We start from the raw sequence: 144,179 nt of genomic DNA, 5'->3' as shown, positions 1-144,179 counted from the left end.
GGGTGTTACATAGATTTCTTTTTCTAGGGGGATCACTTTGACAATTGTTTGGAAGATGAAATTCAAGTCATGCCAAACCCACATTAAGATTTCAATTCTGTCATTTAAACTATATGTGCTTCAACTATGACATTCTCATGATTAAGACATTGAAATATTATCTTTCAACTAAAACAATCATCAAGTGTTTTGATTTTGTTTTCAAGGACTCTAAACTTCTAGTTCCTTATCTGTAGCCATTGTCTCAGTGATAGAGTGACTATAAACTCTGCTGAAGAGCGTGGGCTTTCAGAGGGTAGCCTCATATCACAGTCTGCCAGTTACTATTATGTCCATTGCATTTATGAGTAACTTAGTTAGTACTGTGTTGCTATGTTTTTTAACAACTGAGCGGGGTGGGGTAGGGAATGGAGGTCTAAAGCATTCATTCACAATGTTTCTCTGTGTCAATATTCTCTCTGTGACTGATTTCAGGCCACCAATATTTTAATCATCAATTGATCAAATTCTGAAAATATCTTAAATTATGGCTGTTGCGTGTCATAGGGGACCCAGTATTGCTGCTATAACATTTTCTAAGTCGCACTTTCCTTATTTCAATAAAAATAAAATTTTTATACTCATGTAGTTTGAAAGGTAGGAAAATATGTCACTCCATCGATGGATGAATGGATAAAGAAGTTGTAAATTATATACATTCAAGGGATATATTATTCAGCTATAAAAAGCTAGAAAGTTCTGCCATTTGTGACAATATGAATGGACCTTGAGAGAATTATGGTAAGTGAAATATGCCAGATTGAAAAAGACAAATGCTGTATGATTTTATTTATATGTATGTAGAATCTAAGGAAAATATTCAGAAGATCAAGTATGTGGTTACCTGAGGTGGGATTGGAGGGAAAATTAGAGAAAGGTGGTCCACAGGTACAAACTTTTTAGTTATAGACAAGAATGTTATGTACAATATGGTGACTGTAGTTAACACTGCTGTGTCATATATAGAAATGTTAAGGAAGTAATCCTAGGAGTTCTTGTCAAAACAAAGTTACTAAAATTTTATTTTTAATTTGTTTATATGAAATAATTGATGGTAACTAAAGTCACTACAGTAATTACTTCAAATAATATGTAAGTTAAACTTTTCTGCTATAGCCCTTAAACTTATACATTGATGGTATATCAATTATATCTCAGGAAAACTAGAAAACAAAGAAAATAGATTACTTGACTTGATCACAATAAATTTGCAGTTCAGAGGTAACTATTACCTATCATCATGTTTTTCTAGACAGTATATATTTATATACTATGTTAAATATGTAGAGCTGTAGCTACTTAAAATGGTTATTTAATTTTTCCTCTATTTTATGTCTCATTAAGATAGAAATGGAATGGTCAAACATTGGGAATCTTCAATGTGTCATTGGAGAATTTATTCTGCCAGGGCCATGCTAGCTCTATGATTATGTCTTACTTAGGCACATAAAGGCACACAACTTTATTCTAGTTTACATTATTAAGTGATTTCCTGGCCTATCTTTGGAAGAACAAACCTGTAACATGGAGAGAAAGAATATTAGAAATTCATAATTACCAGATTAACTCTGAAATATCCCACCACACATTATGGAATAAGTAGGACAAGGACTAACAAAGATAAAAATAACTATTTCACAGCAGGATTTGATACACTGTTTAATCATCACTGGTCATTTGTACATACTTTGTAAAAGCAAATCCCTTTGTTTTTATTCAAGTTGTTAATAGGACTCTTTAATTGTTCATTTGATACTACCTCAAATAATAAAAAAATTTGGCAGTATGAGGACTATCATAAAATAGTATTACCTTTAAAAAAGTTAATTTTGTAAGGCAAAAGACCACTTTTGGTTCATCGTACCATAGTGTTTTATAAACATAAGATACTTCACATTATTTTTAAGTATTTCTTCAGAATATTTCTTGAGTTCCCTCTTTCTAAACATGTTATTCATGTATTTACTTATATTGTCTAAAAATATTCAGTACCTCCCACGTGCTCAGCACTGGTCTACTGCTGTAGTTATAATCCATAAGAAACTGTCCATGTCATCCATGTATAAGAATGAGAGGGTCATGGGGAGACAGCCAAGTATAGAATTAGAAAGCAGTACAGTATATCAATACCTTGTTATAAAAATATTATGTGGGCATACAGAAAAAACAGAATGATTTCTCCTTGCATTTTTGTTAGGGACTTCAAGCTGACAGGGTCCTTGTTGCCCATCCCTCCACCGCACTTGCCTGATTAAGTTGCTAAAGGCTAAGCTCTTCCCCACAACCTCTGACTGACTGTTGAAGCTTGAAGCTGGTAAAGGCAATTTACATGCCCTTCCCCACACCTCCATGTTAGCTGAGATGCTGACTGTTTCTACTTGTCCCATCCTCCGTGTACCTCGCAGAGATTAGAGGCAGTTTTCTTTTTACCCTTTGTTTTGTGAAGTAAATATGTTATGTATGGTGAAGGGTTTTTGAGCTCTGGAGAGAATTCTTGGTTTTCCTTGAAAACTTTGTATCTGAGCTCTCTTTGATTTGCAAACGACTTTGCTTCACACTATAAAATAAAGCTTTTGAGAGTGCAGATGCTTTTGGTAGGCCAGCAGCCAACATAAGACTTCTCAATCCAATCAATTTTCTTTCTGTGTTTATTTTCTAATCCTCCACTATTCCCACCTGAGACCTGCAAAATTGTTTGCTGTGCTGGTTCACAACATATTTACACTTGAACAATTATATCTTCAAAGTGTGTGTGTATTCATAACATTTGAGTTCTGTTGTACCATGCAGAAGAAAATAGTTGTTAAGTAATAGTTATTGTCTGTAATGACATAAAGCACATTCACTTTCATAATGGAAAAGATAGAGATGTTGAAAGTTATAAAAAAGCCATTTATCTATAATATTTTAAGTATGGTGATCTCTAATATGATACATGTTCTCTATAATGTGTCTATAATGTGTTTGTCAATCTACCTACCTATCTTTCTATTATCTATCTGATAATATCTTCTAAAAAGCTTGTCTTTGTAGAAGAAACAAAAATCATCTTAAAAAGAATTGTTATGTTAAACTAGAACTATACTGCAATTGATTACATTCCTGGGCAATGGCTTGGTTCACATGACTGAGGAAATCAACTGTATAAATAAAAATCAAAGACATGAAAAGCTCCCTGCTTCTAATATTGCAGTTGCCATAAAACTTTGACATTAATGGGATTTATAACACATGGATCTCACCACTTTTTCACTGTCCGCAAGCCCTTTCATTTTCTGACTTCTCATTTCCAAGCTTAAGTTTTGTAGTAAACCATCATAATTATTTACTGGCATTTACCCTCAAGAATTTTCATCCACTCTTACTTCATTATGCTCCTTTAAAATTAACAAACAATAAACGCAACACTCCTGCCAAATCCAGCCTTCTGTTTAGTCTACATCTGCAGTAGGATTATAGGGTATGGCTTCAGTAAAACCCTCAACAATATTGACAGTTTTATTGTTTTTATGCTGGCCAAGTTCTTACTTTTGTTCTAAATTGTATTCAAGAAGTTGCTCCAACTAAGTCTACCCTTTATGTAACTTATCAATTTTTTCTTCCCTCCTGGTGATTGTCATCAGTATTAAACCAGATTATATTTCTTGTGCATTACAATAAAAGATAGAAAGGAAAAAATATATTGAATTCATGTTTCTTTCCAGTTGTAATTGTGCTATGATCTATAACTCTCTTTTCCTTTGCATTTGGTGTCAATGGAAATTAAATAAGATATTAATTTGTCCTCTAATTAACTAATGATTAACCTATGAATTCAATAGAATTCCAAATAAAATCTTGGTTATCTCTCTATTTATTTATTTTTTTAAACTAATTTATACTTACAGAAAAGTCCCAACAATAGAACAAAAAGTTTACTTATGTTTCTTATTCCACTAATATTAAAAGTTTACATAACTATGAAGTAACATCAAGTACAAAAAAATTGTCATTATTAAGCAAATTTCAGTCACAAATGTTGACAAAATTTAAGATTGGAGCCTGATCCGTGGTGGCACAATGGATAAAGCACCCACCTGGAATGCTGAGGTCGCCAGTTCAAATCCTTGAGCTTGCCCTATCAAGGCACATACAAGGAGCAACTACATTGAGTTGAGGTTTATCATTCCTCCCTCTTTCTCTGTCTATCTCTCACCTCCCCTTATCTAAAACTCAATTAATAAAAAAAATTTTTAAAGTTCAACTTTGGATGCTAAAAATAGTAGATGAAAGTTAAGGGAAAGAAGAATTGCATAGTTTCAAGTATCTTCCACAAGATACTTGTTAATTACAAAAAAAACCAAATTTGTAGTAGAGAAATTTGGCAGACAATAACTTACTCAAATAATCAAGGTAAACATCACTAGAAATAAAAAAAAACCTTCAATATTATAACCTGTCAATATGATGCACTAAAATACATTATCTGTGTGGTATTCTTGTCAAAAATGCAGAACCTAACTCCATTTATGAGAAAACATTGGACAAAGCGAATTGAGGAAAATTTTACAAAATAACTGATCAGTACACTTTTAAATAGTGTCAGGTTGTGAAAGATAAACAAAGAGATAATAGGTCATTTTACAATTTTTGAGAAATTTTATAAACCACTATAATTTATATGAAGAATTGAGGGTCACAAAATTGTCAAGTCACACTTACAAAATTAAATGAAGAGAAGATTTATGCTGTCCCAGACATTAAGATATAGAAAAAATAAGTAACAAATGTAGAATTAGAGCAGGAAAGCAATTAAACAAGAAAAAGTATAGTTAACTAAAAAAACAAATTCATGAAAATTCAGTAATCTGATATATAATAAAACACAAAACAAAGAGAAAAGAATAATTGCCATAATAATAGTATAGAATAAATCACATACTCTATGAAATAAATAATCATAGATTCTTCCCTAAAATGCCATATATAGTTCTTTCCTAGATAGATTAATAAAAACAAACATTAAAGAAGATACTATAAAACTAATAGAAGAAAATATAGAATAATATCTTTGACATAACATCAGGGAAACATTTTATATATAAAAAAAAGAGAAGAACACATGAAGGCAAATGTGCAATCTGTGTTTGATTAAAGCAAAATTAAGAATTTCCGAGCAATACAGATACCTGATACAAAATTAGTAAATAGAAAACAGAATAGGGAAAACTAGTCCCTATTGCTGAAATTGCTAATGTTTTAGTCTAGAAGATAAAAGAACTGCAAATTTATAAAACGGCAACAATATGACTACAATAGAAAGGAAAACAGGCAAAACTTATGACAGATACTTTATAGAAAACAAAAAGATAAAACACACACTGAGTATATAATAATCATTAGTATTTAGATAAATACAAATGTACAAAAAGTGAGCTATCACTTCTTACATATTGGAAAAGCAAAATAGCATCCTAGGTTATGAAAAGCATTAGGAACATGAAGTTGAAGGACTTCTCATGCATGGCTGGTGGGTGTGAATAAGTAATCAAGTTGTTCATCACACCAATATTTGTGGGAGTAGAAAGGTCAAAGCCACCTTCTGTGTATCTCTGAAAAATGGATAGTAAAATGTGGTGGATCTTGATCAAGACAGGCTTAACTGTCTCCTTAGTTTCAAAAACTAGAGAGATTTTTTTTTTTCCCCTGACTACAGAACCCTTACTTTAGAAAACTTTCCATTGTAAATTCTCCGCTCCTCTGAGGTGTAACTCTTCTCCCAAGATCTTGTCAGTTTTAAAACTCAGAAATGTCTTTCTCAAAAACCTGAGGACCCGATCATCCAGTGAATTGTTAGAATCAGAGAAGATAGTGCCCCTCTCTGCCAGTCTCTGTGGGAGAAGAGGAGCCGAACTTAGGGGACAGTTAGCAAACACAGATGACCTAATCACATTGATCAATCTTCTTTTTAATGCTCTCCAATACTTTTCCACTAGCTCACTCCAGGGTTTAAAAATTCTCTCTTTTACTTATTTATTTTTTGTTTGTTTCAAGGGAGTTGAGTTTAATCTCCTTTATTGCAATAGTCTTGAAGAAAGTCTTGCTTTCCTTTTTAACTGTCCAGTGCAATTGTTCTCTGACAATGCACTCTGAGGATGATGCAACAGTTCTGAACAATGGGGAAAATGCGCATCTACGATGACCAGGTCTTCAAAGTGCAAAACGTATTAAACCAGTAGCAGACTAAATGATACCTATAACTCATTTCCATAATTGTGTTCAAGTTAAAAATATAATGAAAAAAATTAAAATACAGTGAGAACATATGAGTAATGTCCACTTTACAATATACAGAAAGAACGACATATAAAGTATGCACATACTATTGGAGCTAAAGGATGAAAGTGAGGTAATAGAAGCAAAGCAATAAACAAAATAATGAAACAATAGGATTTTGTTAAGAGTACTTATGATAATGTGCTGATGAATGTGATTAACTCAGACATCTACACTTGAGGTAAGCAAAAGCATTCATTTTCTTTCCAATTGGCTTAAGAAACATTAATACTTTAGTTTACTTTATATTGTTCTGTTTCTTTTTTTCCTGCCTTGCCTTTAAACACTGGAGAGGTTCTGGGCATAGTCCTCAGGCCTCTCATCTTCTGTACATACACTCACTTTTTGAAAATTTTCTTCAGCTCCATGACATTAAGCACAATATCCGTGGGGTAATGGTTCACAAATGTATACCTTTAACCAGACCTCCCAAATTCAACTCAACATTCATCTGCTACCTAGATATCCCCTCTTGTGGATCTAAGGACTATCCCAAACTTAACGTGTTCACAAAAGACTTGCTGACATCCCACACTCCCACAAAATATATATAATCTCTATTAGAGAATATATCATATATAATCTCTAGTAAAGAATATATATATAATCTCTTGTAAAGAATATATAAGAATATATATATATATAATCTCTAGTAAAGAATATAAGAATATATATATTCTTTTTCCTTCAGTCTTCACTCTAATATCACCTTCTCAGCATCTCCCTTGAATTCCACATACCTTTCCATGATTATCTCTATTTTCATCTAATGAAAGCTATATTTACATCTAGGGTATTGTGCACTTCATCTATTTATTCTATCTCTTTCTCTTACTAGGACATAAACTCTCTAAAGTGAGGGAGTTTTGCTTATTTTGATATTTTCTCTTTTACCCAAATCTAGAATCATTAGTGACAAATATAAGATGTCTAATAAATATTTAAAAAATAAATTCATATCCCATATTTGGATGGATGCTAAAGTGAAATTAAAGCAAATAAACAAGAAAAACAATAGAAAAAATAGGAATGGGGATCAAACATTCGGTAATAGAAGACATTTTAAGCAAGAGATGGAGGTAGTGAAAACAAATATAGGCTCCTGGCTAGTATTATCCTTAGACACTGGCCAATGGGACCCTCACCTTGAACATCATGCCACAGTGGGCCCCAGCATGCCTTGCTACATTTTTTTCAAAAATGTCTAAGTCCTGTTGTTTTCTGATTCCTTGCTCTCCTTTTCAAGAGTGTGGACCCCAGTTTGAGGCAATAGGTTAGCGAGTAGAGACCTCCTTCTGGCCAGTATGACATTTCTTTCATAAGATTGTGTGACACTGGCTAATCAGAATGGTGCTTACACACTATTTTGTGTGTCTCATTCTTGTGAGACAGGAAAATTTTTTGAGCCACCAATGGTCCAATAAAACACCTGGGTTTGAGTTTCATCACGGACCCCCATTTTTCAGTATTCTAATTATGCTGCCAACTTCTGTCTACAGTTCTGCAATATTGTTTGGGTGGTGGCAGGCATCCCTTATACTTAACTTTAACTCCCACAGCCAACACCCAGGACAGTCACCTCACCTTCTTTTGTAAATAATCGATACCATATCTTAGTCAGCGGTCTAAGACTGACCAATTTCCTACAAGAGCTGTGCAATATCAATAGACTATTCCAATCAATATTCTCTGCACTTTACAATTGAGGTTGTTATTTCATGTTCTCTACATTTGTCTTATGCCATACCAGGTAAATTACAGACAGTATATAATCTGCCCTTTTTGCTCTTCCCATTGGCTCATCACCTAAACCTTTCTGCTGGTAGTGATATGTGGAAAGTCGGTATGCCATCAGCTTCAAAGGACATTAAGTTCTAGAAACAAAAATTATAGCCTAGGATTTCAAGAGAAATCATAATTGGATGGTGTGTCATTCTATGTTGATGTTATGAAAGTTAGAATAGCACTTAATCCCAGAAAGCAATTAATATTCAGATTTTTTTTACATTTATGATCATCTTTAATGAAGCACAGTAACAATCTTTGGGAGAGTCAATGAAAATCAGAATTCACAGGCAGCATGCTGGAAAGTGCAGTATTATAAGTAATGATATAGTGTGATTAAATAAATAGTACTAGAGAATTACAGAAGCAAAATTATCTACCTTGTTTCAGTACAGATAGGTTCTCAAGAGCCACGGTATTGTGCATAGTAGGATCATTATGCCTTTTATAGTGGAATAAGTTAACAGGAAGGGCATATTTAATAATAAAAATGTTTCCTGGACTCAAATATTAGGAAAATATTTGCCTGAACACTGGGAAGAATCTTTGCATTCACTGATAGAAAAACAAACAAACAGATGAGTATCTATCTCTTCTGTACTCATTTTTAACCTTTATTAATAAATCACTATACCTCAGATAATCCCATGAACTTTGTAATACATTTTTAATGAAATTGCTTATACAAACAGGGTTTCACAAATAACATTTGTCTGGAGATGCACACATTCTAGGGATGGCCTTACTTTTGGGAACTTGCAGACTTTATGGAGAGGGAAATAGACTTCCCATATAAAGTGGATTCAAGGCACTAAGTTTCAAGCCACAAGATGCCTCAACTACTATCTAATAGACATGATAACTAGTTTTGTACAAGAAGATAAGACAGACACATAACATGAAATTCATTTACTCCCTGCACATAACTTCTGTCAAATAATTTAAATTCTCTTCACTTACATGTTCTCACTTATAAAACTGGTTGATTGAATTAGATTAATAGTAATATTCTGCCTAAGATTCAGATTTATTTCTTGAATTATATTTGACTCTCCCTTGAAATAAACTTTAGCCTCCATATATTTAACTATATATGAGAAATTCATGTCAAATGTACTTTGTTAGGACATTGCAGAAACCAGCCATTAATTTTGACACAGGAGATTTCCTTAGGCACAGAAATATCTAGAAAACAATCTTTTAAAAATTATATACAAGTATTTTTTTTTTCAATATGTGGTTACATCAAGTTGTTACTCAAAGAGAAGTTAATCCAGCATGGCTTTAAATATCTGTAAGAGGGTACAAAGTCCATATCTAAAAAAAAGGAACCTATTAAAAACACATATAAAGGCAAATTGCAGTCAAGCAGCTACACCATCTGGGTCATATGAAAATGAGAAGTAGTGATGAATGTCTGCATGCTGATGGTGCTGCAGACCTAATCAACTCACGGGCTCTCCAAGCAGTCATGTGTACAAATTAATGAAGAGATGTGACAGAGCAGAACTTCCCGCTGACTTGCTGTGGATAAGCTATTTTGCTCCATCATTGCCTCAGCTTTGCTTATAGGATAGTAGATTCACTCTAGCATGTGCTTTTCTACTAATCGTTTTGACTAAATGAACCAGATCTCGTGGTAAAAGGTGCCAACAACATCTGGTAGCTCTAAATCAGAATCAGTATAGATAAACACATCCATGTTGCCTTCTACTCGGTAATGATCATCAATCAGCATGCTGCCACTGACCCAACACAATATGACCCCATGTTACTATTTTATCAGGCAGAAGACATATTTCTTACAGTTTTCAATGCTGATTTCTTTTGTCCTATTTTTTAGGATAGTTTCTAAACTCAGTGGAACCATTTTTTATTTTTTTTATTTTTAAGTAGATTGTTGGTTGTCCTAACCACTTGGCAGTCTCAAACTTGGCCTAAGAACTTTATTTTCTAACAGTCTCCTCTTACATATAAGTTGTGTTAAAATAAAATACATTGTGAAACATTGGGAGATGTCTGCCTTCAAAATTCTGCATTTATTTGAAAAATAATGGAACTTATTATCCTTAAAATTCAAAATTAAGTAAATATGTAAAATGTTCAGATGAAGAAGACTAAGAAGAACCAACTGCCAGTTACATAACAAGTCACAGGGGTGAAATGAACATTGCCCTGGTAGTGTACTTCAGTTAGAGCGCCATCCATATAAAACCAAAGATGGGGGTTGGATCCCCAGACAAGGCACATTAAAGAATCAATGAGGCCCTGGCCGGATGGTTCAGTGGTAGAGCACTGGCCCGACATGTGGATGTCCCCAGTTCAATTCCCAGTCAGGGTACACAGGAGAAGCACCCATCTGCTTCTCCACCCCTCCTCCTCTAGCTTCTCTTTCTTTCTTTTTCTCTCTCTTCCCCTCCTGAAGTCATGGCTTGACTGGAATGAGTTGGCCTAGGGTGCTGAGGATGGACCCATGGCCTCCTCTTCAGGTGCTAAAGAAGGGCTTGGTTGCTTAGCAATGCAGCAATGTCCCAGATGGGCAGAGCATCCCCCTTTGTGTGCTTGCTGGGTGAGTCCCAGTTGGGTAGAACATGTGTGGGAGTCTGTCTCTGTCTCCCCTCCTCTCACTGAATAATAATAAAAAAGAATCAATGAATGCATAAATAAGTAGAACAACAAATTGATGTCTCTCTCTCTGTCTCTTCCCCCCCCTTTTCACTCAAATCAATCAGTAAAAATTTTGAAAAACATTCTATTTTTTTTAATTCAGTGAGAGGAAGGCAGAGATAGACTCCCGCATGCTCTCCAACTGGGGTCCACTGAAAAGCCCAATATGTGGTGATGCTCTGCCCATATGGGGCATTGCTCCATTGCTCAGCAACTGAGCTCTTCTTAGTGCCTGGGGGCAGCCATGGAGCCATCCTCAGTGCCCAGGGCCAACTCACTCCATTCAAACCATGGCTGCAGGAGGGAAGAGAGACAGAGAAAGAAACAAGAGAGGGAGGGGTGGAGAAGCAGATGATTATTTCTCCCATCTGTTCTGACTAGAAATTGAATCAAGGACATCCACATGCTGGGATTATGCTCCCCACTGAGCTAACTAGCCAGAGCCAAAGACATTCTTTTAATTGTGACAGACAGAGTCAGACAGAGGAACAGATAGGGAGAGACAGACAGGAAGGGAAAGAGATGAGGAGCATCAATTCTTGGTTGCGGCACCTTAGTTGTTCATTGATTGTTTTATTGTTGTTGTTTTTTCTCTCATATGTGCCTTAACTGGCAGGCGACAGCAGACTGAGTAACTCCTTGCTTGAGGCAGCAACCTTGGGCTCAAGCTAGTGAGCCTTGCTCAAACCAGATGAACCTGTGCTCAAGCTGGCAACCTTGGGGTCTCAAACCTGGGTCTTCTGCATCCCAGTCTGACACTCTATCCACTGTGCCACCGCCTGGTCAGGCCAAAGACATTCTTATATTGGAAATATAGTCAATAATATTGTAATAGCTATGTATAGTATCAGATGGTAAAAAGCCTTATTGTGGTGATGACTTTATAGGTATATAAATGTGTAGGGACTATGTTGTACAACTGAAATTAATATAATTTTGTACATTAATTATAATTAGACATAAATTTTTAAAAATGCTCAGGTATGTGAGTATTGAGATCCTAGGCCCCTAATAGAACTCATTCTATTATAGCTTAACGATTAGATATTTTGATAAAGAGAATAGCTTCCATATAAACGTATAAATTTTAGTACTTTAAAAATGGCCATAACTTGTTTGGAGTGGATCCACAATGTTTGAATCAATGTTCTGCTACTCTAAGCTATGTCTTGAATATAATAGGAATTATTTTAGGTTTGTATTCAATATAGCCTAACTCCAAAATATTCTCCCTTAATTGAGCTTCCAGTGTTCAATGAGATATAACTCAACATTACTGTCAGATTCTGTTACATACCAATATATATTGATTTCTGAATATGCCAACACATTTTGTGCAAATTTCAAAAAGATGCATGAGTTACAAAACTCACACTCTCCTCCAGGCTAATTTTTTTCAAGATTAAGGCATAGTTTTTGACAAATTAATCTCAGGTAAGAAATCAGCTTACAGCCTTTATAGTATATATCTTGCAAAAGTGTAGATGGGAGTTTCCCTGGTACAATTTTATAAGATTTGTAGAGACCTGGGGTGAGAGAAAAAATTAGAGGCTTATAGAAAATAATAAAACTTTAAAATATTTTTGTGTATTTTCAAATAGATAAATTAAAATCTATAAGCAAAAGGTGTTTTTTTTTCCTTCTGCCTTGGCCTATGAAGCACCATAAAATGTTCAGGTTATATTACAAAGTGAGGATGTTGAATGAGAGTATTGACCCTTATTAGAAAATATTAAGGCCCTGGATTATTGGCTTGGGGGTAGAGCATCAGCCCAGCATGTGGAAGTCCTGTTTCTAGGTCAGGGCACAGAAGAGAAGCAACCATCTGCTTCTCCACTCCTCCTCTTCCCCCTCCTCTCTCTCTCTTTGTCTCTCACAGCCATAGCTAAACTGGTTAAAGCAAGTTGGCCCTGGGCACTGAGGATGGCTCCATGGCCTTGGCTTAGGCAGTGAAATTGCTTAGTTGCTGAGTAATGGAGCAATGGCCCCAGATGGGCAGAGCATTGCCTGGTAGGGTCTGCCTGGGTAGATCCAGCTTGGGGCACTTGCAGGAGTCTATCTACCTCTCCCCATCACTCACTTAATAAAAAACAAAACAAAATATAAAAAAATATATATATATGTATATATAATATTGAAAATAATATAGCAAATAATATTGGTTTTTAAACTAAAATATATATTAGTTCAATATTATTGCTCTTATACAGTAAAGTAAAAGGAAAAATTTCTTTTTCCTTTTGATATATTTTGAAGAATGCAAATTTTAGTGTACTGAAGTTGTCATTGAAAACAATTAATACCTAGAATCTTTTCTTTCAAGTGCATCTATACTTGGATTGTTTCAGGAGCAAAATTTTTTATGTTACTGGATCTTGCAAATCATTTTCAGAATAGGGAGAGGTTGGGATATAGTATATTTTTTCATGACAGATGGTCCACAGTAAACAAATAAACATTTCTTAAATTGTATTAAGTAAAATATTTTGGTTGTTTATTTTTATTTTTTTGTTTCACACATCTTGAACTTTAATTTATCAAATATTTCTTATGTTTTTATTTATTGTTATCATGTTGTACATAAGAAAGAAGAAAATAAATCAGTAAGAAGAGCAGATGAAGTACAGTTTTTCCCTGTCTCCCCTCCCAACTCCAAATCTTTAGTAACTTAGATGCAACAATGTTTGTCTTTGAAAATTAATGATCTTTGAGCCAATGCCTTTGTTTTGCACAGAACTTTTGTCAAAAGAGAAACAGGATACCATTTTAAATTTGCTAAATCAAGTTTTTAAGTTGATATATGCAGCCTGACCTGTGGTGGTGCAGTGGATCAAGCGTGGATCTGGAACACTGAGGTTGCCAGTTCAAAACCCTGGGCTTGGAGGACCTAAAGATGGCAATGGAGTAGGCAGACACACAGACTCCCAGCTCACACTACCAAACTGGATTACAAACTAATTTATGAACAATCAGCATGAAAATTCAACTCTGGACTACAAGAACAGCTCTCAAAAACCAAGGAGCTCACAACAAACCTGGTAGGGAGCACCTAAATCTCCCCTGATTACAGGTACAGAGGGGGGTGAGCCCCTTCTGGGCTCTCACTCCAAGGAAAAGAGCAGAAAATACTGCTCACAGCCACTTGCCTGGCGACCAGAAATGAGGTGTGTTGAAAGAACTGGCTTGTCTTCCAAAAAGAAAGGGGAGAAAGAGAGAGAGACAGATGGTGAGGGGCAGAGGAATGCGGGGACGACCTGAGAAGCTGACTTATCCAGTGTTGGAGGTGGCCATAGCTGGGGGAGGGGCTGATCCTTCCACAAAACAAAAGGCTAAAGTGCTTCTGGGTCACAGATCTCCAGAAATCTCTCCAGTTCCAATCAGCACAGCAAGACACAGCTGAAAACAAGAAGTGGGGAGGAGGGGCAGTAACTCAGGTCTCCATGGAGATCTGAGATACACCTCCCCCTACTAAAGCTGAGAAAACACCCTGCCCCTAGAGAGAGTAACTAGCAGAAGAGGTTTTCAGAGTCTCCGGTTACAGCTATCCCATTCCTGGATACAGTTTCACATAAGCCCCCTACTGAGATCAGTAAACAAGACTATCACCTGTTAAGAAAATAAACAAATCAAGACTTCAAAGTGGTCCAAATCTGAAAGTGGATTACAAATAATAGCTGATGCCAATCCAAGAAGACCTAGAAATAACACAATTGAAAACTGGAGGCAGACAACACCAAGACTAGACTCAACCAGTTCTACAAACAAAACACCCAAACACACAGACATAATGAGGAGACAGAGAAGTGCAATCCAAAAGAAACCATAAGAGAAATCTTCAGGAAATGAACTGAGTGATATGGAAATAACCAAACTTCCAGATGTGGAGTTCAAAATAATAATTGTAAGGATGCTTAGGGATCTTAGAACCACAATGGATGGTCATTACAAACACCTAAATAAAAAAATAGCAAGTATAGAAAAGGATATTGAAATATTAAAAAAGAATCAATCGGAGATGAGAAATACAATATCAGATATAAAGACCACAATGGAAGGAATTAAAAACAGGATGGATGAAGCTGAGGATTGAATCAGCAAGATGGAGGACAACTGCAATGAAGGCATGAAAGCAGAGAAGAAAAAAGAAAAGAGACTCAAAAAGTCTGAGGAAACTCTTAGAGAGCTCTGTGACAACATGAAGAGAAATAACATCTGCATCATAGGGGTTCCTGAAGAAGAAGAGAAGGAACAAGGGATAGAGACTTTGTTCAATCATATCATAGCTGAAAACTTCCCTAAATTAATGCAGGAGAAACTCTCACAAGTTCAAGAAGAAGCACAGAGGACTCCATTAAAGAGAAACCCAAAGAAACCTACACCAAGACACATCATAATTAAAATACCAAAGCTAAGCGATAAAGAGAAAATATTAAATGCTGCTAGAGAAAAAAAGGCTATCACCTACAAAGGAGCCCCCATAAGGATGACATCCGACTTCTCAACAGAAACACTTGAGGCCAGAAGGGAAAGGCAAGAAATATTCAAAGTAATGCAGAACAAGAACTTACAACCAAGACTACTTTATCCAGCAAAGCTATCATTTAAAATTCTAGGAGAAATAAAAAGCTTCCCAGACAAAAAAAACTCAAGGAATTAATTACAACCAAACCAATGCTGCAATAAATGTTAAGGGGCCTGTTGTAAACAGATCAAAGTGGGAAAATAATATAGCAAAAGAGGAATACAGCTTTAAAGAATAAAATGGCAATAAACAACTACATATCAATAATAACCTTAAATGTAAATGGATTAAATGATCCAATCAAAAGACATAGGGTAGCTGCATGGATAAGAAAAGAGGACCCATACATATGCTGTCTACAAGAGACACACCTTAAAACAAAAGATGCACATAGACTGAAGGTAAAAAGATGAAAAAAAAAAAAAACATTTCATGCAAATGGAAATGAAAAAAAAAGGTGGGGTAGCAATACTTAATCAGACAAAATGGACTTTAAAACAAAGGCTATAGTAAGAGATAAAGAAGGTTACTACATAATTATAAAGGGAGCAATCCAACAGGAAGATATAACTTTTATAAATATCTATGCATCTAATATAGGAGCACCTAAATATATAAAGCAGAATTTGAAGGATATAAAGGGTGAGATCAACAGCAATACTATAATAGTAGGGGTTTTCAATACCCCATTAACATCACTAGATAGATCCTCAAGAAAGAAAATTAACAAAGAAAGAGTAGACTTAAGGAACACAATAGATCAACTCAATTTAATAGATATCTTCAGAACCTTTCACCCTAAGGCAGCAGAATATACATTCTTTTCAAGTGCTCATGGTACGTTCTCTAAGATAGACCACATATTAGGGAACAAAAGTGGTCTCAACAAACTTAAGAAGATTGAAATCATATCAAGCACTTTCTCTGATCACAATGGCATGAAATTAGATATCAACCATAACAGAAAAACTCAAAAATTTTCAAACACATGGAAACTAAATAGCAGGTTGTTAAATAACAAATGGAACAAGAATGAGATCAAAGAAGAAATAAAAAAATTACTAGAAATGAATAATAATAAGCATACAACAACTCAAAATTTATGGGACACAGCAAAAGCAGTCCTGAGAGGGAAGTTCATAGCACTACAGGCACAGTTTCAGAAGCTAGAAAAAGCTCAAATAAACAACTTAACCTTGCATCTAAAAGAACTAGAAAAAGAACAGCAAGTAAAGCCCAAACATAGTACACGGAAGGAAATAATAAAGATCAGAGCAGAAATAAATGATATAGAGTCTAAAGAAACAATACAGAGGATCAATGAAACTAGGAGCTGGATCTTTGAAAAGGTAAACAAGATTGATGAACCTTTAATCAGACTCACCAAGAAAAAAAGACAGAGGACTCAAATAAATAAAATTAGAAATGAGAATGGAGAAATAACACCTGAAACAACAGAAATACAAAATATTGAAGAAAATACTATGAGGAACTATATGCCAAAAAACTAGACAACCTACATGAAATGGACAAATTCCTTGAAACATATACTCTTCCCAAAACCAATCTGGAAAAATCAGAAAACCTAAACAGACCGATTATACCAAATGAGATAAAAACAGTTATCAAAAAACTCCCAACAAAGAAAAGTTTGGGGCCTGATGTCTTCACAGTGAATTCTACGAAATATTCAGAAAAGAACTAACTCTTATCCTTCTCAAGCTATTTCAAAAAATTGAAGAGAAAAGAAGATTTTCAAGCTCCTTTTATGAGGCCAGCATAATTCTGATTTCCAAAACTAGGCAAAAACAACACAAAGAAAGAAAACTATAGGCCAATATCCCTGATGAATATAGATGCTAAGATCCTCAACAAAATATTAACAAACCAGATCCAACAATATATGGAAAAAATCATACACCATGATCAAGTGGGATTTATTCTGGGGAGGCAAGGCTGGTACAATATTTGCAAATCAATCAATGTGACTCATCACATAAACAAAAGGAAGGAGAAAAACCACATGATAATTTCAATAGATGCAGAAAAAGCATTTGAAAAAATCCAGCACCCATGCATGATCAAAACTCTCAAAAAAGTGGGATACAGGGAACATACCTCAACATGATATAGTCCATCTATGACAAACCCACAGCCAACATCATACTCAATGGGCAAAAATTAAAAGCAATCTCCTTAAGATCAGGAACAAGGCAGGGGTGCCCCCTTTCACCACTCTTATTTAACATAGTCCTGGAGGTCCTACCCACAGCAATCAGACAAGAAGAAGAAATAAAAGGCATTCAAGTTGGAAAAGAAGAAGTAAAACTATCATTATTTGCAGATGATATGACATTGTATATAGAAAACCCGAGTCTCAGTCAAAAAAACTACTGGAACTGATAAATGAATTCAGCAAAGTGGCAGGATATAATATTAAAACTAAAAAATCAGAGGCATTTTTATACATCAGCATTGAACAGTCAGAAAGAGAAATTAAGGAAACAATTCCCTTCACTATTAAAAGCAAAAAAATAAAGTACCTAGGAGTAAATTTAACCAAAGAGACTAAAGACTTGTACCCGGAAAATTATAAAACATTGATAAAAGATCAAGGAAGGTACAAACAAGTGGAAACATGTACCGTGCTCATGGTTAGAAAGAATAAACATCATTAAAGTGTCTATATTACCCAAAGCAATTTATAAATTCAATGCAATACCAATTAAAATACCAATGACATACTTTAAAGATATAGATCACATATTTCAAAAATTTATATGGAACCAAAAGAGAACACGAATAGCCTCAGCAATATTGAAAAGGAAGAATAAAGTGAGAGGTATCACACTTCCTGATATCAAGTTATACTACAAGGCCATTGTACTCAAAACAGCCCGGTACTGGCATAAGAACAGGCATATAGATCAATGGAACAGAACAGAGAACCCAGAAATAAACCCATAGCTCTATGGACAACTGATATTTGACAAAGGAGGTAAGAGCATACAATGGAGTAAAGACAGCCTCTTTAATAAATGGTGTTGGGAAAATTGGACAGCTACTTGCAAAAAAATGAAACTGGACCACCAACTTACACCATTCACAAAAATAAACTCAAAATGGATTAAAGACTTAAATGTAAGCCGTGAGACCATAGCATCTTAGAAGAAAACAGGCAGTAAGCTCTCCGACATTTATTGCAGCAATATATTTGCTGATTTATCTCCACGGGCAAGTGAAATAAAAGACAGGATAAACAAATGGGACTATATCAAACTAAAAAGCTTTGGCCAGCTAAAGACAATAAGAACAGAATAAAAAGACAAACTACACAATGGGAGAACATATTTGACAATACATCTGATAAGGTATTAATAACCAAAATTTATAAAGAATAAACATCATTAAGCCTGACCTGGTGGTGGCACAGTGGATAGAGCGTCAGACTGGGATGCGGAAGGACCCAGGTTCGAGACCCCGAGGTCGCCAGCTTGAGTGCGGGCTCATCTGGTTTGAGCGAGGCTCACCAGCTTGGACCCAAGGTCGCTGGCTCCAGCAAGGGGTTGCTCGGTCTGCTGAAGGCCCGCGGTCAAGGCACATGTGAGAAAGCAATCAATGAACAACTAAGGTGTTGCAATGCGCAATGAAATACTAATGATTGATGCTTCTCATCTCTTTCCGTTCCTGTCTGTCTGTCCCTGTCTATCCCTCTCTCTGATTCACTCTCTGTCTCTGTAAAAAATTAAAAAAATAAAATAATTTAAAAAAAAGAATAAACATCATTAAAATGTCTATATTACCCAAAGCAATTCATAATTTCAATGCAATACCAATTAAAATACCAATGACATACTTTAAAGATATAGATCACATATTCCAAAAATTTATATGAATCCAAAAGAGAACATGAAGATTTGTAAATCTCAACACCAGAAAGACAAACAATCAAATCAAAAAAATGGTCAAAAGAAATGAATAGACACTTCTCCAAAGAGGACATACAGGTGGCCAATAGACATATGAAAAAATGTTCAACATCACTAATTATTAGAGAAATCCAAATTAAAACCACAATGAGATATCACCTCACACCAGTCAGAATGGCACTCATCAACAAAACAACACAGAATAAGTGCTGACAAGGATGTGGAGAAAAGGGAACCCTCCTGCACTACTGGTGGGAATGCAGACTGGTGCAGCCTCTGTGGAAAACAGTATGGAGATTCCTCAAAAAATTAAAAATTGAACTGCCTTTTGACCCAGCTATCCCACTTTTAGGAATATACCCTAAGAACACCATAGCACTGTTCCAAAAGGAGAAATGCGCCCCCATGTTTATGGCAGCACTGTTCACAATAGCGAAGATCTGGAAACAGCCCAAGTGTCCGTCAGTGGACGGGTGGATTAAAAAGCTTTGGTACATATCTACTATGGAATACTACTCAGCCATAAGAAATGATGACATTGGATCATTTACAATAACATAGATTGATCTTGGTAACATTATACGGAGTGATATAAGTAAATCAGAAAAAATTAAGAACTATATGAATCCATACATAGATGGGACATAAAAATAAGACTCAGAGACATAGACAAGAATATGATGATAATGGGGTGTGGGGTTGGTGGGTGGGGAGGGGCAAGGAAGGAGAGAGAGGTGTTGAGGGGAGGGGAGGGGCACAAAGGAAACCAGATAGAAGGTGACGGAAGACAATTTGACTTTGGGTGAGGGGTATGCAACATAATCAAATGTCAAAATAATATGGAGAGGTTTTCTCTGAACATATGTACCCTGATTTATCAATTTCACTGCATTAAAATTAATAAAAATAAGATGAAACAAAACAAAACAAAAAACCCTGGGCCTGCCTGGTCAAGGCACATATGGGAGTTGATGCTTCCTGCTCCTCCCCACCCCTTCTCTCTCTCTCTCTCTCTCTCTCTCTCTTCTCTAAAATGAATAAATAAATAAAAATAAAGTTCTTTGCTTAAAAAAAAACAAACCATTCAGGTTTCTATTAAAAAATAGATATTTGTTATTCAAATCTTTCTCCTAATACCTTTTTATAGAATAAGACAAATAATATTTCACATTTTTCCTATAACATATTCTTGAAATTAGTCAAAATCAATGAGTACCCAACACCACATCATCACCATAAGTAACCAAGAATCATGTTGAAGTTTGTATGCATTGCCCAAAAGTTGTTTTTGTAATTTATTACATATATAAATATATTCAAACAATAAACACTATTACCTTACTGTATCAAATTCATATTAATTTTGCCTGACCAGGAAGTGGCACAGTGGATAGAGTATTGAAGTGGAATGCAGAGGACCCAGGTTCAAAATCCCAAGGTCGCTGGCTTAAGTGAGGGCTCATCTGGCTTGAGCACAGTCTCACCAGTTTGCGTGTGGGGTCGTTGACTTGAGCAAGGGGTCACTCTGCTGTAGGCCCCCAGTCAAGGCACATATGAGAAAGCAGTCAATGAACAACTAAGGTGCTGCAACAAAGAATTGATGTTTCTCATCTCTCTTCCCTCCTGTCTCTCTGTTTCCATCTATTTCTCTCCCTGACTCTCACTCTGTCTCTATCAAACACACAAAAATAAATAAAACAATAAAAATTTAATAGTATTCTTTATGGGTCTGTTCTATACAAGACATTGTCATTGTATCAGTCAGAAATTTGTAGAGTTGCAATTATTGCAGTTTAATACTATAATATTAGTTAAATCATTCATTTTCTTATCAATTTATTTAGTCAAATAGCATTTAATATTACTTGTGCCCTGGATACTGGTCCGGCTTTTCAGAATAAATGCATTGCCCAAAAGTTGTTTTTGTAATTTATTACATATATAAATATATTCAAGCAATAAACATTTTTTACTTCCAAAAAAGTTCACAATCTTGTGGATGTGAAATCTTAAACCTATGACTCAACTTATAAAGAACAAATACAGCGATATGTTCAGACTATTATGAAGAGAACACAATGTTTCATGTGACCCAATATATATAGAGACTGATTTTTTTTAAAGTTTCTAAACTGAATAAAATTCTTAGCTATGATTTTTTCTTTCTCTTCCTTTCTTCCTTCTTGCATTCCCTTTGTAAATGAAACTAAATTGTTTCTAACTCTATAGCCACATGCACAATCATAACATAATAAGATAGTATGTTCACATGTTACTATATTGAACTAAAACTTATGATTCCGTTATAGTATGCTCTACCCTGAGAGTTGCAAATGCTCAAAGCAGTTCAAATTTACAAGAAATTCAAAATATAGGTAATACTTTGTGAACCACTGAAGTCACCAGTCATATCAGCATTTCTCTGCAATTGTGTACATGACAAGATAGTCTACATGAAGTTTTATACTTTAATTCAGTTAATTCAAAGAAGGAAACTACACCTTAATTGTAATAACTCATAAAAAATTTAGAGAGCCCAGATAATTCAGAACATTTTCAATATGTGACAATGCAAGATAAAGACATATCATCAAAATTGACTAATGTGTCCAAAGTTACTTAGCATTGTAGCTGGAATCAATACAGTTTCTTATCTCCTAATACTGTGCTTCGGAAAGTAGTTTCTAAAATAAAGAACTGCTCTTCCATGGCAAATGTATTATATCATTTGGATAATAGGTGTTTTAAGAAATCCTGGGATTATTTTTTTCACATTATATAACCTAGGTACCTTTGTTGAAGATCAGTTGACCATAAGTGCATGGATTTATTTCTATTTATCTATTCTGTCCCATTGGTCTATATGCTTATGTTTACTCCAGTACCATACTGTTTTGATTGCTATAGCTTTGTAATACAATTTTAAAAAAGGTACCTTGACCTCTGTTCTTCAATTTTCAGACTGCTTTGGCTCTCTAGTGTCTTTAGCGATTCCATACAAATTTGGCATTGTTTTTTCCTATCTCTGAAAAATATCATTGGGAGTTTGACAGATACTGCATTGAATTTGTAGATTATTTTGGGTATTATGGCACTTTTATCAATAGGACATTATGCTAAATAAAATAAGTCAGATAAGATAAATACTATATGATTTTATTTATATGTAGAATATAAAGTAGTCAAGTAGTCTCTCTCATAGAAGTAGAGAGTAAAGAGTAGTTGCCAGGAGCTGGGAGAGAAGAACTGAGGAGATGATGGTTAAAGAATTCAAATCTTCATTTTTTTAAGGTAAATAATTATGGAGATTTACTATGTAGCGTAATGTCTATAGCTAACAAAATCATGTGGTATACCTTTTTTTTTGTGTGACAGAGAGAGGGACAGACAGAGATAGACTAATAGGAAAGGAGAGACATGAGAAGCATCAATTCTTTATTGGGGCACGTTAGTTGTTTCCTGATTGCTTTCTCATATGTGCATTGACCGGGGTGCTACAGCAGACCAAGTGACCCCTTGCTCAAGCCAGCAACCTTGGGCTCAAGCTGGTGAGCCTTGCTTAAACTAGATGAGCCCGCACTGAAGCTGGCAACCTCGAAGTTTCGAACCTGGGTCCTCCGCATCCCAGTTTGCCACTCTATCCACAGTGCCCCCACATGGCCAGGCTATCATATGGTATTCTTAAAACTGATAAGAGGGAATATTTATGTTAAGTCTTCTTACCACCCCCACAAAAAATAATACTAGTAAAGGGGACAGGAGTAAACTTTGGACAGTGATATATTCTTTTATGGCCTTGATGTTGGTGGGTGATGATTTTATGGGCGTATACTTACCTTTAAACTCATCAAGTTGTATACATGAAATATGTACAGCTTTAAAAACAATAAAGAAAAACTGAGAAATCATTATTTTAAAATTGGAGGATTTTCTCAACTCTTCTCATAACTTTAACCTTGTATAAGTATTCTAATGTGAATCTTTGAGATTCTTTTCCCATAATTACACTCGTTTTCTCTCTTAAATCAAAACAGTTTATTGTTTTTAACACCTGAAGTAGATTTTAAAGCAGCAATCTAGAGAGAACATAAGATATATAATGACACACTTATAATTTACTTGGACTAGTTCATAATGAATACAATTTAGGAAAAAAACCTCAAATGCAGTAAAATCTGTCATAATTTTAATCAGATCTGCACAATTAAAGAAAAATGTAGAGCTCTGCTCAGAAAAACAGACATTTCATCTTTAAATGTTGAACTATTTTCTATCACATGTCAACTATAAAAAGTTCATCAGACATTCTTATTTACAACATAAGTTTTCTATTTACAAATATCATCTTCAATGATGTGTCAAACTTCTTAGGGCATTTTGACATATATTTGTTTAGTACTAGTTTTAAAATATAAAAATAAAGTAACTTGAAAAAATAAAACAATTACCTTTCTAACAGAACAATCCCAAGTTGAGAATAAATAAAATATTTTAAATAAAAATATACAATATAATAATGTAAATATGTGATTGCTTGGTAGATTTAGCAGTATACTACAGGTATGATAATATTTTATTGGATTAAAATATACTACATCTGATTTCTATAAATAAGCAATGTGCTTTATTGTTGTTATTGTTATCCTTGAAGAAATTGGACAGTGACAATTACAGAAGAAATAATTCTTAAGTAACTGATAATACAACTTTTATTTTAATATATTAAATAATAATAAATTCTAAATCATAAACTAATTAGTAATCTAATTATGACATTATTTAGATAATTATAATAAGAACTAATATTGAGCCCTGGCCAAATAGCTCAGTGATGAGAGCATTGTCCCAGTATAAAAAGTTTGTGGGTTTGATTCCTGATCAGTGCACATACAGGAATAGATTAAAGTTTCTACCTCTCTCCCTTCCTCTCTCTCTCTAAAATAAATAAATAAAATTTAAAAATGACTTGAGGTTTAAATGATATAATATATTCATTATAGTTTGGGTAGTAAATATATGAAAAATCATAGTGATTGTTTTATATGAAGAATTGGTAATAGTGTAGAAGCAATATTAGAGAAAAAAATATTGAGTACTTTCTGTGCTCCCTTCGTTATTTATTATGTCAAATTGTCCTCATATCACTGCTACTACATATTTTAAAATCTATTAACTAGTTGAGATGAAATAACTTGTTTAGGGCCCCAAATTTAAATAGTTACAAAGCTGAGATATATAATGCATCTAGCTAAATCCAGAACCCATATGCCTTATTTCTACTCCAAAATATACATACATACTCCACATTACATCTGTCTTTTTACCTCTTATTTACTTCCTCAAGAATGTGTTTTTTTTAAGTAATTTTTAACAAACATATTGATTGCTCCTTTGACAATGTAATAATTGTGCTACATTGAATTGATAACTCATGAGATGCCTCCTGGCTCTACTTAAACACATTTTCATTTTTCAGGTTTAAAATATATATATATTTTTAAACCTGAAATTAGATATATATATATTAAATCTAATTATTCTGTGTACAGTGAGGAACTTTGTATTCCCAGGGGCCTTTTACATTTTCTGAGTACCACTGGTCTGTAATTTATGGTGGCTGCCACTAGATGGTGATCTTGTCATTATTCCCAATGAATAATAATTTGGCTACATTAAAAAACATTACAGAAAAAAATCCCTAATATTACAATTTTATTGAAAACATATTTTATATTAAAATGACAATTTTCACTATTTTATGTTATCTGGGATTATTAAAAATATGAAACAATATATAATAATTCATCCTTTTATGGAGTGCTTACTATTTGCTCCTATACAAAGTACTTGAAAGTGTTATCTCATTAATCCTCTAAAAAATATACAAGGTGAGTGCTGATATTAGGAAGTATATATGTAGAGTTTACTGCAATTTATAGAAACATAATAGGAATATAAACATTTCAATTCAAAGTCGAGATATGAGTCAGCTTCCTCTGCTGTATATATAAATGTTTGGAGTATTTAAATTTTTTATATTTTATTTTTTCATTTTAGAAAGGTGAGAGGGGGGAAGAATAGAAAACATCAACTCCCATATGTTCCTTGACCAGTATAGCTGGAGTTTTGAACCAGTGACCACAGAGTTCCAGGTCAATGCTTTATCCACTAAGCCACCACCAGTCAGGCCTGGGGTTTTTAAAAAACATTTTTATAATAAACATAAAGATGTACTTGGCCATACATTTAAATTTCTTTTGTAAATGTCCTCCATTATATGATAAGTTCTTGTGAACAGTAAATTTTATTATTAATTATTCCTTTGACAGTAAAGTGCTTAAAACCTTGTAGCAAACTCACGATTCCTTTAATCTTTTTTCCTGGGACACAGATCTTGAAAAGAAGAAATGCACCCCCATGTTTATGGCAGCATTGTTCACAATAGCGAAGATCTAGAAACAGCCCAAGTGTCCGTCAGTGGATGAGTGGATTAAAAAGCTTTGGTACATATATACTATGGAATACTAATCAGCCTAAGAAATGATGACATTGGATCATTTACAATAACATGGATGGACCTTGATAACTTTATACGGAGTGAAATAAGTAAATCAGAAAAAACTAAGAACTATATGATTCCATACATAGGTGGGACATAGAAATGAGACTCAGAGACATGGACAAGAGAGTGGGGGTTACAAGGTGAGGGGGAGAAAAGGGAGGGAGTTGGGGGAGGGGAGGGGCACAAAGAAAACTGGTTAGAAGGTAACGGAAGACAATTGGACTTTGGGTGATGGGAATACAGCATAATTAAATGTCAAAATAAACTATTATATTTTCTCTGAACATATGTACCCTGATTTATCAATGTCACCCCATTAAAATTAATAAAAAAAAAGAGGCCCTGGCCGGTTGGCTCAGCGGTAGAGCGTCGGCCTAGCGTGCGGAGGACCCGGGTTCGATTCCCGGCCAGGGCACACAGGAGAAGCGCCCATTTGCTTCTCCACCCCTCCGCCGCGCTTTCCTCTCTGTCTCTCTCTTCCCCTCCCGCAGCCAAGGCTCCATTGGAGCAAAGATGGCCCGGGCGCTGGGGATGGCTCCTTGGCCTCTGCCCCAGGCGCTAGAGTGGCTCTGGTCGCAATATGGCGACGCCCAGGATGGGCAGAGCATCGCCCCCTGGTGGGCAGAGCGCCGCCCCATGGTGGGCGTGCCGGGTGGATCCCGGTCGGGCGCATGCGGGAGTCTGTCTGACTGTCTCTCCCTGTTTCCAGCTTCAGAAAAATGAAAAAAAAAAAAAAAAAAAAAAAAAAAAAGAATTTGTCTTACGGCTACTTCAGGCAGTTAGAAGAATAGTATAAGGATGCTAATTCTGCTTCTCAGGCCACATCCTGCAAAAGGGGCCCCAAGAAAATTGGTGATTTGGCTCCTCTGATTTTGCCAATTGGATTTAAAAAAATAGTTCAAACACCCTGAAGTGGAACTAACAATGCATGGGCATAAATTTAAAGGACTTTTAGATACTGGAGCTGATGTATCTGTTATTGCTAAGTTCCATTGGCCTCCTTCCTGGCCCACTCATGCAGCAGCCACAGAATTACAAGGTATAGGGCAGAGTAAATCCCCTCAACAAAGTTCTAGTTTTTTACATAGGAAAGATTAAGAAGGTCATTCTGGATTTTTTAAGCCTTATGTGCTCCCTGGATGGCCAGTTAATTTGTGGGGTAGAGATGTTTTGAAAAATATGGGAGCATTGCTTGTCAGTCCTAATGGTTTAGTCAGTACTCAGATGCTTGATCGGGGATTTTTGCCCAACTAAGGGACTAGGGAAAGAACAGCAAGGAATTCTCACCCCCATAGAAGTGGCACCCAATATCAGAAGGTGTGGATTAGGACATCAAAATTTAGCATAGGGGCCTTGGTAGCTCCTGCTACTGCAATAATGCATTGTGCAGACCCAATTACTTGGAAATCAGATAATCCTGTATGGGTAGACCAATGGCCACTTTTTCAGGAGAAACTTAGGGCAGCTGCTCAATCAGTACAAGAGCAGCTACAGCGTGGGCACATTGAACCATCTAATAGCCCATGGAAAACACTTCCATACTTTGATCTTGTCGCCTCCTGAATTATCAAGGGGCATAGGTGACCCTTACAGCTTATAAATTTTGAGCCTCAAAATTATTGTTGTTTCTTTTTTCAAAGGATCAACAACAATGGCTCTGGGAAACTTTCACTAAATGGCAAATTGCTCTTGCAAATTAATGGACAACTTTATACTAAAACAGTCCATTTAAAATCAGCTCAAAGACTAGAATTATATGCCATTATAATGGCTTTTCAGCATTTGCCATATTTCTTCTTTAATCTATATACAGACAGCAAATATTTACTTATGGTTGTTTCCACTATAAAGACTGCTGTCTTAGGGACAACTGCTGATGAACTATTTCAGCAGTCCCTCCTTCTTCAAAGACTTGTATGTCAACATAGAGCTCCATGTTTTATAGGACATACTTGAGCTCACTCCATCCTCCCTGGAGCTTTAGCACAAGGGAATGCCCTTGTTGATCAAGTTACCCAAAAGAAAATTATTTGGTGCAACCATGACAGATTGAACAATTCAGTCTCATACTATTCATCATCAGAACGCTGTAGCCCTGTGTAAACAGTTTCAACTTTCTTGGGAAGCAGCACGGCAGATTGGTAAATCCTGTCCAAGGGGTCCTATACTACAATCTGTCCCTTCATTTGGAGTTAACCCTCAAGGACTCTTACCAGGACAACTTTGGCAAATGGATGTTACTCATATACCTTCATTTGGCAAACAGTCCTATGTCCACGTTACAGTGGATACCTATTCTGGATTTATAGTAACCTCTATCAGAACAGGAGAGGCTGCTAAACATGTTATAGCTCATTGTCTGTATGCATTTTTCTATTATTGGATTTCCTCAACTGGTTAAACTGACAATGCTCCTGCATATGTAGCAAAAGCATTTACTGTATTTTGTCAAACCTTTCAAATTATGGGTATTTCTTACAATCTTTAAAGTCAAGGTATTATTAAAGTGTACCCAGCAAATATTTTAAAGTCAATAAAGGGGGGAGTCATATCCTGGAACTCCTATGGATCTACCATATCATGCTTTTTACTTAAAAATTTTTAAATTTCTTTGGAATACTGATGAACAGGAGACACCAAATCTTTTTTTCCTGCAAACTTCTACCTTCTTTTATTTGATCCAGTTAATAAAACTGTTTTGTCTTTTTCCAAATAGCTCCAGATATACAAAAAAGGTTTATACAGGCAGATGAGGATCCTCAAACCCCTCAGCGAGATCTTCTGAGCATCGCTTTTAAGGTACCAAGAGGCAGAAAAAGCCCAATAGAGATCAGGTGAACTACCAGCTTTTAGGATGCACCCTTAAAGACTCCAACGCCCCAAAGGGGTCTCATAAAATTTCATCTGGGTCCTGCTTCAATAGTGAATAGGAAGGTCATTGAGCTAAAGCCTGCTAGGCTTACATGCCTTTTCTGTGAGGAAAAAGGGACACTGGAAGGTAGGCTTCCCCCTCGCTCCTCTAAGGGAGGGTTCAGTCTCTTCCAGCCCTGCTCCAGCCACCTATGACCTAACCTTGCCCAGAATGCTGGGGTTTGCCACTGAAGGCTGAAGGTGCCTAGGGCCATTGGCCCCATCTACGACACTGTGAATGAGCCTAGGGTATTTCTCCCAAAAAGCAGGTAAACTGATCTCACTTGCACAAGGGTCACTTAACTATGTCTTGCCTGAATAGTCAGGTTTTTTATTCTTCCCTCGGAGATATCTGTTGTGGGTGTTGATAATCCTATTTTGTGCTGCTTTGTTTAATATATAGTGTTTCCTTTATTCCTCCTACCTCAATGCCCCACTCATATCTCAGGCTGGGACTTACTCCTAATTTAGAGCTCTCTTTCCCCCTTTTGCCAACTTCTATTATGAATCTACCTTTGCCACCCAACTTAGTGTATCACAAGGTTCTCTTTACCATGTCACAGTCGCAGAGTGCCAGGGAAAAGCAACCTGGTCTCATCTCTCCAGGCAGAGGAGAACAGAAGCTCCATCTCCACACATGCTGCAGATGGCTTTTCCAGTCTACCTGAATCATTACCAGCTAGAAGCAGCAGTCATTGGGACTTGGACGTAAGCTGCAAAGTATAGAATTGTGACAACAATTCCAGTGCCATCCGGACTTTTTCTGGATATGGACTTTCCCTGGACTCCTGCTCCTTGTGATAGCTCCTAACGGACTGAACTGAAGTTGAGTTGCATTTGCAGGGATTTGGAATGGTGTTGGTGCCAACTTGGACTTGGTGAACATGTTAAGGACACTACTCTTTTATGGATTCTTGCTGTATTGGCCAAGAGTTTGCTTAAAGGCTTTAATCACTGTAAAAAAAATATAGAACACCGAATAAAGAAGATGTGGCACATATACACTATGGTATACTACTCAGCCATAAGAAATGATAACATTGGATAATTTACAACAAAATGCTGGGATCTTGATAACATTATACGGAGTGAAATGAGTAAATCAGAAAAAAACAAGAACTGCATGATTCCATACATTGGTGGGACATAAAAATGAGACTAAGAGACATGGACTAAGAATGTGGTGGTTCTGGGGGGGGGAAGGAGGGAGAGGGGGAGGGGAAGGGGCATAACAAAAACTAGATAGAAGGTAATGGAGGACAATCTGACTTTGGGTGATGGGTATGTAACATAATTGAATGACAAGATAACCTGGGCATGTTTTCTTTGAATATATGTAACCTGAGTTATTGATGTCACCCCATTAAAATTAATAAAAATTTATTTATAAAAGAAAGGATGTGGAATATACATCTTTATTTACTACATCAGTTATGCTTAGTAGTAATCCACAATAGAAAGACTTTAAATTTTCTCATGGATTCAATCTCTAGTGCTATAACAACTTGCACAAAAAAAGGTGAAGTGATGACTATGTTAATATATTTGATTGTAGTAATCATCTATTATGTAGATGTATATCAAAACATCATCACCTTGTACACTACAATATATACAATTTTTGTCAATCATTCCTCAATAAACTTGTGAAGATATAGGCATTTGAAATTTGTCTTGTCTGACCAGGCGGTGGCACAGTGAATAGAGCGTTTTTCTGGGATGCAGAGGACTCAGGTTTGAGACCCTGAAGTTGCCAGCTTGAGCACGGACTCATCTGGTTTGAGCAAAAGCTCACCAGCTTGAACCCAAGGTCACTGACTTGAGCAAGGGGTTACTCGGTCTGCTGTAGCCCCATGGTCAAGGCACATATGAGAAAGTAATCAATGAACAACTAAGGAGTCGCAACGAAAAACTAATGATTGATGCTTCTCATCTCTCTTTGTTCCTGTCTGTCTATCCCTCTCTCTGACTCTCTCTCTCTCTGTCTCTGTAAAAAAAAAATTCTTTATTTACTTATGACACAGGGTCTCAAATCTATTTTATTTATATATATTTATTTTTTATTTCGAAATTAAATTTGATGGGGTGACATTGGTACCTGAGAACACATAAGTTTCAGGTGCACATCTCCAATGGCACATGAACTAGTCATTTTGTGCCCATCACCTCAAGTCAAACCACTTTTCATGTATGTTTAGCCCCCTTTCCCATTTACTACCCCCCTATTCTCTCTGCTCTGATATCCACCTTACTGCTGTCTATGTCTATGAGACTCAGTTTGATATCCCACAGATGAGTGAAATCACATAATTCTTAACTTTTTCCAATTGACTTTTTTCGATTAGCATAATATTCTTAAGGTTCATCTGTGTTATTGTATATGGCAGTATTTCATTATTTCTTATGGTTGAATAGTATTCCATAGTATATATGTACCACATCTTCTTTTATCCAATCATCTATCAAGAGACACTTTGGTTGTTTCCATTTCTTGGCTACCATGAGTAATGCTGTAAAGAACATGAGGGTGCATACATCTTTGTTAACAAATGTTTTTGAGTTTTCCAAGTAGATACCCAGTAAAGGGATTGCTGGGTCATACGGTAAATCTATTTTTAATTTTTTATAGGAACGGCCATTCTATTTTCCATAATGGTTGTGCCAGTTTACATTCCCACCAGCAGTGACTGAGGGTTCCTTTTTCTCTCCAACCTCTCCAATATATGTTATTACCTGTCTTGTTGATAACAACCAATTTAATAGGTGTGAGGTGGTATCTCACTGTACTTTTGATTTGTAGTTCTCTCTAATAGCTAGTGTAGATGAGCATCTGTCTTTTCATGTATCTGTTTGCTATGTCTTCATGAGAGAGGTGTCTGTTCAGGTCCTTTCCTCATTTTTAATTGAATTTGTTTTTGTTGAGCTTTATGAACTCTTTATATATTTTGAATATTAACCCTTGCTAGAGCTGTAGTTTGAGAATATCATCTTCCACTTGGTTGGCTGTCCTTTGGTTTTGTTGTCAGTTTCTTTTGCTCTGTAGAACCTTTTTAGTTTGATAGAGTCCCATTCATTGATTGTTGCCTTAACTTCCCTTGCCTTTGGGGTCAGATTCATAAAATGCTTTGTACAGCCAAGGTCCATAAGTTTGGTACCTATGTTTTCTTCTATGTTATTTATTGTTTCATAACTTCTATTTAGGTCTTTGATCCATTTTGAATTAATTTTTGTGCAAGGTGACAAAATTAAATTATTGAATTTGGTGGCATATAGTCTTTAATATATTCTACTATGATGCTTTGTATATCTATGTTTGTGGTAACTTTTTTTATTTCTGATTTTGTTTATATGAGTCTTTTCTCTTTTTTTCCTTAAGTATAGCCAGAAGTTTGTCAATTTTATTAATATTTCCAAAGAACTAGCTCTTTCTAGAATTAATTTTTTCTATAGCTATTTCATTTCATTCTGCTCTAATTTTTATTATTTCATTTCTTTTGTTGACTTTGGGTTGCCTTTGCTCTTCTTTTTCTAGTTATTTACAATGTAATGTTAGGTTGTTTACTTGGGATATCTATTTATTTCTTGAGATGGGCCTGAAATAATATAAAGTTTCCTCTTATTACTGCTTCTGCTGCACCCCAAAAGTTTAGTTATGTTGTGCTGTCATTCTCATTTGTCTTTATGTATCTTTTGATCTCTGCTTTTATTTCTTCTTTGACCCAGTCACTTTTCAGTAGTATATTGTTTAATTTCCACAATTTCTGTGGCTTTCTTTACCTCTATATGTTAGGTCACAAATCCAGCCTCAAAAACTTCAAGAAGAACCTGACCAGGTGGTGGCATAGTGGATAGAGTATCAGACTGGAATGAGGAGGACCCAAGTTTGAGACCCCGAAGTTGCCTGCTTGAGTGCGGGCTCATCTGGTTTGAACAGAGCTCACCAGCTTGGACCCAAGGTCTCTGGCTTGAGCAAGGGGTTACTTGGTCTGCTGTAGTCCTCTGATCACATATGAGAAAGCAATCAATGAACAACTAAGGTATCGTAATGAAAAACTGATGATTGATGCTTCTCATCTCTCTCTGTTCCTGTCTGTTGGTCCCTATCTATCCCTCTCTCTGACTCTCTGTCTCTGTAAAAAATAAAAAAATAAAATAAAAAAAAACAACTTCAGGAAGAGTAAAATTAGTTGAAGCATAAGCTATGACCATAATGCTCTTAAATTAGAATTGAACTGCAAAAGGAAGTAAAGAAATCCTCAAACTTATTGGACACCATTTATAGTCCTATATTCAATGGCTGATTCCAACCAGAAAGTGAGAAGTTGTATAGTCAGGATAAAATTCTATTATACTTTCAAGTAAATATATGCATATTTATTTCAATATCTAAGAATTAGGAAGAAAAATGATCTGTGAAAATACTAAATAATTCTAAGGAATTTCAATATATGAAAAATAAAATAAGCAAGAAGATATCACTTTGTTATACTATAAAGGGAAACAATTTTTTTTCTCAATGTTTGGTAAAATAACAGTATATCATATAATCATTGGCATTCTGGGGCAGTGAATTATGTCATGCCATGACATAAGTAAACCCAGGTGGCTAGCTAAATTTTGACTCTTCCTTTGACTCGAGGGAGTAGGGAAAACCTCTATGAGGAGTTATAATATTCCAAAGATCTATATAATAAGAAAGGACTGGTTATGCTAAATCTGATATGTATAACAGCAAAGGCCTTGCATTGCTACAGTTGATAATGGAAAAAAGTTTAAAAAGATAAAATGTAACTGATACTTTTATGAAAGGATGAGTAATGTATAAATTGAGGTCTGAGAAGCAGGCAGAGTTCAAATAAATTTGACAATTAAAGGCTATGCTAAGAACTTTGGATATCTTTCTATGTAATATTAAAAATTCTGAATGTTTTGAAAAATTCAAACACCATAGAAAAATGAATGCCATTTTCAGAATGTACATCCATTATGAAACTTAAGTTTTCCATTAAAAAAGAACACAAAACCTTGCATCAAAAAAGAAGTAAATAAATAATGTAAAAGAAAATCTTTCAAATTTTACTTTTCAAGTAAAATTAGTTACCATTCACATCCAGTAATAACTGATCTTGTTTTCTTCAGTGGAAAGAATTTTTTTTTGTATGTGATAGAGACAAAGAGAGACATAGAGAGGGACCAATAGGGACAGACAGACAGGGAGGGAGAGAGATGAGAAACATCAATTCTTTGTTGCGGCTCCTTAGTGTTTTATTGATTGCTTTATCATATGTGCCTTGACTGGGGGGCAACAGCAGAGTGAGTGACCCCTTGCTCAAGCCATCAACCTTGGGCTCAAGCCAGAAACCATGGGGTCATGTCTAAGCAACCCCACATTCGAGCTGGTGAGCCCACGCTCAAGACTTGAGGTTGACCTTGGGGTTTCGAGCCTGGGTCCTCCACATCCAGTCTGATCTCTATCCATTGTGCCACCACCTGGTCAGACCAAAGAATTTTTTTTATTCATTATAGAGAGAAGGATAGAAAGAGAGAGAAAGAATGAGAGGAGTAGGAAGCATCAACTCCCTTATATGCCTTGGCCAGTTAAGCCCGATTTTGAACTGGTGACCTCAGCATTCTAGGTTGACACTTTATCCACTGCGCCACCGCAGGTCAGGCTAAGGACAAGCAGGATTTTTTATAAGATACTTTATAAAAACCTTATATGAAATAAATAAAACTGAATTTAATATCAGGTTTATATTATCTTAAAAATAATAAAATTATAGGTAGTAACTTATGAGGAAATGTAAAAATCAATCTTCTAATATAGGTTTTAAACATTTTCCTATTTGGTTAAAATTATTTCCAGTGCTTTTCTTTCTTTTCTTTTTTAGGGTTCCATAACATTATATCCACTTCATCTATTGGATACACAGCCATTACTTCAGGAATGAAAATGACAACCAGTCCCATCTCCCCTTAAATTAATACAGTGGTACCTTGAGATACAAATTTAATTCATTCTGCAACCGAATTCATAGGTCAGTCAACTCGTATATCAAACTGCCAATACTGAACCCATGTGCCAATGTGCCAACTAGTAGCAGCTTCCTGAATCACAACTTATATCTCGGAATTTTGCTCAGATCTCAAACAAAAATACAGACCGAGTCACAGATTGTATCTTAAAAAATTTGTATGTTGAGTGATGTCAGAGAAATGGTGCCATGAGGAGTTCTCCTGATACCTCTCCCTGAAACTTCAACAAATTCAACAACTAGAGACAGAAAAACATTCTCAGGAGCATCTGAAATGCACATACATCAAACAAAGGTACGATTGGGTGAAAAGGTGGCTGAATATATAATCCACTCTGAAGGAAATAAGATGGAGAATGGAGTATTCTGCTTTCCTCACTGACCTGAGCAAGGGCTGCTTTCACTTGGAACTGAGAGAAAGCAAGGGCTGGGGGCGTGGAAAAAGCTGGGCTAGGGCAGTGACATTCAAACTGAGGAGAGAGTGTGCCTGCAGCTCAGCCCAAGCGGAGCTAACGCCAGCGGCAGACCACGGTAGAGGTGGGCAAGCAGTTGCCTTGTTTACTCCCGGTATCCTGGTTGGTGAGCATGGGCAGTGTGCGAGTGGATCCACCTGGTGCTTCAGGCATGGGTACCTGCATTTCTGGATAGAGTGACTGGGTTGGAGACTGTCAGTAGTGGCCCTCTGTGTGGACTGTGACCAGAGTTTCTGAATAATCCTGGCTTCCCAAACAATAGCGTGTGGGAAGTGCACAAAAGCTGGCTTCCCTACACCGGGACCTGACTGGGCGCGGCACCTCCGCCAGCCATACAGGCTAACAAAGCACACTCCTGGGGAAGGGAATTGCAGTAATGGGGGGGGGAAGGGCACACAGACAGCTTGCATATAGCCTCTGGAGAGCAGACTTGTGGAGTGCTGAGGCATACTAGACATGCCTGGAGGCTCATAGAAAGATACCTGAAAGGCAATCAGCTCCTAGTCCTGCCGGATTATGCTGGCGGCTTTGGCTGTCAAAGCCTTACCTAGAACCCTGCATTGAGTAGGGATAGAGGGGGTATTTGGCAGCACTAAGAGCCTTCTGCTCTCCAGGCAGTGGCTGGAGCAACTTCACAGCTGGGTCCCAGGCTGCTGGTTCAGGAAGGCGAGATTTGGGGAGAGGCTTTGGAAAAATGGACTCTCCCATTGTCAGAGCCTACAAACGCTAACAAGCCTCGCCCACTAATGGGACTGAGGCCTAGTTTATGTTATCACCATAGTGACACAACAGCAAATCTCTGCCTAAGAGAGCCACAGGAGCAGAACCCAGGGTACAGCACCACCAGCAAAAAAGCAAAAGAAGAAAGAAAAAGAAAGAAGATAATTTTTCAAAACCAGAAAAAATCCAGTATTTATAACTTTTCCATATTTTTTCTTGTATTTTTTATCTTTTTTTTCTTCCACCTTTGTCACTTTATCCTCTTTCCATTTTATTCTTTTCTTTTCATTTTGAATGTTATTACCCATAGGTGTAACATTTTCCATTATTTTTTCTTCAATGAGTGTTACATTCCAAAACACTTAATTTAATTTTTTTCCTCTCTCTTTTTGTTTATTCTTTCCTTTTTCACTTTTTCTTTCATTTGATTCTCACCTACAAACAAATTATTTTATTCTGGATTTAATTTTTTTTCCTTGTGGCATTTTGTGTGCTTTTTACTTTGCTTTTTATCTTTTTAGCATTTTGCCCAACTCTGGCTCTTAATTCAATAATTTTTGTGCCACTTAATACAATAGAATATTCATTTTTTACAGTATTTTTTTCTTTTTTCTTTTTTCTCTTACACTATTTCTCTCATTCGACCATCATTTACAAACAAATTATTTTATTTTTGATTCAAATTTTTTCCTTGTGTCATTTTATGGGTTTTTGCATTGTTTTTTGCCTCTTTATCATTCCCCCTGAACCAAGGTCCTCTCTTCTATGTATTTTTGTTTCATTTAACACAATAGAATTTTCAGTATTTCACTGAATTTTCTCAAAAATTTTTTATCAACTCTTATTAGTGTTATTAATAATACCACTTTCAAATGCCATTAAAGAAAAAGAAATTGAATATCAAGGATACAAAAGGCAGTGATATAGCTCAGATGGATGAGAAAAAATCTATAGAAAAAAATTTCAATAGCTTAGAAACCTTGAAGTTAAATTACAGAGAATTTAAAATTGAAGACCTAAAAATACTCAGGGATTTACAAGAAAGCACAGAAAGGTAATTTAGGAAGTTCAAAAAATAATTCAATGAACAGAAAGAATACTTCACCAGAAAAATTGAAACTATGAAAATGAATCAAACAGAGATGAAAAACTGAATTCATAAACTGAAAAATGAGGTAACAAGCTTAGCCAATAGAACAAGCCAGATAGAGGAGAGAATTCGTGACATAGAAGACAGGCAACTAGAGGTACTACAGAGAGAAGAGGAGAGAGACTAATGAGTTAAAAAAATGAGATAGCCCTACAGAAGTTGTTTGACTCCATCAGAAAGAGCAACATAAGAATAATGGGATTAACAGAAGAAGAGACAGAATATGAAATGAAGAACACTTCAAACAAATAATAGACAAGAACTTCCCAAGCATGTGGAAAGAAATAAAGCCTCAAATTCAAGAAGCAAACAGAACACCGAGTTATCTTAACCTTAACAAACCTACTCCAAGGCACATCATAATGAAATTGGCACAAACCAACGACAAAGAAAAAATTCTCAAGGCAGCCAGGAAAAATAATACAATAAATAAAGGAAGGTCCATTAGATTATCAACAGATTTCTCAGCAGAAACTCTACTAACTAGAAGAGAGTGGACCCCAATATTTAAAGTTCTGAAAGAGAGGAACTTCCAGCCAAGAATACTATAACCATCAAAGCTATCCTTCAAATAGGAAGAAGAAATAAAAGCATTCACAGATACAGAAAAGATGAGGGAATTTATCATCAGAAAACCCCCACACCAGGAAATATTAAAGGGGTTTTCCAACCAGACACAAAGAACAAAACCAAACCAAACAAGTAAAAGCTCCATCAAGATCTCAATAAAAACAAGATTAATCTGTGACAAAGAAACAAAAAAGGGGAGAGGACAAAGGTTAATAGTAGCAAAGGAGGATGGAGTGCAGAAGCACTCATGAAATAATGTACTATAATGAACATGATATGTATGCTTTCTATTATTTAATGGTAACCACCCCTGAAAAAACAAACACAGAAGTACATGTCTTAAAAAAAGAATAACAGAGAAAAGAAGTATGGATTACAACCAAACAAAAACAAATGATAAAAAATAAAAGAGAACCAAACAAGATACAAAAACTATCAAAAAGCAATATATAAAATGGCAATAGGAAACCCTCAAATGTCAATAATTACACTAAACTTAAATGGATTGAACTCACCAATAAAAAGACACAGAGTAGCAGAATGGATTAAAAAAGAAAATCCAACTGTGTGCTGCCTACAAGAAACACATCTAAGCTACAAGGATAAAAACAAATTCAAAGTGAAAGGTTGGAAAACAATACTCCAAGCAAATAACATCCAAAAAAAAAGCAGGTATAGCAATACTCATATCTTACAATGCTGACTACAAGACAGCAAAGGTAATCAGAGACAAAAATGGTCATTTCATAATGATAAAGGGGACATTGAATCAAGAAGACATAACACTTCTTAATATATATGCACCAAACCAAGGAGCTCCAAAATATATAAGACAGCTACTGACTGACCTAAAAACAAAAACCGATACAAATACAATCATACTTGGAGACCCCAATAAATTGCTGAAGCTCTAGTTTGTTCATCCAAACAGAAAATCAATAAAGAAATATTGGCCTTAAATGAAACACTAGAACAATTGGGTATAATATACATCTACAGGACATTTCATCCCAAAGTGCCAGAGTACACATTTTTCTCTAGTGTACATGGAACATTCTCAAGAATTGACCATATGTTGGGCCACAAAAATAACATCAACAAATTCAGAAAGATTGAAATTATATCAAGCATATTATCTGATCATAAAGCCTTGAAACTAGAATTCAACTACAAAAAAGAGGTAAAAAAAAAACACATAAAAAATGTGGAAACTAAACAACATACTTTTAAAAAATGAGTGGGTCAAAGAAGAAATAAGCACAGAGATCAAAAGATACATGCAGGCAAATGAAAATAACAATACAACATATCAGAATCTCTGGGATGTACAAAGCAGTAATAAGATGGAAGTTCATATCACTACAGGTCTATATGAACAAACAAGAAATAGCCCAAGTAATCCACTTAACTTCACATCTTAAGGAACTAGAAAAAGAAGAACGAAGACAACCCAAAACCAGCAGAAGAAAGGAAATAATAAATTATGAGCAGAAATAAGTGAAATAGAGAACAGAAAAACTATAGAAAAAATTAACAAAACAAGGATCTGGTTCTTTGAAAAGATCAACAAAATTGACAAACCCTTGGCAAGACTCACCAAGGAAAAAAGAAAAAGGTCTTATATAAACAAAAGCCAAAATGAGAGGAGAAATCACCACAGATATCATAGATATACAAAGAATTATTGTAGAATACTATGAAAAACGATATGCCACCAATTTTTTTATTTTTTTTTAATTTTTCTGAAGTTGGAAGACGGAGGCAGTCAGACAGACTCCTGCATGCGCCCGACCAGGATCCACCTGGCACGCCCACCAGGGGGCGATGCTCTGCCCATCTTGGGGAATCGCTCTGTGGCTATCAGAGCCACTCTAGCACCTGAGGCAGAGGCCACAGAACCATTCTCAGTGCCCGGGCAAACTTTGCTCCAGTGGAGCCTTGGCTGCGGGAGGGGAAGAGAGAGACAGAGAGGAAGGAGAGGGGTAGGGTGGAGAAGTAGATGGGCGCTTCTCCTGTGTGTCCTGGACAGGAATCGAACCTGGGACTCCTGCATGCCAGGCCGATGTTCTACCACTGAGCCAACCGGCCAGGGCACCAAATTTAACAATCTAGAAGAAATGGATAAATTCCTAGAACAATACAATCTTCCTAGACTGAGTCATGAAGAATTAGAAAGCCTAAACAGACCCATAAGCACGGAGGAAATAGAAACAACTATTAAAAATCTCCCCAAAAATAGAAGTCCAGGCCCAGACGGCTATAGTAGTGAATTCTATGAAACATTCAAAGAAGATTTGATTCCTATTCTACTCAAAGTCTTCCAAAAAATTGAAGAACAAGCAATACTGGAAAACACATTTTATGAGGCCGACATAACTCTCATACCGAAACCTGGCAAGGACAACACAAAGAAAGAAAACTACAGACCAATATCTCTAATGAATACAGATGCTAAAATACTAAACAAAATATTAGCAAATCAAATATATAACAACACATTAAAAAAATAATTCATCATGATCAAGTGGGATTCATCCCAGAATCACAAGGATAATTCAACATACTTAAAACGGTTAATGTAATATACCATATGAACAAAACAAAGAACAAAAACCATATGATCTTATCAATAGATACAGAAAAGGCATTCAATAAAATACAACATCATTTTATGTTTAAAACACTTAACAAAGTGGGTATAGAAGGATAATATCTCAACCTAATAAAGACCATCTATGATAAACCACCAGCTAACATCATATTAAATGGCAAAAAACTAAGGACTTTTCCCCTAAAATCAGGAACAAGACAAGGTGGTCTACTCTCTCCACTCTTATTCGACGTAGTGCTGGAAGTTCTAGCCAGAACAATCAGACAAGAGAAAGAAATAAAAGTTATTCATATTGGGAAAGAAGAAGTAAAGTTTCACTTTTTGCAGATGAAATGATCCTGTACATTGAAAATCCCAAAGACTCCACAAAAAGACTACTAGAAACAATAAACCAATACAGTAAGGTCGCAGGATACAAAATTAATATACGAAAGTCCTTTGCCTTCCTATATGACAACAATGAAACATCAGAAAATGAGCTGAAAAAAATAATTCCCTTCATGGTTGCAACAATAACAGAAATATCTAGAAATAAACAACAAAGAATGTAAAGGACCTATATAATCAAAACTACAGAGCATTGTTAAGGGAAATCAAAAAAGATATAATGAAATGGAAAAATATTCCTTGTTCTTGGAACAGAGGTATATATATATATACTCAAAATGACTATATCATTCAAAGTGATACACAAATTTAATGTAATTCCCATCAAAATTCCAATGGCATTTTTTAAAAAAATGGAACAAAAAACCATCATATTTATATGGAACTATAAAAAACCCCAAATAGCCAAAGCAATCCTAAGGAAAAAGAACGAAGCTGGGGACATTACAATACTTGACTTCAAATTATAGTATAGAGCCATAATAATCTAAACAGCATGATATTGGCAGAAAAATAGACACTCAGACCAATGAAACAGAACAGAAAGCCCAGAAATAAAAGCACATGTATATGGTCAAATAATTTTTGATAAAGGGGCCAACAACACACAATGGAGAAAAAAAAAAGCCTCTTCAACAAATGGTGCTGGGAAAACTGGAAAACCACATGCAAAAGAATGAAACTCGACTACAGTTTGTCCCCTTGTACTAAAATTAATTAAAAATGGATCAAAGACCTAAATATAAGACCTGAAACAATAAAGTACATAGAGGAAGACATAGGCACTAAACTCACAAACCTTGGTTACAAGAGCATTTTATGAATTTGACTCTAAAGGCAAGGGATGTGAAGGCAAAGATAAATGAATGCGACTACATCAGACTAAGAAGCTTTTGCAAAGCAAAACAAACTGACAACAAAACAAACAGACAGCCAACTAAATGGAAATGATATTTTCAAACAACAGCACAGATAAGGGCCTAATACCCAAAATATACAAAGAACTCATAAAACTCAACAACAAACGAGCAAACAACCCAATAAAAAAAAAAGGGAAGAGGACATAAACAGACACTTCTCCCAGGAAGAAATACAAATGGCCAACAGATATATCAAAAGATGTTCATCTTCATTAGCTATTAAAGAAATGAAAATCAACACTACAATGAGATACCACCTCACACATGTTAGATTAGCTATTATCAACAAGACAGGTAATAACAAGTGTTGGAGAAGCTGTGGAAAAAAAGGAACCTTCATCCACTGTTGGTGGGAATGTAAAGCACTGTAACTACTATGGAAGAAAGTATGGTGGTTCCTCAAAAAATTAAAAATCGAACTATCAGATGACCCAGCAATCCCTCTACTGGGAATATATGCCCATAACTCCAAAACACTGGAATATAAAGACAAATGCAGCCCATGTTCATTGCAGCATTGTTCACAGTGGTCAAGACATGGAAACAACCAAAGAGTCCTTCCTTAGATGATTGGATAAAGAAGATGTGGTACATATATACTATGGAATACTACTCAGCCATAAGAAATGATGACATCGGATCATTTACAACAACATGGATAGACCTTGGTAATATTATACTGAGTGAAATAAGTAAATCAGAAAAAAAAACTAAAAACTATATGATTCCATACTTAGGTGGGATATGAAAATGAGACTCAGGGACATGGACAAGAGTGTGGTGGTTACCGTGGGTGGGGAGGGGAAGGGAGGGGATGGGGGGAGAAGAGAGGCACAAAGGAAACCAGATGAAGGTGACAGAAGACAATATGACTTTGGGTGATGGGTATGCAACATAATCAAATGTCAAAATAACCTGGAGATGTTTTCTCTGAACCTATGTACCCTGATTGATTAATGTCATGCCATTAAAATTAATAAAAAAAAGTGTATGTTGATCTGTTTGTATCTCAAGGTATCACTGTATTAGGTTTATTTTGTATTGAATTTAAAAAGCTGCTTTAGAGTTGGTCATAGACCTATAACATTTGGGAAAATATAAATTAAAGCAGAGAAAGGGGTGGACCATGAACGTATCTACTTTGGAGACTCTGAAACAGAATTGAACAAAGTTCATTCTTCTTTCATATCTCTTCTCTTCTCCAAGCATGGCACAGTGAACTTCATTCAAAGACTTTAGGATTTAAAAACACTGTGATAATATGAGATTAAAACAAAAAATTTAAATATCTGATAGTATAGAACATAGAAACTCTAATAATATAATGGGATTCAAAATTGTAAAAGCTCTTTGGAAAAATTAGACAATTTCTAGTAACTTTTCAATCTATGCAGGAATATGTGTACAGAACCTATTAGCAATCCCCAGCTGAGCTGGCCTCACCTCTTCTCACACTGAAGGTACTGTGACTCACAGGAGGTTTATTCCCCTATGCTTAGGGCAGGGATACCCTTTTCTTGAAAAGGTGACTCATGTCCAGCAAACTTTTCAATAAATAGCAGCAACATCAAAGAGATAGCAGTATCAGAACTGCCTGACTCCCAGATGTGCCAACACCCCCAGTAAGAATTGGAGAATTCACACCTGACTTCTTCACTTCTTGACCCTCTTCTTTCTCTTTCCCACAATTCTCTGATTCAGAAAGGGGTGGATAATATTATATAATGATGATGATAATAATGATTTATTTATTTTTATTTTGAGAAAGAGCAAAGCCAGATCCTCATATCCAGAACATTGACTTGTTCATTTTGTTAGGATCTGGTCTGGCACTCACAGCTAGGTTTTGGTACTTTCTTATTGAATAGAAGCAGTTTCAAAGGACACATTATACAGAGTGATTCTGTGACCAGGGTAAAGTGAGACCAAAAAAAAAAAAAAAAGGAAGAAACCAGACCATTTCTTAACCTGTTGCCAAGCATAGATAAAAACAAGATCATGCCGGCCCTGGCCGGTTGGCTCAGTGGTAGAGCGTCGGCCTGGCGTGCAGAAGTCCCAGGTTCGATTCCCGGCCAGGGCACACAGGAGAAGCGCCCATCTGCTTCTCCACCCCTCCCCCTCTCCTTCCTCTCTGTCTCTCTCTTCCCCTCCCGCAGCCAAGGCTCCATTGGAGCAAAGATGGCCCGGGCGCTGGGGATGGCTCCTTGGCCTCTGCCCCAAGCGCTAGAGTGGCTCTGGTCGCAACAGAGCAATGCCCCAGAGGGGCAGAGCATCGCCCCCTGGAGGGCAGAGCATCGCCCCTGGTGGGCGTGCCGGGTGGATCCCGGTCGGGCGCATGTGGGAGTCTGTCTGACTGTCCTTCCCCGTTTCCAGCTTCAGAAAAATACAAAAAAAAAAAAAAAAAAATAAGATCATGCCTGACCAGGTGGTGGTGCAGTGGATAGATTGTTGGACTGGAACACAGAGGATGCAAGTTCGAAACCCCGAGGTTGCCAGCTTAAGCATGGGCTCATCTGGTTTGAGCAAGGTTCACCAGCTTAAGCCCAAGGTCGCTGGCATGAATAAGGGGTCACTCGGCCTGCTCTAGTCCCCCTGGTCAAGACACATATGAGAAAGCAATTGATGAACAACTAAGGTGCTGCTACGAAGAATTGATGCTTCTCATCTCTCTCCCTTCCTGTCTGTCTATTGCTATCTGTCCATCTCTCTGTCTCTCTCTGTCTCTGTCACAAAAAACCCCCACAAAAAAACAAGATCCTTGTGTAACACAAACAAAAATTCTAAATATGCCCCATCTTGTTTAATATAAATGACTGCTGTTTCTCTTCCAATTATAATTTGGCCTCCACTCAATTTTTCTCTTCTTCTAGATAAGAGCCATTAAGATACATAAAATAACCCCTGCTACTCAACAGCATCTAATACAAGGTATAACTATGCTCCCTTAAACCTCTCCAATATCACCAAACCCCAATCCTGTAAGTCCTTTCTGAAACACTGAATTACCCAAGGTATACATGTTACCTCATTGCAATGAATAATGAAACCAACTTGTTCAATTACACAGGTACCCTTGGTAATCTCTGGCTAAAGGGAATTAGCACATTGCATATGTCATTTAAATTATAATATTCAGTTAAAAACATGACTAACATAAATGTAGAATAAACAAATGTTAAATATATTAACTCAATACATTAGTTAACAAGCAAATTAGTAGATAATAGAGTTGATTAAAAAGAAAACATTTTGAGGACTGATTCTTTATACTTATTTTGAAAAAAAGTTAAAAAGTTGTTATATACAAAACTGGCCTTACTGAAAAAAATAAAAGAAAAAACTTGATGATGTCTTTTCTAATGAACAGAAATCTATAAGTTATTGTAGAGGCCCTGAAGAGGAACATAGAACAGAGACTGGTCTATGTTCAGTACCCTGAGACAAAGGCCACAGTGTTTTTACTGATAAAAGTACTGAAAGCAGTAATGTGCTGAGTACAGCACAATAGGGATAGAATTAGAAATTCTGATTAGGTAATAATAAGTGAGGACATTTGAGCTACTCCAATGACAGTTTAGCTGCTCTAAAGAAGTTTCCCTTTATGACTTCTTCATTTCCTGCTCTGCTTTCTGACTTCTTCATTCTTGTCCCTGCTTCTATTTTGTATCAATAAATGCCCATAAAGACTAGGGAGTCAGGGCAGTCTCATGAAACCTGTAGAGGGGATTGTGAGGTGGTCTCCCCTAGGTCCCTCGGTGCAAGCCATGTGGTCTGTGAGTAGTCATTTTCTCTGTGACAAGTAATTTTCCATGTGAGGAACAGGAACCAAATGACAAATTATCATGTAAACCCATAGTTTATTCAAATGTTAAATCACAAAATCAGTCATGTGTAAAATTCCCTAAAGTATGAAATAATTCTGGGGTGAACTTCTAAACAGCATTTCTGGGCAACATTGAAAAGATATGTTTTCTTTATTGATTTCCATTCATTTTTCTTTTTCTGGAAAGATATATCTACCTAAAACCTAAAAGCTATCATAGGCAAAAGGGAAATTCTTTTTATGAGGATAAACTATATATAGTATATTATCCAAAAAATGGTGGAGGAAAATATTAAAATTTTAGAAAATTAGCTCTACTGTGTCTACAGACATAATAGTGTGGCTTTCAGACAACTGGCACATATCACTTTTGTATGGTCATAATCTGAATATTCGTGAATGTTTCTCTTGGCCTTCCATATGTAATAAATCCTAGTCTAACTCAAGTTAGAGTAAGAAGAGCAAAAATAATGATTTCCTTATTCCAAATTTTCCTCCTTTCCCTAAGAATTTAGTAAAAAGATTTTTTCATATTAAAACATGGAAGAATCATACTGAGGAAATAAATTATCATTTAGGGCTATTGTGGGTCAAATAAATTTATAAATATGATATATGTTTGCTTGCTTATAGTTTTCATTGGGTGTGGGGGATAGGTTGTAAGCAGGTAGGGTCCTTATAGCCTAAGGCTTAGTTTTAAGACTAAGCCTTTCCCACTCTTTTAATCCTAAAATCTTCTCAATACTAAGCTTTTCCCCACACCCTTGACTGTTGCATGATGTGGGGTGTTGCATTCTTATGAGGAATCCCATTTATGCCTCAGATAAGTGACTTTGTATCAGAGACTTCCTTATTTGTATATTGGCTTAAAGGTTTTGATTTCTACTCTATAAAATGGGGGCAGACCGTGGGCTCACTCTCTCAGTTCCTGAAATTAGCATTGCAGAGGAGAAGCAGCCAAGATGGGGGAGTGCCAAAAGAGAAGCCAGTTTGTGCAGAGAGAATTAGATGGGGAACAGAGGTGAATAAGGTTGGTGAGGTAGAAACCTTTGATTCTAGAAAACTCAGATAAGTCAGTGGCTTTGGAAGCCGTAAATGAAAAAAGGGAAGTGTTTTCCCACTGGATGTATTTCTTGCCCGCTGGGTGCAAAATAGGATTAAAGGTAATGGCCCACCAGTTCTTAACTCCGTTGTTTCATTACCATCTGTCCGAATCAAATGTGAACCTGCATGGGTCGGGCGGCTGTGATGGTGGCCGTGGCTACTGGCCTTACAGGTATCAATATTTTGTTAGATATAAGTAAGTATGTAAGATTTCAGACGCTCTGATCAGATTGCTTGAGACACATTCAGATTTCAACTTTTATTAGAGGCATGCTCTTTGACAAACAACATGAACTTTTTTTTTTTTATCACTTTCAGTATTTGTCACTATTTAGATACATTAGAAAGAATAAGGTTTCATTCACTGAATATCTAAGTGTTAAGCTTGGAGGGGAGTTCAGTGAGGAATCAAAATATAGTCCTGGTCTTTGTGTATTTTGTCATCTAGTAGATAAGACATAACCAATTTGGGGGAGAATTAAATAAGACAATTAAATAAAGCAATAAATAATATCAGCTCAATCAGTGTAAACTACTGTCATAAAAATATAAATGTTATTTCTAAATTATATGTAAAAAATCTGGGAAATAAATAAAATGTTTAAAACCTTTATATAGTTAAACATAATCTATAGTACTATTTTACATTAATTTTCTAGAAAAATATCTGTTTCCATAGATTAAGCAAAATTTAGGAATGTATATACATTTATCTGTTCAACACTAAAACTAAAATATAAAGTTATAATGAATTGCTTATCTAAATTATAATAAATTCAAAATTAATGTCTCTCAAAAAAGAGGTTTGACAGGACTTAAGCTGGTATACAGAAGAAAAAACTATCTGTTGGTATAAAGCTTAAGGAAACTAAGTCTACTATGTTTGGAATATTTACCTTGTTTTTCAAGAGAAGATTGGGTGAGTAAAAATGATTTTGAAAAGTAAATATTAACACATTTATGAGAAAGGTATTTATTTATGAGAAAAATAAGACTATCACCAAATTTATATGCCTTCAAAGGAGCATGTTAAGAATCCAATCTGGTTCATACAACTCTCCAATCAATAATAGAGTGAATGGTTGTTTCTTGTTCTTTGGCAGGATAAATTGCTGTGACCTTGACTCCCATTTAAAATACTAATCTTCCTGAGCAATACAGATAGCACTAAATAATTACATTTTTTTTCCTTCGTGCCACTGGGTGTGCAGCTGCATTGACAGTTCACAGAGGAAGTAGGGACAGCAATTCTAAAGCAAGATAATCTTCCCTAATAAAATAAATTCAATTTTTGCCAAGTGATGCAGTGCTAATCTATACATATGTATTAATAAAATATGCCTATACCTGCAGTGTACTGAGGGATGCATGCAATCAATACACTTAAAAAAAAACCACTGAAGTACTAAATACTGGTAGATATTTGATCAATTTGGGATTTTAGAATTTGCCATCACAAGGTTTTTCCATTAAAAGGTGAACCTGGAGATTATTAAGCTAAAGAAAATAAGCCAGTCAGAGAAAGACAAGTACCATATAATTTCACTCCTATATGGACCTTAATGAACAAATTAAACTAAAAAAATAGAAGCAGACTCATAAATAGAGAACAGATTGACAGCTGTCAGAGTGGAGTGGGATATCAGGGCTGGGTGAAAAAGGCAAAGGAAATAAGCAAAAAATATAAATAAATAAAAAACTCATATACACAGAAAAAAAAGGTAAGGGAGTCCATTCAAAGGTATTTAGAGAACTCTTGGCATTTGTCATGTTTATTACCAAGTTCTCATTTAACTAATATCAACACTAGACACATTTTGGAGTATAACTTGGTAGATTTAGTATCTCTTTTCTCTCTTCCTCTCTTCACCATTTCATATGTGTAGACAAAAACAAGCATTTATTTTGTGCCTGTGTCCATGATCCACACTTTTATACGTATCTTATTGAATCCTTTCACTTTCCCTATGAACTATGTATTATTCAAATTTCAGTTTAAAGATAATGAACCTCAAATTCAGAGGTGAGGCAAACTTGGCCAGGATCATTTCTTGGAGGATATGGTGTGTAAATTTGAAGCCAGGACTTCTACTCTTAACTCTTCTCATGCTACCTTTATAGGCTGTCACCGTCTGCTTCAGCAAGTTATTATTTTCTTGTACAAATCCAATGTTAAATAAAACCTTTTATAATTTTTGTACTATATGTAAAGGCAGAGTTCACCAATAACAACCAAAAGTGATAATATTGCAATTAATCCAATGATAATACTTTTTTTTTTTCAAATTTTGGGCCCCCTAAATAGGTGCGTCTTATATATGGGAGCATCTTATACATGGGGAAATATGCTAATATTGTAAAAATTGAATATACCTTTATTTTTATGCATTTAGCACACAGAAGCTTTAAACAGCTATATGAGATTTTTTCATATTGAATCTTTGGTTCTTTTCTTTTTTATCTGGACACCATAACATGCACCTGGGTAAAGTCAATCATAAACTTTTGTTGATTAACAGAATCTATAAATGGATTAACCAATTTACTACAAATTATGGAGGATCTAATTTCTCATCATGCCTCTTTTAAGAACTGGGGTTGCAGACATAAGTCAAGATGCATGTCCTGTTGTTAAGGGAACTTGGTCTGCTTAAGACGGGATTAAATGAATAATAACAATTCAGGGTAAAAAGCATTGGGGATGTGTTAGCAACTAGAAGAAAACTTAACAATGAATTCAATGGAAAGGAAAAGGAGTCTCCGAAGAATGATCTCTGAATTCCACTGGAATGAGTCAGTCACCAAAATTGTATGTAGCTCCAGAAATGTAGGCCAAATTTTAAACTCATCTTTTCCCACACATCCGTTTTTCTTTTTGCTGTTTTTTTTCCTGTAAGAAATTGCCATGTGCCAAAAGACCCATGAGTAGGAAGTGGCTAACCCCAGTATATAAACCCAGTGACAGACTTGTATTTTCAGGCTGGCTGTAGATAATTCATGCTTAACCACAATGCCATAGAGAGGACCTCAAATATCTTTTTTCATACATGTCATTAGTAATTTAGGAGCAAATTACCTTTTTACAAATTTAAAATGACATCAGACATATTCTATAATTTTGAATAACTGAAAATTACAGGCTTTTAAACAATTTCTGTAAGTATTGAACTTTAAAAAATATAGCTGTCTCAAAATTTAAATTTATTCAAAATAACATAAAAGTCACATCAATTTGATACTCTATTAGTTTAGCAAAGAGGTCAGGAGTAACGATTAGGGGTGCAGACTGTCTGGGTTCACACTTAGTTCCTCCCTAATTATTTGTGTGATTACAGCCAAGCATGCTAACTCTAGTTTGCCTCAGTTTCCACTTCTTTAAAGTGAGAGAAATAAGAAGACATATATTGGAGAGTTATTTTGAGAATTAAAATGATTAATACAAGTTTGTTGTATAATATTTTTGTAAGTAAAGCAGTTAGAAAACTTTCTGGAACAAAGTAAGTACTTATAAATGGTATTATGATTATTGTCATATCTTTTTAAAAATACATGAAAAGATCTCTTAATAGACAGAACTTTAAGTAATTCTATTTCCAGATTGATCCAGAATACCACTCTAATATAATCATATGCTTCTTTAATATAATGGATTTATATATGTCAAAATTCTTAGCATATAATTGTTATGCTCATTCTTCCATATATCTCTGCATCAATAATTGTTATGTAAAAATGAACATATTTTAAAGAGTATTCTGCAATGATAAAAATCTATTAAAATTTTCTTACTGATTGAGTATTCATTACATGTATTAGTATTACATTATTGATCAAAACATCAATATGTAATCATTTTATTTTTATAAAAAATAAATATTTATTTGAAAATATGTAGTCTAATGGATTAGCTAGGTCTGACCTTTTATTTTACATTATGATAATTCCATGGATGGTTTTACTATCACTAGATTAAAATGGCTTTTCTATTTATAACTCCTTTATAGTTTAAAATATTAAGAAACTTTTACATAATTGGTATACAAGAATGGAATAAGAATTCTTAGAGAAATGTCACTTGACACTCTGAGAGTATCCCACGTTTTATTTTTAAATTTACATAATATTTTTCATCAAAATACATTTATTGTTCACTCCTTTTTCTTTTTAAATGTTTTTGTACACAAATTATTAGAAATTATTCTACCTTAAAACATTTATTATTAATAATAAGTGCCAATTCAAACAACAATTCTTATAATTGCCACATTTTTGTTGGCAACAAGAATTTTTACAATCTGAGCAATGTACCAGAGTAACACCCAATGGGTGAGATATGGTTATGCCCCCGCTCTCTTGATTAGAGAAGAAACAGTAGCCACGGCTATATTCTGGCAGATCTAATTAAGTGTATTATACAGATAGATTTTTTAAATATAAAACTTGACTTAAAATTATTTATAAAAAAATTTGAAGCATCTCTGGGCCATGAATAAATCAGTTTGAAGGTCATTACCTTAGAGTACAATGAAATTAGAAACAGCAGTCATTAGTAATATCTCTACCGCTAATATAACTTCTCAACTTTTCTCTATATTCCAATCAATCTGACATGGAATTCATCCCATTAATTTTATATTAAAAATGTTTGCCCTTTAATATACATGGATAGATAGATAAATAGATATTTACATAGATACATACATAGATACATACATACAAGTGCAGGGGAGACAGAAAGGGAGGGAGGGACAGAGAGAAAATATAAACCTAAAGGTATATAAATAAAATTTCACCAGGTAAGTATTATTTAGGCAAAACCTCTTATCATTCTATTCACATATTTATTTCATTAAGAATAATGATGTTTCATTGTCTAAATTCTCAATTAGTCTTTATAAGCATTAAAATAAATATCTATCAATCTCATATGTAAAAATGCCTTACTCCATTATATTTATAATTCTTATATAACTTTGTCCATCTAATAGTGAAAATTAAATCACTAGTAATATCTTCATAATTTATTAGTAATATCTTTATAATTTATACTACAGTAAGATTGGAATTTTACCATAAATATATAAAAATAAAATAAGTTTAATACATCTATATATAGGAACATAAAAAATTAGCTGCAATTTCAAAAAATCATAGAGAAATAAATGGTTATAATGGGAGCTTTTTTTCAAAACAGCACATTTGAAAATTTGAATTCATTGTTATTATATTAATTTTCTTTAAAAATGACTGTTATATAGAGTTTGCTTTTATGATCAATTATTAAAAAATATTTACTTATATCAGCTGTTACTGAAGAAATAAAATATACCCACCCACATGCAATAAGTTTTTTTTTTAATTTCTTTTTTTTTATTTTTTAATAAGTGAAAGGTGGAGAGGCAGAGAGACACACTCTTCTATGCACCAAGACTGGGATCCACTGGCAAGCCCGGTAGGCAATGCTCTGCCTCTCTGGGGCCATTGCTCCGTCACTTGGCAACTGAGCTATTTTAGTGTCTGAGGCAAGGCCATGGAGCCATCCTCTGTGCCCGGGGCCAACTTGTACAAACCATTCAAGCCACAGCTGTGTGAGAAGAGAGGGAAAGAGAGAGAGAAGGGGGGGGGTTGAATAAACAGACGGTTACTTCTGTGTGCCCTGATAGAGAATTGAACCTGGGACTTCTACATGCCATGCCAACACTCTACTACTGAGAAAACAGGTCAGAGCAACAATAACTCTTTAAAACAAATAAAATGCCATTGAAACAAATGATCATTATTATGATGCACAGTGAGCCAGAGCAATGTATTATGAAAGAATTATCTTCAAGTTAACTTTAAAACTACAGAGAAGAACATTGTCTACCAATCACCATGAATGCTATTTTCACAAGCAAAATCTATTGTCCCTAAAATCTTATAAATATTATTACAGCATTATTGAGAGGAGATATCTCACACACAATCTAAAAATTGTAAAATAAGTGGGAAGCAGAATTAATGGCAGTGACATTTTAGAAACTATTTTCAACAAATATTATTTGATACAAAGAAATTCCAACTACATGTTTTACTCCAGTTAATAATCAGTGATATGCTACTACAAAAAACAAAACAAAAACCAAAACAAAACAAAAAAACCCAGGAAAAATGCTGACAGGGACTGTGCATGGTCCAAATGCCTTGCAAATGAAAGTCACAAACACCCTAAAACATAAATGCTAATGAAAAAAGCTCTGGGCATGAACCTCTACACTTGACTTATTCAATTGTTAATGGCATTTTGGCAAAAGTAATTTTCATGCACGACATTCTTGCATAGAGTGAAGCAGTAAATAGAAACTAACACAGAAATCCAAGTGGAAAGGAGTGAGAGTTGTTGGATAATTTTAGGTTTTTATCTCCCAGAATGATAGAATTGGAATTTGTATTTTGTCTGTACTTTTTCTTTCATTAGATCCTTTTTCATTCCTTCCCTTCTTTCTTATTCCTTTGTTCCTTTCTTCCTATCCTCTTCCCTCCCTCTTACCTTTTTTCCTTTTTATTTTCATCTCCTCCATCTGATTCTCTCTCATATGGAAGAAATATGAAATCTGGCAGTAAAATTATGATTAAGATATTTTCAATGTGCAGAAAACTCATAGGCTAGAATCTTGTATTGAATGAATACATAATTATAAAAAAATTATTAAAGGCACTAGGAAATGTGGTTTGGAATCCAGACCTAGCACATATCACAGGGAAATAACAGGCCAATTCCCTCTGAGAATGTTAAGAAAATACAATAAGAAAGGTCATAAGTGGGTATTTACAAGTTGAGCAGGGCATTCTAAGATGAATATAAGCAAAAAGAGGGGTTTGGAACACTCACACCAAACTATAGTTGGTTACTACAGATATTAGAGAGTAATCCATAAATGAAGTTAGCAAGTCAAACAAGTGCATGATTAAAGAATGCTTTGTATATTATTATAAGTACTTGTATTTCAGACTGTAGAAAATACAGAACCAATGGTTAATTAAAACATCAGGGTTGAAAAAGACACGTCTTTCTACAGAATTTCAAATAATAGAATTCCTCTCCTCTTGAGAGGGGTTGGGACTTAGTGACTGGCTTCCATGCAACAGAGTACAGAAAAGGAAAAACAGTAACTTTACACTAATACCAGGCAGATATAAGCTTAACCAAGCAATCAAGGTTAACATCACCAGGGAAAATTTATGTTAATATTATTTAAATACATTTGGATATATTATAATGAGAAAGCCACTTCACTTCTGTGTTAGTCTTCTCCCCAAACGTACCCATGTCCAGTCATTTTATTTCTATAAAATACCTCACTAGTGTTTTTAAACTGTCAATGTTATGATAAAGAAGGAGAGTCTGAGACATTGCCACAAACCAGGGGAAATTAATGAACTTGATAGCTAAATGTAGTGTAGGATCCTGAATGGAATCCTAGAACAGAAAGATGATATTAATGAAAAAAATATGAAATCTTAATGAAATGTTCAGTTAATAGCAATGTGCCAAAATTTGCATCTTAAATTTAGCTAAGACAGTATGTGCTGTGATTATGTAATTTGTTAACCTTAGAGGAAACTAAGGGAAGGGTATAAAAGTACTTTCTGAACTATTTTTGCAATTGTTGTGTAAAGTTAAAATTATTCCAAAATTAGAATTAAAAATAATAAAAGAAACTATGAAAGCCAACCCAATAGCAAATAGACTAGTAGCTAGGTAGCCAGTTAGAAAGTTATAAGGTTTAACTAGACTATGGATGGGGTATGGACATCTGAGTGAGAAAATTTGAGACATCCATGATATAGCACTTGGAGTCTGAGTAAGTATGAAGGGTGAAGATTGAAAATAAACCTTTGGTCACAGGAATCAACCTCTGGTTATCTGCACAAAGTACAGAATAAAGGAGGTTAGCCAAGTAGGGAGAGAGGGTGATAACTGTTTCCATTTTTAGACAATTTTTCCTACTGTTTTATATCCATTCAAAGCTCTTCAGAAGATATCATAAATATTATTCTCAAGCTTAGAATAAATAGATTGTCAACCAATCTATGAATAAAAGTTTATTGCTCTAAGAACTGGATGATGAGCTCACTCAGGAATGTAAACACAGAAATATAAAGGTCAAGGGCAAATACCTAGATGATTCCAAGATGATCACAGGGTAGACAGATATTCCAGGACTAACCTGGAGTTATAACTAAATTTAAGAATAATCAGCCTGAAAAACCAACTTAGGAATAAATAAAGAGGAGTCTATTACCAAGAAGTCACAGAAGAAGCCACATCAAAACTAGTAGGAAGAGTGAAGAAGTAAAAAGGTCTTGCTCCGAGGAGCAAGTGGTGGCTTGGGTCGGGGTTCACCCTGAGAGGTGTGGTTCTGAAGCCCCAGGCCAGGCACTCCAGCCTAGAGCCCAAGAACTTAGAAGATATACAGAGACAGCATCTAGTGATAAAAAGATGTAAGGTCTCTGTCTATAGGAAAGACAGGAGCTCTCGGGGACACTGGCACTGTCTTCAAGAGCCCATGAAGAAAATCTCATTTACAGGCACTTACCCAGGGCTCCAGCAAAGGGAGGGCTGAGAGGACTACAGTTGTGTGAGGACCATGTGAAACTGGCAGCTTTGGGAAGAGACAAGTTTAGGGGCTGCCATGGGAACTCCAGTGAAGAATCGTTCTCTAGTACTGTATTCATCATCTTTCTTAAGTGGATCAGGTCTTCTGTGTGGCCTCAGTGTAGGGGAAAGCAACTATTCCACCCTTGGGAATCTTTCTGGTCCCACCCTATTGATATTGGGCTCTGCTGAGAAGTAAGTGGCCTTGGCCATGAAGCAGAGGTGTGGCAGTGACTTAGTTTTCTGGCATTGAGACCAGAGCTTATCCCCCTTTTATGAAAATATGACTGGTACTTTTATCTCATGAGAACTCAGCAGAAACTCTCTGGAATGTGGGCAGACCAAATCTCTGGGTTTCAGAAGCCACAACCACCAGACTCCTAGTGGCCATACCTTACTGAGGTCTTTGATAAAAATTTAGGACTGACTGGCACCCAAGTCTGTGGAGTGGGAGTCACATCTACTACCTTTTATTTATTCATTTTTTTGGTATTTTTCTGAAGTAAGAAGTGGGGAAGCAGAAGGATAGACTCCCGCATGCACCCAGCTGGGATCCACCAAGCATGCCCACTAGGCGGTGATACTCTGCTCATCTGGGGTGTTGCTCCATTGCAACTGGAGCCACTCTAGCACCTAAGGCAGAAGTCATGAAGACATCCTCAGCATCTGGGCCAATATTGCTTCAATGGAGCCTTGGCTGCAGGAGAGGAAGAGAGAAATAGAGAGAAAGGAGATAGGGAAGGATGGAGAAGAAGATGGGTGCTTCTCTTGTGTGCCTTGACTGGGAATTGAACCCAGGATATCCACACACCATGCCATAGCTCACCACTGAGCCAACTGACCACGGCCCTACCACCTTTTCTAATTCCTGAATTGCCTTAGTCTCTAGACTCAACCAGAGATTTTTTCAAGGCCAAGCCCAGCAAGCAACCAGCAGACAGAGGCACCAGGAGGTGGCTCTCAGGGAGCCTTGGACCCTTTGCTGACTTGCCCCCAGGACCAGTGCTGGTAAAAGCCAGCCTAGGTGTGCAGCTTCATCCTCCCATGTGCTCAGCAGAGGCAATCACAAACTCTGCATTGTTTATAGCTCCAAAAAATTGATGAGGGCCAGTCACAGGTTGTATCTTATACTGGTCTGTACCAGATTTTCCTCCTAAGAGACTCAGAACTAACCTCCAGGGACAAAACTGGGGAAGGAAACAGTAACTTCTATAGCAGCATATACAAAGGGAAAGCTCATCAGGCACCAAACAACCTTAGGAAAATTCTGCTTTCTGTAGTCAACACCTGCACAGCAACTCACATGCACTGGATGAGGCCAAGCTTCACAGTCAGCAGGCCCTAGTCTAGGATTCCCTGCCCTACTGGGTTAAATTCCACAGAGGGTAAGGAAAGAAGCTTAGAACACAGACATTCAAAATGTGAGTTTCTTGGAGCCTATTGTTGGGACCAGTCAAGGGGCTTAGCCACCTTTGGGTGGGTGGCATAATCATCTGCAGTGGAAGACACTTTCAATCTTCCTCTCTGAGAACAGGGGCTCCCCAGCTGAAAGAACCTCTGAAGAGAGAACTGTTGACCCCACCTAATCTGAGTGGTTATTGTCACTGAGCCCACCTTCTTTATAAAGATGTCACAACAAATTTTGGAGTCTGAGCAGAGATACCTAATACATAGACAAAATGAGCAGACAAAAAATTATGACCCAAATGAATCAACAAGAGAAATCCCCAGACAAATAATTAAATGAATTGAAAGAAACCAAACAACTAGATTCAGAGTTTAAAATAATGGTTATCAGGATGTTCAAAGATCTTAGAGCAAGAATGGATGATACAATGAGACCTTAAACAAAGAGACAGTAAGCATTAAAAAGGATATAAAACCATAAGAAAGCAGTCAGAAATGGCAAATACAATATCTGACATGAAGATAGCACTAGAAGAATCACCAGCAGGTTGGATGAAGAAGAGGATCAAATCAGCGATTTAGAGGACAAGATAAACATAAGCACAGAAGCAGAGCAGCAAAAAGACTCAAGAAGTTTGAGGAAACTCAAAGAGACCTCTGTGATAACATGAGGAGAAACCACATTGGCATCATAGAGATTCCTGAAGAAGAGAACAAACAAGGGATAGAGAGCTTGTTTGAAAAGTCTTAACTTAAATTTCCCTACAGTGATGAAGAAAAAACTCACACAAGTTTAACTCAGAGAATTCCATTAAAGATAAACCCAAAGAGGCTGACACAAAGACCCATCATAATTAAAATGCCAAAGATAAGGGACAGAGAAAGGTACTAAAAGCTGCAAGAGAAAAGCAGTTAATTACCTACAAAGAATCCTCCATAAGGCTGACATCTGTCTTCTCAGCAGAAACACTTTAGGCCAGAAGAGATTGGCAAGAAATATTCAAAATAATGCAAAACAAGAACCTCTAACCAAGACTACTCTATCCAGCAAGGATAGCATTTAAAATTGAAGAAGAAGAAGAAAAAAAAAGCTTCCCAGTCAATAGAAAGGCTCAAGAAGTTCAAAACTTAAAGAAATGTTAAAGGGCCATCTATAAGAAGAGGAAAGAAAAAAAGAAATAAAAGAAAGAGGATTATAGGTTTAAAGAATAAAATGGCAATAAATAAGCATAAATCAATAATAACCTTAAATGTGAACAGATTAAGCTCCAATCAAAAGACATAGGGTAGATGCATGAATAAGAAAACAAGACTTGTAATTATGCTGTCTACAAGAGACCCACCTCAGAACAAAAGATACACATACACTGAAAGTGAAGGGATGGAAAAAATATTCTATGCAAATGGAAATGAAAAAAAAAAAAGCTGGGGCAATACTTATATCTGACATAATAGCTTTTAAAATACAAGCTAGAGTAAGGGACAAAGAAGGTCACTACATAATGATAAAGGGAGTGTTCCAACAAGAGAATATAACAATTGTAAATATTTATGCACCCAATATAAGAGCACCTAAATATTTAAAGCAGAGTTTTGATGGACATAAAGTGAGAGAACAACAGCAATACACTAACAGTAGGGAATTTTAACACCCTGCACACATTAATGAATAGATCCTTCACACAGACTATCAATAAAGTGACACTAGCCTTAAATTACACACTAGATCAACTAGATGTAATTGATATCTTCAGAACATTTCACACCAAAGCAGCAGAATATACATTCTTTTCAAGTGTTCATGGTACATTTTCTAAGATCAACCACATGTTAGAATAAAAACAAGTGTCAATAAATTTAAAAAGATTAAAATACTATCAAGCACAGCAAAAGTCACCATTAACAAAATAAAATGAAAACACACTCATGGGAGAACATATTCACTGATACATCTGATAAGAGGTTAATCAAAATTTATAAAGAACTTCTAAAACTCAACACAGGGAAGGTAAACAGTCCAATTAAAACATGGGCAAGGGACCCAAACAGATACTTCTCCAAAGAGGACATACAGACGGCCAATAGGTAATGGAAAAAAATGCTCAATGTCAATAATCATTAGAAAAATGTGAATTAAAACTACAATGAGATATTACCTCACAACTGCCAGAATAATTTCATTAATAAATCAACAAACAAGTGCTAGGGAAGGTGTGGAGAAAGGGGAACCCTATTGCACTGCTGGTGGGAAGGCAAACTCATACAGCCACAATTTTATTAAAATTGAAACTGCCTTATGACTCAGCTATCCCTCTTCAAGGAATATATCCTAAGAATCCCAAAACACTAATTCAAAAGAAGATATGCACCCAGTCTTCATTTCTTCATTGCAGTGTTGTTTAAAATAGCTAAAATCTGTAAACAGCTCAAATGCTCATCAGATAAGTGGATAAAAAAGCAGTGGTACATTTACACAATGGAATAGTACACGACCATGAAAATGGATAAAATCTTACCTTTTGCAATAGAATGGATGAACCTGGAGATTATTTTGCTAAATGAAATAGCCAGGCAGATAAAGACAAATACAATATAATCTCATTTATACGTAGAATCTAATCAACACCATAAACTAAGGAACAATGGAAACAGAGGCAGGGTCACAAGACAGATGGACAGCTGTCATGGGAAGGGGGAAAAGGGGAAACAATCAATAATGGTGAAGGGATTAGCCAAATTATATCTACATAACACATAGAGACAACAGGGTAGCAATTCCCTGAAGGAAAGAAGGTGATGGAGACAGGGTGAAACAAGGGTGGAAAGAGACATTGCGTAGGATGTGGGGGCACAATGTGTGGTGTAGAGGGTGTTATATTGAGCGAGACACTTGAAACCATGTCAACAAACATTTAAAAAAATAAATAAGGAGAATCATTATGTGTGGATGTAAATTCCACCATGCGTTGTGTGATAAGCATAATAATACCACTGTGATAATATTACATTAAAATAATTGCTCTTTTGATGCTCATTTGCCCAACAGCTAACTATAATTAAATCTAAGTATAATTAATATACCTTGGGGATATCATCTAAGAAATATTGCTAAGCATCTTTTAATCATTTATAGTTTGCATTTATAAGTAAAGATGGATATCTCTGATTACCTTGCTTATTTAATAATTATTTTATGTCATCCAAGTTGTTAGTATAATTCACATGTAGTAGTAATGAAAAAGTTGTTGAATTGCAGGAGAGAGTGGAAGCTTAATAAAGAAAGAATTTTAGCACACAGCCATTGTCTGGTGCACCCAATGGTTCTGTATATGTGAAAGTGGCAGAGGTATTAGAATTATGGAAATAACAGAAAAATCAATAAGTATGTTCTAATAAAAGTAATTCAACAGCACAAATGAGATTTTAACTGGAAGTTGTTTTGTACCACAGAAAATCACTTGAGCAGCTTAAATCTAAAGTTAATGAGTCCTTAGATAATGAAATAAATAGATAAAATAATTAGTAAAAGCCCATTATTGTCAATCGTTGTAGCCAATTTTTCATGTTGCCAAGATTTCCCAAGAAAGATAAAAACGACATGTAATTGTGAGTAATTGATACTTTGGTAAGACTCATTAAGAATGTCCACTTAGACATTCTGACTTAGGTAGCTAAATCTGAACTTAATGTTTTCCCCTTGTTTTAAATTATATTTTACTTGCTCTTCCATGGCTTGAATTTTCCCTGAATTTAAGACTAATATTTGTCATTAATGCATTTATTTATAAATTAATTTCATATGTATATAGTGGTACTATATATCAAATATCATGCTGAGTTATTCAGACATAACAAAAAAGAATGTCATAAAAATCCCTAATATAAGTAGTTTATATAATACTGAGAGAAGAAAATTAAGAAACAAATGTATAATATAATGAAATAATATAAAATAATATAGCATATTTATTGCCTCATGCAATGTGAGATCCTTGACACTTGACTACTGTTTTTAAATGTGCCATATTTTAAAGTATATTTATGACTTTACAGACTTGAAAGTCAACAAGTATCATCTGGATTATATTTTGAAATACCAGTTCCCTATTCTGCCATACCCTTTCCTACTGCAGTTTACAAAGAGGTAAAATATTACTCATTTTTTTCAGATATTAATATACACCTTTATAAATATTAATATTTATTTTTTAAAGATACAAGTGTTGTGAACCTTATCTATTTAAATTCTATTATGGAGATAAAGATTTAGTATGTTACTCTTCCCAGCACAATATGCATTATTTTTTTCTGATTTTCTTTTTTTGTGTGTGTGACAGACAGAGAGAGAGGAAGAGAGAGGGACAGATAGGGATAGACAGACAAGGAAGCGAGAGAGATGCGAAGCATCAATTTGTCGTTGTGGCACCTTAGTTGTTCATTGATTGTTTTCTCATATGTGCCTTGACTGGGGTCGGGGGACTACAACAGAGCAAGTGACCCCTTTCTCAAGCCAGCTACCTTGAGCTAAAGCCAGCGATCTTACGCTTCAAGCCAGCGAACTTTGGGATCAAGCCAGCGACCATGGGGTCATTTCTATGATCCCCTGCTGAAGCCAGTGACCCCACACTCAAGCTGGCGACCTCGGAGTTTCAAATCTGGGTCCCCCAAATCCCAGTCCGATGCTCTATCCAGTGTGCCACCACTGTGACATGGCCTGGCCAGGCTTTCTGATATTCTTAATAGAATTATAACATAAACTAAAAAATATTTAATAATAATTGAAATATAGTAAAGGCACACGTTAATGCATATTATAAGCTACACCTGAGTGGTGTAACAGAGCGTCCAATCACCTAGAAGCTCCATCATATACCCTTTCAGTCAATACCCTTCAAGCATCTCAAGATAATCATTGTGCTGACCTCTAAAGCCATCAAAGATTTGAGAGTTTGAACTTTATATAAATGAAAGAGAAATGAATATATCTTGGCCCTACCATTATTTACTTAATATTATGTTTGCAAGATTCATGCATTCTTTGTAAAAGTAGTTTAATTATATCAACATATCCTGGTTTATTAATGTGGTATATTGTTGATGAACATTTGAACTTTTTCCAGTTTAAAGACAAATTTTGGTGTTTAAAAAAAAAAAAAAAAAAAAATATATATATATATATATATATATATATATATATATATATATAATTTTCTGGTGTATTTATATTCTCACTTCTTCACTTTTATGCACTGTTGAGTAAGATTAGGTTTGCTGTTGTGAGTACATGAAACACAGTGTTTATTCTTTTTTTTTTTTTTTTTTGTATTTTTCTGAAGCTGGAAACGGGGAGAGACAGACAGACTCCCGCATGCGCCCGACCGGGATCCACCCGGCATGCCCACCAGAGGCGATGCTCTGCCCACCAGGGGGCGATGCTCTGCCCCTCCGGGGTTTTGCTCTGTTGTGACCAGAGCCACTCTAGCGCCTGGGGCAGAGGCCAAGGAGCTATCCCCAGCGCCCGGCCATCTTTGCTCCAATGGAGCCTCGGCTGCGGGAGGGGAAGAGAGGGACAGAGAGGAAGGAGAGGGGGAGGGGTGGAGAAGCAGATGGGCGCTTCTCCTGTGTGCCCTGGCCGGGAATCGAACCCGGGACTTCTACTCTCCAGGCCGACGCTCTACCACTGAGCCAACCGGCCAGGGCCCACAGTGTTTATTCCTGTATTATTATTTATATTGTATTATTCTCCATATACACAACTGTAAACCTACTTTTGCCCCACCCTGTTTACATGCAGTCATATTGAGGTTTAATTGACACAGAAATAAACATTTTCGGTATTCTTCATTCATATTTCTATTTGGTAAAACTTTTATCTGCTCTAAGGACTTCCTTTAATGTTTCTTGTAGTGTTTCTCTGCTATTGATTAATTCTTATTCTTCCAACTTCATCTTTGTTTTTGAAGATATTTTTGCTTGTTTTAACTCCACACTGAGAGGATTTTTATTTCCTTTCTTAATTTAAAATGTTGCTCCCAAGTCTCTCAGCTTATACTGTGTTTGACTAGAGGTTTGCTGCTAATATCATATTAGAATCCATGTTATGTGCCTTTTTTTCTCTGACTACTTTTAATATTGGTTTGGAGTATTTTAATTATAATGAAACTTGGTGTAATTTTCTTTGTGTTTCTTGTAAGACTGTTGGGTCTTCTTGGATATAGTTTTAATTAAAATTTTAAAATTCTCAGCTTTAAAAAAATAAAAATAATTTTACATACCCCCCCCCCCACTCCTTCAAGGACTCCAGTTACATGAATGTTAGGATAAATATCTCACTGCTGAGGATAAATTGTTCAACTTTTTTTTTTCTCCGTATGTTTTACTTCGAAGAGTTCCTGTTCTTGTCTCAAGTTCACTGACATCTCTTTTATTCTCTACTAGTCATACTAGTATTTCCTTTTCTTACACAAAACAATTATAATAACATAGTTATCATTATGAGTTGAATCTATATTTAAGTCTCAACCCACCTATTAACTAAATATCTTAACTTCTGTTGGAAAGATTAAGTGGAAGTTATATTTGCAACAAGAAGCATTTCTTCTTACTAATTACTTTTTATATACATCTTTTAAAAACTATCTATTTGTCTTCTCTTATAATACTCTGAGCTTCCTTAAAATGATTATTTTTTTATTTAAAAACTTTAAAGACTTTTTTGGGTAACATTGGTTAATAAAATTATACAGGTTTCAGGTGTACAATTTCATAGTACATTATCTGTGTATTATATTGTATATTCACCTCCCCAAGTCAAGTCTCCTTATACCTCTATTTATTCCCCCTTCTCCCTCTTCTACCTGCCACTACCCCTTTTGCTCTGGAACTTATCATACTATTGTCTGCGTCTATGAGTTGTTGTTTTTTTTGTTTGTTTGTTTGCTTTTGCTTAATACCTTTACCTTTTCATACAGCCCTCCTAACCCTTCCTCTCTGACAGTTTTCAGTCTATTCTCTGTATCTATGAGTCTGTTTCTGTCTTGTTTCTTAGTTTAATTTGTTCATTTGATTCTAGATATAAGTGAAATCATATGGCACTTGTCTTTCTCTGACTGGCTTCTTTCACTTTTTATGGCCATTTAATATTCCATTGCATAAATGCACTGTAGCTTTCTTATCTATTCATCTGGTGATGGGCGCTTGAGTAGCTTCCAAATCTTATCTTTTGAAAAAAGCACTGTAATTAACATAGGAGTGCCTATATTCTCTCAAATTAGTGTTTTGGTATTCTTTAGATATATTCCCAGAAGTGGAATCACTAGGTCATATGGCAGTTTTTGAATTCTTGGTCAGGCAACTTGTTGATATCTATTTTATTAGAATTACTGAAGATTTATTTTGTTGCTTTGATTTTATTATATTGCTCAGGTTATTCACGTTCCTTGTTGCTTCACACTGGTATTTGTGTACCTGAAGAAACAGCCATCTCTTCTAGCCTTTAACTATTGGCTTTACTAATAGAAAAAGGCCTTCATTATACTAAGGGAAATACGTAAATCAGAAAAACTAAGACCTGTATGATCTTACACATAAGTGAGATATAAAACCAAGATTCCTGGACATAGATAAAAGTGAAGTCCTTATCAGGGGGAGGTGGAAGGCAGGAAGGGGAGTAGAGAGGGACATTAAAAAAAAGAGAGAAGGACAGTCAGTTGATCATATCTCAGGGAAAATCCCCTGCTTTCATTTCTGGCCAAGGGAGGCATGCACCATCCAAAGCACTGCTAATTATAATAAATTTTTTGCTGGTTTTATTTTTATCTTTTCTGGTCAAATTTATATGATATAAAAGCAAGTTTTACTTTCATCTACTGAAATGTATAGATGTATAGTTCTTGTGTAAATAAAAAATTTCAATTCAAATAATAATTAAATAAACTACAAAATGTCAGTATGTTGTAAAAAAAAAAAAAAAGAGAGAGATAAATTTCTTTACCAATGAACTCAACTAGAGATTCTAGAAGTCCTTCAAACATTTTTTATGAATGTGTGCTCTCCACTCCTCTCCCTCCTTCCTGGAAGGGAAGTCTCTGGGTGGTCACCTCCTCCCAATCTTGCAGAGCTGAACTAGCCCCAACAAGCTTCCCACTCGTTTTCCTTAGGGCAGTGCACTTACTGGATGTTCCACTCCTATCGTTCCTTCCTTGGGGCAAAGTTTCAGGATTGTGTGCCATCCCTCAATCTTGCAATGTTGTGCCACCCAGAGCACACTGCCTGTCCTTTTTCCTTAGGGCGGTGTACTGAAACCAGATACCTGGATGTGTGTCTCCCTCCTCTTCATCTTTCTTTGAGGAAGTCTTTCAGGTAGTGAGCTTTCTCCCAATCTCACAGAGCCATGATGTTGCAGTAACCTGCCTCCCCCTTTACTTTCTTAGCTGCCTCCAGACCTTCAACTATGTGAGTTCCCTTCCCTCAGCACACTGAGTCAAAGAAAGCAACAGTCTTTTGGGCAGCTCCTTGATAGGCCAGGGACGTTGGATGCATGTTGCATTCTCTTTTTTGCCTGAAGGAGAGTCAATTGGCCAGAGCAATCTCTTAGGGCTCTGAGTTGTACCGACTTGGTGGAAGAGTTGACTTGGGTAACGTCAAATTGCTCTTCTTACCCATCTGAATGCAGCTATTCTTAGCTTTGTGTTCATCTGGACACTGCTTTTTCTTGACGGGATTCTGTACTTCTCATAAATGTATTTGGGTTTATATTGTTATTAACTGGGTGTTTTTATGAAGAGATGAGAGCTGGGACTCCCTATTTAACCATCTTGCTGATGTCAAACTTGACATAGTTTTCAAAGGACCTGGATAGAAATGTAAATGCTCAACTCACCATGTTTAACAAGAAGACTGTTGTTTATTTATATTTGCACCACAAGGGCAATGCCTAGGGCAAATGTGGCTCAACAAAGATTTTAGTTGACTAAACTGTACTCAATTTAATTTAATTTAATAAAATCATGATAACTATGACTATGACAGGAAGTCAGAAATTTAGTCTGAGAATTATTTGCTATTCTTTCTTTTTTTTTAGGTGAGAGGAGGGAATATAGTGAGGCAGATTCCCATATGCACCCCAAATGGGATCCACGTGGCAACTCCTGGCCCACCAGGGGCCAATGCTGGAGAACCAAGTCATTCTCAGCACCTACGGCCATACTCGAATCAATTGAGCCACTGGCTGTGGGAGGGGAAGAAAAGAAGGGGAAGACAGAGGTGGGGAGAAACAGATGGTTATTTCTCTTTTGTGCCTTGACTGGGAATTGTACCCTGGACGTCCATATGCCTGGCCGATGCTCTATCCACTGAGGCACCTGCCATGGCTATTTCTTTCTATTCTTTCTATTCAATTATTTTTAGGTTATTTGGTAGTTTTAAAACAGTAAAGCAATGAAACAACTGTTTTAATAAACATTTCACAAATTGTAAAATATGATGTCATAACCCTTTAATGAAATGACATGATTCCTTACTAAACACCAGGGTAAACTTATTTGTTTATTATATGATTGAAAATAATTAGTATTTATCTACTAACATTTAATGAGTCTGTTATTATTTTTTATGTTAGACCACATCTTTCTACTTTTGCTATGCTTAAGTTGCTATATTTTCAGGTTTTATTCCTACATCTGAACTATAATAAAATTAGATCAATATTTCATAAATTATTGTGAAGAGGTAAAATAATGATGAAAATAAAACATAATTCAAGATGATATTAAATTATGGAAAAAAACAAATGTTATTATGAAACTTTTTATCTTGCCCTGGCTGGTTGGCTCAGCGGTAGAGCGTTGGCCTAGCGTGCGGAGGACCAGGGTTCGATTCCCGGCCAGGGCACACAGGAGAAGCACCCATTTGCTTCTCCACCCCTCTGCCGCGCTTTCCCTCTCTCTCTCTCTCTCTTCCCCTCCCACAGCCAAGGCTACATTGGAGCAAAGATGGCCCGGGCGCTGGGGATGGCTCTGTGGCCTCTGCCCCAGGCGCTAGAGTGGCTCTGGTCGCAACATGGCGACGCCCAGGATGGGCAGAGCATCACCCCTGGTGGGCAGAGCATCACCCCTGGTGGGCATGCCGGGTGGATCCCGGTTGGGCGCATGCGGGAGTCTGTCTGACTGTCTCTCCCTGTTTCCAGCTTCAGAAAAATGAAAAAAAAAAAAAAAAAGAAAAAGAAAAAAAAAGAAAAAAAAAAACTTTTTATCTTGAGTAATGAGATAAGTGCATCTGTGAATGTGATGGTCTCAAACAACTAATCAACACAAACAAATGAACAAAAAAAAACAAGTGAGAATTGACAGTGTGATGATGAATATCTGAAATATAAACTTTATTACACTTATATTATTCTAGTCCCTAGTAGTTTGTATTTTAAATATTCAAATAGCATCATGAAGCATCAATAATGTAATTCTTTTCTTTTTTAAAAAATAAAGCATAAAATTTTCCAGGAAATACAGTGTATTTTGCAGAACAAAACCAAAGTACTGTTCAGCCATACAAAATTGATTACTTTTGTTGCTAAAGGCTAGAGTATGCCCCAGAACAGAGACATCATTCAAAGTTGTCCCACTTGTAGAAAAAAACATGCTCAAGTCAAACTTCTTTTATGGAGTTAGCAAAATCAGATATAATTTTAATGAGAATATTATTCTCAAAAAGAAAGTAGAAAAAGCTATCAGCAAAATAAGTCAAAAGACAGTTAGACTTTATATAACATTAATATATCTAATGTGGAAAAGCTATTATATATGCACGCTAGAAGATTTTTTAATTTTTATTTGAACAAAATCACTGGTTTAGAGATGATATATAATTAGCTCTTGCCATATGAGTGGTTCCTATAAGAAAAAAAATGTGCTTAGATTCTTTTTTCCTAAATTTAATGCTAGTCATACGATTTTTACTTAATGGCTATTCTGTGCTCCATGATTTAGACTATAAAATGATCAGTTGTATAAAGTACAATATCTATGCATAGCAAGGAATAGGCTTTTGTAAAATGCTAATATATATTTGCTTAGGTACAGAAAAAGTGTGCTGCCAACAATGTTATATTGCTATTCATTCATTTGAAAAATAAAATAAAATGAGTTATATAAGCAGTATTATTGAATATCAACATGGTTTACCAAGAAATCAGAGTTGAGTAAAAGCCTGTGTTTTGAAATAATGAATTATAGTAATTGTTAAGTAGAATGGTGCTCACAAGAGTCACTGAAATGGGAAATTAAAAGTTTATATTTATGATACAGATAATGCCAGATTATACTTTTTAATGATAAATTATTATTTTTTTCAAACTATATGTTATTTTGAGACTCTTCAATGAACTGAACTTTTATTTCATGGTAGAAATATAATGACTGTTTATTTTAAGATAATCTATGATGATTACAACAAATAGCTTCGCTGATGAAAGTTTGAATGTTAACTAACACTTGATTATATAAAGTATAAATGTCTTTTGACTTATTTTGCCAATAGCTTTTTCTACTTTCTTTTTTGAGAATAATATTCTTATTGAAATTATATCTAATTCTTTGTTTATTTGTCAAGATAAAAGAAATAATGGCATGTTATTTGGAATATGTTAAACCATGTTCAAATGCTACAAGCAACTGTGAAGAACAGTTTTTCAGGGCTGAATGTATCCAGAAAGAAGTGAAGTACTGTATTTTTGTCTCCGTAAGATGCTCTTGTACCCCTCCCCCCAAAAAAAAGTGGAGGGGAAAATGCCCTTGTGTCTTATGGAGCAAAAAATAAGGTATTTTATTAGATCTTTTAATACAACATTTGGTTCAGAATATTTTTTTTTCTTATTTTTTCCTTAAAATCCTAGGTGTGTCTTATAATAAGGTGCATCTTATGGAGCGAAAAATATGGTTTATACCAACTTCAATCTCTAGCAAAGAAACTCAATCTTGCAGTAACAGAGTGAAATATGTTAGAACACAGAAAATATTCCATGATGGGAACCCTTTCCATATTTGACAGCCCAAAACTACAATAGACAACAGCTGCCTTCCCTGATAGCCTCTAATCACGTTAATATTTCTCATTTCTTTGTTATAAACTGTCCAACACCCCCTAATAAGTTAATGAATAAATTTAATCTAATTATTTATCCAAAAATATTTATTAAGAACTAGGTTACCATGTTCTAGATGTTAGCAGTAAAGTGAAGAAAGAAGAACTACAGGAAAAAAAGACAGAAGAAAGGGAGGAAGAAAGGAGAGTAAAAGTCAGAGGCAAGAGCCCTGTCCGGTGGGCTCAGTGGTAGAGCGTCAGCCTGGTGTGCAGAAGTCCCAGGTTCGATTCCCGGCCAGGGCACACAGAAGAGGCACCCATCTGCTTCTCCACCCCTCCCCCTCTCCTTCCTCTCTGTCTCTCTCTTCCCCTCCCGCAGCCGAGGCTCCATTGGAACAAAGATGGCCTGGGCGCTGGGAATGGCTCCTTGGTCTCTGCCCCAGGCGCTAGAGTGGCTCTGGTCGCAACAGAGCGATGCCCCGGATGGGCAGAACATCGCCCCCTGGTGGGCAGAGCGTCGCCCCCCTGGTGGGCGTGCCAGGTGGATCCTGGTCGGGCACATGCGGGAGTCTGTCTGACTGTCTCTCCCCGTTTCTAGCTTCAGAAAAATACAAAAAAAAAAAAAGTCAGAGGCAAGAAAAAAGAAAAGGAAGGAAGGAAGGAAGGAAGGAAGGAAGGAAGGAAGGAAGGAAGGAAGGAAGGAAGGAAGGAAGGAAGGAAGGAAGGAAGGAAGGAAGGAAGGAAGGAAGGAAGGAAGGAAGGAGAGAGAGAGAGAAAGAAAGAAAGAAAGAAAGAAAGAAAGAAAGAAAGAAAGAAAGAAAGAAAGAAAGAAAGAAAGAAAGAAAGAGGAAGGGAGGAAAGGCGAAGAGAAATAAAGATTGAGTAAAGGAGATCAGACAAAACTACACTGCAAGTTAACTTTCTAATGAGAAAGAAAATAAACATAAGTATACGAAGTATGTAATACGTTAGAAAGTGACAATAGGGAGGAAAATGAAGAGATGTTGGGGAGCTGAAATATGGTGGTAGTGGTATCACATAACATGACAAGCCTTGAATCATTGGAAAGGAAATTTGGGCAAATATCTGAAGCACAGGGAGGAGAAAGTCATATGGAAATCAGGGGATAAGTCAGTGCTATAGCCAACACATACATTTGGTGATTCATTAAATGTTGGGTAATGACCACTTTTACAATAAACAAGCCTAATTCTTGCATTTCTCCTTATCTGTTGTGGAGATGAAGAGTAAAGACCATGTCAATAAAGTATCTGAGTTCAAATCCTGTGGTTAAGTAAAAATTTATGTGTGGTATGGTACATATCATTTTACTACCTGAATTTGAGTTTTCTCACACAATTGTGTTTAAAAACAGCATTTAACTCACAGGTCGTCATTGTGTGACCCATATAAGAAATACATGAGAAGCGAAGTATATCACATATTGTAGGTATGCCATAAAATTCAACTCTAATTATTATACTCATTCAATGTTGCTGATTTTACATAGTGGTTTTGTTTTGAAATCAATTTTCTACAATATTGTTACCTTCCGTTTAGTTATGGTTTACTCTACTTGCCAACTTCCTTCTATTTGTCATATAGAGAATTATCCTAATGATTTCAGCAGATATTTTATTCTTATAAAGAGAATTATAAAGTTATTGTAATAATAGAGGTAATATGGAACAGTACTTAGATGTATTTAGAAATAAGTGTATAAATCTAAATGGAAGATTACTATCATTAGTAATAATATTTACTACAATTAATATTGTTCATCAGTATTTCCAAATTCTATCCCTAGCTGGCTTAGGAACTATCCAGTGATAGACTGTAAAATAATGACCACTGAGGCTTTGTATAAACATTAATATGATTTTGTCTATTTTCTGTATCTATAGAAAAATTGAAGCATATGAGAACAAGAACTGTCATTGAAACTATCCTAAATATTATGTAAAGTGAGGTCCCTAATCTATGTAGTGGTGATTACCCTGGTTCCAGAATGCCTATTGCTGATAGGCATACTCAGCAACTAATAGAATCCCACATTGATTCCCTGACCTGTAGAATGAGGACTATTATTGTAGAAATGTGAAAGCCGCTAGAGCCACTTCTGCTTAGAAAAATAGCTAACCAAAAGCCACGTCCTATTCCTGGAGAGACGACAGAGATTGGTGCCACTATCACAGACTGAAGGGAAGCAGGGGTGATGATTCCTATCATGTTCTCAATCAGCTTTCCTGTTGGGCCTGTGAAGAAAAGAAATGGACCTTGGAAAATAAGTGTGGCTTATCACAAATTTAGCAGTGTGGTGAATCCACTTGTAGCTTCGGTTCCAGACACAGTTTTATTGTTTGAGCGAAGTCACATATCTCCTGGTGTGCAGCCATTGAGCTGCTGTTTTTCTAGCTACCGGTTAGTAAGCATGAGCAGAAGTAGTTTGATTTTAGTTGGCAAGGGCAAAAACACATTCTCACTGTCCTACAGCAGAACTATAGAAATTGTTCATTCCTGGGTCAGAGTTTGAGTCCACAGGGGGTTTGATCACTTCTCCCTTCGACAGTACATCAGATTGCTTTATTAAATTGGTGACAGTGCCCGATGACTAAAGTGAATGGGACACTACAACCCAGTCCAGACAGGAGTACTATGGTGCAGTCCTGTCAGGAGTAAGGTATAGATTAACCTACCAAGCAAAGAGCAATGTGCAGCTCAGGTGCTTGCTGAGAACAAAGGGAAAATGGAAATAGTGGTAGAGAAAGGTAGTTATAAACATTAGCAATGACCATGTGACCAGTTGCAGAATGAGCACTCATAACTATGAGTAATTGTTCCTTATTTGTTATAAATATGTATTTGTATTTGTTATGAATACATATTTATAAACGTGTTTCTTCCCTCTATTATCCTCTTATCATCTAAAATAAGTTGTATTAATAATAGCTCACTTGACAGCACATTATTTCATTTACATGGTATGAAAAATTGCCTACAACCTCCAGAGGCATGGAACAGTTTACCCCTTAGAGCTTTAGTAAGGAACAAATCTTCCTCACACCTTGATTTCAGATGTCTAGTCTCCAAAATGATGATTGTCTGCTGTTTTGAGACACCTTGTTTGTGGTAGTACCTTGCTTTTTTTTTTTTTTTTTTTAAGGGAGTCCTGCGAAACTAATGCAGAGTAGGAGTAGTTTGCCTAAGGATATCGGCCTTTAAAACCAATTCAAAGTGAACCCGCAAAATATCAAACTTGCCAAAATTTCACACCTGTCATGTCCTTCACTTGTGTTCCTTTATGATATTTTAGTTCATTTACATGGAACTTTATTCCTTGTGCCCTTGATTATTTGTGTTTCCAATGAATTATGTAATGTTCTGTGTTCTTTCGTATTTTGAAAAACCATCTTGCAAATAGAGATTTTTATATGCTGGTTTGAAATGTCTATTATTAAACAGCAAATGAGTGACTATTTAAAAGATAAAACAAAATGAAATGAATAAACAAACAAGACAAGAAATTCAGACTTTACCGTGGCAGCGGTTTTAATCTTTAGTATGTGTTGGAATCACAGCATGGGGGTGGTTAAAGGGAGTCATTAAAATCACATGGCTTGTCAAGAACCTCAAAGTGTCTTATTTGGAAGGACTGGCTGAGGCACAATCATTTGCATTTTTATTTTGTTCTCAGATGAGGCTAATGCTATTATCATCTATAGTTTGCAAACCAGGAACCTAAAACTAACAAAAACCCTCTGATGTTTTTAACATAGTGTGTACAGGACAATATCTTAGAACAGATACTTAAAATAGCATACATTTTGTTTTATTTTTAGAAGTCTAATATTTCTAGCTCTAGGAAAACGAAGTAGCTTGAGTTTTCTATTGTGTAGATCTTGTCTCTCCTCTCAGAATACATTACTGATGTGTGGTTTATTATTTTGTGGTAAGAGAATGATTATGATCTTCTACTTCAATATCTCTAACTCCACAGCACCATTATCTATCTCTTCAGCCACTTCCTAAAGGCCTCGGGGCTTATAGTTTCCCTCATCCCCCAGTGATCCTTCTAAAAAATAAAAATTTACATGAAATGTTCATATAAAGACTTTGAGTGAACTTTGAACATGAGATAAAAATCCAATTTAACATAGCTTATAAAACTCTATTTAAGCTGTCCCTTTACTTTTTTTTTAAGGCTTATTGATTTTAGGGAGAAGAGAGGTGAGGGGTAGGGGAGGGGAGTGGGAAGCATCACCTCACAGTAGTTCTTTGCATAGGTACCTTGCGGGGCAACCTGTGCCCTGAGCATTCTAGGTGGACCCTTGATCCACTGCACCACCACAGGTCTGACCCTTTATCGTTCTATAAAGCTCTACATGTTCCCTTTTCTTTCTACCACTAAAAACTTATTCTTTTGGTATTCTTGACTTTACTTTTTAAAATCTTAATATGCTGTCTCTTGCCTTTCATGTCTTGGCACATTTTTGGCATCCATGAGGACATTAATATACATTTCAAAACAGCATATCAAAAAAGTCTTCCTTTGTTTATGCAATTCAGATAAGGGAACATATGTTTGTTTTTCATAGTATGTTACAGAGCATGTTTTATTATTTGTTTTATTGAGTGCTCATGTTTCTGATCCTGTTAGGTAGCATCAGAGAGCAGGAGGGCCAAATCTGAATCTATATTTTTTACCATTAGGTACTGCTGTACACAATGCATTGCACAGGTTGGTGTCCTACAATATATTTGTTATATAAGTGTGTTAATTAACTCATTTATAATGACTCAGGGCCCATCAACTTGGTACTCATTTTAAAAGTTTCAAAAATAAGGTATTTTATAAATATTAATAAATTTGAAATACATTAATGCTTTTAATGACCATGTCAAATAATATTTTTTTAAATTATACCAAAACAAAATTGGAGAAAAATGTAAACTGCGATTGTCTTTTAAAATATTTTTAAGAAAAATTTGTTGAAATATACATATCAACTGTACTTTTATAGTTATTGTTTACAAAAACATACTTTAATTTGATGAGGAAATTAAGAACAATGTCAGTATAAACAATATGAATCTTTCTATTGTCTACAGTTAGGTTGTAGCATCTGGTAATACGTAATTACATCTAATATGCTCTTGAATATAATAGATAAGACACTCTCAAAATCATCACACAGTCTGTGCTTCCACTGAATAACCAAAGTTTTTCTTTCATATATTGCATTATATATGTTCACCTATGTTTTCATGTAAATTTTAGAACATCTAGAATAAAATAAAAGAAGTCCAAAAAGCTATGTGTGATGTGTGTCTGCCAATGTGTGGTATGTGTGTATGGTGTACAGATGAAGATTGTGAAGTAACTGAAAAGTCATGCTGTTAACTAGATGGACAATTGAACTGACCTCTTCAGATTACTACTTATGTGACACTATAGCCTCAGGACTTCTATCACAATTTATTTTAAGCACTCGATTCCAATATATACAAGTGCCTCTCTGTTGTTTATTTTACAAGTATTCTTTTAAAGTTTGAATTGATATTAACAGTGCTATCTCAGAATCAATTTTTGCTAAAATTGGTTAACTATACTGATTAATAATGTATTTAAATTTGTGGTCCTTTTATTTAAAAGTGAAAATCCTAGGTTCATAGTAGAATTATTTTATAACATCTGTTGATTTTATCCACCTCTTCTGTCTTTATCTCACTTTCTTACTCTTATTTTTACTTTTATACTTCTTTTGATTATTTCTTATTAAATTTAGTCATGTGCAAAATTGTCATATATTATAAATTTTAACATACCCAATCAAAATATACTCTATTTTCTCATACCTGTAAGTCCATTTTGTAAACACATACTTAAAAATCACATGTTATATAAGATCCATAATTTATAGTTAAAATAGAGAATTTGATATAAATATCCCATAGTTTTCAGAATATTAGCTTCTATCAGTAATCAGAAACAAATTAGACACAATTTAAGTTCTTCAAATATTAAAATATCTACCTAGAAGTTTATTGTAGGAATTAAAATAATTACATAAGCATTTATTGTTTCATGTCTGCTATCATTCAATTGATTAATGGATTTAACAGTTAATTAATGAATGCTCACAATTATGATCGCAGTATGTAATAGAGTAATATTCTACTAGTGAGACTCAAACAATAGAACTCAATGAAACAAAAATGAATTCTCATATAGGTAAGTGCTGTGAAAGGTCTATTCTATATCAAGTAGTCAGGCTGTCCTCTCTGAGGATGTCATATTGGATTTCAGTTCTGAATTATTAGGAGAAGCAGTTATGGGAAGTCCTTTGGTAAGAGCATTTCAGGTAGGGGTAAAAAATAATGGCAATTGGTAAAAGAAGCTTCAAGGGACAGTCAAAATATCAAGAGCACTAGAACCTGAGGAGAGGAAGAGCAGCAGATGAAGTCAGACACGTGAGCATGCAGCAGAGCGCGACTGGAATTCCTTTACCATGGGTAAGAATTGGGGTTTCATTCCAATAACATCAGGAAGCTATTGGTATGTTTTAAGTAGAGGAGTGATATGGAATGATGTAAGATTACATTTCTTTTAAGTTATCTCCAGCTGCTATAAATTGACAATAGACTATGAAAGAGAGAGAGAGGTAAAATGGAAGCTGGGATAGATACCCTGTGGAATTCTTTTATAAGCATCCAGAAGAGATAGACTAATGCATTGGAGGTAAATGTATTAAGTCATTTCTTTTTTATTATGTAAATATTAGGGTAATACTTATGATGAAGTATAGGGAGTTATATAGTCTGGCATGACTACATTCAAAATTATATACTATATACAAAAGTATGTAGTTACAAACTATATATAAAACAAAGGCTGCTAACGTGGCATCTTTCATACAGACTAAAGAATCTGGCACTTAGGGGTCTCTGGGCCTTAATAGGGAATGAGGTAATACCATATAACTTGGAATTTTCTTCATTCCAAGTAAATAACTAGCCCTGATAGTGTATTAATAATTTTACTAGTCAACAGGTTTATAAAAAATTACTTATAATCCTGTTTCCTTTCAGGAAATGAATCTCTAGACCTTTATATGTATGAAAAAAATAATTGTTGGATGATAGATTGGTATGTGATACACATATAATCAAAAAAATTGAGTAAGTTCTTTAAATTTTCTACTGTAGATTTTACACACAGACACACACACAAACACACTCATATATATTTTCACAGGCAAACAAATACTTTTCTATATTTTAAAGAAGAAAAAATACAGCTGTAATGTGATTTTAACAAAGTATCATATCACTCTTGTAATCATTTTCTCCCTTCTAATATCTCTTCCGTAATTGTCTCCGGTATTTATTCATTTCTAGTCTCACTGCCTATTTCAGGTCCTTATCACCAGGTGCCGGGATAAAATAACTTCTCCTTTACATTCTCTGACCTCACTCTTTTATGCTTCCAAAACATTCTGCATACATTTGGAAGATTAATTTTCTTAAAACACTCTTTGCCAGACTTTTGGCCAAAAGCAATCAAATAAGTCAATATAAAATAACATTTTCCAGAAACCTTTCATGCAATTTAATTGCTTTCAAGGTTATTTCCAAACCTTTTGGTTAATACTAAAAACATTTACTCTATTGGCCTTAGTTTGCGTAAACATTATTGTCTTGCAATACAGTGCAAAGGACACAATTAGGGGTAAGAACACAGACATTCTAGGCGTGATCTTTGGCTTGGTGACCTTAAACAAATTATATAAATCCTCTATAAATAAATATCCATGCACATAATAAGGTAAAATAGAGGAAAGATACAAGATTTTATGTCAGTGGATCTGAGTTGCGATTCTTCTACATAATTTACATCATTTATAATCCATGACTGTCATCAGTTACCCAACCTCTGTAATTTTATTTTCTTCATCTCTAAAATGAGCTATTAAAAAATTCCCATCTATGAAAATTATTGTATTAACTAAAGCAATAGATGGGAATAGATGTTTCTAAATATTAAAGTGTGCTTCAATTGTTACTTACTGTTTGTATGCTAAACACATTCTGAACATAAAACAGCGAGCAAAAGTAAGAAATGATTATTTTACCTGTCTTAATTTAAGAAATCCAAAGAAAGGTGCATGCTGGGTCAGTGATGTAAGTGTAAGTAATTTATTGTGGATTTAATCCTAAGAAACATTGCTAAGGAATAGGGAAGTAAAAGAAGATGGTAAAAAAGGTTGCATTTTTAAATAGGTGACTATTGTTGACAGCTGGGTCTTAGTCTTGCCGGGGAACTCTGGGATATAATGTAAAACGCATCTGTTACTAGTTGCCCATCAGATATATTAGGAAGTTTTTGGTTTTTTTTAATTCACTAATTTCTTTGTTTATTAGTTGAAGGCCACTATGCCCCTCCTGAGTTTTAACTCTCTGGCCCTTCCTGTCCAGACTGCACCTAATTGAACAGATTTGGGAAGGCAAAAAATATCCTCAAGCAAATATTGAGGTGTTGGAAGTCCTATTAGCACATTATCAAATAATAATAAAAGTCCCCCTCAATTCTCCTCGCTTGTGTATAGGTTAGGTTACATGGCAAAGTCACTTTGCGAATCTACTTCATTTATGAAGGTTAAAATAGATTATTCTGGATTATCTACTTGGGTCCAATATAATCACGTGAACCCTTTGAAAGCATTGAATGTTCTCAGGCTGGTACCAGGATGGGAGGTCAGAGAGATTCAAGTGTGATAAATCGAGCTTCCATTGCTGGCTATGAAGGTGAATGGAGCTATGAAGCAAGAAATGCAGGGAATATGGAGGAGCTCAGAGAGGCTTCTGTACAACAGTCAGCAAGGAAGAGCGACCTCAGCCCTACAACAGGAACTGGACTCTACCAAACACGGGGAAGAGGTGCTCTCCAGGAGCATCCAGATGAGACCCCCGGTAGTCAATGCTTTCAGTTTGACCTTGGAAGACATGAAGCAGAGAAATTAACTGTGACCACCTGGACTGGGTGACAGCGAGGTAATTTGAGTTATTTAAGGATGCTTAATGTGTGGTCATCTGCTTTGGAAGCAATAGAAAACTAATACAAAGGAACACGGTAAGTCACTCAATTGAAATAATAGACAGTTGTCTTAAATTACTCATCCTACTTATGCTATCCACCTCCTTCTTTTCTAACATTCAAATTTCAGGGAGTGTTCAGAGCCTCTCCTCAATTCCAACATCAAACTTTTTCTTCTCTTAATTCAAACTGCATTTACAATAAGAGTTACACAATGTGAATTTGAATGTGTTCTCTTTTTAATATTCCTCTACTCCTGTATTGAAAAGTTGTCTTCTCAGTAAGATCATGCATTCTTCCTGGACATGGAGACCCTCAATATAGAGGGCTTTCTCTTTATACTCTTCAGGAAGATACAGAAGGATAAATGACGAGGAAGACTTAAGAAAATACTCATCAAGTCACCACCAAGATACTGGTACTAATACATATCCACAATGTATTTGGTGTTATTTATTCATCTATGATCATTAAAATTAGTCTTAAAAACAAATACCGTATGAATAAAAAAAAAGTAAATAAATAAATGAACAAGCAAAACAGAAACAGACTCCTAGATACAGAGTACATTTTGGTGATGGCTAGATGGGAGAAAAGTCAAAGGAATAGGGGAAATGAAGAAATGAAGATGCACAAGTTTCCCATTATAAAAATTGTCTCTGAGATGTAAAGTACAGCATAGGGAAAACAGTTGGTAACATTATAACAACTATGCATGGTGTTCGCTGTTTATTAGATTTATCAGGGTGATGACTTTGCAAGTTATATAAATGTCTAATCACTATGTTGTACACCTGACACTTACATAATATCGCATGTCAATGTATTGAAAAATTAACACATGTAAAATAAAATAAAAAAAACTTAGAGTAGCCTCTACATGAAGAAATTTTAAATCATTCATCTGACTTCCTCCCTTGAACTGTGGCTTTATTTCTCATTTTGCTTTGTGATTTCCTGTTGCTACTGGGCAGCCCAGTTCCATTTGTTCAATCCTGACTAAGCACATTTCTTTTCTCATACTGTGGATGCATCAAGTTTACCCTCCCACCTGTTTACATTATTATTATTTTATTATTTTTATTATTATTTTTTTTTTATATTTCTCTGAAGTTGGAAACGGGGAGGCAGTCAGACAGACTCCTGCATGCGCCTGACCGGGATCCACCCGGCAGGCCCACCAGAGGGCGATGCTCTGCCCATCTTGGGGCGTCGCTCTGTTGCAATCAGAGCCATTCTAGCACCTGAGGCAGAGGCCACAGAGCCATCCTCAGCGCCCGGGCCATCTTTACTTCAGTGGAGCCTTGGCTGCAGGAGGGGAAGAGAGAGACAGAGAGGAAGGAGAGGGGGAGGGGTGGAGAAGCAGATGGGCGCTTCTCCTGTGTGCCCTGGCCGGGAATCAAACCTGGGACTCCCGCACGCCAGGCCGATGCTCTACCACTGAGCCAACCGGCCAGGGCCTATTTCTTTTTTTTACACCAGGCATGATTTTTGTTTTCAAAACCACACCAAGAATAGTTGGCTGATCTCTATTTAAAAATAATGAATACCACCCAAAATAGAACAGAGTTACATGATATGAACATTTCGAGTCAAATTTGGGCATAACAAAGGACTATTAGGAGGCTGTCTATTCTAGAGAAAATTCTGATTATTTTAGCTTGCTGTTTATATTTGTCTGCATAAGTATACTATTACTGTGAAAGAAATAGCAGAAGGTAGAATGAATACATAGAAGGATAACACTGATAATGATTTTTAAAACCACATATTTACAGCCTGATTATTGTTGAAAATGTATATTGAAAGCATTATTATAAAATATTTATATCCACATAAAATGGTAACAAAGATAACTTTTAATTAATAAATGAGTTTTTGGTAGTTTGCTTGTGACTTAAGAGTTTTTATATACTAAAAAAAGTCACAGTTAATTTTCTAAAGAACCTCTGGATTATAAAGTAAGGACATAATTTTTTTTCCTTTGAACATAATAGTTTACATTCTCTTACTTGCCATTTACTGTTACGATATATCAAAGTGTCAATTTAAAATGGTTTTTAATACAAATACTTTAAAAATTCTTAGATATAAAGGAAAAGTAACACTATTCAAAAACAATCTTATTCATAAAAACATGAAAAGTATATAATTATTGAATAAATACAATGATTAATGCATTTCTGTTCTTAGATAAATTTATCCTAGGTGGGGTACTTCTGTATATGTTCTCCCAATTTTTTATTGTTATCATACTTATAAAAACAACAGTGTAGATATAGACACATCATAAATTTTATTAGTTTATTACATGTATAAATTAGGTGTTGTGACAATGCTACAGACTAGACACACACATGCATTTTTATTTTATTTTATATGAATTACACATCATTTTGATGAAATGATTCATATAACATCTACAAGGTAAGAGCAGTAGTAGAAAAATAATGTTTACAAAGTATAAAACTATTTAGTGAACTGGAAGATCATCGTAATATGATCTTGTCCTCAGAAATTATAATAAATTAAATAAAAAAGACAGAAAGAAGAGAAAAGAGGGGGGGACTTGTCAGTGTAATAATTGGTGGGGAAATATTTTTATCTGTAACACTTAATGTTTGTTCAATGAAATATTATTAACTATGTGTTAAGATTCATGGCTGGTTTTTATCTACTGTAAGACATCTCTGTTGGTTTTATAGGAAAATGCAATCATGGTTTTATGAAATAAGAAAGAGAAAAGTACTTTGAACATTAGTGACAGAACAATTTATTTTTTCCCTACGAAATGACCTTAAAAGCTCTCACTGCCAGTAGCAATTAATTTATAATAATAATGATAAAGAGAGAATGATAGTTAAAACTTCATTGAGAAACACCTTCCAAAGAAATTTAAAAACTGTTAGTACTGGCTTCTGGCCCAGATAGAAAAAGAATTTATTAAATATTATTAGTACTGATATATACTTCATTTCAGTTGAGATTTTTAAAAATCCCACCAAATGTGGAAATAGGAAATATGTGAGCTTGTTCGAATCATATTTCTTAACTTTTTAAGAAAATTCTAAGAGAGTATTAAGTCAAGGAAAAAAATAAAAAATAAGATTAGTAGAATTTTAACTTAGAGCTCAAGCATTTCTATTAATTTCTAATGATAGGTAATTACTCTAATTTACTATGTAGAATAAAATGTGTATAGAATTTTAAAGAAGACTAAACTTCACGTTTACTTAATTATTTTAAAATACAATATAAAAATAGCCTGACCTGCGGTGTGCAGTGGATAAAGCGTCAACCTGGAATGCTGAGGTCGCCAGTTTGAAACCCTGGGCTTGCCTGGTCATGGGACATATTGGAGTTGATGCCTGCTGCTCCTCCCCACCTCCTTTTCTTTCTCTCTTTCTCTCTTCTCTCTCTGAAAGTGAATAAATAAAGTCTAAAAAAAAAGAAAACTACATAACAGACTTTACAAGAACTTATCAAAACTATTGACAATTGCAAGTTTGTCTATGGATATGTATACATTGGTTAAAAAACTCTATAATTTTCCAAGCTTTTATGTAGGCTTGGGCATTGAAAATTATAGAAATTATTTCAGGCATGTGAAGAACTTAAAATTTGGAGGCCTATGTAGTTAACTAATCAGGACAATATCATTAGCAAAATATGATGGGGGTTAAGTGGGAGAAAAATGTTTATTTAGAAGAAACATTGAGACTTTTAGAAAAGGAAATAGCTTTTGAATTTGACATTAAATTTGAAGATATGTTGGGAGATCAGGAAGAATATGTCCAACTCAGATATACCCATATAGTAATTCATAAAAGAGGACATGGCATATTGAAGGTATATTACAAAGTATAGGCTAAAAGTCCATACACAATTATGATGTACAAAGTACTAATAATTTGTATTTTATTGTATTCTGTCTAGTTATAAACTGGTAATCCAAACAGAATAAGGTTTTAAGCAAAAGATTTTATGACCTGATTGAAGGATGAACTATAGAGTCATAGATGATGGGGTAGAAGATGTTTGTAGTTACTTAGGTAAATGATAATGAGTAATTGAAATTGGCAATTAATTTAAAAAAGGATTGGATATAAAAGAAATGTTAGTGGCAGGATCCTTTGACTGCTGGGTGAATTGTTTGAAGTAGACATGGGATTAAACAAAAAACACTAAGGATTTTGACTTAGGCAGTCAGTTGGATGATGACACCATTCACAGAAAGAAAAGAAGGTAACATGAAAGATATACATGCTTATAGGGGGAATTAATTATCACATTTTAGGATACTTTGCATTTCAGACATGGAGGAAATATTCAGTAGGAGAGGCAGCTGTATATGTATTGATATAAAGATGAATGTAAGTGGAATTCTTCATCTGTTTTTATATTTGTGCTTATAACCACGTGATTAAGGCCGGAATAGTTCTCTGCTATATTGCTTCCTTCAAACAATAGCTCTGAAGCACACTGTGGTACTGTTGTTTTTATACAATTTGCTAAAGGAGTTTTCTGTAGCTAAAGTTAACTATACCACTTCCTAGTAATGTGGGGCTAAATAATTTATTTAACTTCTCCATGATTCAATTTTCTCATCTTTAATAATAGTACATCTCATAACCTTCCTATAAAATGATTTAACATATATTTTATATGCACATAAATATAGTATATATACATATATTCTCCTAGAACAGTCTATATTGTAAGCACGGTATATTTATAATTTTTATAGATTAGTTTACAGTTAGTGGCGAAATATATCTCATTGGAAAATATCTCATATGCTTTGAAAATTATCTTAGTATAGGAGTCAGAGTGGGCTGAAGATTCTTGTATGTAGTACAGTGCTTATGAGATTATGACACATCCATTACACCCTTTGAAAAAGTGGGATGACACAGAGTATGTTGGACTCATGTAATTTAAGGTAGTGAAAGCCTGCAGTTTAGCCTATGCAATTAATAAATCTGTCAATCATTTCCTAGTTATCTTTCATCACAACTTTTACTGCACTTGGGAGTACCCTTATGTTTAACTTTCCACACTCTTGCAAGTGAAGTCATTTTTTAACAGGAGAGAGACTGTTTTTGTTCCACAGTCTGCTACTCTCCCAGGGAAAATTCTCAGTCTCAGGTCTGCTGTGGTGGTGGGGACAATGATTTGCTTCTAATTGAGTGACACATTTCTTTAAGAGCTCGGTACTCAGTGGTTGGTGGTGCAAAGAGCCAAAGGCCTCTTTTCTTTGCTCTCTTGGTGTGAAACTCCCAATCCACAAATCAAAGGAAAGAATTAATGGCCCCCAGAATTGTCAGTGACTTTACAGGTAAGTAGAGCCTCTGTCCCATGATTGGAGGCTCTGAGAAAGAATAAAGTCCCCACCTCTCTGATGCACTCCAATGGATTTTATTGAAAGCTGTGGATAATATGTGAAATGCTTGTGTCCCACCCTATTAGGGAGACCGCCTCTGACTGGGAACTGGAAGCTGAGGTTGAGAAGCTGTCCTTAGCTGTCCTCTAAAATAGAATTTCTATCTCCCTGGGAAAGGATGAGGATACAGGTATTGACTCGAATTCTATAGAATTTCACAGTTCTTACCAAGTTTTAGTAGACTGTCTTATATAAATATTTCTTCAGTGACTATAAGTTCTTGGGGCTATTTCTAGAGACTTTAAATGATTGCTTTGATTTGCTTTTTTAAAAATTTCCACCAGTTTCTCTGAGAATCACATGTGCTGAACTTCTGACACTTTCGTGCCACTCCATCCTAATCTGGAACTTAACTCTCAATTTTCAGATATATTCTACTAGAGAATCCATGTCTTAGGGGTTGTAAGATGCTTCTCCAATCATAAAATACTATGTTTACCTATTTGGATATTGTTTCATGATGGGTAATTCTTTGATGATCTGGAAGGTGAAACAGTAATAAGCAGAAGAGTTTTACTACCAAAATCTAACAAAAAACCCAATAATTAAACAATGTCATGATTAGAAAATATGATAGCATTGATATTTATAAGCATGAAGGCAATACAAAGCACAGAAGTGTAGAGAAATTTTATGGGTTAAGTATACTGGAAACCCAACTTTGACACTTCCTTGATAGACATTAATAGAGGATCTAGGAGTGACCTGATGACATTTATTCAAACCTATAGACTACCCTCAAAGCATTTTCATGATTTCCTCAAATTGGTTGAGCTCTATTCTCCTTGTGGGAAGGGAAAATGAAGCATCATGAGAATATTACACTTTTAGAATATGAATCAATTTTCCTGCTACATCAAGGTCATTGTTAATATCTTCTGAGATAACACTGAATGTAATTTACTTAAGGATTTTTTTTAAAAAAAAAACCGTATCTTTTATATTTATAATTTAGGTCTGAGTGGTTAGGCAAGCTACAGAGAAACAACATTATACAGTGTATATTCCTAAAACCTTATTTGATGAGTTATTACAATAAATCAATGCTTCAATAACAGTATACAAGTACTATATACATGGTACTATTTGACATTTCTTAACTGGCCTAATAAATTTAATGTTCTTTTCCAACAAATAAAATTAATCTTGTAGAGATTAAAATTAATACTGTAGCTCTTAGTAAAATCTAAATTCTATTTCACGTGAAAAATTTTGTCAGGGACACATCAGAATTAAGTACACAATAGAGAATATATGAAAATATCAAGTACATACCTGATAACAGCAAATAACACTTGCATGAGGCACAGAGAAAATGTGGAAAATTATCACAACCATGTAAATTATAATGGAATTGGTGAGACAATTTTAAAACTTTTCACATAAAGTTCCAAATTATATTTTCACTCCCATTCGTAATATCTTATATTTTAACTCAACTCTTAATGATTTTTGAAAAAGTAATATAACAAATAGATTTTAAAAGAGATGAATTTTCTAAGAGATGCTTATGTGGAATAATGGTATATGAAATCTAATTATACATATTTTATTTGGCAAAAATGATAAAGTTACAGTTTAAAGGCTGTTAAGTGTTTTTATTTTCTCCCATAATGTCAAATGTATGTGAATCTCATCTTATGTGTTTAGACTTTAATCCAGTGGTAAAAAACAATCAAATATTTCTAATATTGAATTATATATTACATAAATAAGGTATTTTTTATCTTTAGAGTCCAGAATTTGTATTTTATTAGTTTTCAGGATTTCCTCCAGAGATAAATTTTTAATTTTCTGTGCTTCTAAAATTTCATATTTTCTTAACAACAATTATTTTAAGTGATATATCACAGTAATAAATGTAAACCAACTTTAGAAACATAGTTACTCTAAATCTTACAAATTAAAAAGTAACAATTTTATGGAGGAAATCATCATCATAATACAGGAAAACAATAAAATTGACAACTGTACTTGCTTATTTAAAGTAAACTAATTTAATTAGTAAAGTGGTAAGTCCAACTCACTCATTAAATATTGTGATTTAGGAAAGTGAAATACAATATTTTTTCTCAATATCTTATCAACTCATCATTAGAAGGTGTGTAAGATAGAAAGATTTACACACTATTATAACAAACAGGCCCTGATCAGTTGGCACAGTGGTAGAGCGTCCACCTGGTGTGTGGATATCTTGAGTTTGATTTCTGGTTAGGGCATACAGAAGAAGTGACCATCTGCTTCTTCTCCACTCCCCTTCTCCCTTCTCCCTTCTCTCACTCTATTTCTCTTTTCTCCTCCCACAGCCATGGCTCGGTTGGGGCAAGTTGGCCCGGGGCACTGACGATGGCCCGATGGCCTTGCCTCAGGCACTAAGACAGTTCAGTTGCTAAGCAACAGAGCTATGGTCCCAGATGGGCAGAACATCCCCAGTAAGGGGCTTGCTGGTAAATCCCCGTCTGTGCACATGCAGGAGTCTGTCTCTCTGCCTCCCCACTTCTCACTTAAGAGAAATTAATAATAATAAACATAGTATAGAAGAAACAAGTATATATATATATATATATATATATATATATATATATATATATATCTCATGTAAAAGAAGACTGCTGATTATAATAATATTCTATATTGTATAATTTTGTTTAGATTTTAAAATATTTTTTCCATAAAAAACTGAGGGAAGATTTTTGTTTTTATTTTAAAGATAAGTATATTAAAGCAAAGTATTTAAAAATACTTTGCCAGTGTCACAATTTAGTTTATACAAGGCCAATATAGAAATCAAGAAGATCAGACATATTTTTAATTTTATTTTCCCTGCTCCATAGTATATTCTAGGCAATATTTAGTACAAAATACAACCATTAATTTTACGCATCATCTATTTTACTTTATTTTATTTTATTTTATTTTTTTAAAGATCTTATTTATTCATTTGAGAGAGGAAAGACAGAGAGAGACAGAGAGAGAGACAGAGAGAGAGAGAGAGAAAAGGGAGACACAAGGGGGGGAGGATCAAGAAGCATCAACTCCCATATGTGCCTTGACCTGGCAAACCCAGGGTTTTGAACTGGCAACCTCAGCATTCCAGGTCGACGCTTTATATACTGCGCCACCACAGGTCAGGCTATGTACCATCTATTTTACTAACACAACTCTAAGACATACAAAATACATTTGAGTCTTCTTGACAATCTGCTAAAATTTCTTCTTTAAAGTACCTATGTATTTTGATCACTTAAACAAAATTAATTTTTTTGTAGAACTAAAATATTAAAGTCATTATTCTTTAAATTTTCTATATTAACCATTGATGGAAAATAGAATAATAGTGTACTATTTTGCGTTATTTTTTTTGTATTGTTTCAAGCAATATTTTGGTCATCTTTTTATTCTTATGCATGTACTGTATTGTGATAGAGAAATTTGAAAGTTCTGTAGTTTTTGGGTGTTTAAATTGATTTTATTGGAGTGACGCTGGTTAACATAATTATAGATGTTTCAGGTACCAAATCTATAACACATCTTTGTAACAGTATTATGTGTTAACCGCCCCCCCCCATGTCAAACCTCTGTCCATCACCATTTATCCTCCATATGCCTTCCTCCCCTAATCCCTATGATCACCACACTGGTATCAGTGTCCATTAGTTTTGTCTTCATCTTTTCTTCCCCTCAATCAGAGGGATTGAATGCTTTGTTTGTTTTTTAATCATTAAACTAAGCCTAAAATGTTTATTCATATTAGCTTGATAAAATACGATTAAGGATGAAGTAACCCTGAATATTCCCTTTTGAAGTAATAAAACAAGCAACATAAAATGGTGAGATTAATGTATATAGAATATAGTAAGCAATTGCATGTCATTTGTCAGTGTGTTGCTTATTTAGCTTGTGCTTGTGTGCACATGTATCTAGGGTATGCGCAAGTGTGTGTGTCTCACCCAGGGATGATTGCCACTGTAAGAACTTAGAAAAAGAAAAAAAGAAAGGCATTTAAGTTTATAGAAACACATCTGGAAAAGTCAAAGAAATTACAGCTAAAAAAACATGTTAATACACTCTAAATCTTTCTCAAGGAATAAGCTTTTGTTAGTCTTTCTCGTGCATTATCAATAGTTTATTCTTTACTAAATACTTTTAGTTAGCTTTATAAAGAATGTAGTATCTTATGAAATCCCTTTACATCATCAAAAACATGTTTATTTCTCAACTGTTTGAAAAATTATTATCTATTTGGTAGTTGTACAGATTATATATTTATATATTAAACTAATTCCCTTCTGAATTATTTAATATTAGTAGTATTTACAAATTTTTAACCCCTGTGACCTCTTTTATTTTTCCTGAGTTCTGAACTCACATTTTTAATGAAGCTTCTACTACCATGATCATTGCTGACTTTCAAGTAGATATATCCAAGGGCACATTTTTCACTTTTTTGTTTGCGTTGTAGCTTCTGTAACACTAGTGTTCTGATAGTCATCCCTTTTTTATCTCCTTTACCAATTGCATCTCCTTTTAAAATACTCAATGTAAATTATTAACTTTATCCTCATCTACTATCTTGATATTCCACACACATGCCTTTCTTTTTAAGCACTCCTCCTTTCAAAGGTGGTTTTATGTTTTATTGGCATAGACACCTATGTTTTTAGCTCAGAAGAGAGATCAAAATGTCAGAAAATATGCTTCACAAGTATTTTATTGTATTGATATATCTACTTCTTCTCTCCATCCAAAGCAAGTAGGTCTACTCCAGTCTTGCCCTAGGTTGATGCTTCAATAATTTGTGCCTCCATGAATAAGTTAGCAGGTCAGGCTATGTCTTGGCTTCTTTCAAGAAGTCTGGCGCCTTCTCATTTTAAAAGTAGAAAATTGACTGAATGAAATGGCAATATTTTTACAACTGAAAAAAATTGGTATTTTGTGATAGTCATAGGCTCAGAATATAACCTGTATAGACTTTTTAAATTTTTTACAAGCAGCATAAATAACTTCAGGTTTTGCAAGGAAAGATTTAGCTTGCTGATATCAACACCATAAACATAGCCTAGAGCATTTCTAAGTGAAGTAACTTAGGATCATTAGTTCTATGACCAGGTATGGCTGAAATTGATTAAAAATAAAGTCTTTGTCCACTAATAATACAGATGATTGTTCCATTGTTAAATAACCTTGTGTTTCTAAAATCCTTTAAAATGGTGGTCAACATAATCCTTCCATGCACATGGCATAATTATCCAACTTGGCTGCCTTCTGAAGGTAATTACAGAATGCTTCAATTCTCACTCCTTTTATTTTATGCTCTTTAAAAATCTTTATATACTACCACAGAAGCAGCAATGACAAGCATCATCCACCATGTCAGAGGTCATCACCTTGAAAGTTAGAACAAGAGTTCAGACCAAAAGTATGCATTTGGGCTGCCATTAGAGGAATAATTTTTGAGATTATATATAATGCAGAACTTCCTCCTCCATCAATAACTGTCATATAAGCCAAGTAAACACAAGATACATAATAGGGTTTGTTTCAGCTTTCATTGACAGTTCCCAAAACTAAATGTATTCATATTTATGCCATGCTTTCTTTACAATAGACATGAGAAGCACATACAAAAAATAGAAGGCTGCAACTGACTTCAATTTTTAAATTAAAAATAGAAATTGTGGCACTTGAAACACAAGTCAATCACAATCCCATCACTTACAAACAGATTGACAACATGTATTTCCCTTAGATCTTTTCTTAGAAAGCAAGCCTTTTCCAGAAATGTTAAAATATGCTAAGAAAATAATAATTTATTTTAAATATAGCATCTGATACAGCCTCTCCAACTTCCAACAGTACTATGAATTCAGAGAATAAGGGAAAGAACACATAATGCAATATTTGGTTGAGAGACATTACATGATTATATCCATCTGGAATGACAAAATATACTTAATACAGGGCATTGGAACTTGACCAAAAGAAGCAATAGATCATTCATTGTGCCATATGGCATGGAATAAAGCAAATATCCTGGCAGAGAAGTTGATATGAAGGAGAATTTGTCTCTTTTCTTTCTATTACCTTGTGGGAAAAATCTTAGAGTTATCCTTATTCCAGTAAGGATGCTTCGTTTTCAAGTAGCCATTGGCAATATGTACTCTTTTTGCTATCAAAACTTTAGATATAACAGGATGAAGACTAGAACACCTAGATAATATATTCTCTAAAGAGAATCTCAATTTCATACGAAAGTAGACACAAGGGAATAACAATAAAATATCTCACATAGGTGGTAAAATTCTTATAATTAAAGCACAAACATAACTTGCAGAATAATTCTGAGGGTAAGCTACAGATTGCAATGGTTTATTTTATGTTTATGATTTTTATTTTCAAATACAAAATCAATCAACAGTGTTAGAAGACATGCACATCTGAAGTTCAGACATTGAACACTGGTTTAACAATTATAGGCATTAACACCATTCAGGAAAGAGGGAGAAGTTCATCATGTGTTAAGTATACAGAGCAGGGCCAAAGGATGTTACCAAAGGATGTCTATCAGCAGTCATTAAAATACTTTAGGGAACCAAACAAAAATATTGTACTATTCAAGGAAGGAAATTTTATACTACAACCATAAATATATAGCAGAAATTCTTAAAGTTTTTCTCTAATTAAGTAAAAGAAATTTTAAGGAATGATTTAGTGTCCTAATAGAAATATATTTAGTTTGAAACTAAAGCAGAATGGAACAGAAAAGATGAAAGAGAGAAATGAATAGAAAAAAATCACAAGATGAAATGTGACAAGAGATAAATTTAAAATAAAATAATTGAATAAAGACTTGGACAATTGCATATTTTAAATGCATAATAATGAATATTTTAAAAAAGAGAAAGTGGGGGTTCTTTTGTAAAATACCCCACCAGATATATGTAAAACAAATTTAATAAGATGTTGCAAAATGTAGAGAACAGAGGAGCTATAAATGAAATGAAAACGATGAGGGATATGAAGAACAAAAAGATGGATGCTCAAAATTATGTTGTTCTAAAGAAATGCATTATTTTTTATTTTATTGAATTTACTGTGTGGCATTGTTTCACAAAATCATATTGTTTTCAAGTGTACAACTCAACAAAACATCGTCTGCATATTGCATATTGCGCCCATCGAATTAAGCCAGTCAGAGAAAGACAAGCATCATATGATCTCACTTATATGTGGCATCTAAATGATCAAAGTAAACTCATGAACAAAATAGAAACAGAGGCATGGACACATGGAACAGACTGACAGCTGTCAAAAAGGAAGAGGTTAAGGGGAGGTGGATAAAATATGATAAAGAATTAAACAAAACACACACACACACACACACACGCACAACACATAGACACAAACAACAGTGTGGTGTTAGCCAGAAGGAAAGGGGTTGGGGAGTAGGTGGAGGTGGGCAAAGGCAGAAAAACTGAAGAAATGCATTTTTAAAATTTAAATATTAACAATATTCAAAACCATGGTCAGAAAAAAATCTCTAATTTTTAAGTATGAGTAATTACACTTAAAGGTTTAAAGCACTCCAAAAACAAATTCATTAAAATGCATTTATTCCTAATAATACTTAATTAGATAATGCCTGGAAGAATTTGTAAAATAATGTTTCTGACTTGTATAGCCATTTGTCAAGATATTGTATACAATAAATACTATCCTGCTTTATTTTATTTTTTTTCAATTATAAATTTAAAGACAAGTTATAATTTAAACCTACAGACAGAAGACATAGTTTAAGCTTTAAATAAACATTTAGAAGACTAGTCTATTTTTCTTCAACAATGAATGGCATAAGATTTAATAAAAAACCATGACTAAAAGAGCTATACTAACTCAAGTTTTCTATTATATGTAAAGATGAGAGTATTAAATAGGGTATGCTTCAAGAGAATAGATGAAGTCCTTTTGAAAAAATTATTTAAAAATGTACTGGAACTAGGCCCTTGCCTGGTGGCTCAGTGGATAAAGTGTTAATCCAGCAAACCAGATGTTGTGGGTTTGACCCTCAGTCAGATCAGGGCATGTACAAAATGCAGTCAGTGAGTACACAACTAAGTAGAACAACTAAGTGAAACACATTGATGCTTCTCTCTTTCTCTTTCTCTTTCTCTCTCTGTTTTCACTTTTCTTTCTTCTCCACTTCTCTCTCACACACACACATCAATGCAAAAATTAAACAAAGAAGTACTGAAACCAATAAAATGAACTATGCCTTTTAATATAAAATATAGATTTAAAAAATTATAGTGAGCATTAACATGAGTTAAATATTACTGAGTGTAAACATAATTACTCACAAAAGAAATGGAAATGATTATTAAAATAATATAACCTAAGACAACTCACTAACTGTAAGCCAAGTAAAGAAAGTAATCAGTTTCTATTACGATATTCCAAAATAGAGAGGGATTCATCAGAGAACTATAATAATATGTAATTTTTTCTAACATGAAAAACACAATATCAAAATATATCATTTTCATCCTAAACATAAATACCATGTAAAATATTTAAAAAGCTTTTATTTGTCATTATAAATGGCTATAATATTTTAAAATATTAAAAACATAGAATACAAAAATATAAAAGTTTTCTGCCTTGGTTCCATGTAGTCCCATTTCCAGACTCCACTTGAGATGTTACATCACTGATCATGATCCTGATCGTGTATTCTTTAGTACTATGTGTTAGAGAAGACAAAACCCAACTCTAATTGACCAAAGCAGAGAAAACATTTTAATGTAACTGAGAAAGTAAGATGCTATTCTAAAACTGCATGTGAAGTATGATTTAAGTGCCTCCAAAACAATGTTAGAAACAGTTTAATTTACCTCTGTCTCTATGGTCTGCCACAGCCTCAGCAAATTCAGGGGACATACAGGGTTTGTGTGCAGCTCTAGGATTTTCCTACTGCTCTCAGAATAGCTGTTGGAAAGCCAAACTCTGTTTTCAAAATTAAGGAAAGGAGTCTTGGCCTTTGCCGGTGTGCTCAGTGGTAGAGAGTCAGCTTGGCATGCAGAAGTCCCAGGTCCAATTTCCGGTCAGGGCACACAGGAGAAGTGCCCATCTGCTTCTCTATCCTTCCCCCTCTTGCTTCTCTCTTTCTCTCTCTCATTCTCTCTCTCCCGCTCCCTCAGCCATGGCTCCATGAGAATGAGTTGGCCCAATCCATTGAGGATGGCTCCACAGCCTCTGCCTCAGATGCTAAGGATAGTTTGGTTGCTGAGCAACAAAGCAATGCACCAGATGGGCAGAGCATTGCCCTGCAGGGGCCTTGCTGGTGGATCCTGGTTGGGGTGCATGCAGGAGTTTGTCTCTGCCCTCCCCTCCTCTCACTTAATTAAAAAAACAAAATAAAAGAGGAGAAAAAAAGAAAAGAACAGAAAAGTGTCTCTTCTAGGTTCAAAGAAGAAAGGGGAAGTTTTGGAGGTTTTGTTTTGTTTTGTTCTGTTTTGTTTTAAGTGGTAGTACCTGTAAAAGTCTTGTTTTTGTAATTCACTCTTCATATTCGGTGCATGTATCCAAACAAATGGTGGAGAAAGAATAGAATTCACTGACTGGCAGAAAGAATAGAGACACCGTATGTCACAAATTGCTTGAAGTAGTAAGGCTTGCTGAAAGAGATATGCTTTGTTGCCTTTTACCATGCATAATTATTAATAGTGCCCCCACTCATTCTGAAACATATCCATATTTGGAATATAAATTACATAGATATTCAACTTAAATAATAAAAGACTTTCCCTTGGAACAAAAACAAAACCAATGCCAAAACATATGAATGGCAGGTTCAGAAGACTGATAGAGTCAGCCAACCAGTATAGCCTACACAGTGTGCCTTTCAAGGTTTCTTCCCTACGAGTTTAGGAAAAGATTGCTATACATACACACCTTTAAAAAAGTGTTACCGCCTGACCTGTGGTGGCGCAGTGGATAAAGCATTGACCTGGAAATGCTGAGGTTGCTGGTTCGAAACCCTGGGTTTGCCTGGTCAAGGCACATATGGGAGTTGATGCTTCCAGCTCCTCCTCCACTCTCTTTCTCTCTGTCTCTCCTCTCTCTCTCTCTCTCTCTCTATCTCTCCCTCTCCTCTCTAAAATTAAAAAAATTAAAAAAAAGTGTCACCATAGTATGCATTGACCTATAATTACTACTAAATTTTAGCAATACATCTTCAACATTTCTCAATATCAGTTCATTTGATTTTATTTTTTCTTAACAGCTGCATGATACTACATAGTATGGTTATATCAAAATTATTTAACCTTTCTTCATTGATGGATACCTGTTTTCTTATTTTATTTTTAAAAGAATGAAGCAAAGCTTCATTATACGCATTCATTTTATGGTCATATGCATGTATTTTTGCAAGACAGAGTCATAGAAATAAGAAACAATGAGTCATAAGATATACAAATATTGTGATGATAAGTTAATACACTGCTTTCCCAGATATTTTTTTTTAAATTCATACATCAACAAATGAGTATGAAAGTATCTGTTATTTACACACCCTCAGTAACACATGATGTTATCAATTAATTTAGTAATTCTAATCAGTAGGTAAAAATCCATTTTCATTTTTAAAATAATTTTTAAAATAATTTTTTATTTGAAAGTCATAAGGTTAAGCACTTTTAAAATACTACAACTGCCAATTTATATCATCTGTTGAGTATTCTATTGTATTAGTTTGTCTTTTCCTTAGAACTTTGGGGAACACTACTCTGAATATACACTCTGACGGTGCATATGCTGCGGATGTATATCTGGATCTGCCACTCGTCTCAGAAGCACAGTTTTAGTTTATTTTGGAATACAGCTTTTACATTTTACAGCTTTTTATTAAGCTAAAATATATCAATCATTTTCTTTATGGCTCTGGAATGTCTTATCCAGCTATTTAAAATGATAACTATTATTCTTTTTTTTAGAATTATAGAAATTATTCTTCACCTTGAATTCTTGGGTAATATAATGAGATGTAGGCATGTATTTCTTTCTAAGATATAATAATTTTTACCAACGCAATTTATTGAAGAGATCACCATTTCTCTTATGTCTGTACTTGCAATTTTACTTATCAAATTCTCAAAAGGTTTCTTTTGCACATTGATTGCAATTCTGTTTTAAAATGGGGATAAATATGTCATGCTTCGGATGAACAAAATGGGAACTAAATGAAGTTAAAAGGAATTACCTGGCACTCTATAAAAGTTGGTTTATTATTTTTGTTATGTGAATCGTTATATTTATGGTTGTTACTATAATTACTATTAGCTTTACTATTGGTTTTCTTTTTTAGAAAAATGCTAAGCTCTGTTGATTCCTTTTTCCCTCATCATGCAACTGAATCAAATATCTTTAAATATCTAGTCTCCCAAATGAGAAGAATTCTTATTCTCCTAATCAGGAAAAAAATGAAAATAAATCTTTATCTAATGTTTTGTTATTTTGCTCATGGCAGTGTATTAAGTCCCACGCCTTTTCTGAGTATTTTGGAGGGAGGCATATTGGGCATTATGACTTATGAAATTTCTATATTACAGACTTTTTTTGAGCAAGATCAAATCAGATTTACATATAGCTCACTTAATATCACCCAATGTAGATGGAGGAATTTTAAAGCTACTCTTTTCCAAAATATTTTTCTAAAAATAACTATAGTATATTAGTATTCACATTTGGTTTACATTCTCTATATTATTGCATCCATGAGGCAATGTGATACGGCTGCTAGAATGTGTGGCAGCTGACACAAGCCAGCTCAGGGACTGGAATCTGTCATATGCAAACACTCCCAGCCAATGCATGTCCTGAGTTGACTGCATAATCTTTACTTTGCAAGTGTCTCTACTTTTCATTTAACTTGTACTGCAGTGGATAGTATGAGCCATCATTCCAAACAGGTTCAGCTGTAGTATCACTGGACCTCCCACATCTACACTAGGGAAAGCATCGTGGTGAGAGCTAAGGTTCAGGGTTTTTGCCTTGGCAAGACACATACAGGAGAACAGGTCTGGCATTCTGCAGGTAAACATCAACTGATAATTAGGAACTAACTGCAAGTCATCAGAAACATCAAAGTCACTTGGGACAACTACTGTAAAATATATATGAGTAGCTGGAAGAAACAACTGCCAGGAGCTCATTGTGGCTTCAGTAAAATTGAAGAGATGCAAAATACCCAAATCATCTCCATAGGGGCCACCCAGTGATAACTCACACAGTCCATGCAAGCTTCCACTTCCCAAAACACATCCCCTATTCTAAGTAATATATGTTCTGGTAATTAGACCTGCTACAAGGAAGCAATGTACCAGCTTGGACCAAGGTGAATATAGGACTTACATAACAAATTCAGAAAAGATTCTGAGAATTTGGAAAACATAATTAGTGGACTCTAGCTCTAACCTATACAGCAATACTTTTTTTTAAATCATCATCTGTTTTAAAGTTTTCTTAGGGAGTATAGAAATACAAAAACATATCAGAAGCCCTATATTTATAAAGTATAATCTGTTTTACATAATTATGTTTAAAATTACTATATAGGTTAATAATAAGTTTGTGTTTAGTGTCATAGGTATATTCATTTTCAATGAGACATTTCTTTGAATTTATAACATTTCAATTTAAACAATACCTTGAAATTTTTGGGTAAATAAATGTCTTATGATCAAGATTGTGGTGTGGAGAAGAGAGAAATGGTAAGTATAGGTATTCAGAAAGTTACTTTAACAAGACTTCTTTTAGATAGTTTACCTGCTACATATCATAACAATCTAATGAGATTATAGAATATTTCTTTTTTACCTTCAATTCTGGATACTTCAGAATTTCCCAGCTCTGGAAATTTTTATTTCACAGCCTCTACACCATATAATACAGCCTTGAGTCCTTTTTTAAAAAATGTTCACACCATAGGTCATTTTGTATGAAAAACTTATGAGTTGCACTTCCATGTATGCATTCCTGCTAAAACTTACTATATAATTACTCTGTAGTATTTAAACCAAAAGGCAACATAGCATTCAAGAAAAGGTCATTTGGTCAAACTATAAGGAGAGTAGAAAAGTAAGCAATTACAAGGTGGTGGGGTTGGCACAAGAGAGCTGAGGGGTGAATTGAGGGAGCAGATTTTTAGGGCAGTGAAACTACCTATATAATGCTACAGTGGTAGATATATGGTGAAAGTAATAGGGTTAGACAGCACAGAGACTGATTCTAGTGCAAACTATGGACTTTAGTTAATCACTATCATTACTGTTTCATCAACAGTAACATATACCATGTCAATGCAGATGTCAATAATAGGGAAGCTATTTAGAGGTTAGGACAGATTGTTTATAAGAACTCTGTATTTTCTGTTCAATGTTTCTGTGAACGTGAGCCACTCTAAGAAATACAACCTACTAATTTTAAAAAAAGAGGTATGGGGTTTTTCCCACTGATAATAGATCATCTATTCAGTAAGCAATTCTAATCACGGAACTGACAGATGTGATTCAAGCACAGCTTAGCTATCTGCAATGAAGGAGCTCACTCCCTCTAGGAACTGGCGAAGTTTCTTTCCACATATCTGATCTTGTGTACTTCTTTTTTTCCCCTCTCCTCATTAGTATTGTGCATATACATAAGCTTCTGGAAAATTCCCTTTGATCTAAATAGTTAAGCAATATTTAATTCAATGTGTGACCTTCTTTCTGACACACACTTCTCTTAGGCTATGTAAATGTGCTCTTTCTCAAAACTTCCCATAGTTGAAATTATAAAAGTGCTTATGTTGCAGAATGATCCCTTGCATTCCAAAATAAACAGATGTTAACCAAAAAAAGATGTTAATAAAGCAAGCGCTTAAGTGGATAGGTGCTAATCTTATGTATGTTAGAAATAGGGTTTAACATTTGATGAATGTAATAATGTTGAATCATAAAAACATAGTAATTTTAGTAGAAAGGTACAGTGTACTGACTACTGCTCCTTAAATTTATATTCTGTTATTAATTCTTTTATTTAGCCATTCATTGAAAATAAATCAGGAAGAAACAGAAACAACTATAGTGTGAATAATATCTCCTAAGATTGTATCACATTTGTTTAGATTGCCTAGTCTACTGTGCTATAGTATTTTTTTTTTTTTTTTGCCAAATGATTGAGTTCAGCTCTATCCAAAAATCTATTGTCACATACAAAATTACTTAGTAACTTAAGAAAGAGCATCATTAGTTCCTTCAGGCCTCTAAGGAACAATTAATTTTCTTTATTCATATCAAAATGTACTACTGTTTGTTTCATTTATTATTTGAAACTACATCTCGATCTTACCCAGATTCAATAAAATCAATCTTTAAAATTCATGTTTCTGCAATTAGTTTGAACTTGCATTTAACTTCAGTTAAAACTTAAAGAAAAACAATCAATTCATTGAAGAGCTCTAACATAAAGGACAGAATGACATGCATTTAGATGTGTTAAAAAAAATATTGGTCTTTATTAGATTCTAACTCAGTGAGCTTATAAAGCAGCTTACAGCATGCTTTATTTTAAAATGGATTCAAAAAATTTTAATTGATTTTATTTATTGTGTTTACATAGATTATAGTGTTGCTCTGATGCATCTCCCCTCCCCCATATTCCCCTCAACATCTCCCTTGTCTCCTTCCCCATGGTGCCCTCCCCCTTCCCTTCAGGTTTATCCCATCCTATCATCCCCTTTCCCCTGTCCTCTTTTCCTCTGGTCCCTTTGATCTCTTCTCTGTCTCAATTCCGTTCTCAGTTCACATTGTTCATTGGATTCCTCAAATGAGTGAGATCATATAATATTTTTCTTTTTGTGCCTGGTTTTTTTCACCTAACATAATAGTTTCCAGTTCCATCCATGTTTTCACAAAAGGTAAGATTTTCTTCTTTTCCATGGCCTCATAGTATTACATTGTGTATATATACCACTGCTTTTTAATCCACTTATCCACTGAAGGACACTTGTTTCCAGATCTTCACTATTGTGAATGATGCTGCCATAAACATAGGGGTGCATTTCTCCTTTTGGAGCCGTTCTATGGTGTCCTTGGTGTATATTCCTAAAAGTGGGATAGCTGGGTCAAAAGGCAGTTCGATTTTCAGTTTTTTGAGGAATCTCCATACTGTTTTCCACAGAGGCTGCACCAGTCTGCATTCCCACCAGCAGTGCAGGAGGGTTCCCTTTTCTCCACATCCTTGCCAGCACTTATTCTGTGTTATTTTGTTGATGATTGCCATAATGACTGGTGTGAGGTGATATCTCATTGTGGTTTTAATTTATATTTCTCTAATGATTAGTGATGTTGAGCATTTTTTCACATGCTTATTGGCCATCTGTATGTCCTCTTTGGAGAAGTGTCTATTCATTTCTTTTGCTACTTTTTTTTCTTTGCCCCATTTTTTATTGGATTGCTTACATTCCTGGTGTTGAGTTTTACAAGTTCTTCATAAATTTTGGTTATTAATGCTTATCAGACGTATTGTCAAATATGCTCTCCCATTGTGTGGTTTGTCTTTTTATTCTGTTCATATTGTATTTAGCTGTGTGAAAGCTTTTTAGTTTGATATAGTCCCATTTGTTTATCCTGTCTTTTATTTCACTTGCCCGTGTCTTTTATTTAACTTGATATCAGGAAGTGTAATATCTCCGACGTTATTCTTTCTTTTCAAGATTGCTGAGGCTATTCGTGTTCTTTTTTGGTTCTATATAAATTTTTGGAATATGTTTTTTATAACTTTGAAGTATGTCATTGGTATTTTAATTGATATTGCATAGAATTTATAAATTGCTTTGGGTAATATAGACATTTTAATGATGTTTATTCTTCCTAACCATGAGCACGGTATATGCTTCCCGTTGTTTGTATCTTCCTTGATTTCTTTTATCAATGTTTTATAATTTTCTGAGTACAAGTCTTTAATCTCCTTGGTTAAATTTACTTCTAGGTACGTTATTTTTTTGTTGTTGCAATAATGAAGGGGATTGTTTCCTTAATTTCTCTATCTGACTGTTCATTGTTGGTGTATAAAAATGCCTCTGATTTCTGAGTATTAATTTTATATTCTGCCATCTTGCTGAATTCATTTATCAGGTTCAGAAATTTTTGACTCAGACTTTAGGGTTTTCTATATATAATATCATATCATCTGCAAATAATGATAGTTTTACTTCTTCTTTTCCAATTTGAATGCCTCTTATTTCTTCTTCTTGTCTGAATGCTATGGCTTGGACTTCCAAAACTATGTGAATAAGAGTGGTGAAAGGGGGCACCCCTGCCTTGTTCTTGATCTTAAGGGGATTGCTTTTAATTTTTGCCCATTGAGTATGATGTTGGCTGTGGGTTTGTCATAGATGGCCTTTATCATGTTGAGGTATGTTCCCTGTATTCCCACTTTGCTGAGAGTTTTGATCATGAATGGGTGCTGGATTTTATCAAATGCCTTTTCTGCATCTATTGAAATTATCATGTGGTTTTTCTCCTTCCTTTTGTTTATGTGATGAATCACATTGATTGATTTGCTGATATTGTACCAGCCTTGCCTCCCTTGAGTAAATCCCACTTGATTATGGTGTATGATTTTTTTCATATATTGCTGGATCCATTTTGCTAATATTTTGTTGAGAATTTTAGCATCTAAATTCACCAGGGATATTGGCCTATAATTTTTCTTTCTTTCTGTTATCTTTGCCTGGTTTTGGAATCAGAATTATGCTCACCTCATAAAAGGAGCTTGGAAGTCTTCCTTCCTCTTGAATTTTTTGAAATAGCTTGAGAAGCATAGGAGTTAATTCTTATTTGAATATTTGGTAGAATATTCACCAGTGAAGCAATCTAGCCCAGTGCTTTTGTTTGTTGAGAGTTTTTTGATAACTGTTTCGATATCATTTGTTGTAATCAGTCTGTTTAGGTTTTCTGATTCTTCCAGATTGACTTTTATAAGATTATATGTTTCAATGAATTTGTCCATTTCATCTAGGTTGTCTAATTTTTTGGTATATTGTTCTTCATTGTATTTTCTTACAACATTTTGTATTTCTGTTGTGTCAGTTGTTATTTCTCCACTTTCATTTCTAATTTTATTTATTTGAGTCCTCTCTCTTTTTTTCTTGGTGATCTGGTTAAAGGTTCATTGATCTTGTTTACTTTTTCAAAGAACTAGCTCCTGGTTTCATGGATACTCTGTATTGTTTCTTTGGCCTCTATTTCATTTATTTCTGCTCTGATCTTTATTATTTCCTTTCTTCTACTAAGTCTGGGCTTTACTTGCTGTTCTTTTTCTAGTCCCTTTAGATGCAGGGTTGAGTTGTTTATTTGAACTTTTTCTAGCTTCTTAAGGTATGCCTGAAATGCTATAAACTTCCCTCTCAGTACTGGTTTAGCTGTGTCCCATGAAATTTGAGTTGTTGTATGCTCATTATCATTTGTTTCTAGGAATTTCTTTATTTCTTCTTTGATCTCATTGTTAACCCATTCATTATTTAGTATCATACTATTTAGTTTCCAATTGTTTGAGTATTTTTCAATTTTTCTGTTGTGGTTGATTTCTAGTTTCATGCCATTGTGATCAGGAAAGTGCTTGATATGATTTCAATCTTCTTAAATTTGTTGAGAACACTTTTGTGATGTAACATGTGGTCTATCCTAGAGAATGTACCATGAGCACTTGAAAAGAATGTATATTCTGCTGCTTTAGGATGAAAGGTTCTGAAGATATCTATTAACTCCAGTTGATCTAGTGTGTCCTTTAAGTCTGCTATTTCTTTGTTAATTCTCTTTCTTGAGGATCTATCTTGTGATATTAGTGGTATATTGAAATCACCTACTATTATAGTATTTTTTTTTTTTTACAGAGACAGAGAGAGAATTAGAGAGAAGGATGGACAGGGACAGACAGACAGGAAGGGAGAGAGAGATGAGAAGCTTCAATCATCAGTTTTTCATTGTGACACTAGAGTTGTTCATTAATTGCTTTCTCATGTGTGCCTTGACTGTGGGCCTTCAGCAGACCTACTAACCCCTTGCTCAAGCCAGCAACCTTGGGTCCACGCTGGTGAGCTTTTTGCTCAAGCCAGATGAGCCCACATTCAAGCTGGTGACCTCGAGTTCTCGAACCTGGGACCTCTGCATCCCAGTCTGATGATCTATCCACTGTGCCACCACCTGGTCAGGCCAAATCCCTGACTATTATAGTATTGCTGTTGATCTCACCCTTTATATCCATAAAATCTGCTTTATATATTTGTGTTCCTATATTAGGTGCATAGATATTTATAATGGTGATATCTTACTATTGGATTGCTCCCTTTATCATTATGTAGTAGCCTTCTTTATCTCTTACTATAGCCTTTATTTTATAGTCCATTTTTTCTGATATAAGTATTGCTACTCCAGCTTTTTTTTCATTTTCATTTGCATGAAATATTTTTTTCCATCTTTTTACCTTCTTTCTATGTGCATCTTCTGTTTTGAGGTGTCTCTCTTGTAGGCAGCATATGTATGGGTCCTGTTTTCTTATCCTCGCAGCTACCCTATGTCTTTTGATTGGATCATTTAACCATTTACATTTAAGGTTTTTATTGATATGTGGTTGCTTATTACCATTTTATTCTTTAAAGCTATATTCCTCTTTTACTTTATTCTTTTCCCCTTTTGATCTGTTTACAACAGGACCCTTAACATTTCTTGAAGCATTGGTTTGGTTGTAATGGATTTCTTGAGATTTTTTTGTCTGAGAAGCTTTTTATTTCCTGTTACATTTTACACAATAACCTTGCTGGATAAAGAAGTCTTGGTTGTAGGCTCTTGTTCTGCATTACTTCTGGCCTCAAGTGTTTCTCAAGTGTTTCTTTTGAGAAGTTGGATGTCATCCTTATGGGGGCTTCTTTGTAAGTAATAGCCTTTTTTTCTCTAGCAGCTTTTAATATTTTCTCTTTATCTCTTAGCTTTGATATTTTAATTATGATGTTTCTTGGTGTAGATTTCTTTGGGTTTCTCTTTAATGGAATTCTCTGTGCTTCTTGAACTTGTGTGACTTTTTCCTGTATCAATTTAGGGAAGTTTTCAGCTGTGATTTGATTGAACAAGGTCTTTATCCCTTGTTCTTTCTCTTCTTTTCCAGGAACCCCTATGATGCAGATGTTATTTCTCTTCATGTTGTCACAGAGCTCTCTTAGAGTCTCCTCAGACTTTTTGAGTCTCTTTGTTTTGCTCCTCTGTTTCCATGTCTTCATTTATGTTGACCTTAAACTTGCTGATTCTGATCCTCAGCTTCATCTATTCTGATTTTAATTCCTTCCATTGTGGTCTTCATTTCTATTATTGCATTTGTCATTTCTGACTGATTCTTTTTTATTATTTCAATATCCTTTGTTATACTTGAAATTTCTTTATTTAGATGTTTGTTATGTCCATCTATTGTTATTCTAAGATGTTTGAGCATCCTAATAATCATTATTTTAAACTCTGCATCTGGTAATTTAGTTATATCTAACTCATTCAAGTTCTTTTCTGGGATTTCTCTTGATTCATTTGGGTTGCATTTCTCTGCCTTCCCATTTTGTCTGTGAATAAGAAGGCTGTGGCCACTGGAGTCCAATTGTTGTGGCCTCTGTTTTCCCTAAGTGTGGTCTGTCTGTAGGACCACCACCCCCTCTGCTGCTGCCTCAGGTATTTGGGTATGGGTGTTGCCAGCTCCGGCCCACTGTGGCAGTCACTCTGGTTTCCACCTCTCCTCCAATGCAGGAGCTATGTTCACGTACCTGGGTATACAGACCTTGGCAGGCCTCGGCCCTTATCCTTCCCCCACAGGTGGGGCTGCAGGCCATACCAGGGCCACAAGCCTCAGCACCAGGTGCAGGCCTGTGCACCTATGTTCAGCCTGGGTCTCTTCCCATTCTCCAGCTTTCACCCCACCTCTGCAGGTAGAGCTGCACTCATTCACCAGCCACATGCCCTGTCTCCATGGTCCATGGGATGTGTGTGCCCACGCTCAGCTGTGGGTTTTGTGGTTCCCCGGCTTTCACCTTTCCCCTGTGGGTGGGATTGCAGACGGGACCACTCTTGCTCACCTGGCCTGCCACTGGGTTGGACCACTTTCATGTGCCCCTTCTGCCCCTGCCAGGCAAGACTGAGCTCATGCCAGGCCTCAGTAATGGCTGACCCAGCTTCTGCTCCCACTGACAGGACCATGCTTCCGCATCCCACTGTGGCTGCCTGCCCTCTGGCGAGTCCTCAGCGGTGTGGGTAGGGGCAATGCAGCTCAGATCTCAGTATTCAATACTGTATTCCTGATGGCTCCCTCATTTTAAGTGAGTCTGTTCTGAGTGCCGTGGGAGAGCTTGTTTGGCTGGTGTCCTGCTTCCTTTTGCTGGTATTGCTGGTTCCAGGGGAAATATTCACTTTAGATTTGGGGGTGACTGAGCCCAGAGGTTAGGTTTGCTGTCCCTCAAAGTGTTTCTCCCTGTGCCTTCCAGATTACACTCTCTTTCTGCTACTCCAGTCCTCTCAACTCTCCCAGTCTCCCAGATTCCCGGGTTAGTGGTTGTGAAAGATGTTTTCTGTGTGGTCCCTTTAAGAAGAATTCTAGATCTGAGAAATCTGTCTCTTTCTCACAAACAGTACCCTGGCTTGTTTCCCAGCTCAGTACTGTCCATACGCTTCTTCTAGGCTCTGATTCTGCAGGCTGGGGCTTTGTTCCATGACCCTCCTCTCTATGCTAAACTTGCTTCCTGCCACATGAGTCTCTCCGGGCTGCCGTTCGCTCTTGGGAGCTGGGCAGCCCTCTCTGCATTTCTGCTTTTCCTACCAGTCTTAGGAGGTTTCTTCAGTGTTCTTTTGTTAAACAGTTCTCTTAGTTTAGTCCAAAGTTTGTTTTTCCAGATGATGGTTCTTAAAATTAAGTTGTAATCCACTTTGGTTCTGGGAGGAGGAAGTTGGTACGTCTGCCTACTCCCTCTACAGACATGTTCTTTGAGAAAAACCACTTTTAACAATATTTTTTCAATTGACTGCAATTTAATGTATGATAATGAAAGACTCTCAAGTGGTAGTTGCAGGACTCAATTTGTTGATGTCTCCTTTACTCTCCTCAAAATATATCTATATTTAAGTTTCTCTTGTGCAATTTTATGAAAAATTCAGAAATAAAATTTATTTAAAATATAGAAATTAGCTTGACCTGGAGGTAATGCAGTGGATAGAGTGTCAGACTGGGATGCAGAGAACCCAGATTTGAAACCCAAAAGTCACAGGCCTGAGCGCAGGCTCACCAGTTTGAGCATGGGGTTGCTGGCTTGAGTGTGGGGTCACAGACATGACCCCATGGTCACTTGCATGAGCCCAAAGGTCACTGGCTTGAGCCCAAGGTCACTGGCTTGAGTGTGGGGTCATAGACATGACCCCATGGTCACTTGCTTGAGCCCAAAGGTCACTGGCTTGAAATCCAAGGATGCTGGCTTGAGCCCAAGGTCACTAACTTGAGCAAGGAGTCACATGGTCAGCTGTAGCCACCCACCCCAAGTCAAGGCACATGTGAAAAAGCAATCAATGGACAACTAAGGAGCCACAACAAGGAACTGATGTTTCTCATCTCTCTCTCTTCCTGTCTGTCTATCCCTATCTGTCCCTCTCTCTGTCTCTCTGTCTCTGTCCCAAAAAATAAATAAAATAAAATATATAAATTATAATTTAGTATCATTACATAAAAATACAAGTATAATATTTAATAATCATCAATTTTAAGATTAAGACATATACTTTTATAAAAATATAAAATTTAATTGTCAAAAGCATGTTAGTTGGAAAATATTATTATATGACTTATTCTAGTTCATTGCTTAATTTACCAATGTATCTTAATTTTGACTTTTCATCATTTTCATCTTTCAAGCTTTTTTTTTTTTTTTTTTTTTAATTTATTCATTTTAGAACGGGGGGAGGGGAAGAGAGTGAGAGGAGAGAGAGAAGGGGGGGGGCAGGAAGCATCAACTCCCATATGTGCCTTGACCGGGCAAGCCCAGGGTTTTGAACCGGCGACCTCAGCATTTCCAGGTCGACGCTTTATCCACTGCGCCACCACAGGTCAGGCTCAAGCTTTTATGTATACAAATCTGCATTAATAAAAGATTTACTAATATCCATGCTCCTAGTAAGAAAATATCAGATAAATACATTTTTTTATCTGCATGTGAGAAATTTTTATAGGCTTCTAAAGCTAAACAAGAATCTCAAGTCCCCTTTGTAATTTCTCTCAGAGGCATGAATTTATTCTGAGGCAAGGGCTGTGATGGGAAAGCTTTGCAAGAGTTAAGAATGTGTTACAAGCTAGAAAATGGAAACATTTTCTTATGTTGTCTTATAACACATAAATTTTTATTCCACTAACATTTATCTAGTTTAACTTATAAGAAAAAAAGCTACTCAACATATTTTATTGTGTATTTAGCAACATTATTTATATTTATAAACAAATATTGATTAGGTAACCAATTTATAATGTTATAATACATAAAAAATTAGATCCTAATTAACATATTCTTATGAATTATTGTGTACCAAAGATTAAGGAAACATTCCTTAATGTAGAACTTACCACAGAAAGGAAGAAAATATCAGGTTTTCATCAAGAAGGCAGAAAAAGCTGGAATAAAATGGGACAATATTTGTCAGAATAACACTAGCCAGAAAACTATATGTAGTCAAATTTTAATTAAAGTGTAAGGCAACTTCAAGATATTTTTAAACATCATAGAAGTCCAAAAATATAGCCACTTTGAGTATTTTTTAAAAGAACTACTGATTCTAATAACCAACCAAGCAAAGACTGAATTAAAACAAACAAAACTCAAACAAACAAAAATCTGCAACAACTACAGTAAAATTATATCACAGTTAATTATGGTAAGCAAACAACTATTGAAATTTGATAAAAACAATTTTGTTAGTAGAATGGTGTGAATGCATATGAGGAAAGTAATTTCATTTACAGCTGAGTAATTGTAATGTCTTTTAAAGGAACACCTATAAAAACAAAAATAAAGCAATGTAGTAATTCCAAATAACATCCCCCATAATTCCAAATGAATCTTTAAGATTAACATCTTTTAAATAAAATTTTAAAATTAATTTTATTAAATTAGTTTACATTCATTTTGTTCTTCAGAAAAATAATTCAATTTTTATTTTAAATAACATGGCTAACATAATTTGAATGTGATATTAAAATAAATTGACTTTCTTTTCATCTATTTGTTTATTCTCTCTCGTATTTTGTAAAGAAACCTAAAAAAATATTCATTAAATTACATAACCAGTAATTTTTGGATAATGAATTTTGAATAACTTAAAGATTTAAAAAATTTTCATTTGGCTTCAACTTTTAATATAATTAATAAAACAGTTAAAAATTTAACTATGAGGCTTTTTTCTAAAAGAAAACTTGAATTAATAAATCTTTCACTCTTAAATTCTCTGATAGTTAAGCAGTATAATATAGAATGAACTATGATGATTTAAAAAAAAGAAATTTTTAAATTTGGGAAAAGAATATTGTTTTCCAACCTTGGGACTTCCCTGATGAAATTGAAACCTGGTCTCCCCACATGGAGGGCATGGAAAAAGAGAAGGGGCAGAACACTTCAGATCGATATGTGGTAATGGTAATAAACAAGAGAACTTAGATATAAGCTTTGACTGGGCAGGTACAAGACACATGGATTTCTGCACTGCCTCTCAGAATCCTAAAAGTGAGAGATCTCAGCTCAGTTCAGTAGTATATTCAGTCCAGATGGCCTTAACAACACATTCTACTTTCAAGGCCACATCCGTGAAATGGAGCCTACTCTGAGAATCGTGGGTACAGGTACATTTCAAGGACAGTGGAGAGTCAAGTTTTTGATTGATTGCCAGGTCTAGCTCTCAGGTCAACTGATGGTCATGTCATCTTGATGACCACCTCCAACAAAGGAGAAGTTATATTATTTATTTTTAATTTGACACTCGCTTAAGATTTGATGTTTATTTAAATTTTCTGATTCTACTTTAATCATATTTTATGGTTCATCTTCTATGCCATGAACCCTTCAAGTGTTCCTAATGATTAATTTATTCTGGATCTTTAATTACGTGACTGTTCTAAATTACAAAGTATTTTTGTTATCTATTTTTATATGCTCACCAATATTGAGGTGTTTGTCCATGTTTTTCATGTTTTCAAAATATACATTTTTTGACATTTTTTTCTGTTATCCAGGTAGCCTTTTTTTATAGAGCTTTCAACAATTATTTTATATTATGTTATTTATATTCATTTTGTATTATATTGGTAAATTTGTTGAGTTTTACCTAATTTTTTATACCCCCCAAAAAATGTATTTGAGTCCAAACATCTTATTGAATGCTGAAGTTTTTACTGATGGTGATCTGATAGGTATTGTGTTTATTAAGTGTTCAATTACATACTTGACAAAGAATTATTGATGATAGTATTAATATAACTTTAGTTAACAAAATTACAAAAGAATTGAGTTAGAGCATTATTTAATTCCTTAAATAGTAAATGAATACCACCCATAAAAAGTTTTAACTTTAAAATTAGATAAACTTCATTGGTTATTTTTGAAGAATATTTCAGAATTTATATTTATTTGTATTTTTAATGCTGAAAAAGAAATGTAAGAATTTATCCTGTTTTTTGAAAAGAAACCACTTAATTAAAAAATAAGAGAATATTTTATTATATGAATATTTTAAATAATTAAATTAAAACAAAAATAATTCATGTTCATTCCTTTTGCTAAGTGATTCTAGACAATAATTATTAATTTTTCTTAATATTACAAAGATATCTCTAGATATTATATGGCTCTGGATGGAGTCACAGACTACTACCTCTGAGTTACTCTCACCAAGTAGTAAATAATATTTTTATGAAATTTCCCAAATATAGGAATATAAGAAAAAACTGTGATAAAGGATATTAAATTCATACAATAAACAGAAACCAGATTATAGAGAATGTTGTTTGGAAATAATCTATAAATTTTCAGCACTTTTTTTTCAGCAATTACTTTAGAAATAAATAAAGCCAACAACACGTTAGAAAAAAAGAAAAAGGAATCTATATTTTAAAAGAGATTTAATTTGAATTTGTAAATCTAATTTGGATCTCGATTCAAAGTGTAAAAGGAAGTTTGAAAGGATTAGAAACATTTATCACTTTATGCTTGATAAATAACATAAATGATGCTAGGTAAATAGTGACCTTAAATAATTATTATTTATTTTTATTTTTTTATTTTTTATTTTTTTGTATTTTTCTAAAATGAGAAGCAGGGAGGCAGAGAGACAGACTCCCGCATGTGCCCAACCAGAATCCACCCAGCAAGCCCACCAAGGGGCAATGCTTGGCCCATCTGGGGAGTTTCTCCATTGCAACTGGAGCCATTCTAGCACCTGAGGTGAAGGCCATGGAGCCATTCTCAGTGCCTGGGCCAACTTTGCTTCACTGGAACCTTGGCTGTGAGAAGAGAATAGAGAGATAGAGAGAAAGGAGAAGGGGAAGGGTGGAGAAGCAAATGGGCGCTTCTCTAGTGTGCCCTGGCTGAAAATCAAACCCGGGACTTCCACACGACAGGCCACTGCTGACAGCCAACTGACCAGGGACTTATTTTTCATTTTTAAAATGTGTTAATGTTACTGTGTTTAAAAATTTTAGCACTTCTAGATAAAAATTGAAATATTTATGCATGAAATAACATGGTATCGAAAATTTACTTCAATACAGTAAAGACATTTGGGAAAGTCCTTGATGGGATAATTTTTTCATCAGTTTTGAGGAGTTAGAGGTAAACTATACTATTTTTTTTAACTATGTATTACTTTAAAATTTTTCCATAATAAAAAGTACAAAGGTAAAGGCAAATTGATAGATTAAGATAGATTAACATCTGTAATGTTCTTGGTTTAGGCCTTACACATAGCAATCACAGAGAAACGAACAGGTAATCAATTAACATGTAATTATTAAACAATGGTTAGAAAATATATGTGAAACTAACTTTTGCTATGTTTATGATTTTTTTGTGTATATGACTTGTTGTTTTATATATTTGTTGTAAGTCCCTTGAATATTAGAAAGTAATCTTTCCTCCTGTGTAAAAATATATTATGCTGATATTTGTTTAGATTTTATTAAATTTAACATATTCCTTTGTTCATTTGTTTACTGACTGGTTACTATCACTCTTTTATATAACAGGCTTTGTGAAGGCCATGTCAGATTTTACTTATCATTTTCTCCGTGCATAGCATACTCTCAGGCAGTAATGGCTGCTTAGTAAATATTTTAAGAATGAATATTATAATATAAAGTGCTCTAGAAAAGACATTAATTGGCAAATGTTCTTAGATGTCAAAGTTACTTTCTCACTAAGAGGATCAAATTTATAAAAATTTTGTAATTCTACTAAATCTTTTATACAAAGTTCATATGCTTCATTAAGAGTCTCAGTTCAAGAAAATTAAGATAGAATCAAGCAATTTGATAAACAATCTCATCCAGCTCTGGGATATTATAATAGAGTTTAAGAGTGTAAAAGAGCCGTTTCAATTGAGTCATCATGTTTGGAGGAGAGATAATAAGCAAACATTATGAAAGCACACAAAAATAAAGACAAGTTGTAGAATTAGAAAAACATAGATAGGACTAAATCAAAAGGTGAATAAGCAAATAAGAAGAATCAGACAACTAAGATGTATGTGTGTGTGTGTGTGTGTGTGTGTGTGTGTGTGTGCATGCTTTGGTATTGAAAAGTAAATCTGTAAAATTATGCATGAAACACTTGAGTCTAAGAAACTATAATTAAGGAAATAGTATATAATATGTAAGATAATATAAATATTTAACAAAAGGGCACTAAGCAGTGATAAGGAGAAAAGGATGAACTCACCAAAGCATCAATCAATAATTTGAAACAACATTTTTTGAAATTATAAAAAATATTTCCATTGATTTGAGAGTGAGAGAGAGGATTAGGAGAGAGACAGAGATAGGAGCATGGAGAGAGAGAGAGAAGCATCAATTCCTTGTTCCACTTAGTTATTCCATTTGTTGTGCACTCATTGATTGCTTCTCACATATGCTGTGACCAGAGAATGAACTCACAACCTCTCTGTACCGGGCCCGCCCTTTATTCACTGAGCCCCCCAACCAGGGCTTGCAGCAGAGTATTTGAAGTTTCAAAAATACTATCTAGTCTTTCAAAGAGGTAAGTAATCACTTTGGTTTTGATGCACACAAAAAATGTTGTATTGGACACCTGTTAAATTGTTTTCTTTTTCTGTTATTTCTCTGATAGAAACTTCTCCGCTGCATTCACGTGCACACACACACACACACGCACACATACACACATCCATGTGGACACAAAGATGAATGTGGTGAATGTTCTACAACCTTATTTGTGTAATTGTCATCTTAATTCCAGGCTACTTTTGTTGTTCTTAATTTGACTATTGACGCAACATGGCCAATTAAGGACTAATTGAAAGCAATTGAGAGTTGAAGCTAAGACATTCTCAGCTCAGTTAGGCAAGCCTTTTGTAAAGAGGAGGTAAATTTTTGTACCACATGTGCCTGGCCTATGGAAAGAGACACGTGAAACAGTGGAGAGAAATGGATGTAAGAGAGAGCAGATCCCCTCAGCTTGCTGCTCACTGGCTAATGACATTTTCTGAGGATGAGCCACTTTCCTTCTATTATAATATATAATCTTTGAAACACATAACAAGCCTGATAATAAACCCACTGATTTTACTTAATTAAGCTTGAACTGTTTTTTGTTACTTGCGACACAAAGAATCAAAATTGAAACAAATGTATTCCAAAAAACAAACAAACAAACAAACAAAACACTTGATAATTAACTACGTCCCTGTTCTAAGCTGGTTTTGCTTAGCTTCCTTTTAAAATAAGAAATAGGGACTTATTTCTCAAAGATTAGCGTCTCTGAAGAGCAACATTTAAGAAAACATAGGTCTATTATTCTAGTATTTACACAGTCTGCACTTGCTACACAATTTAATTACTTTTGTTTTCTTTTCAAAGTCATTGTGTTTCATAACTGAACTTAATATGTGTTTCTCTTTTCTCTGCTCCTGAAGAGAGATCATCTCAACATACAAAGTCATGTTAATAAATCCATACTGAAAATGACATCTGAATCTTTAACAATCGGCAGTTTCAGATGCAAAGGAAGTGAGCACAAGCAAAGATGGAGTGCAGGGTGTGTTCTGTGTCTGTCAGTGGTTTGAATTGACTCACGTAGAGCACTCCCATGGGGAATTGGTGAGTTAAAAAATAAGAAAACTAGCTGACCTGTGGTGGTGCAGTGGATAAAGTGTTGACCTGGAAATGCTGAGGTCGCTGGTTCGAAACCCTGGGCTTGCCTGGTCAAGGCACATATGGGAGTTGATGCTTCCAGCTCCTCCCCACCTTCTCTCTCTGTCTCTCTCCCTCTCTGTCTCTCTCTCTTTCTCCCTTTCTCTCTCCTCTCTAAAATGAATAAATAAAATTTAAAAAAAATTTCTTTAAAAAAAATAAGAAAACTATGCTGGTTTAAAACTCCTAACACTAGTTTCAGTCATTCACAATTTATTCTTGATAGCTTTCTTTCAAAATTATCCTTAGTATTGTTACTTTCTCGACATTTGATTATCCTATATTGAATGCCATCTCGTTTTTTTTTCATTTATTATCCACCATGTAGTTCTGTCTTTTTACTTTCTGAATCCTTTCTAATTTGTTAAGGTTACTCTATATTTACATGTGCTTAAGAATCACTATCCCATTATTTTAATGATTTCATAGATTCATTTCATTGCCCATGCAACTTCATGAATACTAACTCTCAAATTCCAAGTTTCACAAGGGTAAAGACTATGTTGTACCAATGGAAAAGAATTGAGAACCCAGAAATAAAACCACATGCATACGGGCTAATAATTTTAGACAAAGGAGCCCAAAATACACAATGTGGAAAAGAAAGTCTCTTTCATACATGGTACAGAGAAAATTGGATAGCCACATGCAAAAGAATAAAGCTAGACTGTTTTAGTCCCCATATACAAAAATAATTCAAAATGAATCAAAGATATAAACATAAGATCTAAAACAATAAATTATATAGAGGAAAACATAGGTACTAAACTTATGGACCTCGGTCTTAGAGAGGATTTTATGAATTTGATACCAAAGGCAAGGAGAGTAAAGAAAAAAATTAATGGGACTATATCAAACTAAAAAAGCTTTTGCAAAGCAAAGGAAATTGCTGACAATAACAAAAAAGGCAGCCAACCTAATAGAAGATCTTTGCAAACAATAGCTCTGATAAGAGGTTAAATAAAAAATATATAAAGAACCCCCATACAACTCAACACAAAATAAACAAACAATCCAATTAAAATATGGGCAGATGACCTGAACAGACACTTCTCCCAAGAAGACATACAAATGACCAACAGCTATATGAAAAGATGTTCAGCTTCACTAGCTATTAGGGAAATACAAATCATAACTACAATGACATACCTCCTCACACCTGTTAGAAAGGCTATTATCAACAAGACAGGTAATAACAAAGTGTTGGAGAGGTTGTAGAAAAAAAGGAACCCTCATTCACTGCTGGTATGAAAGTAAACTGGTATAACCCTATAAAAACAGTACAGAATGTCCTCAAAAATTTTAAAATAGGGTTACTAAATGACACAGCAGCCCCAATCATGGGTTTCTACCCCAAAATGTTGAAACATTTATTTTTAAAGATATATGCACCCCTATGTTCATTGAATCACCATTCACAGTGGCCAAGATAAAGGAAACAACCAGAGTCCCTAGATAGATGATTGGGTAAAGAAGATATGGTACCTGTATGCAATAGAATACTACTCTGCCATAACAAAAGATCAAACAATGCCATTTGCGACAGCGTGGATAGACCTTGACGATATCATGCTAAGTAAAATAAGTCAGTGTGGGAAAACTAAGAACCATGTGATTTCAGTCATATATGGGATATTAAACTGAAACTCATAGAAACAGACAACAGTATGATGGTTACCAGAGGGAAGGGGTGTAGGGGGATAGTAAAAGGTAAAGTGGACCAAATAAATGGTGACAGATGATGACTTGACTCAAGGTGGTGGACACGCAACATAATATGCAGATCATATCATAGAAATGTACACTTGAAACCTATATAATCTTATTAACCAATGTCACCCCAATAAATTTAACATAAATTAAAAAATAAAAATAAATTTGAAAATTAAATTAAAATGGAGAAATGTAAAGAAATATAAGCACCATGAAGGCAGAGACTTATGTTACTAGCTCATCACTGTGTTGCCAATATACTTCATAGCACAGTGGTTTTGATTTTTAGTGGGTGGGAAAATTGCACTGTGCGAATACTGACAGATTATTCTCCATGGCATTTATCAGAAAACAGTATTTCATAAATGCAAGTTGCATTAACTTACTAGGCATGCCATAATAACAGAAATTTATTTTCTCACACTTCCTAGATCAAAGTGTCAGCAGGGTTGGTTTCTTTTAGGATAGCTCTCTTGTCACATGTAGATGATCATCTTCCTCCTGTATCGTAACACAGTTGTCCCTGTGCATACCTACGTCCTAATCTTTTCTCCTTATTAGGACATCAATCATATTGGAATAGGTCCACCCATCTGACCTCATCTTACCTTAATTACCACTATAAAAGTACAATTGCGAAATATGGTCATATTCTGAGTTACTGGAAATTAGAAATTAAATATGTAAATTCAGCAGAGCACAAATTAGCTCACAGTACAGGCTGAGTAAGTATTCTAGTTATTGTTATTTGTCAGCAAAGTACAATGGTGTTCATGAAGAGATATCTGCTAACAAAAATACTGAAATTATTTAGGCTGTCATATATTTTTGTTCTAGAATTCTTTGAATCAACAATTACATGAAATGAAAATTATTTTCCATTATGTACATGTGACTAAAAATGTGACTCTATCTTAGATGCTTATATGGCAGGGATTCTCAATATCTTTTGGGGTATGAATAATTTGACTGAAGCTATGTGTCATTTTTTTTCAAAAATAAAATGTACACACACTAAATATTCCATAATATTTAAAAGGTATTAAATACCTTAAAATTAGTCATTGTACCCTGGGATAAAAATATTAATTCTACTGTGTGTCAATATATAAGTGTCAAAATTTATCAGACAGAAAAGAAATAGAAATAGAAAAATGACAATTTTTTTTTAAGTGAGAGGAAGGGAGATAGAGAGACAGACATGCGCCCTGACCAGCGTCTACCCAGTAGGTCCTGTGTGGGGCCGATGCTTGAATGAACTGAGCTATGCTCAGTGCTCAGGCCACGCCCGGACCAATTGAGCTACTGGCTGTGAGAGGGGAAGAGGGAGAGAAAGGTGAGAGGCAGGGGACAAGAGAGAGAAGGGGAAGAGGGATGGGAGAGAAGCAGATGGTCGCTTCTCCTTTGTGTCCTGACCAGGGACCAAACCCCAGACATCTGCATGCCTGGCCAACACTCTATTCACTGAGCCAACAAACCAGGGCCAGAAAACTACAAAATATTAAAATAAGCCAATTCATAAATTGGAGGAATCTTAATTTTTTAATAGGTAGTCATGTGCAAAATCAATTAAGATATAAGCAATATCTCCTACATAACTAGTTAGAAAAACTGGACCACTTTTCTGAAACAAAAATAGTTTGAGCTAAAAGTATTTTATTCTATAAGTGTAAATAGTAAATTATGTAATTTTTTTTGTATTTTCAAAGGAAATGTACAAAAGATACATAAACCTGAAGACACAGCTTAAGAATTAAGGGGTATGATGTAGTAATTTGTACATTGTATTAAATAATACATGTTTTAGAGATTGAATTCTTGTTGTGCTTTCCAAGTGTACCAAATGAATACAATTAGAACTTTATTTCTTAGATTAAAGCTTTATTCTTCACAAAATTGGTGCATTATCCTTAGTGAGGGTATAAGTCACATCCCATGAGCTTATCAGAAAGGTGATTCTTATGGCTTTCCCTGTTATTCCCCACCCATCATTTTAAATAAAAGAGTTCATTTTATAGTGGTTTAAAAAGACTTGCTTTAAAAATAATCTTCCAAAGATTTAGAGCCTGTAGGGTGACCACATCCACACTTTACTGGTCACAAGTAATTTTAAAGCAGTTAAATCCACTGAACACTAGTCCAATAGGAATGTCCGGTCCATGTGATCCTCAAGGGAGAATGGGGAAGTTAGTCACATAGTCTGCAAAAGAACCGCTGGCCAGACAGGTGTCATAGATAAATATTCCCGAAAGGACTTTGAGGAAAAGGAACATCAGTCTATATATTACAGAGAGAAGTGCATTTTACCTAGCAGTGACTACACAGTTTCCATATTTTAGAGTTTTTTGTTCATTTAATAATTATATATATATACTTCTGTGAGCAATTTTCTGGTTTTAAAAAATACACATTTTATTTCTTAACACACTTTCTGCATTTGTTGGAAGCTCTTCAAATGACAACCCTTAAAAGAAAAAAGTACCTTGTGGCTCCTGCTCATGGAATCAATTATAGCAGGAGGGACAGAAGCCGGAAGTATCAGTAACAAAACAATGACTGACATGAATGCAGCAGAAAATAGCAAAATCCGTGAGATGACTGGGATTTGCGGGGCTATCACGTGTCTGAGGAGGAAGGTATGTCTCACCCAGTAAGTATAATATACTAATCTTGGCAGCTGTGCCAGAAATCCAAAGTTAGTTCAAGACATGAAGAGTATTTTCAGTCACATTGTCACTTTTCTTTTACCTTGCTGGCTCATCCACAACTCCAGGCATTAAAAAAAAAAAATCATGTGTCTTTCACAATTCTCCCTAGTAATATAGTTTGATATGGCATGACATTTCTTAAGTTCTTGAACTTTTCAAGACAAAGAAGTGGGATATAAGAGGGAAAGAAGATAATGTTTCTGATTTAAAAAAATTCCAAAAAATCATTTTTATACTTAGTCTTTCTTTTATAATTATTGAAATTGTTAGAAACAGTAATCACTTGGTTTGACATCTTATAATGTAGTTTGTTAATCCTCTTAATCAGAGTATACAGAATAGAACTCACATTTCCCTTCTAACTCAGGCTTTCATAAGACTATCAATTAGCACAGGGCAGTAAAAGAATGATGCCTTAAATGACAATTAAGAGGTGGAGGCCTTCTTGCTCTGATCTAAATGGTGCCAGATGGCTGTCTAATTAGTTACTTTGCTGTATCTACATTCCACTTTCTTTGCATAACTTCAGTTAATAGACACTACTTATTATTTTTCAAATTTATTTGACCTGGTGCTTTCTATAGTCTAAGAAGAAACAAAATCACAAAATTTATATATATTTTTTAAATTTTTATTTATTTATTTATTTATTTATTTTTTTGTGGCAAAGACAAAGAGAGTCAGCGAGAGGGACAGATAAGAAAGGAGAAAGATGAAAAACATCAATTCTTCTTTGTGGTTCCTTAGTTGTTCATTGATTGCTTTCTCATATGTGCCTTGACGGGGGGTGGGGGGGGGGGGGGAGGCTACAGCAGACCGAGTAATCCCTTGCTTGAGCCAGCAACCTTGAGATCAAGCGGGTGAGCTTTGCTAAAACCAGATAAGCCTGCACTCAAGCTGGCGACCTCGTGGTCTCGAACCTGGGTCCTCCACATCCCAGTCTGACGCTCTATCCACTGCGCCACCGCCTGGTCCGGCCAAAATTGATTATATTTTGATGTAGACTCCCCTTTTTCATTAAAAATGTTCACCGTTGTCTCTTATTACTTTTATTATCTTGAGATCTATCTTGTCAGATAGAAGTATGGCTACATCTGCATTTCTGTAGATGCTATTTGCTTCGAGAACCACTTTTCCCCTCTTCACTTTGAGTCTGTATTTGTCTTTGCAGCTTAGATGTGTCTTCTGCTGGCAGAATATGGTTGGGTTTTGTTTTTTTGATCCAATCTGCTACTTTGTGCCTTTTTATTGGCAAATGCCATCTTTCATTTATGGTAATTACTGATGTGTGAGGATTTCCTCTATCCACTTTACCTTTTGTTTCTGGTGGCTCTGTGCCTCCGTTGGTTCTTTCCCTTTGTGTTTCTGTCATTTTTATTTGGTGGTATTTTGTAACTTTTCCCTCTGTTTCCTCTTTTCTTTTAAGTTATGTGTTTCAGTTTTGAGTTATTTTTGTGTGTGGTTATTATTTAATTTATGAAAAAAATTTCTATATACAATAGTTCTTTCTCTTTTGAATGCGTCTGTTCTCCATCCTCCTTTGAAAGTTTTGATCTTTACCTCCTCCCCTTTTATGTTATCCTTGTCACAAATTATCCCTGTTTATGCTGTAACTTTGGTAGCAACCTTACTTGTAGTTTTGTGACCTTCTGTTTTTTGTTTAAGGTAGAATAACCCTCTTGAATATTTCCTAAAACGGAGGTCTTCTGACGATAAATTCCCTCAACTTCTGTGTTTCTGGAAACGTCTTTGTTTCTCCTGCATATTTAAGTATAACGTTTCTGGATATATTATTCTTGGCTGGTCATTTCTTTCTTTCAGTAATTTACATATTTGGTTCCACTTTCTTCTGGCTTGTAGAATTTCTGCTGAGAAATCTGAAAAGAACCTAATGGTCTTTTCTTTATAGGTTACATTTTTCTTCTCCCTGGATGCCCTGAGAATTCTTTGTCATTAATTTTTGACAGTTTTACATTTTGAGACTTAATTATTTCAATTAATGCAAAGTTAGTCTTCAGTCTCATCTAGCAGGGGTCTCAAACTCGAGGCCCGCTCACCAATTTTGTGCGGCCCGCAGACTAATCCACGAAGTTTGATTAGTCTGCGGGCCGCACAAAATTGGTGGGCGGGCCGCGAGTTTGAGACCCCTGATCTAAGGTATAAAATGTTACATAAATATGATGTTAGTATGTTTGTGTGTGCTAGCCACTAGTGTACTCCAGAAATTGGAGGTTGATGTTTTTACAGTTTAAATTTGGAATTCTGGCACAATAATGAATATTTTCTTATGCATGTATCTGGGCATTTTATATTAAATTTATAATATATCCCACTCTCAAATACACAAGAAAGCTACACTATGCATATTAAGATACTGCTACTTAAATAGTTAAAATTATTCAACTATTTTTATGCCATTGTCATACTATGATGTTGCTTCTGAGTTTTAACAAAATGAGTTGTATGCAGCGTACACAGATTCTAATGGAGTAACTTCCCTAGCAATAATAATCATGTTAAAACAACTACTTTTTATATTTTTCTTACAAAATTCCTTGAGATGAATTACTAGTAGCCTTCTTTTTTATAACTGATATAATATGACTTTTAGATTTGATGAGGCTCTCGCTCACACAATTTGATGATGGAAAGAATAAAATCCCTAATAGGAACAGAAATAGAAAGGAATGGTAAAAATCACATGAAAGGAAATAAGTTTAGGTTTAACGGATACCACATTCTGCTCATATAATCATAGAAATATATAATAGAGCTGTTAAATGAATAACATATTAATAGAAACAGGGACAACTTGACTGTGAAATAGCTATACTTAAAATATGATGGTATCAGTGTAATTAAAAAGCCATTTAGATACTCATTATCCTCTTTCATCTGACCTTTTGCTTACATTGTTGTTTTTTGTTGTTGTTGTTTGGTTTTTATTTTAGTGAAATGAGGGGAGGCAGAAACAGACTCCCCATGTGCCCCAGCCAGGATCTACCCAGCAATCCTGCTAGGGAGTGATGCTCTGCCCATCTGGGGCCATGCTTCTTTGCAACCAGAGCCATTTTTTTAGCACCTGATGCAGAGGCATGGAGCCATCCTCAGCACCCAGGGCCTACTTGCTCCAATAAAGCCATGGCTGAAAGAGGGTAGGAGAAGAGAGAGAGAGAGAGAGATTGAAGAGGGGGAAGAGTGGAGAAGGAGATGGGTGCTTCTCCTGTCTTCCCTGACTGGGAACCGAACCTGGAACTTTCCATACACCAGGCCAATGTTCTACCACTGACCAACCATTCAAGACTTGCTTACATTCTTAAGGTACTGTAGTAATCATAATTTCAGTAATTGCACAGGTAGTATATATGCTCAAAAAGGCTATGTTATCAAAAGCAAAAACAACCACAAAAAACTTATTACTTCTAATCAATACTAAGTCAAATTACTAGTTATTAAGAACAGAATACAATTATTTAATGATATTGTGAACTACACCAGAGTTTCACTGTTGGATTTCATTATTTGGAATAATAAATAAGTTAATTGGTCTTTCAGGAATCTGGGATTGGTGAATAACATAAACATTTTCATATATTTTCTTCAAATTTAGAAATAATTAAATATATAGATTTATTTCACCTAACAACTGTTGAATTCATAAGTTTATAACTTTGTAACAGAACTTAAGATGTTGGGTTTTTGTGGGGGTTTTTTTTTTTGTGTGTGTGACAGACAGAGAGAGAAACAGACAGAGGGACAGACAAGAACAGAGAGACAGAAAGGCAGAGAGATGAGAATCATCAATTCTTTATCGCAGCACTTTAGTTGTTCATTGACTGAAAATGTTGGTTTTGTTATTCAGTGGACTCCTACTTTTTTGGTTGTTATTTTTTCCTGAAATACAACGACTTTTCTACCTAGAAAAAAACTACACATGATTATCTAAAAAGTTATATTTTGAAGATATGAGGTTGACAAAGAGAGACTCACCAATTTATTAGACATAAGAGTTTGTAATCATAGCCAATCATGTTGAAATGTGAATTTTCCACCTTAGTTGGAATATCTGAAATATTTTGGTTTTGTACTGTCATCAAGCAAGGGAGGTCATATTAACACTTCCCACCATTCTTCTCCTTACTTTTCAGGAGCACTATTTCACATTTCACAATGTTTTTAATGGTCAGATTTAGGTATCAACTTGGCTAGATTTTAGTTCCAGTTATTTAATCAAATACTAATTTGGGCGTTATTATGAAAGTATTTTGCTGAAGTGATTAACATCTACAATCCATTGACTTCAAGACTTCCAGAATCTTGATGGGCCTGATCCAGGCATTTGAAAGGCTTTGAAAACAGAACCACGGTTTTCTTAAGTCATTCTGCCTGTGGACTGAAGCTTCAGCCCAGAGAGATTTAAACCTGAGAGATTCTAGTTTACCTAGCTATCCGCCACAATCACTTAAGCCATTCCTTGCAACAAGTCATATGTATATTAGAATCTTAATTGATACAGTGTTTTGGGTTTTGTTTATATTTTGTTAAAAATCTCAAAAAAGCCCTAGCCGGTTGGCTCAGTGGTAGAGCGTAGGCCTGGCGTGCAGAAGTACCAGGTTCGATTCCCGGCCAGGGCACACAGGAGAAGCGCCCATCTGCTTCTCCACCCCTCCCCCTCTCCTTCCTCTCTGTCTCTCTCTCTTTCCCTCCCGCAGCTGAGGCTCCATTGGAGCAAAGATGGCCCGGGCGCTGGGGATGGCTCCTTGGCCTCTGCCCCAGGCGCTAGAGTGGCTCTTGTCGCGGCAGAGCGACGCCCGGAGGGGCAGAGCATCGCCCCCTGGTGGGCAGAGCGTCGCCCCCTGGTGGGCGTGCCGGGTGGATCCTGGTCGGGTGCATGCGGGAGTCTGTCTGTCTCTCCCCGTTTCCAGCTTCAGAAAAATACAAAAAAAAAAAAAAAATCTCAAAAAATATTATTGAGCATATCTGATCTTGACACGGAATGTAACTCTCAAAGTTGATTACTCAATTCTCATCATCTTCCTAACAACTCCCTTGTACCCACAATCACAATTTTCCTCCCTCTCTTGGAGATCACAATGAGCCTTCATTAAAAATACTTTGTTTACCAATAATAACTAATTACTCTCAAGCATTTGATCACTATTTACACTTTATTGGTCAAATGACAACTTCTCTAAGTCTGAAAATAATTTAGATAACTTAAGTTTTTATATAAAATTAAAAATGCCTAAATTACAATACTTTAAATCTCTTTGTTTTATAGAGGGCTTTAAGGGGAAAAACGCAAAAAAGGGAAAAACAATAATATTCTTTGTTATTCAGTGTGTGTGTATCAGTGCTTTTAGTGTTTTTGTTTCGGACAATGTTTCCTTCTTCTATTTCTATTCTATTCACATACTATACACTCTCCAATTTTCAAATATTTTTTCTAACATTTTCTTTTTGTATTTTTCTAAAGTGAGGAGTGGGGAAGCACAGAGACTGACTCCCTCATGCACCCGACCAGAATCCACCCAGCATGCCCACCACGGGGTGATGCTCTGCCCATCTGGGTTTTGGTCTGTTGCCGCCAGAGCCATTCTAGCACCTGAGGCAGAGGCCATGGAGCCATCCTCAGTGCCCTGGCCAACTTTACTCCAATTAAGCCTTGGCTGCAGGAGGGGAAGAGAGAGATAGAGAGGAAGGAGAGGGGGAGGGGTGGAGAAGCAGAGGGGTGCTTCTCCTGTGTACCTTGGCCGGGAATTGAACCTAGGAATTCCACATGCTGGACTGACGCTCTACTGCTGAGCCAGCCAGCCAGGGCCTTTCCTAACTTTTAATGTGCTCTTAAAGCAGCAAGTTTGTTTTTTCTTGATACAGCATAATTTTACATAATAAATATAAGCCATGTTCATTGAGAAATGTTATGAAACAGTGCAAAGAAATAAAAGAGAATCTAAACACACATCCAGATACACACACACACACACACACACACACACACACACACACACACCCATATATCCTTCAATTATACTGCCAAAGAGTATGCATGATTTCAGATCTTGGTTTTTCCCTTTACTGTTTTATGAACCTTTATCTCATGTTACTTATAAACTCTACCTGTACAATAGCTTAAAAGGTTATCACATTGACATATTTTATATAATCCTACTTTAGTGTTATTGGATCAATTCTTGTTTACAAATCATTCTTTCTATGTCTGATATCTCCTTTGATTAAATTCCTAGGTAAAGTCTGTGCTCATCTAGAATAAATTTTTTTTTAGGATTTAAGTCCAAGTTAACTTTCCAAAAAGACACTAAACTTTTTTTTATTTTCACCAATAGCATATAGTTTTAGAAATCATTCTATATAAGATAAAAAAGATGAAAATATACTTTATGTATAATAAGATAAAGGCACTATAATGATCTCTAGTTTTAGGAGTCCCTCTAAATAATGAGGTAGCTGTATTAAAAGTTGCACATGCTCTTGAGGACTTTGTTGTTCCCTTCAGTTTGACTAATTCACTAAAGAGTTTAGGGCACCACTGTAAATCCTTCCATATCTAAGACTTGCTAGAAATGAAATAGAATTTTTCTTAAATCTAATGTAAAGACCATTTTATGCAGAGAGCAAAGATGAGGATCATTAACTTGGAAAGATTAGTTAAAATTATAAATAGTAAAGCAGTGAGATTGAGGCAAATCTCATGTTCATGAGAAAAAAAATGGGCAGGGACTTTAAGGCTCTACTTTATCAATGTTCAGTTTGTTCTTTGTTGCATAAAAATCTGCTCACACAAAATTTTGATAGAAGGAAAGAGATTTAAAAAGAAACCTACATATTTATTTCTGACATTGGTGAAAGTTGAGACTATTTCTATATTTTATTTATTTTGTATTTTATTATTATTTCTTGTGTGTGTGGGGGGGGGGGAGAAAGTGAGACAGGGACAGACAGACGGGAAGGGCGAGAGATGAGAAGCATCAGTTCTTCGTTGTAGCACCTTAGTTGTTCATTGATTGCTTTCTTTTTTTTTTTTTTTCTTTCATTTTTCTGAAGCTGGAAACAGGGAGAGACAGTCAGACAGACTCCCGCATGCGCCCGACCGGGATCCACCCGGCACGCCCACCAGGGGCGACGCTCTGCCCACCAGGGGGCGATGCTCTGCCCATCCTGGACGTCGCCATGTTGCGACCAGAGCCACTCTAGCGCCTGGGGCAGAGGCCACAGAGCCATCCCCAGCGCCCGGGCCATCTTTGCTCCGATGGAGCCTTGGCTGCGGGAGGGGAAGAGAGAGACAGAGAGGAAAGTGCGGCAGAGGGGTGGAGAAGCAAATGGGCGCTTCTCCTGTGTGCCCTGGCCGGGAATCGAACCCGGGTCCTCTGCACGCTTGATTGCTTTCTTACATGTGCCTTGATGGTGAGGAGGTACGCTCCAGCTGAACAACTGACCCCTTGCTCAAGCTGGCAACCTGAGCTTAAGCTAGTGACCTTGGGCTTCAAGCCAGCGATCTTTGGCTCAAGCCAGTGACCATGGGGTCATGTCTATGATGCATGTCCTCAGCATCCCAGGCCAACACTCTATCCACTGAGCCACATCTTAGTCAGGCAAGACTATTTCTATATTTTAAAGTGAGTTGCTCAGATAATGGATGTTAATAAAAAATTTAGGATCTAGAGTAGATTTAACATTTCATTTCATGTACATGTTTTTAGCATATAATCAAGATATTTATTAAATGGTTCAAGGGCATGTGAATTTTATAATTTTTGAAAGTTTTTGTTTCACTACAGAGAGAAAATGATGATAAATGATTAGACAAAATTAAAAGAAAAATGCTAATGCAACCAAAGTTTGATTAGTAATTTTGCTCACTAGTAATATTTGATAAATCCACTTTTTCAAGTTTGTTTGTTACTATGTTTAAAATGTAACTAAATCTTCATGTACATTTTATCAGAATATCAGTATCCATATAAGCTTGCCTTCTACTGACCCTAATGTCATATGAGTTAAAATACTCTGATTCAGCAGGATAAATAATATAATAACGTATGTAGATATAATTTTTAAAAATCTAAAAGAACACAATAAGTTGATCAAAATATTTCTCTAAAACCAGTTGGTCTGAGTGGGTACTTTTTATGTTCTTATATATAAAGTTTATGCAACTGCATAATTTTACTTTGTGATAAATATTTTTTTTCTTTCATTTTAATTAGACTTATTTGAATTTGAGAGGTCATGCTTTCTGGAGAACAATTCTGAGATAGAGAGTCATGTGCAGAAGTTTTATTGTGGAAACACTTACAATATCTGTAAGTGAGCATAAAAAATAGGATGGGGTAGACAGAGAAATTGAACAGCGGTTATGTTGCAAAATCCAATCCCACAGAAAGCTTTGGAGCCAGCATGACCTTTCAGAATTGGCTCTAATTCAGGTAGTAGAAGGCTAGGCTTTTACTCCACTGTGGCTTTCCCTGGCCCTCCTATTTAAAAATTTAGTAATTGTATATGGCCCATCCCTGACAAGAACCACATTTTTCCAAGGGCTCCCTCAGTTATAGCTGAGTTATATAGATATAAAGATATGGATTACAGTGTACTATTAAGAAAGTATAAAATTATAGATTTTCCTTTTTGCTAAAATCGTGGAACTAAGTTTGAACTAATTTGTGGATTTTTACTTAAAGACATTTTTGTTAATTTTACATACTTTTTCTGAGCATCTACTATATATATAAAAATAGTAATTATAAAGTACAAAAATATAAAGTATAAATTATAAAAATATATAAAGTATAAAAATCAAAGCAATACTCATGCTCTTGAGTAGATAGTAAAAGAGAAGATTGTTTAAATAACTAATGCATTGTACTTTAATAATTTAGGAGTTGTCAAAGTCTTGGGTATCTTAGTGAGAAAGGTATTGATAGAGTTCAGACAAGCTTTCAAAAAAGTTAGCCTTTATTGACTCCTTAAAGAATGGATAGAGTTTCAAGAGGCAGAGCTACATACCAAGATCATTCTAGGCAGAGTGAAGTGCTTTAGAAAGGAACAGAAATGCAAAATGCAAAACATGTTTTGCAAACAAGTATCTCAATTTAATAAAACATTTGGCATGTAAACAGAAATAGTGTTATCTTGTTAGAAAATTAGATTCTTCCACTGTTCAGATGTCAGAGTGATTCTGTGTTCCAGACACAGGGGCTTAAGGGAAAGTGATACTATAAGGACATCAGAGACCAACTACATATGTCCCTGTTCTTTCAGGCTCCACAGCAAGCTAACCAATCACCTATCCATTCTATCTCCAAAATATATTTCAACCCTGACCACTTCTCATTTCTTTTACTACAGCTCTAATTCTAGACCTCATCTTCTGCCATCTAGATGGAGGCAATAACTACCCAACAGGACTCATTAGTTTAGCTTTTGTATTCATATAATCCATTTTCAGGACAGCAGGCAAAGCCATCCTTTAAAAATACAAATCACTACTCTTTTATGGATTCTTGCTGTATTGGCCAAGAGTTTGCTTAAAGGCTTTAATCACTGTAAAAAAAAATAGAAGACTGGAAAAAGAAGATGTGGCACATATACACCATGGTATACTATTCAGCCATAAGAAATGATGACATCGGATCACTTACAACAAAATGCTGGGATCTTGATAACATTATACGGAGTGAAATAAGTAAATCAGAAAAAAAACCCAACAAGAATTGCAGTATTCCATACATTGGTGGGACATAAAAACGAGACTAAGAGACATGGACAAGAGTGTGGTGGTTACGGGGGGCAGAGGGAGGGAAGGAGGGAAAGGGGAAGGGGTGGGGGAAGGGCACAAAGAAAACTAGATAGAAGGTGACAGAGGACAATCTGACTTTGGGTGATGGGTATGCAACAGAATTGAATGACAAGATAACCTGGACATGTTTTCTTTGAATATATGTACCCTGATTTATTGGTGTCATCTCATTAAAATAAAAATTTATTTATAAAAAAATACAAATCACATAATTTCACTGTTTATTCAGAAGGCTTTCAGTGACTTTCTAGGACATCAAGATTGAGTGCTGGAGTGTTTTCCACTCTGTGGCTGCATCTGTCTGCTGACACTTCCTTTTAGGTGTGCCATAGCCTTCACAAATTCAACTGCTCCAAAGCTGACCTCTAGCCTCTCTCCCTTATTGTCCCAACCTTCTTCATCTTAAGCCAGAAACCTCAGTCATCCTTGATAGCTTCTTCATCCTCTCTCCCCTCCAGTGTTCTGAAAGCTAGTTTAGGAATTTCCCTTAAGCTTCTCCCCCTTTCTCCAATCACACTGCTTCTATCCTAATCTAGGCCACAGCCTTCTGTGCCTGATTACCTAAAACACTAGCATAGCTAGTCTAGAAAGATTAGATAGATAGATAGAGCTAGTCTAGAAAGATTAGATGATAGATAGATTGATAGATGATAGATAATAGATAGATAGATAGATAGATAGATAGATAGATAGATAATAGATGATAGAAAAGATTAGATGAATTAGATGGATTAGATTAGGTAAATTCAATTAGGCAGGTTAAATTAGTCAAATGATTAGATTACATGACTGATAAATTCAGCAGCAGATTAGTATAGATGTATGATTAGTTTTGGCAGGTGATTATATCATCAGACAACTAGACCAGAGGACTGATTAAATTTGGGAGACTGATTATTTCAGCAAATAACTAGATTAGGCTCCATTGGATCTGCAGTTGATGAAATTAGTGGTGGGTCTGGTTGCCAGCTGATTAGTTTAATGCCAGATTATATTTGCAATTCTTACATTAGCGGCTGGTTAGATCAGAGCCTCACTTGATTAGCAGCTTTGATTAGATTAATGGTCAATTAGACCAGTGGCCGATTAGATTGGGAGGAGAATCAGGCAAGTGGTTGATTTAGATTTGGTGCTTGAATAGATTAGTGGCCAATTAGCTCAGTAGTTGATTAGATTAGTGGTTGACTGGGTTAATGAATGATCATGGTTAGCTTTTGCTGAGATTTGCTGTTGATTAGTTTAGGTAGATGATTAGATGCAGAATTAATAGCAGGGTCTGCTTTTATCAACTAACAGTATCTAAACGGTGATGCACTGGGTTTGCCAGGGTTTTTTTGTGACCCACATTAAGACATACCTATGTACCTATGCTCATCTCTGTGCCAGTGAAAAGCACTGAGGTGCTTCCACATTGTGAAATTAGTCTGCTTTTTATTAAAGCCATTATTTTTGTTTATACATGTATGACAAATGATTCAAAAGTAAGTCATAAAAATCAAAATCCCTACCGCGTTTAATGGGCATGAGAGAGGCACCAGAGGTCTTTCTCAGATGCTAGCATGTTATATATGTTGACCCCAATAGTGGCTACATGAGTATGCATCTAATAACAATAATTCATTAAAATGTACAATTATTTAACGGACTTTTAAAATGTCTTTTTTTTTTACATCATAATTCTGTTGTGTTTCCTGTCAAGGATGTCCCTGTGAGGAATTCCACACTTTCATTTTTCACTTACTTTTTTATTAAGTTGTAGTTGGGGCCATGTCATTGAGAAGCCTTGTTTCATCTGGTTAAGTTAGACTTGAGGAGACAGTAGGTTAATAGGATAAACCAAAAGAGACAACTTGGTAGACAGGAGTGTGTCTGTGTGCTGGAAATGGGAATATCTAAGTTCTCTGTACTTTTAAGAAGATTGATTTTTTTTTTTTTTGGAAGAGAGATAGAGAGGAAAGATAGACAGGATAAAAGAGATGAGAAGCATCAATTCTTCCTTGTATTACCTTAGTAGTTCATTGAATGCTTTCTCCTCTGTGCCTTGACCGGAGGGCTCCAGCTGAGCTAATGACCCCTTGCTTAAGCCAGTGACCTTGGGCTCAAGCTAGCAGTTGTGGGGTCGTATTCATCATCCCACATTCAAGCCGGTGAGCTCATGCTCTGCTCAAGTTGGCGACCTCAGGGTTTCGAACGTGAGTCCTCAGCATCCCAGGTCAATGCTTTATCCACTGCATCACCACCTGGTAAGGCAAGAAGTGTTGAGTTTTGTTTCGATTTCACAGAACACAGAATCCTGTGCTTGTTTCATGTCACAGTTAGGTGTCTCTGACCAGCAGGGGCCAGTGACAAGTGTACACTCTATTTGAAAAACTGAGACAAACTTAGCTAAAATGCAGAAAATTAGAGAGAGTTCATTTATAACAGCTTATGGATACAGAGACAAGACATTGTAAATTGAAAAATTTAGGAACATGTGAAGTTATAGTAGTGACAATGCTTTGAATTTTCTGATTTCCCTCTACTAGTTTATATAGCCTTTAAAGATGAAACAATAGGTTCCCAAAATATCCTTGTCCTAATATCCAGAACATATACAGTGGGACTTTACATGACAAATGGGGCTTTGTAGACATAACACTAACAGTCTTGAGGTGGGGAGATTTTTCTGGATCATCCATAGAGATACACTGTTATAAAAGTCTGTATAGGGCAGAGGCAAGAAGGGCTTGGAAGATGAGAGTGTGACGGGGGTAGAAGGGCTGAGTTAGAGACAGTGGAGATGTACAGATGAAGCTGGGGATAAAGTGATGCCCTTTGAAAACTGAGGAAGAGGCCTTGAGCCAGGGAATGCAGGCATCTTCTAAGAACTAGAATACAAAGAATAACATTTTCCCCTGGAGCCTCTGTGAGAAACAACCCCTACCAATACTTTGAACACCAAAGTATGGCTTTGGATGGCTAGCCTTCCGAGCAATAATATAGTAAATGCGTGCGATTTTTAAGCCACTAAATTTATAGTAATTTTTATAGCAGTGGTAGAAAACAAATACAGATATTACATGATTTGATATCTGGTCTCTCTCTATTGTTAAAAATGTAGTGTTTTATATCATTTACTCTAATTAACCCATACTAGAATATTAGCTACCTCGGGAATGGGACTGTTTTATTACTTTCCTAGCACCAAGTCATGTCCTTACTACATCACACAATTTACTTGCTAATCAATTTAATCAAATTAATTGAAAACTTTTAATACTTATAATATGTTCAAGCTATTAATCTACCTCAAAACTAATTTTTAGTTCTCAGTCCACACCTGACTTTTATTAGTTATATAGGTGCTGAGCTGTCTAAGGAACTTCAGGGAGCTCTCTATGGAAGTTTCCCATAATCTCATGTATCCAAAATTTGTACTTTTTCTTAGAGTTTTGCTTTCAGATTATGATCAAATTTATTTGACTTAGATTTAACTTATAACAGATATGTGGCTTAGAATAAGTTAATTGATCCATCTCAGTTGACTTATCTATGAAATAGGCTCCAAATTTTTGTCACAGATTTGAGATAATTATACTACTCACAAAAATTAGGGGATTAGGGAACGTGCAGATACTTCAGTACTTTCAGCCTTTTATATAGTTCATTTTCACCAATGAAATAAAATTTGGTTTTACATCTCATTTGCATAATTGAACTTTCTTTGACTTGCCATTTGCTTTGCTAATGTTCTTGTTAAATTTTTAAAAAATAAAGTGCTTCTTTTTTTTAATTGCTTCATATTGATTTTGAAATATCCCTTATTTTTTTGAACAGTGTATTAGACAATAGGGTTCGTCTAAAGAAAACAAACAGAGTGACTGACACAAATGGTTCTTCCATTTCTTTCCTCTTCTGCTGTCCTCTCATCAGATCACTCCAACCATGACTCATTTGTCAAGAAGCTTCCCTTGACAGGCTTTCATAGACAACTGAACCTTTGGCTGTTTTACATTCTAGAAAACAGATATAAATCCAGAAAGCATATATAAAAGCCAATATTTTAATATTCAAATCATGACTGCAGAAAAGAAAGTTTGCAGAGTCTATTCTGATGCACCAAGTTTCCCACTGGACTGTTCATCCCTCCAAGGCAATAACACTGTCTCCTTCCATTTTCCAGTCAGTGCTGTCTGTGCACTGTAATAGCAGGAGACAGGAACTTGAAATGTCAGCATCATCTACTGCTTCTCTGACAAGGATCTAAAATGAACAGACTTTTAGAGTTATAGGTACGCTACCAGATTAATGTACCTGACACTGAATTGGTGCTAAATAAATATTATATGAGTCATGGAATTAAAAGTGAAGGTATGAAACGGAGTGTATTTGTAATACTTATACATGTCAACTGTTTCTGTAAAAATTCAGCAGGCATAAAATAAGAATCCTTTTCTACCTAGCATTGCATGTGTGTGTGTGTGTGTGTGTGTTTGTCTCTTTCTTTAATTTAGAGTAGAACAAAGTAGGATTTTAAACTTGAGGTTTCAAATAAGCACCTAAAGTAAGTATCAAGAATTTAAAGATCAATATACTACACATTAAATTTTTTAGTAGTGCAGAAGATAACAAAAAATATTATTTTAAAACCATGGAAAACCAAAATCTTTCATTTGTAGCTAATAACATTCTTTTCTAGAAAATAAGTTAAATAAAGATTAGAGAAATATTACATATGTATATGATTGAAATTACTTAGTAAAAATGCACACTTATATATAATATTTATAAGCTTTATTCTTTTACAGATATATTAGGAAAACACGACAAAGTAAACTGTTTACATGTCCATAAGTGTATTTTTGAACTTGAATTAGCTTACCTCATTGCATTTGTATATTCAGAGAAAAAGGTTACTAAGAGAATCAAGTGTCTTTCCAGTTATATCCTTCCTTGATATAACATATTTTATTTCCAGGGGGTTTGTTGACCTTGCCCTTTCTTATCCACTGGGTTCAGTCCATGGCCAACAGCTGACCAAACAGATTTACTCCATCCTGTTTATGATATTGCTTTTTTGAGAGTTAATTATTACCCAAAACTGGCCAGTAAATATTCTCCTCTAGACGGTTTGGTTAGTGATATCAGGGGCATGACAGTCCTTTCAATGCTATGACAGAAGGAATATTTAGCCAAAATACTGCTTTCCTCCTACATTAAAATTCATGCTGCAACGTCATCAAGAGTGGAATGAGTATATTATATCATCTCAAAGTGGAGCTTAGCCATTCTCATCTCAATCCTTAAGGAATCTTATATATTGCCCTTTGTATACTTAGGCTTCTGCAATTTTCATTAAACAAATATGCCACAATTAGTGCACAAGTCTCAGGAGGAAAACCTGGGTACCTGATGCAGAATCACAGAGCTGGGCCTTTGTAATCACCAACGCCCAGTCAACGCAGCTCAGAGCAGAATCACACCAACAAACCAGTACTGTATATCCATAAGAACAAATGTATATTGCATATACTACTGAAGTTTTGTGTTGCTGGTTTACTAACAATAGCTAACTGATATGGTGGCTTAGTTGAGGATAGTGATGGTGGTAGTAAAAACCCTCTGGATATACTTTCAAAACTTAACAAAAATATATATATAGGCACAAGTGAACAGAATACCCCAAAGCCTTTACCTTGAATAGTCAAAATGGAGTCACAGCTTACTGAGTTAGTAACTGAGTGTTAATTGTAGAGCATATTTTGGGTGAAAACATCAGGAATAAAGTTTGTATACATTAAAGTACTATATGAGCTTGGGATGCAGAAGAGTGGTCTAATGACAAATATACATTTTTAAAAATTATTCATGGACCCATAGTTAGTAGTAAATTTATAATACTGGATGAGATCCCCAAAGAAGTAATTTTGAGAGAGTAGGGAGAAAGCAAGTTCTCTAAAATTAACAGTTTTGAAATAGAAAAATAATAATGATTAAAAGAGCAACCAACAAAGTAGAAAGAAAACCAGGAGGGGCTGGTTTGTAGGAAACAAAAGGGAGAAAGTATGTCAAGTCAAAGATATATTAATGCAGTCCATGGATCAAATAGGATGATAATTGGGAATTAATCTTAGATTTAACAACATAGAATATTTTATAGGTTTTGCTTACTGTAATTGGGAAGGAAAAACAAATTTGAGATGTCCATCTAACAGTTATTTTAAACATTAAATATTACTTATGTTATTAATTGATATTATCATACATCTGCTTCTCAGTTGTGAAAATCAAAATAAAAAATTTCTCTAGATATTATCAAATATTTTTAGAATGCTAAATGGCCCCTGTTTGAGAAACACAGCTCTGAGCTAAGAGACCACATGAACTCTCAAGGAGTTTTACTTTCTTTTTTCAACCAAGGTCTTACTGAACTAAATGATGAAACTAGAATAAAAACTGAGGTTCGTCTAACTCTATAAGTTATGTATTCTTCAATGAAACCTATTACAGTTGGTATGATTACAAGTCAAAGAGGAAATGTAGTTAGAATGGGGCCTAGTGGTGAATGAGCAGGTCTAAAATATACTTGAGGACATTCGAAAGGGCTGTTTATAAAGCACTAACAAAGATATAAATAACTAATCCTGGCAGCTCTTATTTTTGAAATTAAGATTGATGAAATTCTCACTTGGAACTAGTTTATCATTTCATAAAAATCACTTTTGATCTGCCTGAACTGATTAGTACTACTGTTTTTAACTTTGAGCCAGATAATGTTTGTAATCTTAGGTAGAGCAAATGTTTCAAGAAGTCAAAAATATATGAGTCAGTAGACAGGAGAAAGATGAAAAGAAAAACTACAATATTGCTTTTTTGTAATTAATTATTTGAGTGTCATATAGTTTTCTAATTACTTATTTCTATGTCCACTACATTTGGCTGTGATCTGTTTGCCAATAAAATTTGTTTTCTGTCTCTTTTATATTCTTAACATTTCATACTACATCTGACATATCGTCTGAACTTAAAAATATACTGAGCCAAATTAAATTAAGTAAATGAGCCAAGGTACTATCCTAAAAAAAAAATGCCATGAGAGGAAATAATCTATAAAATTAAAAAGATTGTGAAAATAAAAAATAAGTAATTATCTATGTCAAGATCAAGACAGAAAAAATTAAGCTTCTTGTAAAATTGAATAAATTAGCTTTAACCTCCCCCCAAATCTACATTTTGTAGTTTAATCTAGTTTATCAACATTTTTGTACAGACCTTGATGAACCTTTGGAAGTTCAGAATTGAAAGGATCTTGCTAAGGCAAAAATAAAGAAAGCTTACCAATGTTTATTATCTAGCAGTGTCAGCTTGGCTCATGTATTTTCAGGCATTTCAATGCTAATTTGTTAGAAAAGAGTCTAGTATTCAAAGGACTGCAATAATTTTAATTATGTTTGGCCTGCAGCATATAGCTTCACAGGGAGTGGGAGTAAGCACTTCTAAAATTTCCCAGTGAATATTTTCTGATAACTGTATTGCAAAAATATATGTGAATATCTGAAATATAAGAAGAAGACTCTATAGCAACACAAAACTGAAATACTCAAAAGAACATGGTCCAGAGACATAAAGAGCGAAGCAGAAAGAATTTGTGGTCCAATGTGAGAGGGAAAAGTGACAGAGCAAGGGATAGGGTTATGGGTTTCTGGGACTACTGTAACAGAGCCGTAGGAATGAACTCTGGTTTAATGAGTACTGCATAAAAATAGTTGACATGCAACAACATGAATGGGCCGAAGTGGGCATTATGCTAAGAGAAATAAGTCAGACAGAGAAAAATAGCATATGGCTTCACTTATATGTGGAATCTAAAAAAACAAAAAACAAAAAAACCACGAGCAATAGGCCCTGGTGGATCAGTGTGTAAGAACCTGATGTCCACGGTCACCACTGTGTGAACGTCTTTGTCACCTCTCCATCCCACAGCCTGATGCTGGGTGAAGGAGATGTTGCTCTGCGAGGCCACTGGCCTTCAATTCCGAGATGGCAACAGTGTGGGTAGACATTCCAATTGCCACCTCCCAGGACCACGCTGGAGTTACAACTACATTTAAGAAAAATCATCCTGAAAAAAAAAAAAAAAAAAGCCTGACCAGGCAGTGGCACAGTGGATAGAGCATCGGACTGGGATATGGAGGACCCAGGTTCAAAACCCTGAGGTCGCCCATTTGAAAGCAGGCTCATCTGGTTTGAGCAAGGCTCACCAGCTTGAGCCCAGGGTCATTGGCTTGAGCAAGGGATCACTTGGTCTGCTGTGGCACATATGAAAAATCAATCAATAGGAAACTAAGGTGCCATAACAAAGAATTGATGTTTCCCATCTCTCTCCCTTCCTGTCTGTCTGTCCCTATCTGTCCCTCTCTCTGTCTCTATTTCTGTCACAAAACAACAACAACAACTTTGGACTAAAGGAAGTGGAGTCTATAATCAGGGATCACAGAAGCCACACAGAGAATGGTAGGCAGAAGCCACACTGAGACTGGTAGGAAGGGCGGAGATGCAAAAAGGGCTGCCCCGCTCCCAGGAGCAAGGGGCAACTGATAGTTCAAAGGGACTCTCATTGTGGGGAGGTTTGCCCTGAGAGTTGTGAGTCCTCAGCCCTAGGCCTGAACCCCAGCCTAGAGCCCCCGATTCTAGAAGAGACACCCGCACAGCATTTGGAGGTGAAAATAGCTGAGGTTTCTATCTGAGAAAGAGACTGGAGTGCTTGGAGACACAGGCTCCGTCTTAAATGGCCCATGCAGAAAATCTTGTTCATAGCCACTTCCCCGGGGCTCTGGTAGAGGGGGAGCTGAGAGGACTGGAGTTGCATGAGGAGAGTGAAAAGTTGGAGGCCAAGGGAGAGACACCATGGGGGACAGCCACTGGAACCCCTGTGCTGAGTCATTCTCTAATGCTGTAGTCATCATCTTTCTTGGGTGGAGCAGTCCCCTCTGAGTGGCATCAGCCTAGGGAGAAGCAACTGCCCCATCCGCAGAAATCTCTCCTGCTCCAGCCTATGGAGACTGGGCCATTCTGAAAAGTCAGCCAGGAAGCAGGAAGCACATCAATGACACAGCTGTCTGTCATTGGGGCTGGAGCTCTCCCCATCACTTCCCTGAGAATATGACTGTGAAGTGCTTCTGTCCCATGGGAAATTTAATAGAAACTGTAGGGACTGTGGATAGACCAAGTCTCTGAGTTTCAGAGACCACACCCTACTGAGCTCTGTGAAAAAAGGACAGTGACATCTGGGGCCATGAGACAGGAGCCACACCCACCACCTTTCCTAACCTCTGAATTGCTCAGGCTTTAGACTCTACCAGAGGTATTTTCAGTGGCTGAGGCAGCTCTCAGGAAACCTTGGGCTTTTGCTCACTTACCCTGAGACCTGGTGCTGGTAAAAGCCAGGCTAGGTGTGCAGCTTGGTTCTCCCATATGCACCTAAGCCCAGCAGAGGCAGCCACAAACTCTGGATTGCTTATAGCTACAAAATGGTTGCTGAGGGACAATCACACATAGTGTCTTACACTGGTCTGCACTGGGTTCCCTCATAAGAGACTCAGAACCAATACATACAGTGGCCAGCTACAGAAAACAACTATGCAGGACTATGTAGAACTTCTAGGAGCATATCCAAAGAGAGAATTTGTTAGGCACCAAATTCAGCTGAAACAAATTCTGCTTTCTGTGCTCAACACCTGCACAGAAGTTTGTATTCATTGAATCAAGTTGAGCTTTACAGTCAGCCGTCCCAAGTCCCTGATATCCTGCCATGCTAGACTAAGATCCACAATGGGAAGGGAGAGAGGCATTGAGCACACATATTCAATATACAAGTTCCTTGAAGCCTATTGTGGAGACCAGTCAAGGGGCTTAGCCACATTCTCTAGGGGGGTCACAATTAGCCCCAGTGAAAGACACTCTCAATCTTCCTCTCTGAGACCAGGTGCCCCCCAGCTGAAATAACTTCTACAGAGGGGACTATCAGCCACACCCAGTCTGAACCTGCTGCTTACCTTGCTGGGGAGAAATAGAATTGGAGCATCCTGCAGTGGCTGAGGTGTTAGGCTCTGGAGTGGGGACCATTTTCCCCATACTAATCTCCTGACCAAGAGATCCCCAAAATAGGGGGTCCCACTAATTTTGTATTCACAACATCAGCTGCCCTAACCCACCAAGCTTGCAACCTATGAGGGGTTGGTGGGGTGAGGCCAGTCTGAGCCGACACTATAGTCTTTCTACAGAAGATCCTGTGGGAAGACCAGGCAGCTGCAAGAGGGAATAGAATAGCTAAAAAGTGGAGGCAAATCTTAAGAAACTTGGAGCTGTTATGAGCTCTAAGCAGGAGGAAGCTGATCCTTTTACACAGGTTAAACCCTCTCACACACACCCAGGCACAAAAAAATGCAGAAATAAACAGGAAACAGAGCAGTAGGTAGCTTCAGACAAGTAGCCCATGGTGGGTTATAAACATCATCTGACATCAACCAGTAATCCAACCTCACATAAGAGAACCCAGAAACAACACAACTAGTAATGGCTGGCAGACCCATTGCTAGACCCTACTGACCATGCAAATGGCTTGCCCAAAAGAGGAATCCAGAAGGCACTAGACCCTGCTGAGAATAACTATGCTTCATAGGGTAGACACTGCATAGCATCTAATACATGTGATCAAGGTTGACCTTTAGAGTCAGCCAGCCTGAAGACATAATTCCACTCATGAAAGAGACAACAGCATTCAAGACTTATATATAATAGGAGAGTAAATATAAGACTTAATAAGCATTTCTAGACCATGGAGCTCAGGTGCCTTGGAGGTTAGTACCACTGAGACCACCATCCTCATAAAAACGTCACAACAAATTTGTGAGTCAGAGCAGAGCTACTTAATACATAGACAAAATGGGAAGACAAAGAAACATGACCCTAATGATTCAACAAAAGAAATCTTCAGAAAAAAAAATGAAATGAAATGGAAGTAACCAAACTGCCAGACACATAGTTAAAATAATGGTTATTAGGATGTTCAAGGATCTTAGAGTTAGAATGGATGATCAGAATGAGAACATAAACAAAGAGATAGTAAGCATTAAAAAGGACATTGAAATCATAAAAAATAACCTATCAGAAAGTGCAAATACAATACTGAATTGAAGACTACCCTGGAAGGAATCAACAACAGGTTGGATGAAATAGAGGATCACATCAGCAATTTAGAAAACAAGATAAATATAAGCAAAAAAGCTGAGCAGCAAAAAGAGGATCAAAAGACTGAGGAAATTCTAAGGGAGCTCTGTGATAACATTAAAAGAAACAACAACTGTACTGTAGGGCTTTCTGAAGGAGAAGGCAATGAACAAGGGATAGAGAATATTTTGAAGAAATCATAGCTAAAATACTCCCAAAACTGATGAAGGAAAAAGGCACACAAGTTCAAGAAGCACAGAGAGTCCCATTAAAGATGAACCCAAAGAAGCTGACACAAAGACTCATCATAATTAAAATGCCAAAGATAAGAGACAAAGAAAGGTACTAAAAGCTGCAAGAGAAAAGCAGTTAATTACCTACAAAGGAGCCTCCATAAGGCTGATATCTGTCTTCTCAGCAGAAACACTTCAGGCCAGAAGAGATTGGCAAGAAGTATTCAAAATGATGCAAAACAAGAAACTGCAACCAAGACTACTCTATCCAGAAAAGCTATTATTTAAAATTGAAGAAGAAATAAAAAGCTTCCCATACAAAAAAAAAAAAAAAAGACTCAAGGAGTTTATTATTACCAAATCAGTACTGCAAGCAATGTTAAAGGGCCAGCTATAAGAAGAGAAATGAAAAGAGAGAGAGAAAGAAATCAAGAGAAAGAGTATTATTGGATTAAAGAATAAAATGGCAATAATTAAGTATATATCAATAATAACCTTAAATGTAAATGGATTAAATGCTTCAATCAAAAGACATAGGGTAGCTACATGGATAAAAAAACAAGACTCATATATATGCTGTTTGCAAGAGACCCACATCAGAACAAAAGATACACATGGATTGAAAGTGAAGAGGTAGAGAAAATAATCCATGCAAATGGAAACAAAAAGAAAGCTGACTTAGCAATAGTCATATCTGAGAAAATAGACTTTAAAACAAACACTATAGTAAGGGACAAAGAAGGTCACTACATAATACTAAAGGGAGCGATCCAACCAGAGAATAAAACCATTGTAAGTATTTATGCACCCAATATAAGAACACTTAAATATTTAAAGCAAATTTTGATGGACATAAGGTGAGAGATCAACAGCAATACAATAATAATAGGGGATTTTAACACCCCATTCACATTAATGGATATATCCTTCAGACCAAAAATCAACAAACAAATCAACCTTAAATGACTTAGTAGATCAACTATATTTAATTATCTTCAGACTATTTCAACCCAAAGCAGCAGAATATACATTCTTTTCAAGTGCTTATGGTACATTCCATAGGATAAACCACATGTTAGGAGACAAAACAATTCTCAATAAACTTAAGATGATTAAAATCATATCAAGTATAACGGTATGAAATAGAAATCAACTACCAGAGAAAACTGAAAAACATTCAAACAGTCAGAGGCTAAATAGCATTTTATTAAATAATGAATGGGTTAACAATGAGATCAAAAAATAAATCAATAATTTTCTTGAATCAAAGGAAAATGAAGATAAAACAACCCCAAATCTATTGAAGATAGAGAAAGCAGTCCTGAGAGGAAAGTTCATAGCATTACAGGCATGCCTTAAAAAGCAAGAAATATTTCAAATAAACAATATAACCTGCGCCTAAAATAACTAGAAAAAGAATGAAAAACAAAGCCAACAGAAAGTAGTAAGAGAAGAATAATAAAGATCAGAACAGAAATAAATGACATTAAAAATAACAATAAATATGAGGCTAAGAAAAAAAAATAGAGACCAGTGAAACCAAGAGCTTGTTCTTTGAAAAGATAAGCAAAATTGGCAAACCATTTAAATAGTTTCAAGAGAAAAAGAGAGAATCCAAATAAAATTAGAAATGAAAGAGGAGAAGTAACAACTGACATCATAGATATACAAAGGATTTAAAAAAATACTATATGGAACCATATGCCAAGAAATTGGACAACCTGGGTGAAATGGATAAATTGTTAGAAACCTACAATTGTCCAAAACTAAATATAAAAGAATCAGATAACCTGAGCAGACTGATTACAACAAATGAAATTGTTACAGTTATTAGAAAATTTCCAACAAACAAAAGTCCTGGACTGGATGGCTACATAGGTGAATTTTACCAAATGTTCAAAGAACTAACACTTATCCTTTTCAAGCTACTCCAAAAAATTCAAAGCAATGCACCTAAGATCAGGAACAAGAAAGAGGTGCCCCCTTTTACCACCCTTATTCAATATATTACTGGAAGTTCTAGCCACAGCAATCAACAACAAGAAGAAATAAAATACATCCAAATCAGAAAAGGAGAAGTAAAACTGTAATCATTTACTGATGATGTGATACTGTACATAGAAAACCCTAAAGTCTCCACCAAAAACCTACTAGACCTGATAAATAAATTTGGCAGGATACAAAATTAATATTCAGAAATCAGTGGCATTTTTATACACCAATACTGAACTATTGAAAAGAGAAATTAAGGAAGCAATTTAATTCACAATTACAACAAGATAGCATACCTAGTAATAAGTTTAATCAAGTAGGTAAAAGACTTAAAATTGGAAAATTATAAAACATTGAAAAAAGAAATCAAAGAAGATACAAAGAATTGAAAGCATATACCATGTTCACGGATAGGAAGAATTAAAATGTCCATATGCTCAAAGCAACCTACACATTCCATGCAATTCCTATTGAATACCAATGAAATCTAGAACAAATATTCTGAAAATTTATATGGAACCAAAAAAGAACCTAAATATCCTCAGCAACCTTGAAGATGAAGAACAAAGTGGGAGACAACACACTTATTGATATCACGCTACACTACTAAGGCCATTGTAATAAAAACAACCTGGTACTAGCATAAAAACAGACATTAAGATCAATGGAACAGAACAGAAAAGCCAGAAATAATCACACACCTTTATGGTCAATTAATATTTGACAAAGGAGGCAGGAGTATACAATGGAGTAAAGACAGTCTCTTTAATAAATGGTGTTGGAACAACTGGACAATAAAACTAGACCACCAACTTACAATATTCACAAAAATAAGATAAAAAATAGATAAAAGACTTAAATGTAAGTTGCAGAACCATATAAATTCTAGAAGAAAACTCTAGGCAATAGACTCTCGGATGTCTCTCAAAGCAGTATTTTTTTTTTTTTTTTTTTTGTATTTTTCCGAAGCTGGAAACGGGGAGAGACAGTCAGACAGACTCCCGCATGAGCCCGACCGGGATCCACCCGGGACGCCCACCAAGGACGACGCTCTGCCCACCAGGGGGTGATGCTCTGCCCCTCCTGGGCCTCGCTCTGTTGTGACCAGAGCCACTCCAGCGCCTGGGGCAGAGGCCAAGGAGCCATCCCCAGCACCCAGGGGCCATCTCTGCTCCAATGGAACCTCGCTGCGGGAGGGGAAGAGAGAGACAGAGAGGAAGGAGAGGCAGAGGGGTGGAGAAGCAGATGGGCGCTTCTCCTGTGTGCCCTGGCTGGGAATTGAACCCGGGACTTCTGCACGCCAGGCCGACGCTCTACCACTGAGCCAACCGGCCAGGGCCTCAAAGCAGTATTTTTGACAACATATCTCCTCAGACAAGTGAAATAAAGTACAAAGTAAAAAATGGGACTATATCAAAAAACTTTTTAACAGCAAAAGACACAATTAACAAAATAAGAAGACAACCCACTCAATGGGAGAACATATAAGTATTCACTAATACGTCTCAAACTCAACATAAGGAATGTAAACAGTCCAATTAAAAAATGGGCAAAAGACTTGAACAGAAACTTCTTTAAAGAGGACATACAGATGAAAAAATGCTCAGTGTCAATAATCAAATTAAATGCAAATTATAACCACAATGAGGTATCTCACAACTGCCAGAATAACTTCCATTAACAAATCAACAAACAAGTATTGACGAGGGTGTGGAGAAAAGGGAACCCTCCTTCACTGCTAGTAGGAATGCAGACTCGTGCAGCCACTGTGGAAAACAGTATGGCATTTTCTTAAAAAAATTTAAAGTGGAACTGCCTTATGATCCAGCTATCTGACTTCTAGAAACATATTCTAAGAATCCCAAAACACTAATTCAAAAGACGAGATTCAGCCTCATGTTTATTGTAGCTATGTTTATAATAGACAGGATCTGGAAACAGCCCAAGTGTCCATCAGTGGATGAATGGAGCAAAAAAGCTATGGTACTTTTACACAGTGGAATACTATGCAGCCATGAAAGAGAAGGAAATTTTATCTTTTTTGACGGCATGGATGGACCTGGAGATTATTATGCTAAGTGAAATAAGCCAGGGAGAGAAAGATAAATACCATATGATCTCACTTACATGTGGAATCTAATAAACACAGTAAACTGAAGACAAAATAGAAACAGAGGCTGGTTCACAGGGAATAGATGGACAGCTATCAGGGGGAAGGGGAAAGAGGAGATGTGAGCCAATAAGGTAAAGAGGTTAGCCATATTCTATACACATAACATGTAGATACAGACAACAGGGTAGCAAGGGCAAGAGGGAAAAGGGGGGAGGTAGGGGGAGGGGAGCAAAGGGGGCAGAAAGAGACTTTGCATGGGGTTGTGAGGCATGATGCAGCATGTAGAGGATGTTATATTGAGTGGGACATTGGAGACTATGGCAATATAATAAATATAAAAATTTTAAATAAAAGAATTATAAAAAAATAAAAAAAAAACACAAACAATAGCTACAATAACAATAAATAGAGTTATAGAAACAGATTCCAAATGGACAAGAGGGGAGGGTTGTGGGGAAATGGGTGAAAAAGATAAAAATATAGTCAATAATATTGTAATAACTTTACATGGTCATGGACAATTATGATATAGTGTGATGATCATATCATAAGATATATAAATGTTGATTCACTATATTATACACCTGAAACTAATAAAATATTGCATGCCAATTATACTTAAGTAAATGAAAAATGATAATAGCAGACCTGCTTCCTATCATGTTTGTACTTTAGATCTTTAAAAATATGCACTATTACATTTAAAGTAGAAAACTATAAAAGCATTTTATTCTATTATCGTGGGCTATCTGGGAAAGCAAAATCTTGAGAATATCAACTTGTGTCTCAAGATAAATTATTTTATATTCATTTATCATTGTGATCACATATTCTATTAGATTCTACTAGATTAGAAGTAAATACTATCTTATCTCTAATAATATCCATATGAGTATAGTGCCCCATTGATTAGTTGCAAAGTAGAAGTAATTTAGCTCAAATACAAAATATATAATATTCAACATGTTGAGGCTCTTTGAGCCCCCACTAGGAATTGCTGTATTGTGTAGTGCCCCTATTTCATGACATAATGCCTTTTCTAATGCTAAACAAAATGTCTAATTAAAGAATTATTTTTTATCTTGTCTGGTTATCTCAGTTGGTTAGAGCATTGTCCTGATATACCAAGGTTGCAGGATCTATCCCCAATCAGGGCACATACAAAAATCAACCAATGAATGCATAAATAAGTAGAACAACAAATGAAGAACTAGCAGTACCACAAAATAACTGGAGTGAAAAGAAGGCATGAAAAGCTATGCCCACACTGGGTATTTGATAGGTTACAGAGGTTGCTAGAGTCACTACCCAGAAATCTAGGAGTATCTCTTGTGTGTGTGTGTGTGTGTGTGTGTGTGTGTGTGTGTGTGTGTGTGTGTGTGTGTGTGTGACAAAACCAGATGCCTAGTATAGGAGCCCAGCTTCAGATACCTACACAGTATTTGGGAAACCCAAGATGAAAGATTTATCTCAGCAAGCACAGCAAGCAGCTGCTGAGAAATTCAGAGTTCAAGGTGAAACTGCCCTAAACATTCAAGAAAACACAGACTCCAACTGCACAAGAGGAGAGTGAGAGAAAGTTGATGAAACAAGCATGGAAGTTAAGGACACAGAATTGGTCATGTCACAAGCAAGTATGTCTAGAGCAAAATCAGTCCGAGACCTAAAGCACAACAGTAATAAATCATTGTAAAGCGGTTATGGAATTAAAAATGGAACCATTTAAAAATCAGAACCATTTTTGGTATTTCAAAAAATGTAACTGCAGCCTGGTTTAAAATTTTACTGTTTCTCTCATTAATAAAGTTTCATCTTCATGTGGGATTAAAAAGAAATGGGCCGAGGAAATGACATTGTATTTATCCAAAGAATACATATAAATTTCCAACAAACACATTGGAAAAGATGCTCAACATCACTAATCATCAAGGAAATGCAAATCAAAACCACAATGAGATATAATCTCACACCTGTCATATGGCTATTCTTAAATGACAACAATTAAGTGTTGGAGAAGATGTGGTGAAATGGGAACCCCCATAAATTGTTGGGATTGTAAATTGGTGCAGCCACTAAGGAAGACGGTATGAAATTTCTTCAATAAATTAAAAATAGAAATACTATATGGCCCAGTAATTTTACTTCTAGATATATATCTGTGGAAATCAAAAACACTGATTTGAAAAGATATATGCAGCATCCCAGCATTATTTGTAATAGCTAAGTTTTGAAAGTAATTAGGTATCCATCAAATGATGAAGGAATGATGAACATACCCCTTTATTCAGTCACAAAGAAGAATGAAATAGGCCATTTTCAACAACATTATAAACTTAGAAAATACTATGATAAGTGAAATAATTCAGATAGAGGCAAAAACTTATACGTGGAATCTGGAGGACAAAAACAAGCAAACATGCAAAATGCAACAGAAATAGACTCAGGTACAGAGGATTTTGAATTTAATCTGTAAACTCTTTTCTGATTATTTCAGTAGAATTTTGATCATGCTCATATCTACAAATCCTTAATATTTCTATAAAGCATATTAGAATTTGATCTTAAGCAATATACAGTTTATTCTATTTATTTACTGAGAATTCTAATCTAACAAAAGGAACTGAGAAATTACAATGTCAGTTTTCTAATTAGAAGAGCCACTACATTATTTTAGACCTATTGACTCAGACAA

At 35.4% G+C, this 144,179-nt stretch overlaps 1 non-coding gene and 1 pseudogene across 1 annotated transcript; one reads left to right on the top strand and one right to left on the bottom strand.

Moving 5' to 3' along the window:
* Positions 1-62,191: 62,191 nt before the first annotated feature.
* TRNAS-GGA (transfer RNA serine (anticodon GGA)) lies at positions 62,192-62,267 on the bottom strand. Its single transcript has one exon. It is a non-coding gene; the product is annotated as a tRNA-Ser (tRNA).
* A 15,125-nt stretch (positions 62,268-77,392) lies between these two features.
* LOC136398581 (nascent polypeptide-associated complex subunit alpha-like) lies at positions 77,393-143,265 on the top strand (annotated as a pseudogene).
* The last annotated feature ends 914 nt before the right edge of the window (positions 143,266-144,179 follow it).

This window comes from Saccopteryx leptura, chromosome 3 (assembly GCF_036850995.1).
Source record: "Saccopteryx leptura isolate mSacLep1 chromosome 3, mSacLep1_pri_phased_curated, whole genome shotgun sequence".
NCBI lineage: Eukaryota > Metazoa > Chordata > Mammalia > Chiroptera > Emballonuridae > Saccopteryx > Saccopteryx leptura.
The sequence above is the reverse complement of the archived record's forward strand: the minus strand, read 5'-3'. Positions and strand labels throughout refer to the sequence as shown.